This window comes from Lepidochelys kempii, chromosome 2, assembly GCF_965140285.1.
Source record: "Lepidochelys kempii isolate rLepKem1 chromosome 2, rLepKem1.hap1, whole genome shotgun sequence".
NCBI lineage: Eukaryota > Metazoa > Chordata > Testudines > Cheloniidae > Lepidochelys > Lepidochelys kempii.
In genome coordinates, this window is record NC_136381.1 from 33,163,482 (window position 1) to 33,307,660 (window position 144,179).

The 144,179-nt window shown below is 42.2% G+C and overlaps 1 protein-coding gene across 1 annotated transcript; it reads left to right on the plus strand.

Annotated features, from left to right (window-relative positions):
• Window positions 1-20,997: 20,997 nt before the first annotated feature.
• EIF3E (eukaryotic translation initiation factor 3 subunit E) lies at window positions 20,998-79,429 on the plus strand. Its single transcript, XM_073330322.2, has 13 exons — window positions 20,998-21,128; window positions 27,363-27,477; window positions 32,699-32,816; window positions 42,551-42,593; window positions 43,120-43,224; window positions 46,129-46,254; window positions 50,315-50,439; window positions 57,865-57,991; window positions 60,636-60,737; window positions 63,955-64,064; window positions 75,383-75,485; window positions 77,182-77,316; window positions 79,257-79,429. The coding sequence occupies exons 1-13, from the start codon at window positions 21,039-21,041 to the stop codon at window positions 79,293-79,295; spliced, it is 1,338 nt and encodes a 445-aa protein (XP_073186423.1). The 5' UTR covers window positions 20,998-21,038; the 3' UTR covers window positions 79,296-79,429.
• The last annotated feature ends 64,750 nt before the right edge of the window (window positions 79,430-144,179 follow it).

Here is a 144,179-nt window from a genome sequence, read left to right on the forward strand (position 1 = left end):
CACTTGTTTCAGAGTTCATTTTGAATCAGCTGTTCTTTACCTTGGCTGCATTTTGATACGTGCACGGAGATACCTGGGAGACAGTTTATGCTGGAAGGAAATACATAGAGCTGTATGTTGTCAGTGTATTCCTGGAATCACAGGCAGCGTTGTCTCACAATATTGCCTAATGGTCATACACAAATGTGAAATAAGTCATACGAAGATGACTAAGAGGGAAGAGGTGAGGAGAATCTGAGTGAGAAACAATACGAGGAATAGGCACAAGAGACCCAAAGAGGTAAGAAAGAAAAAGAAAAAGAGGGAGAATACAGATAAGAGAGGAGCAAGAAGTAAGGTAGGACTTGGAACTAAACAAGGTGAAGGCAGATAAGTAAAGGAGTCCCCTACAGGAAATAGGATCAAGTATTACACAAAACATGGGGGAAATAATGTGGGAGGGAGCGGGGGGAAATTATCAGTGGGCAGAGACAGTGACCCACTTGAAAGTTTGAAAATATGGTCAAGATGCATGTGAACAAAATGGGGGCTATGGACCTCGCAACCCAACATGCCCCAGGACCATTGCTGCAGCTTGGGAGTACAGCAGGAGATGCTATGCACCCCACTCCACTCCACTGTGACTCCATTAGAGCTCTGTCGTGCACAGAACTTTCGGGCTTAACCTAGTCATCCACATTCCTCACCCACAGAAATCTGAGTTTCAAATCCCAAAGTGGAAACTATTAGACAAGAATTAGTTGTAGGAAATGTGCATTATATCAGTATTTTCCTGTTTTAATAAAGGGATGTGGGAAGAAAGACGTGAATAGGTTCTACTTGCCCTTCAACATAACAAGCAGGAACAATATTTTGCTGTGAGTTGGAGATGATAGTCCCTAATTTGATTGTGTGATGATAATCACAGGATGCTGCTTAATCACAAAAGGTTTAATTTTAACACTGTTAGCAATAAGATAAAACAGATCATGTCAGTGGAATGCAATATTTAAAACAGAAAAACAATGGTCCCCCACTTCTTGAGAGGAATTGGGAGGAAAGCAACAAATAAAAAATAACCACCCAGGGCAAGATGTATATTTGTTGGTTTTCTTCAGTTTGAAGATTTTTTTTTCTTATGACAGGTTCTAATTAAATGACAGAGTTGGTGGAGGAAACTAACAGGTGCTAAATATGCAGCAACTGAAAAACTGCACTCCAGAAGTGAGGCGGAACACGTGTAAATGCACTGTCTTTTTCTTTCTGGATATCTGGATTCAAATCTGGTCTGATGACACAAAGGACAATAAATTTGATCTTTAACAGGTGTGGTGCCTCACAATAGGGTAGGGTCCACTCATCAATCCACAAGTCCTACTGCCTAACAAAATTCCCTAGTCAGGTATTTACACTAAGAGTTCAAAATGGTTTCAGTGAGTCTGGTTTCTAAATGAATTTATCTGAAAAGCGTGGCTGTGCAACCAACGTTTAAATCTGTTGCAAAAGAGGGTTTTTCCAGATAACATTTTCCACAACAGAGGAGCTGGCACCTAATGTCAGCCAGGCCTATGCCTCCTGATGTGCAGAAAGAATAGAAAATATGGCAGGCGACCAGCTTGGCTTAACAGTGAAATCTTCAGGGAGCTTAAACTCAAAAAGGAAGCTTACAAGAAGTGGAAATTTGGACAGATGACTAGGGAGGAGTATAAAAATATTGCTAGAGCATGCAGTGGTATAATCAGGAAGGCCAAGGCACAACTGGAGTTGCAGCTAGCAAAGGGTAACAAGAAGGGTTTCTACAGGTATATTAGCAACAAGAAGGTGGTCAGGGACACTTACTGAATGGGGGAGGCAACATAGTGACAGATGATGTGGAAAAAGCTGAAGTACTCAATGCTTTTTTTGCCTCGGTCTTCACAGACAAGGTCAGGTCCCAGACTGCTGCGCTGGGCAACACAGTATGGGGAGAAGCTGAGCAGCCCTCAGTGGTGAAAGAACAGGTTAAGGACTATTTAGAAAAACTGGACATGTACAAGTCCACGGGTCCAGATCTAATGCATCCAAGGGTGCTGAGGGAGTTGGCTGATGTCACTGCAGAGCCATTGGCCATTATCTTTGAAAATTCGTGGCGATCAGGGGAGGTCCTGGATGATTGGAAAAAGGCAAATATAGTCCCCATATTTTAAAAAGGGAAGAAAGAGAACCCGGGGAACTACAGACCAGTCAGCCTCACTTTACTCCCTGGCAAAATCATGGAGCAGATCCTCAAGGAATCCATTTTGAAGCACTTGGAGGAAAGGAAGGTGATCAGGAACAGTCAACACGGATTCACCAAGGGCAAGTCATGCCTGACCAACCTGATTGCCTTCTATGATGAAATAACTAGCTCTGTGGAAATGGGGAAAGCGGTGAACGTGTTATTCCTTGACTTTAGCAAAGCTTTTGATACGGTCTCCCACAGTATTCTTGCCAGCGAGTTAAAGAAGCATGGATTGGATGAATGGACTAAAAGATGGATAGAAAGCTGGCTCGATTGTCAGGCTCAACGGGTAGTGATCAATGGCTCGATGACTAGTTGGCAGCTGGTATCAAGTGGAGTGCCACAGGGGTCAGTCCTGGGGCCGGTTTTCTTCAACATCTTTATCAATGATCTGAATGATGGGATTAATTGCACCCTCAGTAAGTTTGCAGGTGAAACTAAACTCAGGGGAGAGGTAGATATGCTGGAGAGTAGGGATAGGGTCCAGAGTAACCTAGACAAATTGGACGATTGGGCCAAAAGAAATCTGATGACGTTCAACAAGGACAAGTGCAGAGTCCTGCACTTAGGAAGGAAGAATCCCATGCACCGCTACAGGCTGGGGACTGATTGGCTAAGCAGCAGTTCTGCAGAAAAGGACCTGGGGATTACAGTGGATGAGAAGCTGGATATGAGTCAGCAGTGTGCTCTTGTTGCCAAGAAGCCAACGGCATATTGGGCTGTATTAGTAGGAGCATTGCCAGTAGATCGGGGGACTTGATCGTTCCCCTCTATTTGGCACTGGTGAGGCCACACCAGGAGTACTGCATCCATTTTTTGTCCCCCCACTACAGAAGGGATGTGGACAAATTGGAGAGAGTCCAGCAGAGGGCAACAAAAATGATTAGGGGGCTGGGGCACATGACTTACGCAGAGAGGCTGAGGGAACTGGGTTATTTAATCTGAAGAAGAGAAGAGTAAGGGGGAATTTGATAGCAGCCTTCAACTACCTGAAGGGGGTTCCAAAGAGGATGGAGGTAGGCTGTTCTCAGTGGTGGCAGATGACAGAACAAGAAGCAATGGTCTCAAGTTGCAGTGCGGGAGGTCTAGTTTGGATATTAGGAAACACTTTCATTAGGAGCGTGGTGAAGCACTGGAATGGGTTACCTATGGAGGTGGTGGAATCTCCATCCTGAGAGGTTTTTAAGGACCAGCTTGACAAAGCCCTGACTCGGATGATTTAGTTGGTGTTGGTCCTGCTTTGAGCAGAGAATTGGACTAGACGACCTCCTGAGGTCTCTTTCAACCCTAATATTCTATGATTCTCCTCAGAGCACAGGCCTCTTATAATATAATGTGCTTGGGAACTATTTAATTCACCACAGCTGGCCAAACCCTGATGCCCTGACAATTTCTGCACTTAGGGTATGCTGCTGTGATCTTTCCATGTTTAAGTCCAATTCAAATGGTTTTCAAACATGTTTTAAAGCCCAACGCAGAATGTTGTAAGATGCTGTTACCCTCTCTCTGCCAGCATGCCCACGCCCAGCCAGGTTCTTTACGTCTCTTCATATGGGCTAGTCCCCCAAGAAACATTAATCCACATCATAAAACCCACCATGCAGTTCCAGACAACGGGCAATTTCTTCACCAAAAGGCACCAGGAATGGTAAGAGCAAAAGTTATATGGGTCAGGACTGAAGTACTTTGGCAGAGCTGTGTCTGGATCCTTGGTTTGGTGATATTATATTGAAATTTTAACAGCTGGTAGAATTATAGAATTCTTCTGTGAACACGACTTCAGTCTATTGTGTGCTTTTATACAAAGTGTCCTTGCTTAAAAAGCTTTTTGGAAATGTCAAACTGTTTCAGGCATTAAAAGAAATTAAATTCAACAGCTAAATGTCCCATTCTGTATTCTTCTTCACAAATCAAATTATGAAAAATTTTAAAAAACCTACTGAGATCCAAAAATGGTATGGCCACTGTGCAAAATTTTGGGTCCTCTTGTAGATATATACAGATTAGTTTTCACTGTTTATTAGTGTCTGAAAATTATACCCACGGGGGACAATATATATATATATAAAAAGAGAGAGAGAGAGAGAGCACACGCAGAGCTTAGACCTTGTCCCCATGGGTCCGGTGCTTCCAGGCAGTTTATGCTAGCCTCAGAGGCTCACTGCAACCCTCCACATAGCCCTTCTCTCTCTAGGGCCAGGGTTACAGTCTACTGCACCCTTTTCCTCATAAGCCAGCAAGGAAGTTGGTGAGAGAACTTCCACAGTCTCTGTTGTCCCTAGGGGCTTATTCCATAATAGTTTAGCCTCCTGTCCTGACAGGGACCTATCTTCCCCTCCCAGGAGGTGTTTCTGTAGTGGTGGCTTGGGGGGCACCCGGGCCCACCCTCTACTCCGGGTTCCAGCCCAGGGACCCTAATGGCAGCAGCTGTTGGCAGCCGACCTTTCACTGCCAGAGTTGCTACATTTCCCTGGGCCACTTCCCCATAGCAGTCCCGCTTCTCTTTTCTTCACCCTTACCTTTGGGCTCCCCTACCAATGGCTTGAGGGTGTCTTCATTACTTGGCCCTTCAACCACACTTCCTCTCCTCTGGCTCCCTAGCTCTCCTCAGCCTGACTGGAGTGAGCCCTTTTATAGTATCAGAAAGGCCTTAATTAGAGTCAGGTGTTCACATTAACTTAATAGCCTCACCTGACTCTTTGCAGGTTAATTGGAGTCAGGTGTTCTCATTAGCCTGGAGCAGCCCCTGCTCTGGTCAGTCAGGGAACAGAAAACTGCTAATCCAGTGGCCAGTATATCTGCCTTCTACTACTGTGTTCTACCTAACTGGCCTGGGTCTATCACAATCGTAAACATGTTACGTCCTGTATAGAAGAAGAGATAAACTGCAGTCATGTGAAAAGTTATATCATGCACCTTTTACTCCTCACACAAACTTTCCCATTAATTCATCTGTGGCAGAACTAGTTCTGTCATTCAAACCTCAGAGCAGCTTCAAACAATTGCCTTTTAAAAAAAATATAATAAACCTATGGCATCCCGAATTCTACAGTGGTGTTTATGTTAACCTGTTAAGGCAGAGGGTTCCAAACTGTGATCCATGAAGCACGCGCTGGTGGTCTGGTTCCAGTGTACTAGCTCTCCTTCTATTTCTAGCTGCTAAATTTCATTTAAAGAAGCTAAAACAATACAAAGGCCCAGATCCATAAAAAGACTTCTATGCTTAAGTCCAAAATCTAGGCACCACTGAAATTCTCAACCTTCCAGCTCAGTTGCCACCTAACTCTGGAGGTGCTTAAAATCCTCAATGCCTAAATTTTCACCAAAAAAGTCCCCAAGGTGCCTACGTTTCTGTTGCTAGGGCATGCGCACAACACTTCACCATAGGCACTTGGGCATCTATCTCATGCTTGAGGTCCAGCATGATCCTCAAATCTGTGGACCTCAAAATGGTAAGTGTTCTCAAAGCACATCTAACCCCACCCAAAATGGCTGAGGAGAAGACAGCAGCTACCACACCCTCCCATATAACCTCTAGCACAGAGGTTAGGGCACTCCCTCATTGTTTGGGAAATCCTGGTTCAATTCTTCCCAGTGCCGGATTTGAATATGAGTTATTCTCATCTCTCAAGAGAGTGCCCTAACCATGGGGCTCTGAGATATTCTGATGCAGGGCCCTCTCAATCTTTCCTGTTGACACGGTTTCACTGTGTATAAATAAATAAATATGGACTGGGGGAGAGAGATTTTATGTAATTATGAATAAGGCTATGTTTTAGTCATGGGTATTTTTAGTTAAAGTCATGGACAGGTCACGGCAGTAAACAAACATTCACGGCCCGTGACCTGTCCATGACTTCTAATATATACCCCTGACTAAATCTTGGGGAGGAGGGGCAGCCTAGGGGTGCTACAGGTGCTCTGGGGTGGGGACCAGGGCACCGTGGGTGCTAGTGTAGGGAGAGGGGGCGCAGCGGTGCGTGGCCTGGGACCTCACTGGTTGGGGAGGGGTAGTGGCATGCAGCTCAGGACCCCCGCTGGTGCTGGGGGCTGGTGGGGCCAGCAGACTCCCTATCTGACTCCGCACCTCCCTGGAAGCAGAGACATCCCCCTCGCTCAGCTCCTAGATGGAGGCATGACCAGGCAGCTCTGCACACTGCCTCTGCCCAGAACACCAGCTTTGCAGCTCCCATGGGCCGGAAACCGTGGCCAATGGGAGCTGTGGGGGTGGTGCCTGCAGGCAGAGGCAGCACGCAGAGATGCCTAGCCATACCTCTGCCTAGGAGCTGAGAGAGAGTGAAGTTGCTGCTTCCGGGAAGCCTCCTGAGGTAAGCACCATCCAGTCTCACCCCGTCCCATGCCCCAAGCCCCTGCCCACTCCCACACCCAAACTCCTGCCACTGCTGGGCGAAGAGCGTGTGGTGGTCCGAGACTGCCCCAGCAGCGGCTAGTGCAACCGCTAGATCAGGCACACTGGCCGCTGTAGAAGTCAAGGAGGTCATGGAAAGTCACGGAATCCGTGACTTTCCATGACCTCCATGACAAACTCACAGCCTTAATTATTAATTCTAACCATGAGTGGGAGGGAAATTGATCTACCAGGTGACCCTTCCATTTAGGTGTTTTCTACCTAATGAAAAGATTTTAAAATCTCAGGTGTTAGAGAATTGCTTGCACAGAAGCTCTCACTGTTATTCAAAAGATCAGTCAATATAAGAACTCCATCCCTGTAATCCTGTCTTAAGACATTTCATTTTTAACTGTGTCTTTAGGAAAGGAACAATGTCTTAATATTCTTGAATATCACTGAATCGTTTATGAAATCATGTAAAAGTGAGCTGCTTTTCATGCTGCAACTTAATATAGGATGGTCCCATAGCTTCTTAAAATCCCAAATGTTTGGTTGATTCCATAGTATAGAGCATATGAGTAACATCAGAAAAAATAAGTCAGCTACTGTAAAATTCACCAATAAAACCAAATGTTAACTTTTTTGAACTGTGGTTCTACTTTGAAAAGTGACAAAACAAAAATTCCATTTTCTTACTCAACAGATTTGTTTCTCATGTATATTTAGAGTCCTATTTTGCTTTCTTTAGTGACAAAAATAAATTTCTATTCGTACTGCAGAACTAACATGGCTGGATTTTATTCCTTCATGTGAAACAACAGAATTGTGTATCAAGTTCTACACAGTGACATCAATGCAACCCCATTAAAGGCAATACAATTGCACAGATGTCAGTTGGGGCATAATTTGAAGACAAATGACAGGTGTAACTAAGGTCCAAATTTGGGCTGCTGAATGTGTATATTTGAAGCATGAACCAAAGCCCACTGAAGTCAACAGAAAGACTCCCACTGCTATCAAGGGGCTTGATCCAGCCCTTGATCCAACCAAGACTTCAGCTTGACTATCAGAACCCAGGACTGCCCCTCTGTGCCAGACGCACCAGGTGTGGGGCAGGTAGGCTCAATCATGCAGGATCCAAGTGTGGAAGGGCTCAGTGTTGGGGGATCCTGGTGTGGGGTGAGAGGATTGTGTGTGGAACAATCTGGGTGCAGGCACCTCAGTGAGGGGTCTAGGTGTGGGGGGATCTGGAGGCACAGAGGCTTATGGGGGGGTTCCAGGTGCAGGGGCAATGGGACTCTGCAGGGGCTTCCAGGTGAAGGTGGTTGGGGCTCAGAGGAGGGGTCTGGGTGTTGGGGTCTCAGCAGGTCGTCTCAGTGCTGGGCTGGGGGAGTGGGGCTTGTGAGGTGGGGGTCTGGATGCAGCTAGTTTGGGGTCAGTGGCATGGGAGTCTGGATGTGCGGGCTCAGGGTGGTGGGGCTCATCAGGGTGGGGTTTTGAGTGCAGGGAGCTCAGTGTGGGGGGGTGGTCTGGGTGCAGGGTTATGGGTTCAGAGGCAGGGGTTCTGGGCGTAGGGTGCTCCAGATGTAAGGGTTGAGATTCAGTAGGGTGGGGTTCAGGTATGAAGGGCTAGGGGGGTTCTGGGCATACGGGCTGAGGCTTGGAAGGGGTGTCTGGGTATGGGAGATCCAGATGCACAGGGGTTGGGTGAATGGGGGAGCAACTCCCCATACAGTGACCCTTCCCCCAGCAGCTGAGGAGCAATGGGGGCAGGAAGCAGGGGAGGATGGTGAGCTTCCTGCAGCTAGAGGAGGTTTCTGGGGGTGGGTCTAACACAGGACTCAGGACAGGAGCCACTGGCTGGGGTGTCCCCAGCCCTGTGGTGATTTACCTCTCCACCAGCTGCTCTGAGTGCCTGAAACAATGTACCTGCGCAGCTAGGGAATGGTGTGTAACTGCTCTTGCAGCTTCCCTTTGCTTCCCTGTCAGAAAGTCATTTTTCTGAGGGGAAGCAAAGAAATCTACGGGGGACATGAATTCTGAGCATGCGCAGTGGTACAGAATTCCCCCAGAAGTATTTTTTCTTTTTGCCTCTGGAGTTAGCAAAATACAAGTTATCTTCATAAAGCTTGGAACAGCACATGGAAAATATATCTGATTAACATTTTGCACTGACTACTTCTTAAAACAAAAGCAACTCTATATAGAGAGAAAAATAAGGAACAACTTTTCAATAACTGAAAAAGGCCCCACTGATTGACAGCAAAATTGTAAGCAATTTGTCATACTTGAACAAAATGCCACACTCTCCCCTGCCCCGTTCAATCAAAAATATAATGTTTGGGGAAGTATTTCAAGTCAGTCAGTGCATTTTCAAGTTTGATACAGCTGAATCCTAAAGTCACATTCTATGGGAACATTTACTCTGCTTAATAATGGGCGCTGTCCTTCCTTCTCAAAAATCCATGTTAACTTCGGTCACTGACCAAAGTTCAGAATCTGCAAGCTGCGGAAATCAGAAGATTCTCCTTAATTCATTCACACCCTTTCTCGAAGTAAATATAAATCTAAAAGCTGAATTGCGAATGGCTCAGTTAACTGTCTTTCAATCAAAATTTTCCTGCCATGCAAAAAAGAGAGACTAGAATCTTTGTCTCATGGAAATTAAAGACTTTATTGGCAATCTGTATAATGAAAACAGTCTGCAATAATATACAGGAAGGGCCCTATTCAGACACTGTATGCTGGCTTCTGTTCTGTGGAAGCCAATTAAAGTCATGGATTTGGCTTCTAAACACATCCAGTCCATTCAGAAAAAAGTTTGGTTGAGCCTTCGAAAAGTTCTGAGATCTATCCCATGGGGAGAGCTGCTCTAGGATGGAGAATTTATTTTAATTATTTTCCCACAAAGAATATTAATCCTGATGCACCAGAACCAAATATTATTTTTGGAATGTCATAAAAGTACAATACATTGCCCTTTTCAATCACACAAAAGACATGGTCCCTGCCTTGAAGCTCTTTCAGTAATTCACACAGGCAAATAACATACACACTATAACGTTTCACAGAAGGTATGGTGTGGACACTGGCAAGGAGATTTTACAACAGATGTGTGTGCTTTTAAGAAGCTGTTCCAAGCATAGGGAGCAGCATGGAAAAAGGTACAAAATTGAGAAGGGGAAGGGAAGAGAACAGAGGGAGAAACTAGGAGGAAATGAGTAGAACTGCATGGGAGGGAGGAAAATGTGTACACGATCATTTCTCCAAATGTTTTATTCCGTGGACTGATTCATAAAGGAAGAATGGACAGTTGCCCCACTACATCTAAACCAAGTAGCAAGGGGGGAAGCATGCTTTTTATGAGGAGACTGGCACTTTCATGCTCACTATAATTTATTAAATTTCTTCCTTTATGTCCAAGATCCTTGCAAGACCGTGGCTACAAAAATAATTTTTGCTGCTCATCTCTGACCTTCCTTCAAAATGGTGTCCATGTGCAGCTGTACCAAAAATTTAGTTAATTGGGACTGTTACCTCACTACTCAGTGACATGATGCCTTGACTCATAGACTTTAAGGACAGAAGGGATCATCATGATGATCTAGCCTGACCTCCTGCACGTTGCAGGCCAGAGAACCTCAGCCACTCACTCTGTACCAAAAGATTTTGCTTTTAGCTGCTTTGAAATACCTTACAGCACCTTTAATGAAGGCTTGCAGAAAATCTCGGAAGCGGTTTATATATCGTAAAATTACATTTCTCTGAATTGGACATAATTAAGGTGGTGACAGTATCAGGACACTTTAGTTTGCGTGAAACAGTAATTAGTTTTAAGATAAAGGCTCTAATTAAGTAAAAACTAATGTTAGTTTAAATTTAGAAAGTCCAACATGGCTGACCAAAATGGCGAAGATGGGGATGACGTAGGTAGTGGAAGATTCTAGTAAACAAAGTGGCATCAGGAGGAGGAGCTTAAAGATGATGTCATAAAACAGCAACAGACAGTCACATGTAGGTACATGTGACTAGGAGGGACTTAAACATGACATCATAAGAGAACGACAGACAAAGCACATGTAGGTACATGTGACCAAGCACTTGTAGGTACATGTGACCCTATGATGTCATAAGGACAGGGCTAAATTCTAGGAAGCTGATTGGCTGAGAGCAGATGATGTCATGGGGGGGCTGAAAAGCTGGAAGCTGATTGGCTGACCTTCAGAGAGCAAACAGTATATAAGGCCAGCAGCCAACTGGCTAAGAGTGTAGTGGGTTCAGCCAGCAGACTGAAAGTGTAAGAGGCTTCCAGCGAATAAGCAGAAGTTATCTGAGAAGAACCGAACTACCTGAAACGCAGCTACCTGCAAGAAAAATTAGCTACCTGGAAAAGAAGGAGCAGCCACAGAATTCTAATGATTGGCGCAGCAACAAGCAACTGCCTTCAAGCAAGCTACATTCTCTTCATCAACGAACTCACAGTTAACCACCTCAAGAGCCGGTGGGAAGCAGTCGCAGAAGCCACAACCTCCAGACAAGATTTTCACATCAGCTTGCGGTGACAGAACAGAAGGCCCATTCTACCCATCAGAGGGATTTTAGTACCCATGTAAGTTTGATCTTCTTCCTACCTATTATTCAAGGAATGTGTGGGTCTTGCCTGTCAATAAAGCTGGATGCCTCTCTTTGAACGAGATCTCCCCTACCCATTCTGTGACAAGCCTGATCAGCCTTCACAAGATGTTAACATTAACTATTTACATTAGGTATTAAATGTTAAATGTCAAATGTGAATGTTAGTGCTACGTAAATGTCTCCTTTAAATCTGGGGCATTATACTGGTTTCTCATATGTGTATACAGAAGTCACGCATAATACATTGTATTAAGTACAGGATTAAAATGTAATACTAAGAGTTTCAGAGTAACAGCCGTGTTAGTCTGTATTTGCAAAAAGAAAAGGAGTACTTGTGGCACCTTAGAGACTAACCAATTTATTTGAGCATAAGCTTTCACTTCTCGGCCTTTTGGCTAAGATCAAGTATAGTTCCACTCACTATACTCCGCACCTGAACACAGCCGTTATATGGATAACTTACCCCCATATCTCAATGTCTGTACTCTGACCGGTTAAACTTTTACCCTCAGTCGGGGAGATTGCAGATTATTATGTAATCCTTACTCCACCAGCTCCTAAATCGAATTTCGCACCCCTTGATAATCTGTACCTTATTCCCTGACAACCAGAAACTTCTATGCTTGAACTCTGTACCGTTTCTTATTTCAACATTATCTTAATAAAATTATTAAATCTGTTCTTATCAGTTTAATCTCTTTCTATGAACGGTTGCAACACGTGCGCCGAAGATGGATTCTCCGGCTGCCATCTTTGAAAAAATCGATGCTGCTTTGAAGGTGTATTCTACCACTGCTGCCTTGGAAGAAAATCCTCCTTCTGCTCCTGAGACACCCCCAGCTGCTCCGTGTACCGCCGCCGCTGCTCCCCAGAAGGCCTCTCGAGCAGTGACTACAAAGAAGGTCCTCGGTGCCTCCAGGACATTACAGACCAGCAGCACGAAGAGGAAGACCGGTGGCTGCTCGAAGGACCCCCTCCGAGATGCTGTTCCAGAAAGATCCTGCATTCGGAGGCTAGCCTGTCAGGACATCACAGCCAGAAGGAACATCCCCCCCGCTCCCCAGCAGCCAGCCGCCGAGGGTAAGCCCCCGCGCCTTAGAGCAGCTGCTGACCAAGAGCCCCCCCGCTCTCCAGCAACACCAGCCGCCACTGGAGAGCCCCCCGACTCTGCCACTGCAAGAGGCTCTCAGGCGACCACCTCCCACCCCCGCAGCTGCCCAGGTCCCTGGCGCTGATGGTGCTCTCACTGCTCTACACACCGTCAAGAGAGGAATCTCCATTGATGGGACCAGCATTTCTCCAGAGACCACCCAGAGGGTCACCAGCGCCTTGCCAGATGCCTGCCCAGCCTCCGAAACCACCCAAAGAGACCGCAGGCCCCTGCCAGATACCTCTCGACCCCACCCGCCCACACCAGGATGAACCAGCCAGCGATACCGCTGGTGCTGCTGGCACCTCCCCGCTGCAAGGTAATGAGGACACCATCTACCTGTAGTACCCCCTCGCGGCGGAAGTGCACATCTGCCCCATCTGCTTCCCTCCCCAAAGCTTTGTGCTAGAAATGGCCTACCTTGATTATCATACACATTGTAAGGAGAGTGGTCACTTTACATAAGCCATTACCAGCAGGAGAGTGGGGTTGGGGGAGAGAAAACCTTATGTAGTGATAATCACCCATTTTTTCATGGTTTGTGTGTATAAAAACGTCTTCTGTACTTTCCACAGTATGCATCCGATGAAGTGAGCTGTAGCTAACGAAAGCTTATGCTCAAATAAATTGGTTAGTCTCTAAGGTGCCACAAGTACTCCTTTTCTTTTTGCAAATACTAAGAGTAAAAATCTTTGTGTATGCTACACTGTTACACTGAAACTACTGTATTTCTTAGATGTGATAGTTATCATATTTAGTATGTGTCTTATTCTGTTGTGCCATTTTAAATCTAATTCTATTGTATTTTACTATACCTTATATCTCTTCTTTGCTTTATTCTGTAACTATTTACTTCTTTAAATAAACAATTATTTGTTTTGAAAGAACGGCTGCTGGTGTGTCTATCCTTGAGCAGAAGGCTGTATCCTTTCAGGGCTTAGTGAGACTAGCTTGCTCTGGAGAGAGCCCTCTACAGGTCAGAGACAAGCCCCCTGGTAATACACTGGTAATTCCTTTAGGGTGGGCCACACCCTTGTTTACCCTTTAGTTGAAATTTAGACAAAAGCTGTAAGCACCATAATTGGCATCTAAAATCTTAGGGTAACAACTCCTGTGACAGACCCATAACCTCCGGCTGACTTACCAAAGTCCTCAGAGAATCATTATTTTAACGACATCAAGTTACAGAGAATCCACTATTTACTCCACTTTAAACCTGCATGTGACCCATGCTGCAGAAGAAGATGAAGACCATCCCAGGGTCTCTGCCAATCTGACCTGGGGGAAAATTCCTTCCCAACCCCCAAATATGGCGATCAGGTGGACCCTGAGCATGTCAGCCAGACACCTGGAAAAGATTTCTCTGCAGTAACTCAAGAGTCCTCCCCATCTAGTGTCCCATCTCTGGAAGTTGGGGATATTTGCCACTAGCAGTTGCAGATGGGCCACATGCCATTATAGGGAGTTTCATCATACCATCCGTTCCATAGATGTATCATATGCTGCCAAAAACTGCCTCAGATTGTGCAGTTCAACCACACTGTAAACCCCTGTTTAATTTCTTCATTTTCGTTCCTAGATCTCTTTTGGCTTTACTGCTGCCCAGATTTCTCCTTCCTATGGTATATCTGTTTTAGGTTCCCCCCCTGCCCCGATGTATTAGTATGTATTCCCTCACATCCCTTCCCTCCTCTCACCTACATTGAAACTCGTTTTATTTTCTGCCCATGTTTCTAATGTCTTTTCCTCTATTGTGACTAGATTTTTAGCACCTCCAATTTAGTATCATCTGCAAATGTCAGCAATGTTGCCTTTAAATAAATGCTAAATTAAGAGATATTCTAACACTAATCCATACAATACCTAAAAATACCAATACAATCTCCAGAAATAAATGCACTGCCATTTGTCATTAGCCTTTGTCTACAGTTGTGTGTGCATGTGTATTGTATTTTCAATTCATGACGGTGTGGCCCATTTGAATTCATTTTTCAATGAAGATTTTGAGTCTGTATCAAACGTCTATTTTAGGATTAGTTAAGACACTCATGTCAGGACGTTTGTCTGAAAGTAAGAGAAGGAAAAGAAGGAAACTATACCCAGAAAAAGGAATGCAACACCGTTAGTTACACAATAGCAATAAACAAGACAATGCCTTTATATAGGGATGTCACCTGTGGTGAGGTAAGTTTTGTTTTTACAGAAGGATAAACTAAGGCCCGGAGAAGTAGAGTGATTTGTCCAAATTTACATAGCATGTAAATACATAGCACTAAAAATTAAGGTTTCCATGATAACTTAATAAAAAACTCCTGGTCAGCCCAATCCCCTGGAGAAATGGAGGCATTTTCTGCCAATACCTTGAGCAAACCAAAATGTATGAATTTATGCTGCAGCAGAGAGTTGCACCCTTGGCAGAATAGTCTTTGATCAAGACAAATGCTCTTAATGATATTTTGCAGCTGGCATGCCAATAATTTAGCTGAGAATCTTAATTTAAAAAAGAACTATAGGGTTTCTATAGATCTGGATCTACAGCCTCCAAAATCATTAAAGTTAATTTTGCTTATAGGCTCTCTCTCATCCCTTTGACTCACTGGGATATTTCCACAGATTGAGCACATAGGGTATTTAGAAACTGACATACCTTGTAGTATTCAGGCATGAGTCTGTCTGGATTCATTTCAATGCAACTGTAGCTGCTTCTGTTACAGGCAGCACAGCAATTTTACTTGAAATCTAGATTTTAAAAAGTACAGTGTCAGTTGTGAGTTTAAGTTGTGTTGAGCTTTAAAATGTTTAAAAAAACAACCCTGCCATTTCAGCTGCCCCTAAATTTTATCCTTGTTTTCATGTCAGAACTGTCAACTGCAATTGCCAGGTAAATTCAAAGTTATGAATCAAGAGATCTGATTTGTTAATCAAACATATTTTTCTATATACTTTAGAAAAGAATACTTTCTATTTGTAACAGTGTATTATTTTTTATCTCCCTTGTTGCCTCTGTAACCCAGGCAGCTGCAGAATTTAACTAGAGGTAAGAAGGAGATTCTACATTTTACAAGGCAATAATCTAGTTCCTGAGTGGATAAACTACAAGGCTGAAGGCCAAATAAATTTCCTAATGAGAGAACAGAGTATGAATTAATGGTTGAGGAAAATGGACATTTCTCCAATATATCACATTTGATATCATTTGACTATAAATGTAATTTCCTTCATTCCTTTCTCTCATCTCACATCAGTGCTTCCCTTCCTGCACCTCCCCCCACACTTTTTATTTATTATTATTTATTATTATTATCTGAATGTATGGGACACCCACCATTGTGATGTCTGGCTACCTTGATAAGCCTTAAGTTGAATCATTACTGAACCAAATAGGAGAGACAAAACACCATCATCTGCTACAGTTTTAAGGTTCAGACCAACTTTTTGTTTAAAGCGCAACTCTTCTAAGTGTGCTAAATTCTACAGTTACGTGGAGTGCCTTGAAATTTGCTGTGCTGCATGGGGTTCTGTTAGTGGTCCGGATCTGGGGACATTTGATACAGCCCCTTTCCCAAATAACAGCTTTTCTTAAAGAAGACAGATCCTAGCAACCTTTTTTTGGTCATAGGTAGTGATCAAACTAGGGATGAGATCATTGCACCAGGGTGTCCAGCACTCCAAAGTTACCCCAACAACCCTCTGGGGGAAATCAAATTAAAAGTTTTTTTCAAAAAGATTTTGTTTTTCTTGTTTAGCACTTCGCACATCTCATAAGCTAACTAACTCTTAAAAAGAGTTAGAGAGTAATGTGCAGGGAGAGACGTTAAAAGGACAGTTTTCAGAGTAGCAGCCGTGTTAATCTGTATCCACAAAAACAAAAGGAGTACTTGTGGCACCTTAGAGACTAACAAATTTAGCTACAGCTCACTTCATCAGATGCATGCAGTGGAAAATACAGTGGGGAGATTTTATATACACAGACGACATGAAACAATGGGTGTTACCATAAACACTGTAACGAGAGTAATACACTGTAACGAGGTAAGGTGAGCTATTACCAGCAGGAGAGGAAAAAAAACTTCTGTAGTGATAATCAAGGTGGGCCATTTCCAGCAGTTGACAAGAACGTGTGAGGAACAATAGTGGGGGAAAATAAACATGGGGAAACAGTTTTCCTTTGTGTAATGACACATCCACTCCCAGTCTTTATTCAAGCCTAATGTAATGGTGTCCAGTTTGCAAATTAATTCCAATTCAGCAGTCTCTCCTTGGAGTCTGTTTTTGAAGATTTTTATTGAAGAATTGCCACTTTTAGGTCTGTAATCGAGTGACCAGAGAGACTGAAGTGTTCTCCGACTGGTTTTTGAATGTTATAATTCTTGATGTCTCATTTGTGTCCATTTACTCTTTTACATAGAGACTGTCCAGTTTGGCCAATGTACATGGCAGAGGGGCACTGCTGGCACATGATGGCATATATCACATTGGAAGACGTGCAGGTGAACGAGCCTGTCATAAATATAAAGGGAAGGGTAAACCCCTTTGAAATCCCTCCTGGCCAGGGGAAAGCTCCTCTCACCTGTAAAGGGTTAAGAAGCTAAAGGTAAGTGCTGGCACCTGACCAAAATGACCAATGAGGAGACAAGATACTTTCAAAAGCTGGGAGGAGGGAGAGAAACAAAGGGTCTGTGTGTCTGTCTGTATGCTGGTTTTCTGCCGGGGATAGACCAGGAATGGAGTCTTAGAACTTTTAGTAAGTAATCTAGCTAGGTATGCGTTAGATTATGATTTCTTTAAATGGGTGAGAAAAGAACTGTGCTGAATAGAATAACTATTTCTGTCTGTGTATCTTTTTTGTAACTTAAGGTTTTGCCTAGAGGGGTTCTCTATGTTTTGAATCTAATTACCCTGTAAGGTATCTACCATCCTGATTTTACAGGGGGGATTTCTTTATTTCTATTTATTTCTATTTTTATTAAAAGTCTTCTTGTAAGAAAACTGAATGCTTTTTCATTGTTCTCAGATCCAAGGGTTTGGGTCTGTGGTCACCTATGCAAATTGGTGAGGCTTTTTATCCAACATTTCCCAGGAAAGGGGGGGTGCAAGTGTTGGGAGGATTGTTCATTGTTCTTAAGATCCAAGGGTCTGGGTCTGTAGTCACCTAGGCAAATTGGTGAGGCTTTTTACCAAACCTTGTCCAGGAAGTGGGGTGCAGGGTTTTGGGAAGTATTTTGGGGGGAAAGACGCGTCCAAACAGCTCTTCCCCAGTAACCAGTATTAGTTTGGTGGTGGTAGTAGCCAATCCAAGGATGACGGGTGGAATATTTTGTACCTTGGGGAAGTTTTGACCTAAGCTGGTAAAGATAAGCTTAGGAGGTTTTTCATGCAGGTCCCCACATCTGTACCCTAGAGTTCAGAGTGGGGGAGGAACCTTGACAAGACATTTTGCGTTTTGCTGAATGTGACATTCTGGAAGGGCACAAGCTATCAGAGGACAATCTTAACGGTGTATTAACTTATTGTTTGCCATTTAATTATCTTTTTTGTTAGGCATTAAAATGGGAGCTGCATTTTCTGTGTTATCATCTGATTGTCAGACAATACACATCTGTGCCAGTGTCCCACAAAGCAGCTGATCCAAATTTTTGTTTTAATATTTGTGATTTCAAAAACAATTAAGCAGTGATTCATCTTTGCTGTTAAGAAAAGGACCAGACTAATTCTCATTACCCTGGATTTTTCTTTTACTGAAGTATCATCTTTGTTTGTGTTGTACACAAGGACACAAGTTGCTGTATAGACATGCTCTGGAAAACACTTATGGACATGCTTAATTCTTAACTGAGTTCAATGGGACTGCTGGATCCCAGCCCAAGAGCTGTTTTACATGATTGGATCACTGACACAAATTAATGCATATGAGCAGTCCCAGCATTCTGTGCAGTCCTTACAGGGACAAGAGCCCACAGGACACGTTTCAGTGTAACCCAGTAGTGCAAGTAGAAATAATTTCTTGCCAGTACTGCACTCATGGGAGGGACACAAAGATGGGGGGCACGTGACCCTTCATGCGACTCCTCCTTGCCCTGCCCCCAGCCCAGGGCCCCCACGCTCTCCCCATCCACTCCAATACCTTTGTATATACAAACATCAACATGCTTAACTACTCACTTTCCCCCCAAATATGTAGTATTCAGTCTGTTTATATGGAAAATGGAAGTTGGGTGAGGTGCCATATCAGCACATGACTTATTAAAAGACAAATTTTAAATAGAACTGTATCCTAAACTGCTTTATGGTATTGTACCCAAACATTGCATTTTAATGGGAGATTCAACTTCCTTTACAGAAACAGACTCCTGAAACTATTACCCGTCCACGAAAGTGGTCCAAAGTCATGCAGATAGTCCCATTGTCTTCAATGGGATTGATCAAATGATTAAGGGTTTACAGAATTAGGTTCCAAGTTTGTAAATTGTTGTGAACGAAACTGACAATGCCTGAGATGTCAGATCAGAAGGAACTTCATTCAAATAAAGGTGGGCAGATGTGTGATAAATCTTAGCTCTGTTGCTAAGATGAAGAACATATTTTCAGCAAAGTTCTTGGCAGATTCCTGAGGCAGCTGGTTTAAGGCTATCAGTATCTGGCATCATAATCTTCACTTACAGTTCTCTCACCCACAAGCTGGAAAATGAGGCACTTGTTTTCTTTGTTTTGCTGCTCCAATTCCAGTTAACAAAATGCATCTTAGACTAGTTTGGCTACAAAAAAGAATTCTATGTACACTGGGGAAAACACCTAATTCCTATCAGGCTGCAGAACTGGGCTAACATCAGAATACAAATATCCCTTGGTCAGTGCAAGCAGAAGCATTCCTCTAATGATTGGACTTGATGTGATGGAGTATGGATGTCATGGATAATTCAGACAAATGGTGAGAAGCAGAATTAAAAACACTGTTTAAACACCTTCCGTTCCCCCCCGCTTCCCCTCTTAAGGACTCCTGACCAACTTAACAGCACAATACATATGCTAACAAATTTAAACAAAGCCTATGTTTAAGCCTGCTAGCATATATATTGTGCTGTTAAAGAATGGACACCCTCCCTAACCATGTTCTGCTCCTTTAAGGAACAGAGTGCAGCCCCACCCACCTCCTCCAGAGAAGGGGGCTAGCTGATCTGGAGGATGGCGTGGACTGCACCTTTAGCAAGTTTGCAGATGACACTAAACTGGGAGGAGTTGTAGATACGCTGGAGGGTAGGGATAAGATACAGAGGGACCTAGACAAATTGGAGGACTGGGCCAAAAGAAACCTGATGAGGTTCAACAAGGACAAGTGCAGAGTCCTGCACTTAGGACAAAAGAATCCCATGCACCGCTACAGACTAGGGACCAAATGGCTAGGCAGCAGTTCTGCAGAAAAGGACCTAGGGGTTACAGTGGACAAGAAGCTGGATATGAGTCAACAGTGTGCCCTTGTTGCCAAGAAGGCCAATGGCATTTTGGGATGTATATGTAGGGGCATTGCCAACAGAACAAGGGACGCGATCGTTCCCCTCTATTCGACATTGATGAAGCCTCATCTGGAATACTGTGTCCAGTTTTGGGCCCCACACTACAAGAAGGATGTGTAAAATTGGAAAGCATCCAGTGGAGGGCAAGAAAAATGATTAGGGGACTGGAACACATGACTTAGGAGGAGAGGCTGAGGGAACTGGGATTGTTTAGGCTTCAGAAGAGAAGAATGAGGGGGGATTTGATAGCTGCTTTCACCTACCTGAAAGTGGCGGTTCCAAAGAGGATGGCTCTAGACTGTTCTCAGCAGTAGCAGATGACAGAACGAGGAGTAATGGTCTCAAGTTGCAGTGGGGGAGGTTTAGGTTGGATATTAGGAAAAACTTTTTCACTATGAGCGTGGTGAAGCACAGGAATGCGTTACCTAGGGAGGTGGTGGAATCTCCTTCCTTCCAGGTTTTTAAGGTCAGGCTTGACAAAGCCCTGGCTGGGATGATTTAATTGGGGATAGGTCCTGCTTTGAGCAGGGGGTTGGACTAGATGACCTTCTGGGGTCCCTTCCAACCCTGAGATTCTATGATTCCAAGTCTTTCTGGTACCCCATACCCGCTAAAAAATACTTGCCAGTACCGCATACTGGAGGGTACCACCCTACCTGCCCTGCTGGTGTAGCCAGAGCAGTTTGTTTTCAGTAACTTCCAGGCAGGGCTGGGAAATGGTTTGCCCAAGGCAAGGCACAACTAACAAATGAAGCGCTTTATCTCTCCACTTTGGCAGCGGTGCGAACCGACCACCGCACGCCAAGCCGCAGCCCCGTGCGCTCCGATCCAGCGTTTAGTGCGAGCCCGCCACGCGCAGCCTCCATGCGCAGCAGGGCACGTGCGTCCTCACGGAGACGAGGCGCTCTCAGCGCGCTGCCAGCCTCCTTCTTCACTAAGCCCTGAGCGCGAGCACGCCCAGAACGCCCGCACGTGTCCCAGCCATCACGCATGCGCACAGACCATCTCTCCCGCCGGCGGCCAGCCCACATGCGCGCGCGCGCGCACTACGTTCACTCTGACCACGCCCCTTCCCCCATGACGGCGCCGCGGCCGCGTCTCTGTGCGCGTTGGTGAAGCGGCCCGGGCGCGGCACCGCCCCCTTTTCCCAAGATGGCGGAGTACGACCTGACCACCCGCATCGCGCACTTCTTGGACCGGCACCTGGTCTTCCCGCTGCTCGAGTTCCTGTCCGTCAAGGAGGTACGTGGAGACCGGGCCGCGCCCCCGCCCGACACGTGGGAGGCGGAAACCAGCCCTTGGGCCTGCTCCTTCTCGGGGGGAGGGCGGTAATGAGGCCCGGCCCGGGGCTGCCGGCCTGAGCGATGGGCGCGCCTCACGGGCAGCGTTGCAGCTGGGCGGGCCGCGGCCATGCGCTGGGAGGTCGGGAAGAGCTGCCTGGAGTCCAGCGGCCTGTCCCATGTGGGCCGCTCTGCGCGCTCCGGAGTCACTGCGGAAAACGGGGGGCGGCTGGAGAGCAGATTCGGAGCTGCCTGCTCTTCTTCTCCTCCTCTCCCTAGGGGCTGCAGGGCATCCTCCTCCAGCTGCCCTCGGGCCTGCGCCCCGCGTCCCCTCACCAGGCGGGGTGGGGGAATCCTTCCCTGCCCGGCCCCCGCAGGCTTGAGTCCCGTTCCCTACCAAGGGGGGCGGGATCCTTCCCCAGCTGCCCGCGACCGTGGACCCCGTCACGTGGCAAGGTGGAGGAACTTCCTCCCCATCTGTCCACGGGTTTGGGGCCTGTTCTCCAGCTGCTGGTAGGCGTATCACCACCCCCGCCCCGGTAAGGCGAGGGAACCTCCCCCGGACCTGCACCTGTGCAGGCATGCCTTCCCTTCCCATCACTCTCTTATTCCCTTGCCTTGTGTCTCCTAAACCTTTTAGTATTATTGAGGAGCCTTGTGGCTCCAAGGCCTTGTCTGCATTACAGTTTAAACCCCTGATTCTCCAAAACTGTTATAGGTGAACATAATTTGTTGGGGAAGCATTCACATGGTTTTTATAAAGGGAAATCATGCCTTACAGCCTACTAGAATTCTTTGAGGGGGTCAGCACGCGTGTGGACTTGGGTGTTCAAGTAGTTAGAGTGTACTTAGATTTTTAGAATGCCTGTGACAGGGTTCCTCATCAAAGGCATTTAAGAAGAGTAAGATGCCATGGGATAAGAGGGAAAGTCCTCTCATGGATCAGTAATTGTCTAAAACATAGGAAAGAAAGGGTTGAAATAAAAGTTCAGTTTGCACAGTGGAGAGAGGTGTATATAGTGCTGCCTCCCCATAGTGTACTTGGACCAGTACTATGCAACATATTCATAATGATCTGAAAAAAGGGGTAAACTGTGAGGTGGCAAAATGCGTATCTCATACATTTTGACTTTAGCAAAGCTTTTGATACGGTCTCCCATAGTATTCTTGTCAGCAAGTTAAAGAAGTATGGGCTGGATGGATGCACTACAAGGTGGGTAGAAAGTTGGCTAGATTGTCGGGCTCAACGGGTAGTGATCAATGGCTCCATGTCTAGTTGGCAGCCAGTATCTAGCGGAGTGCACCAAGGGTCAGTCCTGGAGCCTGTTTTGTTCAGTATCTTCATTAATGATTTGGATGATGGGATGGATTGCACCCTCGGCAAGTTTGCGGTTGACACTAAGTTGTGGGAAGAGGTAGATATGCTGAAAGTTAGGGATGGGGGTCCAGAGTGACCTAGACAAATTGGAGGATTGGACCAAAAGAAATCTGATGAGGGTCAACAAGGACAAGTGCGAAGTCCTGCACTTAGGATGGAAGAATCCCATGCACTGCTACAGGCTGGGCACCGACTGGCTAAGCGGCAGTTTTGCAGAACAGAACCTGGGGATTACAGTGGATGAGAAGCTGGATATGAGTCAACAGTGTGCCCTTGTTGCCAAAGAAGTCTAATGGCATATTGGGCTGCATTAGTAGGTGCATTGCCAGCAGATCGAGGGAAATGATTATTCTGCTTTATTCAGCACTGGTGAGGCCACATTACGTCCAGTTTTGGGGCCTCCACAACAGAAAAGATGTGAACAAATTGGATAGAGTCCAGCGGAGAGCAATGAAAATGATTAGGGGGCTGGGGCACATGACTTAACCCCTGTTCCAGCAGCCTCTCCTCTTATTTAGTCTGCAGAAGAGAAGAGTGGGGGGGATTTGATAGCAGCTTTCAACTACCTGAAGGGGGGTTCCAAAGAGGGTGGAGCTAGGCTGTTCTCAGTGGTGGCAGATGACCGAACAAGGAGCAGTGGGGGAGGTCTAGGTTGGAAATTAGGAAAAACTACACCTCTACCCCGATATAACGCTGTCCTTGGGAGCCAAAAAATCTTACCGCGTTGTAGGTGAAACCGCGTTATATTGAACTTGCTTTGATTCACCGGAGCGCGCAGCCCCATCCCCCCGGAGCGCTGCTTTACTGGGTTATATCTGAATTCGTGTTGTATCAGGTCGCGTTATATCAGGGTAAAGGTGTATTTCACTAGGAGGGTGGTGAAGCACTGGAGTGGGTTACGTAGGGAAGTAATGGAATCTTCATCCTTAGAGATTTTTTATACATATAAAAGGATGGGGTCTAAATTAGTTGTTACCACTCAAGAGAGAGATCTTAGAGTCATTGTGGATAGTTCTCTGAAAACATCCACTCAGTGTGCAGCAGTAGTCAAAAAAGCTAACAATGTTGGGAACCATTAAGAAAGGGATAGATAAGACAGAAAATATATTGCCTTTATATAAATCCATGATATGCCCACATCTTGAATACTGTGTGCAGATGTGGTCACCTTATCTCAAAAAAGATATATTTGAATTGGAAGAGGTATAGAAAAGGGTAACAAAAATGATCAGGAGGATGGAACAGCTTCCATGTGAGGAGAAATTAATAAGACTGGGACTTTTCAGCTTGGAAAAAGAGATGACTAAGTGGGGGGTGGGGGGACGAATATGATAGAGGTCTATAAAATCATGACTGGTGCAGAGAAAGTAAATAAGGAAGTGTTATTTTCTCCTCCTAACACAAGAACTAGGGGTCACCAAATGAAATTTAATTGCAGCAAGTTTTAAGTAAATGGAAATATTTCTTCACACAATGCAGTCAACCTGTGGAACTCCTTGCCAGAGAATGTTGTGAGGACAAAGACTATAACAGGATTCGAAAAAGAGCTAGATGCATCCTTGGAGGATAGGTTCATCAATGGCTGTTGACCAGGATGAGCAGGGATGGTGTCCCTAGCCACTGTTTTCTAGTGGGAATGGGCGACAGGGGGTGGCTCACTTGATGATTACCTGCTCTGTTCATTCCCTCTGAAGCACCTGGCATTGGCCACTGTTGGAAGACAGGATACTGAGCTAGGTGGCCCTTTGGTCTGACCCACTCTGGTTGTTCTTATGTTCTTACACATTGGTGTAAAGCTAAACTGTGACTTGCAGGCTAATCTAGAGAAATTTGGGGCCTTAGTATGTTGTGTGTGTTGGGGCCTCACTCCCTCCTATTTCACTTTTATTTACGCACTTTTATTTATGTAGACAATAGAGATTTTGGGTAGGTTGGCCAGTCTCAGTTCTGGTACTTCCTGGGACAGGCCTGAGGGTGTGACTTTGCCCACCTCTGCATGATGTCACACCCAGAGTGCATGTGAGGTTATGCTACATGAGGGAGCAGGGGGCTGCAATTTTGAAGAGCATACTTCCCAGCCTGCATGACCTTGCATGCACAGAGTAGCACGCTTTTCATTATGGCGTTCCCCCATCAGATACCAGACAAAAACAAGTGTGGCTTTATCTGAGTACTGGATCTCTAGCCAATAATATTAATGGCTAATGTTAGAAAACCAAGACTACTGAGTTTAACATTGGACAAACGGTGTGTCTAGTTTTTGGGGGGGCCGTGAACTCAGAGCACCAGTATAAATGTCCTCCCTTTTGGCTGCTCATGTCAGCTCTAGTGACTGCACTAGTGTAGCTTTCCTAGACAGCACATATGAATCTAAAACAAAGCTACAGCTACCCACAAAACTTTCTAAAATACTTGTTGAAACCTAAATAAAGTAGGCTTTTCCTGCATAGAGATCTGGTTATCGTTAATCTCATCACAAGCAAATTGGCAGACTCCACAGAATAAGGAAGTACTCCCATTGTAGTCAATGGGAGTTTTGCATATACTGAATGTTTTTTATTTTTTAGAAAAACCTAGTTTTTAAAATAATACAAAAAGGACACATTTTGTAGTTGCTTAATTTGTGAAAAGTAAACATACATATAGTCTAAATACAAAGCTTGCAGTTCTGTAGGGTAAAACACCACATAATAATCAAGTTCACAGAGGAGTAACTGGTTAGTTACTTACTACTCTTTTGTGTCTACCCTTAGATATCAATGTATTTTGTCCAACTTTATTTTTTTTAATGCCTAGCCTATTAGGAAATTGTGCAGTAGACCAGGGGTTCCCAAACTTGGTTTGCGGCTTGTTCAGGGTAAGCCCCTGAGGGGGCCGCGAGACGCTTTGTTTACCTGAGCGGCCATACCTGCGGATGCTCAGGTAAACAAAGTGTCTCGTGGCCCGCCAGGGGCTTACCCTAAAACAAGCCGCAAACCAAGCCCCTGGCGGGCCGCGAGACGCTTTGTTTACCTGAGCAGCCGTACCTGCGGATGCTCAGGTAAACAAAGCGTCTCGCGGCCCGCCAGGGGCTTACCCTGAACAAGCCGCAAACCAAGTTTGGGAACCCCTGCAGTAGATGAATCCAAATACAGTAACTCCTCACTTAACGTTGTAGTTATGTTCCTGAAAAATGCGACTTTAAGTGAAACTATGTTAAGTGAATCCAATTTCCTAATAAGAAATAATGTAAATGGGGGTGGGGTGGGGTCAGGGATTTTTTTTTTGCCAGACAAAAGTCTCTGTGTACACACACAGACACATACTATAAGTTTTAAACAAACAATTTAATACTGTACACAGCGATGATGATTGTGAAGCTTAGTTGAGGTGGTGGAGTCAGAGGGTGTGATATTTCCCAGGGAATGCCTTACTACTAAATGATGAACTAGCAATTGGCTGAGCCCTCAAGGGTTAACTCGTTGTTGTTAATGTAGCCTCACACTCTACAAGGCAGCACAAATGGAGGGAGGGAAGACAGCATGGCAGACAGAGACACACACCCTGTGTGTGTGTGTGAGAGAGAGAGGTGCATTTCGCTGACACCACTCTTAAAGTACACTACCTTGTTAAGTTAATCAGCAAGCTGAGACTGCAGCAGCTGCTGCCAGGAAGCTCCCTCCCTCCTGAGCCATGTCGTGTGTGTCCCCCTGCTCTATGGAGATGGGGTAAGTGGGGTACAGGAGCAGGGGGAAGGGGGACACCCTGACATTAGCCCCCCCTCCTCCTCTCCCAGCAAGCAGGAGGCTCTGGACAGCAGCTCCAAGGCGGAGAGCAGGAGAAGCACATGCAGTAGTGGTTGGGACAGCTGAACTGCCAGCAATTGATAGCCTATTGGGCAGCTATTGCACAGGGAACTTAGGGGAACGGGGAGCTGATAGGGGGTCTGCCGGTCCACCCTGGTTCCAAGCCCCTACCAGTTAGCTGCAAAGGGCTGCTCTTCCTGCAAGCAGTGGACAACTCAGGCGGCTGCCAAACGACCTTATAAGGGAGCATTGCACAACTTTAAACGAGCAAGTTTCCTAATTGATCAGCAACATAACGCTGTTAACCAGGACAACTTTAAGTGAGGAGTTACTAAACTTTAAAAACATGCTCAGTTGATCCTAATGTGGCTGGATAATGGGACACGTCTCTTTAAAACTATATAAATTTTGAATTTACTGTTCAGTTGTTTTTGATGTTATTTCCACAGTTCACCATTTTGATGCAATGAACTGCAGTGTAGCTGTAAATTAGTATAGACAGGAAATTTAGTTCTACAGCTGTTGCTGAAAGGTATGTCAGACTGCATACGGTTTCTGACTGGAGTTTTGCTGCAGGCAATTCCGAAGTAGGTAAACAGGCTGCCAGAATACCAAATAATTTCTTACTTAATTAATTTTTACTTAAATCCAACGTGGAAATATTACACTAATTTTTACCACAACACTTCTGCCATATGGTTCTTACTGAGTGTAAATTATCAAACCAGATACAATTTTAAGGGTCATCCAGCTGAATGTTCTTTGATGTTAAAATATTTAACATTTTACAACTATAATACAACATGCATAATGTATCATTGTCATCATAGGAGATACAAAAAGGTTATCAACTCTCCCACTAGTGGAAAAGAATTGTGGGGAGTTTTGAAAAGCTACGTAATGTCAAATTTAAGGTCATGTTATTCCCAGCTTATTCATAAATAAGCAGAGCTATCTTTAAAAAGTAATCAGATGCTTTATTTAAAGAATGTTTCAATATGTTATATGAAATCTTTTTAACTTATTGTTTCAGATATACAATGAAAAAGAATTACTTCAAGGAAAATTGGAGCTTCTTAGTGATACCAACATGGTGGATTTCGCTATGGATGTGTACAAAAACCTTTATTCAGATGAGATTCCTCATGGTAAGCTTGGTCATAAATGGGTCTGTGGATTTTGCAGTCAGTTTTCAAGTAGATGCTTGAGTGAATGAAATCGTAACAATCCTTTCCAACAGCTGCCAATTTTACGGTCTTAAAACTGTCCCTGGTGGTGGTTTTTGTTTAAAACATTTGTCATTTTGTCCTCCTTTCCTTCTGACCACTGCTCGCTTGGCACCGTATTCTGGTATGGTTCTGAAGAATACACTGATAGTTGGTAATAACGTGTATGCAGTACTTGGTACCTATGGAATAAAAGTATCAGTATTAAGTTTAAGGAAAGATGATTAATGAAAGCAGGTGCCTTGTTCAAAAAAAGGTTATTGTCACTAATCTTGTAAAATATTTTCTTTCATTTAAAAATTTAGTTTCAAAGTGGTATTAAGAGTACTTCATGACCAATAACAAAGACTTTGGGATTACCATAACTCCCCTGATGCTATATTATTGGTTACATATTCCTTGCCTGTGAAAATATAATATTGCACACTTAGAAGTGTGTGAGGGGGAGGGAGGGTGGGCTGGCTGGCTGTGTTAAAACTTTCCTTTAGAGCATTCAATCTTGGAAACCATAGAGACAAGATATTTCCATTTTAGTACTGCATATGAATTTCAGGTCAGTTGTGATTGAGGTTTAATCACGTGTGGAAGTTCAAAGTTATGGTTCCTATGTCATGTATAAAAACATAAAACAACAGAGAGGTCAAACGTTCTGCAACAAGGGGTGAATTATCCTTTCACCCAGAGTCTAGGCATTGGGGCTACAGGTAAATTAGTATAACTTTGCAGCTAATGTTACTTACAAAAAAACTGTTTAGGGATCCTTAAGGTTCCAAAGTCAGGTACTCAAAAGTTAGGAATGACTTCATTAGTCTTTACAGGATCACATAAAGCTTGTTCTACAAGACCTCTGCTTCACTGATTGTTCAAGATGAGGCAGTGAGTAACAGAAAGTTCTCTTGTGTTTAAGGCAATGGGCTGGGACCAAAGAAATCTGGGTTCTACTCCTGGCTCTTCCACAAACTTTCCTTTTGATACTAGGCTAGAATGTTGTTACACAAACATGCCCGGGGAGCAAATTAATGTACAAGCATTCAATTCGAGCATTTCCTAACTTTTGAGTACCTGCTTGGCAATCTTAACATTTTTATTTAAGTTTTTTTTCAGTCTTACAGTAGACCATTTCAGCTGATGTGCAGTTATTTAGTTGGATAATGTTTCACTTTAATAGCTTACATATATGTAGGAACAATTCCTTGAAGTTTGAGAGTTCATATCTGGAAGAAAGCTGAGGGAATAAGTCTGGTTATTGGGACACCTCTGCCTGCATTCCACACACAATCCAGCTACATTCCCCCAAAATTATCCTTTTTTTTTTTTGCATTTTCTAGAGCATGTAATTTATTCTTGAAAAATAAACTATTCTGTATTATTGACAATTTGATACCTATTCAGCTATACTGCTATTCCATATTTCTTATAATAACTTGCACTACAAAATTTCTTCTGTACATGATGATTCAAATGTTAACCATCATTAACTTTATTTAACAGTGTAAAATAAAGTTTACTGCAGGTAACACTTTCAGAGTCAAATACTATTCAGGACTATTTGCTTGCTTGGTGCTCTGTGCAATAAATCTGACCTATGGCGCACTTCTGTCCACTTAATTTTCTCTCTGTACAGACTACTTTTATACACATAATTTATAAGTAGTGTAAATTATTCTTTTTACCCATACCATGAAGATTTACATATGGGCAACTCTCACTCTTTCTGTCAGCTGAATAACTGTTGCCAAGGTTATAGCTGAGTTGCATTCTTAAGAAACTTTACAGTATTAACTGGTTAAAGCTAGAAATTTAGTGAAAATACATTAAACAAATGCATTCACACACATTTAATAATTATATTTTCTTCTGCCTTCCTTACATTTAACTTGTTCAACTGCAGGAGTCACAGAATAAACATGTTTCAGAGTGGTAGTCGTGGTAGTCTGAATCAGCAAAAAGAACCAGGAGTACTTGTGGCACCTTAGAGACTAACAAATTTATTTGAGCATAAGCTTTTGTGGGCTAAAACCCACTTCATCAGGTGCATGCAGTGGAAAATCCAGTAGGAAGATATATATGTATGCATATACACAGGGAACATGAAAAAATGTGTGTTGCCGTACACACTATAATGAGAGTGATCAATTAAGGTGAGCTATTATCAGCAGGAGGAAAAAACCTTTTGTAGTGATGATCGCGCTTTCATATAATCAGTAAGGTAACTGAATGGTTTCTCCTTTTGCCCTCTTCTACCCCCACCACCTTCATTTTTGTAATCACAAGAGTCAACTGAAGGTGTGGATAGTTCCATCATATTGAAGTACCACTTATCGGGCAAGTGATTCTCAGGTTTAGACTGACTTGTGAATTACTCACCATTACCAGTTCGTCCACTAGAACTCGTTCTCAAATTTGTGGTGTGATTATGCCCAGGATCATTCTTCTGTGGAATTAATACTGTAGTTGATTGCAGTGGTTGTTGGGACAACTTCATTCTTTTCATTACCTTTGGGCATGGCTACACTTGCAGACGTAGAGTGCTGTGAGTTAAACCAGCCTTCGGAGACCGCAGTAGGGAAAACACTGCACTGTGTTTACACTGTCAGCTGGAAGTGCCCTGGTGTGGCCACATTAGCAGCTCTTGCAATGCCACAAAGAGCAGTGCATTGTGGTAGCTATCCCAGTGTGCAAGTGGCTGCAGTGTGCTTTTCAAATGTGTGGGGGGTGGAGGGGGTGTGGAGCATGTTGTGTGTAGGTGTTGGGGGGGGCTGAGTGTGTCAGCATGCTGTCTTGTAAGTTCAGACAGCAGCAGACCCTCCTCCCCAACGCCTCTCTGTCTCACACACTTACAGCAAGCAGCATTCCACAGTAATGGTTGCTTTGTCCCAGAGCAGATAAACATGCTGGCTGTCAGAAATGGAGCTTTGAAAGGGTATATCCGCATTCCTGTAGCCGATTTCAAAACAATGAAAAGAGTGGCCACTTGACTTCAGGGGATTATGGGATGTTTCCGGAGGCCAATCACAGCGCAGTAATACAACACCTCGTTCACACTGATGCCTGGACATTTCAGCCGGGGCGTAGCAAGCTTTATGCTTCTCGTGGAGGTGGATTACCAGGAGCGCTCCAGCTGCAGAGTGCTTTACGTGCCTTGCCAGTGTGGACACATCAGGAGTTAGTGTTCCTGGGGCTGCTTTAATGCATTCTAACTTGCAAGTGTAGCCACGCCCTTGGTCTCCTTGCTGGATTGGTTGGCGGGTCCTCTTGCTCCATTAAGTTCTATACTCAAATAGCAGATTTTTCTCACACTTTGGCTGTTCTCTGTTCCAAAGCATGGTTTCTTCAAGTTGATATTTAAATGTTTCCTCTATCACACATAGTAGCACTAGATGTAAAACTATAGTGTTCCTTACTATTTCTACCAGCTTGAAAGTTATTTTGCAGATTAGGCTGCTTATAAGCATCCTTCTTACTTTTCAAATACGTTTTCTGTCAGAGTTTGAGTGCTTGCTGAACAAAAATCTAGCCTAGATTTGTAGAAGATTTTTCGTACAGTTTCAGTTCAGCAGATAATTATTCCATTCCCCTTGAATATATGTAGCATCTTCCTTTCTGTTGCTTTTCACCTTTGCAACTTTGTCAGAAGCAAGCAAATGTATCCAAAATATAGTTTCTTCCTTCATGATGAGTGAGAAATCTTGTTGTTCACGACTGTGCTGTAAAACTCTTCCATAGAGATAGTGACTTTTTATTAAGCTAGTCACTTGTATAATAAGTCATGGATTCCAAGTCCAAAAGACCAGTGTTGTCATCTAGTCTGACTTTCTGTATAATGCAGGACATAAATTTCCCCAATAAGTCCCAAAACATATCTTTTTAGAAAAAACATCCAGTCTTGATTTAAAAATTGCCAGTGATGGAGAATTCACTAGGGCCCTTGGTAAGTTGTTCCAATGATTAATTACTTCAACTGTTCAGAGTGTGGAGGTACACTTTAGTTCCAGTTTGAATTTGTATAGCTTCAACTTGCAGCCGTTGGATCTTATTATACATTTCTCCGCTAGATTGAAGCGCCTAATATTAAATATTTGTTCCCCATGTAGCTACTTATAGACTGTAATCAAGTCACCCCTTAACCTTCTTTTTTGTTAAGCTAAATAGACTAAAGGAACTCTATCACTGAAAGGCATGTTTTTTAATCCTTTAATTATTTTCATGGCTCTTTTCTGAACTCTCTCCAATCTATAAACCTTCTTCTTGATATGTGAGCACCAGAATTCGACAAAGTATTCCAGGAGCAGTCAAAGCCAAATCCAGTGGTAAAATAGCCCTTATTCCTACTCAAGATTCCCTTGTTTATGCATCCCGGGGTTGCATTAGACCTTTTGGCCACAGCATCTCACTGGGAGCTCATGCTCAGGTGATTAGATAGAGACTCCCATCCTATAAGCATGCTTTGTGTTCTTTATTCCTAGATGTATACATATATATTTAGCCGCATTAAAAATGCATATTGTGTGCTTGTCGCCCATTTATCAAACAGTCCAGATAACTCTGTATCACCGACCTGTTCGCTTCATTATTTACCATTCCCCAAATTTTTGTGTCAGCTGCAAACTATCCATGATTTTGTTTTCTTCCAGGTCATTGATAAAAAATGTTAAATAGCATAGAGCCAAGAACTGATCTGTGTGGCCCCCCCTAGAAACACTCATTCAGTGATGACTCGTCTTTTACAATTATTTTGAGATGTATCAGTTAGCTAGCTTTGAATTGATTTTTTGTGCCATGTTAATTTTATATCATTTGGTTTTTTTAATTCAAAATGTCATGTGGTACCAAGTCAAATGCTGTACAGAAATGTTATCTCAGCACTGTTACCTTTATCAGCTCAACTTGTAATTCATCAAAAAATACTAAGTTAGTTTGGCAGGATCTATTTTCCATAAAGCCATGTTGTTTGGCATTAATTATATCACATTCCTTTAATTCTTTATTAATCATTGTGGCTGTTAATGTGGCTTGACTGAGGGGACAAATGAGCTGAGGTTTTTGGATACCAAGGTACTCAGCACACTGCTGATTCTACATCAGATAACTACAGGCTGCTTGAGAAGATGTTAACTTTACATTGTACTCTTTCTTTATCTAGCTTTGCGTGAAAAGAGGACTGCTGTTGTTGCACAACTGAAACAGCTTCAGTTAGAAACTGAGCCAATTGTCAAGATGTTTGAAGACCCAGAAACTACAAGACAAATGCAATCTACTAGGTAATATTTTCTTTAATACTCTAGACATTGCAGGAGTTCATCTTCCCAGATGCCTTGTTGGACCAGTGTAAAGAGGCTTTCTAATTAACAGTTGTCAGTTTAAAGCTGAAAATCTTTGCTCCCTTTGCCTGTACCGGATATTAATATTTATGCTGTGATGTCTTGGCCCCCATATGATGATATTCTGCTTACCATTAATAATGTCTCTGTGAGGGAAAGCTTATACTTCAGGATGTTGACAACCAAAGTGGTTAAATATAAAAATAAATCCTCTTGTAAGAAATGTTTTGTCATAATTTAAATATTATTTGTGTTTAGGTGATGAAATGGTTAGAAAGGCCTTTGAAGTCATCCCTGAAAAGCCCAAGTGATATGTTAATTTTCTGCTGCTCTTTTCACATAACACCTTCAAAGTAGAATGTTGAAGTATCATCCTTCCAGGCACATAATTTGCTGTTGTAATCACCTTCAGAGGTAACGAAAGTAACTTCGTAAACAGCTAGAAGCATCAGCAACCTGAGGCACTTTCATAGGCCTGCCAATTCAAGAAGCGAGTCTGAGGGCTTGTCTTCACTACAGGGGTAAGTCAACCTAAGTTATGCTACTCCAGCTGCGATGTAGCTTAGGTCAATTTACCCCGGTGTCTTTGCTGCACTGTGTTGCCAGGAGATTCTCTCCGGTCAACTTCCCTTACTCTTTCAGAGAGCTGGAGTACTGGGGTCGACCAGAAAGCGCTCTGCCATTGATTTAGCCTGTCTTCGCTAGATCCGCTAAATCGATCTCTGCTGCATTGACTTTTGATCTCCCTGTAGTGAAGACCAGCCCTGAGAATTGCAGCCTGTTTTCTCCTTAGTTCAGAATGTTATATTATGTGCAACACCTGAACCAAGTTGTTCAGTAGCTTTCATTAGAGAGTTTCAAAAAATGCCGTACCTGAATTTCACCCCCCTCCCCCCCAAGAAATATTTTTTTAATGCAGCATATCATTGCAATTCCTTAATATTTGTAGTACTCATGATAAATGGCATGGACAGAATGGCAAGCTAACATTTCAGTACTCTGATAAATTTTGAGTTGTTCAAATATTTCTGGGCATAAAATGTAATTAATATAACCAGTTGCAAAGAAAGCACAGTTATTCCCATTAACCCATATGAAATGGGCTTATTTCTTAAATATCTTAAATTACGTCCTGCCAATACACTACAGTGAACAATGAAAATAAAATATATTGATGCATCTAATTATTAAGGTCTTCCTCCTGCAGTTGAAGCCATGTGGGAGTAACCTTGCACCCACATGGAATCCCCTTAACCTCAGTGAAGCTCAACATGAACATGTATTCCTGCATGGATCTGCTTGCAGGACCATGGCAAATATTTATAATACATAAGGCTGAAAGAAAATTGTGGGCCATGATTTTTGTTGTAAAAACTTCAACTTTCAACACTCACTGCAACTAACAACTCTCACCACAACTTTTGTACAATATCACTCACTGAAACCTGGTCATGATGAAGGGGTGGCAGGGCCAAATTTCAGTGAGTGGTGTTGTGACTTGGTGAACATGTTGGGGGCAGAGGTGGAAGAGGAGGAGGTGGGGTTGGGGTTGTGTTCCCTGGAGGGCTCAAACTTTGCCCAAGTGTGGTTCTGCCTCTGCCAAGTGGTGCAGGTCAGGCTTGCTGAGCCTCAGTGTCTCCTGCATGACTTGAGCAACTTTGCCTCTCATGGTAAGTGGGGCCAGGTAGGTGTTGGGTCTTATGCCTTCCACAGGATGTGAAGCTGGGATGGGGAGCCTCCAGGGATCTCTGCACTGGGGCCAGCTCTAGGATGCATGGGTTTGGGTGTGCCCCCCCACCCCGGAATTGGAGGAATGCGTGGGGAGTATCCAGCTCCTGATAAAGGACCCTGATGCCAACTTGACATCTAGCCAGTTACAAACAAAGAGTTTGGGTCCTGAATCCCTCGAGCTGCCCCCACACACCTGCACCGTCCACACCTCTGCCCTGAGAGACCTCCACACCTTTGTCCTGAAGGCTGCCCTAACCTGCAAACCCTACCACATCTCTTCTTTGAGGGCACCTTTGCACACACTTTGTGTGTCCTTGTGGTCTTTTTTATGGTAATTGAACTAAAGGCACCAAAAACACAACTGTAACAACTGTGGACAACTTCTGAACCAAAAAAATCTCAATTTTCTTAAAGCCTTAATAAGTAATGCTCAAGCTAAGTTATTCTAAGAATTCTAGGAAAAAATAGGCTGTAAAAAGTATAGTTAATAACAGTTTACTGGAAGTGAAATTTTGTGGTGTCTGATATTCCAGAAGGAATAGAATTTTGCTTTTTGAGTCTGCCTTTGTTCTCACATTATACTGAGACAGGCTGTATTTTGGGAAATGGCAGACTAAAATGATTAAAATGTATTTATGTATACATAAATTTTACTGATTTGGGGTTTTTTAGAACTATAAATTACCATATGACATACGCAGTTCCATATTCAGAGGTGAGAACTTAAAGTAACTTACTTCATAGTAACTGTATTGCTCCCCAATCTTGGGTCGGTGCTGTGCAGCTGACTAGGACCCCCATGTAATTTGAGTTTTGAGGGCAGCAGTTCACCTCATTTCCCAAAAAACCCACAGCAAAGGGGTATGTTCTGTCTTCTGTGCTCATCTTTTTTTTTTTTGCTGATGATATAATTCTCTATGCCTGTTGCGCGAGTCATAAAATCAACTAAAAGCAGTTAAAATAGAAATGTCCTGAGGCTTTCCTTGGGACTTAAATTAACTAAATATATTTTTTTGCTTCAGTTTGTAGTTTAACAAGTAGTAGGAAATAGCTTTGTGCTGATTAGTACCTCAGGCAGTTATAGCTGTTTTGTTTAACTGTCACCGTCTTGTGCATTCTTTTTTCTTTCCATTTGTCAGATGAGACATCTGCTGTTCAGTTTGAATCTGCTTCATGTGTGACTTGCCACTAAGCCATAGGGATAAGCTCCCTATGGTATATCTGTTTAGGACTCTCCCAACTTGTGAGCTGTCACCACATCTTTAGGGAGTTTGCGTCTCTAAAGTTGTATAAGGACTACCCTCCTCTCTTGATAAATCTGCTGACTAGAGGTTATAATGGTAAATGGTGCTGTCTTTTCCTTCTCTACTTGCACATCTTGATAGTGTTTGCACTTGATAAGCTGTGAATTGCTGCACACCATATCTGTACTGTCTTGAAGGGAATCCTGTTTCTAGTAATTCATTGCCTGAAGTCCCTCACTACTTCAGAGCTGTTCTGAGGGATTTCCTGCATACCTCAGATGTTGGAAGGTCGGTCACCAGGGCACCTGACTACTTAAATGTTCCCTTATGATGTATTCCCATCATGAAAATCTATGGATATTTTTTGCTGTCTTTTCAGTTCACACATGCATTCTTGCGTGGACAGAAAGGTATCTTATGACAATACAAAGACTTTAAGGATGCTCTTGTTCACACAGGTATCTCTGATTAAGAATTGGTACAAGAACAAGATACTGTTAGAAGATGCTTACAAGAGCACATACAAGTGTGGCCTTGGGAGCCACAGGCTCGGGCAGCCTCCTTCCAGAGATTTTGTGGCAAGGTGCACAATAGGAACAGAACCTTTTAATTTAACTCAAGACACTTAATATCATTGTTTGATTTAGTCAGTTACACAAAATGCCTGACTGAGATCAGTTAGCACTCAGTAAGTTGGGGATTCAGAATGACTTATGTTTTTCAAGGTCTCTTGCTTAGATGTTTAAGGTTGGCACAAAGTGAATTGAAAGCAGCCAGATATTTATGCTGGAAAACTTCCCTTGTCTAGGAGGAATCTGTGTGAGAACTCTACCACGTCCTGTGTGAGGGGAGGCAGAAGAGGAGGCAAGGGGATGTGGTGGATCAAAGGTCTGCTATGTCTGATTTCCTGCTGGCTTTAGGCATAGTTGAGAATCAAGCCCTATGTATCCTGGAAAGCCACACAAGGGATACTTGCCAGGACCGGAAAAGGCTCGTTTTACTGACCTGAAAACCTCAGAATACTGTGACATAAGTTGTTGAAGCTTTCAGCATGGATAAATGCATCCATATTCTGCTTGGCTAATGGTCTTACAAACTGCATGCTAAAATGTGATATTGTCATCCTTTCTCTTGTGGAATTCAGTACAGTGTACTGAGTTGGTGCATATATCAGATTTTATTTTTTACATTGTTATTTCCTTAATATGATGTACAAATATACTGTTGTGTTTCACACATGGTTGTGAAGGGTCTGCTCTTATAGTTTAGGCTTCAAAATTGTCAGCAGCAACTAAGGGGAATTTTCTTGTTTCATATAGGGGTACAGTTCACCCACTAGATGTCTTTTTCTTATAGTATATGGCACTATTGACATTCACTGCTGTAGTTTGAACTGGTGGAAGTCTCATGTAAAGAAGAATCATAATGTTATGAGTACTCAAGATGGGGAGGGTGTTGAGTTTTTTGTAAATCTGAAAGTTTGACCAAACAAGGGAGATTTCTTTGAGGGAGCTCAGGGGATCGGTCCTTGTTACCTTCTAGATGGTGAAGTGATCATGGCTGTTTAACCAGTCTACGTCTCAATTTTGAAGTATATATTCACATGGGTATATGGGATTGTAGTAGCCTTCCAGGGTCTTGAGTGTCTCATGATTTCCACGTTCGCACAGGAGATGTGTAAAAAAGCTTTTTCCCACAAGGGAGGAACTTGTAGACTGAATCTATGACAGCTTTATTCTTCCCAGATAAATATCTGCTTATAGTAGACGGCAAACTGTATATACTTACTGACTTTGACGAGGCAATGAATTTTTAATATGTAAAACTGCTTAGTTCGGTGTCTGGGGAGTACACAACGAGACTAGATTAGAACTTAATTTTTATTAAAAAAAAAATCCCCATTTTTGAATGAAAACTCATGAGTGAAATTGTTAATCTTTTTCCTCTGTATTTGAGGTTTTTAACACTCTTTATCAATTGAAACTTCTTAATTGTCAGTTCCTTCCGTGTTTGTCTTTGCAGTGGGGTGTTTCTCGTCTCCATGAGATCTGTAGGCAGACCAGTTCTTTGCTTTGAGCCTGGGTTTTGGACCACATTTCAGGAGGATTTTCTTCTCCAAGCAGCACATATGGCAGATTCCAGATCTCTTTGTAGCAGAGCTTCCACAGGATTGTTAACAAAATGTCTGTTTCCTCATCAGTTTTGAGGTTTTTCTCCTCAAAAACTGCTAAACTTCAAAAAATATTCTTCTGGCCTCCTGAGGAGGGTTTGAAGAACACTTCTTCTAGACAGACAGTAGGCCGCACAAACTCAGCTCTCCGCTGCTATGTGGGTGAGGTCTATGCTGAGATGGTTGAGCAGGCCACCCGAAAGCTCCCTTCCCTGAGACAAGGCTGGAATCGGTAGCATTGAACCAGGGTATATTTGTAAACCGCTCCCTGCTTCTCACCTACATATTGGACCCCTGTTCCCATAGCTTGCAGAGCAAACAGGAAAGTTTCACTGGAGCTTTTCTTAATCACTGAAGCTCACAGACGGAAAAATCTCCTGCTCCCAGCCAGCATGCAGACAAGATCTGTGCTGAGGCAGTTGAGAACACCCCAGAGCACACCCTCTCTCCCACAAGCTATTTTACTTGTGAGGGCTCAGCTGCATAAGAGATACCAACCAGTTGCTGTGACCTCTGATACAAATGATTTAGTTGTCTGCAGTGACTATAGCTTGCTCAGTCTGTGCGGTCAATCCCGTTCCCTGGAAGATGGGCTTGCCTTCTTTCCCCTTCCAGGCATCCCACAGGAGGCCATGAAATGGCTGTTTTCTTTAGGGAGGCATGCAGGACACATGCCTGCAGACTGTTGTTTCAGACTCCCAGGTAAAGCACTCTCCCCCTCACAGGAGCTCCTTACCCTTTGTCTCGGGGTTTGGCCCAGGGACTGGTGACTATGTTGCTCACAATCAGTTAAATGAAGGAGAAATCTCTAAAACTGGGGCTTTGAGCATGGTACCTCAGACTTGGCTAACCTTCCCAGAATTAAGCACACAAATGAGGGTCTAACTTTACAGGTGCTTATGTTTTTTAGAGAATGAAAGACCTGTTTGGTTTTTTTAACTTGGAAATGGAAAGAGAGCTTTAGTTTTTTCTCACCTGTTTTGAGGGTGCGAGTAAGGTGACGTGAAAATTCCTTGGACTAAGGACTAAAAGGTCTTCATTAATCTGCCTGCTGCAACTTCCTTAGTAAAGGGCATAATCATATCAGCTGACAGAGTATTCCTGCCAAACCCACAGACTGGAGAAATAAGATCATCACTCAAACTCAACTTTAATACATCCACATAAGCCTTGAGAGTATTCTCTTGTCTGCATTCTCTTATCGTGGAGGTCGTTATTCAACTCGGAGGCCATTGTTGAGCATGTTCCTAAATAAATAAATTACATAAATCTACCTTTAATGAGATTTCGTTAGCAACTTTCCATGACTGATGCATCACCTAAGATGTGCTGACATTCAAACTTCCAAAGACTTTTCTGGGGACAACTGTTGCGCCATGGTAAGAAACCAGAGTTGCAGAATATCACCTGATATCCTTCCAAATATTTTGTTGATAAGCTCTTTGGGGAGTGTAGAGACAAAGCAGTCACTGAGCACTGATGCTTTAGACACTGGATTAAGTCCCTCCCTCCCAGTGGGAGAGTCTTCAAACAACCGTATCTCTTTGTTCCCTTTGAAGCCATTTTTCTTTCCAGTATAAAGATTGCCCATTAGGAGGAAGCCATTGCTCATTTTTCTGAGAGTTGGAATACCACGGCTGAGATTCTCTGGAAAACCATCCAACCCTTAAAGTTTCTCTCTTGAGCTTCCAAAGGTGGGGAAGCTTTCTCCTCCCAATGAGGGGTGCTTCTCATGGGAGTAAACTACCCAAGCAAATGGGTGCTTGACACAATCAGGGAAGGATATTCAACAGAACTCTCACATTGTCCCAGGAACAAGATTATCCTTTTCCCAAAAGTAAATTAAAATAAACCATGCTCAACAAGAACCTTTGTATCTGAAGAGGAAGGGTTCAGTAGTCCATCTCCTACACATTAGAGAACTAGAACCATAGAGAGAGAGATTTTGAAAAGGGCACAAAATTATTTGTGGTACAAAGAGAAACAATGGTATACAGTCCAGTTTTTTATATCTCAGGTCTCTCAACAAGGAGATTGATATTCCAGGGGAAATACTCTAATGCTATCATTACAGCATTGTTCCCCAAACTTCAGAATATGAAAATAAACCTCTTAGAGATCTATTAAGGATATGATTGGGGTGAGTCACATGGATACATCAGCTTCTGCTACAATAAGAAGCATTTTCAATAGAATACATCCCTTTTGGACTTGTAAATTCTGCCTGGGTATTAATGAATACCATGTGATCCCTCCCTTCATGTGAAAGGGATACTACCCTTGTCTGGCCAGTCTTCTCATTATGTTACATAGGGCCCAGCCACCATTGATACCAATCTTTAGAAACATGGCAGTGTTTGGAAGAAATGTGTAATGGAACAGGGTGCCCCAATAGCCCTTATGCTTCTTTCAATTCTCTGTGGGTAAGTTGAATTCTCCCTCCCAGTGGATTATTTATGGCTTTATACAGTCCACTATAAAGACTGTCTGATGTGGAGAGAACTGAAGGAAAATTTTGTTTTGTCTGTGAATTTTCATTCTAGGACCTTTTGTGTCACAGGCAGTCTCTCCCACAGAGGACTGCATTATGTCCAGGGTTTTTTCTAGCTGTTGCTCACATTTGAAAGGAGGAAGGTTTTCCTCTGAGAAATCCCTACATTTCATGTCAGTGTGCTGCTGCAAATCATTTGAGTTGAATAACAATATTAAATTTTTATATAGTATGTTTCCAATGCTGAAAAATATTATCGTTTGGGAGAGTTCATCCTGACGGACTGTCCTAAGCCCAGGCTTGGAACAAAAATCTGGCCTGTTTCCAGTTGCTGTGGGATTAGGAAATGATCCATTGTCAAGACTGTTTGATGTGGAGGACCCTAAAATGAAAATTCACAGCTAAGTCAATTATCCTTGTCCCCGTTGCTCTTGTAAATGAAGTATCAATAACTGCACAGTTTTGATCAATTCCGTATCTTTATTTTTTCAGCTTTTAAAATGTTAATGTATATTCGACCTTTTGAGTAAGTCTTTGTATATAGTCTGAGTTTAAAAAAAATATTTTTTTAAAATCTGTTTTGCACATATCCAAACTGTAGTTGCTCTGAACAAGTCATGGCTAATTTCTGGTACAACACCAAAGATAGTAAAAAGTCCTTGGCTTGTTTATAGTTTCCTGGAGATCCTTGAAAAATACTGGTGGTCTCAAATTTGTAAATTGATAAACATCCTGAATGAATATTAATTTGTCTATAAAGTGCTTTAAGATCCTTTGGAAGTAATTTCATAAATGCAGTATAATGTTGTTAATTGATTTGAATGCAAAACTCCCCCATGCCCAAGTTCTTAGTATGCAGGGGGTTGTTTCTTATTAACGGCATGGTTGTTTTTTCAGCTAACAGTGGCAGTAGTGCAGCGCACAGTTGTGTTTCTTAAAAAATGCAAGTCCATTTTTCTCACCTTCTAATAACTTGCTGAGAAGCTAAGCTGTTTCTCTGCATCACTCTTTACTGCAGTGGATATTAGGGAGCTGTCTACATTGGACCTGCTCTCTTTCTGGTAATAAAGATGAAGTGCTGCCAGAGATTGAGGTGTCGGAAGTAGAAGTGCTGGAACAAATTGATGATTTAACGAGTTGCCAGACCCAGAAGGTATATATTAAAGAGTTCTGAAAAATCTGAAACATGACCAGCTAGCAAAAATGTACAGTCCCATTAAGAAGAGCTACTGTATTGGAGGGTACCAAATGTTGTACCTGTATATTAAAAAAAAAAGTTCTAGGGGTGATCTGGGGAAGACCAGTAAGCCTTGCATCTCTTCTTGGTAAATTGATGGAAACAAGGGAGTTCCGAGAAAGGTGATGAGAAAGATAAGAGTAGGGACATGGAAAACTCTCCTGTATAGAACAGTTGAAAAGATTGGGGTTGTTTACCTAAGAAATCAGATTAATAAGAGGGGACATGATAAAAGCTTATAAAATCATGAGTGGTAGAGAATGAAGCTTGGGTGCTTCTCTTCTCTTTGTTGCATAACAAGGGGACACTCAGTGAAATGGAAAGGTGCAAATTCAGAACTGACCAAAGGGAAATATTTTTTCACCAGCTGCATAATTAGATAGAACTCAGTTGACTTAGAATGTAATTTGAGTCCAAAGGCGAATGGCTCCGCTGTAGTCCATGGTAGTTTTGCCACTGAGTTCAGTGGGTCTGGGACATCATCCCAAGAACTTATCAATATTTGGAGGGATTGGACGTTTATATGGAGAACAAGAATATCCAGAGTTGTTATGGTGAATGTGAAATTCTTTTAGTTCGTTTGACAGCACATCATGGCTATTCAGATTCACAATTTATTCCGTATACTCAGTCCCCTGGGTTTGTGTGGGCCTTTCACACAGCAACAGATTATAGGGATACTCAGGAGAAGTTTAAAAAAGAGACTGTTGTGTGTTCCTTTTAATAGCTTTATTTAGTATTACACATTAACTTGTGATGGTCAGCTTAAACCTGTTTTACAGATCTTTATTTTTGTTACAGGGATGGTCGAATGCTCTTTGATTATCTAGCTGACAAGCATGGTGTAAGTTTTTTTTTATTATTATTTTATTTTTACATTTTTAAATACGTAAGAGTAACAGGCTAAATTATATTCAATCCAACAGTCCTGCAATATCAAGAACATGGCATCCTGGCCTATCTCTCTAGCTTAAATGTAGCTGATGTGCAAAACTTCTTGCATGAAAATGTTTAAAAGCTTAAATTGAACTAAATGTGTTACAAACTTATAAAAGCAAGGAAATCTGGATATTAATTGCATCCTTAAAACTTGTGGTTATGCTTAATTATTGTAGTACCTTCTTCTAACATTAGTGTTATTACTGTATTCGGCAGAATGGATAAAGGATGAAGTAATTATTTCAGTTTCAGTGTTTTAGTTTCTCTGGTCACTGCTATCATTGCACTTATCATCCAAAGACCCTGAAGCTCTTTACAGGCTACTTACGTATTTGTAATTAAATGTGACTACCCACTATTGAGTCATTTCACAACCCATTGCCATTACATCTCTTTCATAATGAAGACAAACATTTTGTATTCTTTCTCAGTTTAGACAGGAGTACCTAGACACTCTCTACAGGTATGCAAAGTTCCAGTATGAATGTGGCAACTATTCAGGAGCTGCAGAATATCTCTACTTTTTTAGGGTTTTGGTAAGTAGTTGTTTTTTTCTTAAGTATTTAGGCCACTTTGTTTTCTGTAAAAATTCTAAATATCCTGATTATAAACTTCCTGAGACAATTATTCAGTACAAGAGGAATACTGAAAAGATACACAAGCTCAGAATTAGTGATTCTAATTAGTTATTTGCTAACAGTTTCGTATTCTGTTTGTGATTATAGGGGGAAACTCTGGTCTGTGTAAGTAATCTATTTAGATTGCAAGATCCTTTTGTCAGGGGACATGTCTTCATTTGCATCTTGCACAATGCCAAGAGCACAAATAATATGATACTGTGTAGTAACTGTTGGGAAATAACTTTTCAGTCACTAAGTCACGTTCATCGGTTCTGTTCTTGAGATCAGATAGCACATTCTATTTACAAGAATTCTGCTCTGCTAGAAGTAAATGTAAAACACCTGCCTAATTTCAAGAATGGAAAAGTGAAACAGAAACGTTTCTCAGTATGTCATATGCATGAATAGACCAACACCTAGTTTGTATGTTTAAGTCTTATCACACCTCACTATGATCTTGAGAATTGCAATGTTAAAAATGAACAATTAGCAAAATTTTCAAGTGCTAATTTTTGTTCTAATTTAAGTTTTAAAATTTTAAAAGTTGTAACTAATTGTATTAGATTCTTCCTGTTTCTTCCTATAAATCTAAACTGGAAGAGTATTATAAACTGTAACAACTAAGCATAAGCATTTGCAATCTAATTCCTGTGCACAAAAAGTGGTGGTGAAAGGTTTACAGGTAAATTGAAAGTAATCAGTGATTACAGCTTCCTATCGAGAATTCCATCTGTCTTCCCTTGAATATTATGGAGGATTTAGAAGAGTAAAAGTTGTGCTTTAGAAATGTTAACAGCTTAAACAAGGATTGTAGAACCAGAGCCATGGTTTCATTACAACTACATGAAAAGAGTTGGTTATTCATATCATTTGTTAATGCTGGGAGTGAATTTTGAGAATGAAGATTTAGTGTCTTGTTAGAATCCCAGCACAGTAAATTTATTGTTGCTGGTCAGTGAGTGACTGTGCTGTTTTGCTAGCAAATGGAAATTTAAGGTAACTGCTGGAAAATCCAGATATTGAAACTATTCTAGCATATCCATCACTGAAAGCCGTTCTCTATGAAGAGCCAACTGTAATGACCTGGAGTTGAGCCAAATAGTGCACATGAACCTTAGCAGCAAAAAATTCCTGCTAAAGTGCAGCAAAAAGCTTTTCACATTGTCACTTGGAGCATGTGTAGTTCTAATAACATGTCCCTTTCTAGAATGTATGAATGGTATTTGCAAAGTAATTCGTAGTAATTGTGTATATTTACTGTATTTTATTTCTTGCCGTTAATCTATATTTCTGTTTTATTATATTCTATATTTTATTTAATCTTTTGGATTAAATTCAGTGGTTCTGGAATAAATCAGACACTACTTATTCTGTTAATTGGTTACAATTAGATGTTAAGTGGGTTCCAAAGCAAATAACTAATAGTTTTCACAACAATAATACAATGTTCATTTATCAAAATAAGGCTGAAAGAGTAGGGAGAACATATTTCAGTATTGAGATAGCTTTTGACAGGAGGAATCTTGTGACCCATTACTCATCAAACCTTTTTATACAATAACCTGTTCAATGAAATGTACATTTTATGTGTTTGCAGAGAACTATTTTTTGTGTTTTGTTTCGGATAGAGATGCTATTTCATGGGCAGTTGTCCTAAATCCTCTCCTTTGTGTTTCAGAATTTGAGCATGTTAAAAATAAAATGCTATAATTTGTTCTTAAAAATTAGTCTTGAAAGCAGTTTTAGTAAAAATAATGTGTGCTTCTGGTTAAGTCTTGAGCGGATACTTATGTTACTCCTTTTGGTGGGAGAAGATTCATTTAAAGTAATAGTTAGTGAAACATAAGCCATGAAAGAACCATTGTAACTATGATCTGAGATTAGAATTTGACACTCTGAATGACCTAGTGTAGTTCAGTATTGTATAAACTAAACCTGATTGACCCGAGAACTACCCTTACTTGAAACAAACTTGGTGAACTGCTCTGAGAAAAATAGCTTTCAGGGGGGTTGGATATGGCCAGGGACATACTGCCTAATTTAGTAGGACATGTTTCTTTTGCCACATGATTTTATCTGAAAGGATTTTCTACTTCTTTCTGGTGGTCTTTGCATATTCTCACTTGGGGGATGTGGTTCTCCAAGGGCCATTGAGTTTTGGGAACCTCTTCTAAAAGCATTGCTTGTTAAGGCTGCATGAGCAGCTCTGTATGGCACCAAACATTCGGAGCTAAAGTTATTAAAGTGCCAAGTGGTCACCAACCATTTCAGTTCTTTTTCTGGTTTGCTGTCATTTTGGGTACCATCACTGTGTGCCTGGAATCTTGCTTTTTGTGTTTTTTTTTTTTACCAGACTTTTTTGTTTTATAAGGAGCAGTTCTAATATAGTTAATAGTTTTGTTAGTCCTGAAATGGTTTTAGATCAGTGGTCCCCAAACTTTTTACCTCGCGCCCTGCCCTTCCCTGAAGCCAGGGCCAGGAGTGGGGTCATGACTCCAGGAGGGCGGGATGTGGCTAGGGTGAGGGGGGCTCAGGCTGGGGCCACAGCTGGGGGTGGGGCCCTGGGTGCAGGGCTAGGAGTAGAGCTCAGTGGAGCTCGCTGTCCGCCCCATTGGGGGCTGGCCTAGCCCCCAGTTGCACCCCCATGAATGGCGCGATATTTTTTATTAACCAGTTTTGTTATTTAGAAAAACTTAGGCCAAGTGAGTGTGTGGAATTTGATATTTTAAAAAATTGTACCAGCAGGTATCTAATACATTTGACCAAGTAAAAGTGTTAAATTATTGTGCTTATTGTAACTTTGTTTACTACTTTGAACAGGTTCCATCAACAGATAGAAATGCTTTGAGCTCACTCTGGGGAAAACTGGCATCTGAAATTTTAATGCAGAACTGGGATGCAGCCATGGAAGATCTTACAAGATTGAAAGAGACTGTAGATAATAATGTGAGTTAAAATTTGAGCATATTAGTAAATTTAAGGTGAAGGACGGACAGGCTAAGAAAAACATGAAGAAATTTTGCTATTTAAAAACACTATCTCTTTTTTTGAGCTTTCTCATACTTTGCTCTGAGGAGAAGCTATGGTTGACATTGCCAAGAAGTATTTGCATCGTGAGCCTTGTCCAATCCTCTTCTGTTGAAGAGAAGATCACAAGTGTGGGCTTTTTTGGGGCAGTAGAAAAGGGGAAAAGAGCAAAAGGAGTTAAAGAGGGTCCTGGAAGACTCCTTGAGAAGAGACTGTAGCGATTCAGACATACGTGGGATTTTAGTACAAAATCTAAGCCACAAGGAGGAAATAAATGAATTTCAGGAGATTGTTTGTATAGACACTGATTTATTGAAATTAGTGCAATAAAATATTTTATTTGAATTGTCATATAAGTAAAAATCTTACTCCTTAAAATTGTTCACGCTTCCCTTTCATCCAATTTGAAAATGTTTGTGAATTTGAAAGATGCTTCCCTTAAACTAAAATTAAGATAAATCCCTATCGTACAGGCCTGTCTGCAGCCTCCAGAAGGATGAAATTAAGCGTGGGGTATCGTCTACATGCTGGGGCATCACAGCATGTAGAAGTTGTTTTCTGGTTGAGTACTGAATAGTATTACTATTTCCTGTCTCCATAAGGCATGACGATGCATTACAATTTTCAAGGCCACTTTGGACACAAAAATAACATCTGTCTGAAAACAGTATAAACTAATCTGTGTTCACTACCTGATAAAGATTTGAGAAAATTTCTTTATTTTTGTTTTCAGTATTTGTCATAACTTTGTTCAGTTAGTTTCTTCTGTCTTTTGAAGAAAGGGGATCCTGGCGTTAGCCTCTAAGTAGCTGTTGTAATCTCCCTAAGAGACTGGGCTTTAAGGAAGTCAATCAGTAGTTCTAACACTAATATTTCAAGAGCTATCTGGAAGTGCTATTTCTGCAAATGATGACAAAAATATAGTGTAGTTCAGCAGATTGGGAAATCTGGCACTTAATTTTACCTATGTTACCTGTAGTTTGTGGGTATCCATCACTGTTATGTTTGAATTGTCACAAGGATATCTGTTGTATTTGATTTGCTATTGGGAATATGCTGTCCATCTTGTCTTAAGAGATAGGATTGATTGGGCAACTTCAAAGGGGCTTGGATTTTTCCTTAAGTCAGAGTTGCATTTATATGTCATAGCATGGAAGAATAGCTCTACTATTCTTACAGCATAATTTGACTTCCACTACAACACAGTTAACACTTCGGTAACACATTCCTTTAAAAGAAAAAGAGTACTTGTGGCACCTTAGAGACTAACCAATTTATTTGAGCATGAGCTTTCGTGAGCTACAGCTCACTTCATCGGATGCACACCGTGGAAACTGCAGCAGACTTTATATACACACAGAGAATATGAAACAATACCTCCTCCCACCCCACTGTCCTGCTGGTAATAGCTTATCTAAAGTGATCATCAAGTTGGGCCATTTCCAGCACAAATCCAGGTTTTCTCACCCTCCACCCCCCCCTCCTCCCCACACACACACACACAAATTCACTCTCCAACTGTGCCCACATATCTATTCAGGGGACACCATCACAGGGCCTAATAACATCAGCCACACTATCAGAGGCTCGTTCACCTGCACATCCACCAATGTGATATATGCCATCATGTGCCAGCAGTGCCCCTCTGCCATATACATTGGTCAAACTGGACAGTCTCTACGTAAAAGAATAAATGGACACAAATCAGATGTCAAGAATTATAACATTCATAAACCAGTCGGAGAACACTTCGATCTCTCTGGTCACGCAATCACAGACATGAAGGTCGCTATCTTAAAACAAAAAAACTTCAAATCCAGACTCCAGCGAGAAACTGCTGAATTGGAATTCATTTGCAAATTGGATACTATTAATTTAGGCTTAAATAGAGACTGGGAGTGGCTAAGTCATTATGCAAGGTAGCCTATTTCCCCTTGTTTTTTCCTACCCCCCCCAGGCGTTCTGGTTTAACTTGGATTTAAACTTGGAGAGTGGTCAGTTTGGATGAGCTATTGCCAGCAGGAGAGTGAGTTTGTGTGTGTGTGTCCCTGGAAAAAAAAAAGGGGGGGGGTAAGAGAGCCTGGATTTGTGCTGGACATGGCCCACCTTGATTACCATGCACATTGTAGGGAGAGTGGTCACTTTGGATGAGCTATTACCAGCAGGAGAGTGAGTTTGTGTGTGTGGTTTTTGGGAGGGGGGTGAGGGGGTGAGAGAACCTGGATTTGTGCAGGAAATGGCCCAACTTGATTATCATGCACATTGTTTCATATTCTCTGTGTATATATAAAGTCTGCTGCAGTTTCCACGATATGCATCTGATGAAGTGAGCTGTAGCTCACGAAAGCTTATGCTCTAATAAATTGGTTAGTCTCTAAGGTGCCACAAGTACTCCTTTTCTTTTTGCGAATACAGACTAACACGGCTGTCACTCTGAAACCTGTCATTGTGTAGAGAGTTGTCACTTTGGATGGGCTATTACCAGCAGGAGAGTGAATTTGTGTGGGGGGGGCTGGAGGGTGAGAAAACCTGGATTTGTGCTGGAAATGGCCCAACTTGATGATCACTTTAGATAAGCTATTACCAGCAGGACAGTGGGGTGGGAGGAGGTATTGTTTCATATTCTCTGTGTGTATATAAAGTCTGCTGCAGTTTCTACGGTATGCATCCGATGAAGTGAGCTGTAGCTCACGAAAGCTCATGCTCAAATAAATTGGTTAGTCTCTAAGGTGCCACAAGTACTCCTTTTCTTTTTGCGAATACAGACTAACACGGCTGTTACTCTGAAACATTCCTTTAAGAAATTAATTAACAGTGGTAACTAAAAATATATGAAAATTGTGACAGAGTACAGGAAACTTGTTTAAAGTATTTGTTAGGAGAAATATGGAAAAAATTGTAGTTTTCTCTATAGTAACTTAGTAATGTGGAGTGGTCATAAGTGTGTGTGTGTGTAAGTATGTAGATGGTGAAATGACACTACACAAAGTTTGCTATGTTTCTACAACTATGCCACCACAACATTCACTCTTGAAGTGAGCAGTATTCACTCATGATTCTGGTGACTACCATTGTTAGTCTGAGGGAAAATCTGGCTGCTGGACTGTTTGTCAGATATCTACTACTTCAGTTTCTGACAGTGGCACTGATTGCCAAAAAATGACCTGAGAAGAGTGGGTTGATTTACGGTGTCCTTTCTGTGATTCTGAGAGAGAAACTATTTCAGAGCTGGCTATTTTTTAAGTGATTTACCCTCTAAATGGAAATCTTGAAGGTTTTAGTACATTTTTAAATGTGTTATTCATTGTCTAGGTGGGTGGCAGCTGATGCCAGGCAGGTTCCTCTTCCTCATCTTCTAACCCCTCCCCCCCCCCCCCTTTTAAAGCTTCTGAATCTACATGGTTACAGCAGGTTGTGCTAGACTTTGGTAGCTAGGGGAAATTTCATAAGGAAGAATATCCATTCTAGTACTGTGATCATACTTTTTAATGCTAGGATCACTGGTCTACTGTGCATGGTCATAACCTTGCAGCTTCCATTGTTTGCCAGTCTGCTGGAGGTTGTTGAGTTAACCAGCCAATGAAGTGGTGCTGATGGTGGGAGCTGAAACTCATTATTTTTTGCAGGTGGGGGAGTTGAATCCCTTCCTCTGGCAGATCTGTTACTTAAGTTTAACAATTTTTATTTTATTCCTGGGGTAGGGTGATAATGTTGTATTATCACCCTCTAAGAGTATTGCAGAGCTAAACGAAGTATGTAAATGGCGTAGTGGGGAACAAGGCTAACAGTATGGGAAACACTTGTTCTACACCATCAACCCCTATAAAAGAGGGCCATGAACCAAATTCAGAATGATAGAGGGGAGATGGAGCGTTCTAGACATTACCATCATGATCCAAGGAGAACTTCCATAGTATTGTCATGTTTTCATTGCATCTTATCTGCACCAGTTTAAAATTTTATTTTGTCTTGTTTTCAGTCAGTCAGCTCCCCACTCCAGTCTCTTCAGCAGAGAACATGGCTAATCCATTGGTCTTTGTTCGTGTTCTTCAACCACCCAAAAGGCAGAGACAACATCATTGATCTCTTTCTCTATCAACCACAGTAAGTTGCTTGTAGTGTAGACATTAACCTTGTACTGAGGCAGAAAGTGGGTGTAGGACAAAAATATTTAACAATGGTATGTTCAGCCTTTTCAGCCGAAGGGCCAAACATATTTCAAAAAGATCCAGAGGCTGCATTAAACACTTTATTTGCCTAGGTTCCATCAGAGCTTTTTGAATGCCTAACTTGTTTTTCTTAAGACTGACAGCCCAACAGGGAAGCCAGCAATGGAGCAGCAAGAAAACTATGCTGCTTCCTTCCGTTTTCCCTCCCCTTTGATACAACAGGTTGCCAGTAGGGAAGGGACAGCAGCCATTCATAGCACTCTTATTTCACCCAAACCTTCTGCTAGGGCTGCTGAAGATGTGGTATCTTCTGCTTCCCTCCTTCCCTGCTGTAACTATAGGCCTGATTAACAATTTCATGGTATGGTTCACTTTCAGTTCATAATTATGTACATATTTTCTTGATGGTCCTTGTCAAGGGCCACAGTTGCCCCTGAGCCACAAGTTGGATACAGTTGCTTTAGAATCATAATGTGTGTCTGAGCTGAAGAATGCAATATTTAATATAGACACTGTTATTAGATGTAATGTTTAAACATGTACTTATGTGCTTAGTTTTGTAGAGAAATATTTGCTAACTTGGACATAAAGCCTCCTGAATGAGTTTAGTTATTTATTTTAAAGTAACAGGCCTCTGACTTGAGGCAGCTTCTCCTGCTGGCAAGCTTCCCCTGGTTTGCCATCAGGGAGAGGCATCTGACCAATGTGATGTCCTTCCATTTGCTCTGAGCCACAGAAGAAAGCGGTAATAGGTAGCACACAGCACTACGTGCTGCTGATGAGTCTTGGCACGTATTCCACATCATTGAGGTGGAGCTGGAAAGCTAATTGTGGATTTGGAGAATGCCTTCATATCACTCCAACCGTTCCTGAAACGCTCAGTGGTCAGTTTGGGGAGGAGTTAGCCTCCGTAGCACAGATGCCACTCTGCGCCTCTTCTGAGACTTGTTGTCAAAGAGCTTCAAGTGAGCCAGGAGAGCCTAGCAGGGAAGAATATAGACTGGGGGATATACGGAATTGCTGTGGCAGTCCAGCTGATCCCCACACATGTTATTTCTTCAGCTAGGCACAGGGAAGGCAGAATCTATACCCTCCTCAATTCCCTAGGTTGGATAATTCTCTTCTGCACAGTAAAAAGCATCACAAGCCAAGGAGTCTCAGTAAGTCCCTCAGCAGCTCATGTACAGGTTAAAAAAGAATTGGTGAAAAAAACTTAGTCCTTAGAGGTATGTCTACCCTGCAGTAAAAGACCGACAGCTGGCTTGGGTTAGCTGACTCAGGCTCTCAGATCTTGGGCTGCGGGACTATAAAATTGCAGTGTAGACGTTTGGGCTCGGGCTGGCCCCCTCCCTGCTTGCTTGCGGCGTCTCAGAGCCCGAACTCCAGTCCGAGTCTGGACATGTGCACTGCAGTGTTATAGCCCTGCAATCCAAGCCCCATGAGCCCAAGTCAGCTGACCAGCCCAACCATGGGTCTTTTATTGCAATGTAGACATACCCAAGGAAGTCCACATGAAAGCCCTCTTAATAGATGAACTATCTGGGATCTCTGAGAGAACGTGAGAATCAACATCACTTTAATGGTCAATAGTATTAAAGACTCATAATATATTGGAAATAATTGGTTTCGTCCCCAAAGCGGCAGTGTGAATCAATGAATGCTGTTTTATTTGTTGTTAGCGTTAGTACAGTCTGCCAGATTGTAACCATATTTGGTACAATAAAAATCATTTAAAAATCATAAAATGAAATCTTGGTTACATAATAAAGCTGATACAACTTATATCAGTGCAAGTAAAAACTGTGATGATTGCTGGTTTTAGGTGTGGACTTATTTTGATATATTTCTGAAAAAAGGGCTCTGGTACACCTCTGGTAATCTTGGATGTCATGAATGTGTAGTAGAGCAAGGGGGGTGTAACCTGTTTCCAAGGTCTGTATCACTTTACAGATTAAATCCAGTACCTTGAATTGCACCCAGGAGCTGATGGGAACCCATTGAAGCGAATTGACACAGGCATAATGAGCTTACATGGGCCTGCTTTTCTAAGCACATGGACCAATGCATTCTGCTGTCCCTTATGTAGGACTATCTCATTCCTCTCTGAGAAAAAATGAGGCTGCACTTTGTCAGCCAATCTAATAGGTTGATGAAAAATCCTTTACCTATTAACTTAAATGTCTGGCTCTCCAAGTGCTGGGAGTATTGTTTATCCAGCAGGCCCTCCAAACTGTTGCTCTTTGGCTAAATCTAATTAACATTTTTCTTAAAATTTCCCATCATTGGTGTATCAGCGGTGGTAGCAATTTTGGGAGAGCTAATATAGACCTACTGCCAGCATTTTAACCACCAGCTCTGTGGAGGAGGCTTTAGAGATGGCTTTTGTTAGTTTTCATTCTTACATGTAGAATGCAGATTTAATGTCTTGGATCTAGCTGGGATAATTAAACATGGTGTTGTCAACTTATTTAACTCCAGGTGAATCATCCCAAACCCTTATTTGGCTTAATCTAATCAGTGACCATTAAATTAACCCTTTTACTCTCCATATCAGCGTGTTTGTTTCCATCTCAAACAATTACAACAAAAAATTTAAATTGCAGAAAATATACCATGAAAAGAGATTGTGTCGTGTTAATTGTATTTGGGCTTTATGATGTGGACAGCTGTCCATTATGAACTGCAGACCTCCAGCTAACTTCTCTTATAGCCATGAAACAACCATCATATGGTAACATTTTTCAGTCACTACCGATAAGGAGGACTTGAATTGATGCTTTCAAATACAATTACATTATTTTTATCTTTTGGTCTTGTGATTTACAGTATTTCCTGATGTTAGAGTAATTTTGTGTGTTTTTTATCGTCTATATCTATTTTAATATTTATATTACCATAGTACTCAATGTTCCACTAAAATGTGTAAATTAGTAATAATGTTACATTGTGTTGTACAGCCATGAAAGGAACTAATGTAAAGAGATCAGAAGAGTGTAAGGAGATGCCTAAGATTTCCACAGTTGTGAAGTTTACTAGTTTTATGCACTTAGTTACTTATTAATCTAATATTACTGTAAACGAGCATTAAGCAACAAAGGGATAGTTAATTTAGGAAGAATTCCTTTTCTGTGGATAACAAATAAAGCTAATAAGTATCATATTTGCTACTGTAATATAAATATAGAATGACAATGCACTTTTAAATTGGTTACATCATATGCACTGATAACATTGCCTGATTTCACTTTGAATTCGTAAATGGAGAGAGCTTGTGCTTTTGAATCTCGTCAAGATGTAAAACAATATGTAGGCTATCAAGTAAATAGATGCAATTAGAGATGAAACATTGCCTCAGTGACTTAAGATACAGGTGCTATTGAAAGAATGCATTTGTAACATAATTCTTTGGATATTACTTTTCTGAGTCATAGCAATGCAATCAAATTTTTTTATTTAGCAATTGGATTTTTAATCCTTTTTCCTTGTAACAGCATTATAAGAAATGGACTTAGTTTTCTAGAAAGTTTTCCATTAACTCTTTTCATATGAAGTTCTTTGGGTTACAGGAGCATTTAAAGCTTTTCAGTTTGTTAAACAGTAAAAGAAGGTAGTCTTGAATTAATTAATCTTTTAAATCTTTAATTTTCTTCTACCTGATCAAGGTCCAATAAAGTATAATTAAAATGCTGCTTAGAAAAGACAGCTGCACATCAAAAGCTTTTTTTATAATAAGTAGTTTCTGTCTTGGAGCCTCCAGTTTTTGAACATCTGTTTGCAAGCCACATTTTCATCTCAAACAAAAAATAAGACACTCTTAAATTCTCACACTGAAAACATTAAACACATTATGTTCATTCTCCTGACTTTGGGTGGGTGTCTTACACATCAGTGGTTGATGAGAATGGTGTCATTTTCAAAGCTTTAAATATTTAGAGGAGTTTTGATCCTATTTATCTAATTTTATTTCATAGGTGACTTGAAAAAGTTAAAAAAAGAAATTGCTATGTCTTTGCTAATGTTTACTTATTTTCCCTAATAGCTAAATTAAACTGGGCATTCCAGAACATCATTAAAACAAATTTATTTTGGGGAATCTAGTCACAGCCTTAAATGCTTTGGTTGGCCAGTCTCCCTATCTAATATGATGCATTCATCAGCACGCCAGCCTCAGCTTACAGAGTTTTCTTTTGCTTTATTACAAGTAACATCTAAGATTACTATAACTGAACGACTAGAGAAATTTTATATATATTTTTTTCAATTTTATTTTATTTGGTAGAGCTTTGAGCGTAATCACTTTCACGGTTTTCCCTGCATGTTCAGATCTGACTAGATTGTTTTAAATTGCATTATATGTTTTGGATTTAGTATTAGAGAAGTTTTACTTGTTTGATTTCAAGCAACGAATGTACTTCTGGAGTGCATACATGAGTACATCTTCCTAGGAGAACTAGTTAATATGTGAGGGTTGTGGGGGGGAAACAGTTTTTTGGAGAGAAAACTGAGTGTATTTACATATTTTGAGCTTGTAACTGAAATATAAATATTAAAATATATTTGAAAGGCTTTTTGAGGCTAAAAATATTACCTATTCTTAAAACTTAAAAGGTAAATGAAAGTATCAAATTGTTATATCAGTATGTTATTCCTATTAGGAAACAAGTTATAGAACAGTCTTGAACCCTGAAATTGAAGGAAAATTGGAAGAGTTGTGAATTATTCAGGGGTCTTGGTTTGCTGAATTTTAGAAACTTCTGGAAGGCATGCAGATCATTTAATAAAGCGGTTCCATGTAAAGCTATATAACACTCACCCTATTTTTCATTCTTCAAAGAGCTGAATTTTCTTCAGGTAGTTTCTTAGACCTGGTCTACACTAGAAAATTAGTTCAGCATAACCTCATTGCTCAGGGCTCTAAGCTGCATAGTTAAGCCGACCTAAGTCCCTATGAAGACAGTGCTGTGTTGACAGAAGCATCCTGCCATCAACACAGCTTCCACTTCTTGGGGTGGTGAGTTAGTTATGTTATGAGAATTCCTCCTGTTGGTATAGGTAATATCTACCCTGAAGTGCTACAGCTGCACCACTGTAGCGTTTTAAGTGTAGACAGGCCCTTATTCTAACCGTTGTAAATGTGAAAGCTACTGATGAATGGGTGTTAAATTCATACACTGATGTTTGGTGAGGATCCGTCTTTCTTAGCATGCCTAAAATTAAAAGAAAGTGGTAGGAAACCAGCAGTTGAATGGACTGAAATTATAAACAATTCTGAAGCGTGTAAATGTTGTCGAGGTAAAAAATAGCAAGCTAGCACAGATACATGCCGTCTCTAAAAGTGCTGAAAGTGCTGAAAAATCAAATGTACCATTGAATTAAACTTTATTGAAATAAAAGAGCAGAGCATTGGGATTAATCCTGTAAGTGAGTAATTTTCATTACATTTGTAAAAGAAGTGTAGCCATGATAATGATTTGCTATTCCAGGCCTCTTACAGCTCTTAATAGTCACTTGATTCAAGTCTGCATTTGTCAACCCCCAAAAATCAGATAACTGGCAATGGTATTGTAAAAACTAAATGGCACAGACTTGAACTTGATCAGCATTCAACTTTGTTTACATCATTGCCTTCACTGTAGCACAAAATAATCAATTTTAAGAAATTGAAGAAGTACTTTGCCTTGGATGTATTTGTCCTGAAAGATTTAAGCTCTACTTCTAGGTACTGCAAATAAAGAAATACAGGCAAAATTAAAGGAAGAACTGAAAGTCACTGTTAACACTGATGCAAAATGACCCAATAATGGCTACAAACATTTATTCAGGGAAAAGTGTGGTCTTAATTTAGAGCCTTCTGTTCTAAATATGAAAAGAAGATTTCAGAATATTGTGTCCAGGTTGCTGAAGGTGTATTCCAAGAGTTCAGAGAAAGTATTCCTTTTCGGTTTTTGTATATCATGCCCATTCCCATGGAATTTGATCATCTTTGCCTTTTGATCAGACAACTAACATAAAATGAAACTGCTGCTAGGAGCAGTCACCCTAAACTTCTGTTGTGTAGGTTTTCAGCATGCTAAAGCTTTTTGAATTGGTAGTAAAAACTAGCAGTCCTAAAATACACTGTGAAGTTTAAAAAAGCAAACAAACAAAAAAACCTTTTGCAGTCATCTTTAAGGGTTCCTCCTTTAAAAAAGGATTGATGTTCCAGCTTTCTGAAGACTCTAAGCACCGAAAGGAAGATATTCTCTACATTTACATGCAATTACCAGCAGTATGTTGAAGTTTGCACTAAACACAAGGAGTACTTTTGGTGAAAAAATAGTGTGCTGTTTGTAGAAGGAACTCTACAGATGGGCTCTAAATTTACCAAAATAACGTAAAGGAAGCTTTGGAGAAGCTACAGATTAGAGATGTGGTGATGCTATTCTTGTCTTATTGGAGTTCTAGCTTGATCTGATAATAACAAAACTGGAACTACGCAAGAAGGTTGAAAATCAAGGTGCTATGGACATTTTCAGACACTGGCGCACATGAGTGATCTCAATTATCTAACCTAATAGGCTGAGCCGGGAACAGGAATATGAGGCTGGAAAATGCCTGATGGATCATAAAGTTAGGTTCTTTACTCTTTCCTGTCATTTAAAATTGAAGAGGCACATTTCTAGTGCAAATGTTTATGCGAAGGAGGTTGTCAGTTTGATGCATCATAATGGTGAAAAATAGAGGAAGAATCAGAAGACAAAGTGGTTGGATTGTTGAGTTAACACCTGCATTTCTGTCCATCCAGTTCAGTATCAACAGAGCACGTTTTGGGTTTATTAAGATTAGCTTGGCCAAAACTTCATAATAACGTTCAGAAAAAACAAACTGGTAAAGGTATATTGGTGTGAAAGTGTAGATGAGGAGTAGACTTAACTCATTAGTAGACTGGGATTTCTTTTATTGTCCAGGGTTTTTTGTTTTTGTTGTTGGTTTTTTTCTTTTTTTGTTTTTTTGAATAAATATTCTTACAAAGTTAATCATATGGTATGTTGGATGCTTTCCATTTTATAAATCCCTTCTATGGGTTTATTCACTGGGTGTTTGGAGTGAGAAAAATTGCAAGCATGTGTGATGATGATATGAAATTAAGTCCAATTTAGCATAATTCTCTGAAAACATTTTATAACTGAGAATTCAGTTAACCTAAATAATAAAAAGAAATGTCTACTTTATTGGTATATCTACACACATTTAGGAAATAGTACAACATTATATAAAGTTGTCAACTGTTTTTATCTTCTGATGTCACTTAGATGTAAAACTGCACCATTAAAATTAATTATTAAATATATAAAAATTACAAGTGAAATATTTTCTTCAGGTATCTTAACGCAATACAGACTATGTGCCCCCATATCCTTCGATATCTGACTACAGCAGTCATAACAAACAAGGATGTTCGAAAACGTAGGCAAGTGCTGAAAGATTTAGTCAAGGTTATCCAGCAGGTAAGAAATAAAACCCCTTTTTATATGTTCGATCTTACTAGAAAAAAATTTTCAGTTTCATGTTTTTCTTGGTGTGTAAATTTTTCTGAAAATACACTTGAATCCTGTGCTTTTACTTTTTGCTGCTTCCAGTGCACCTCTTCTCTTTTGGGGTTCTATTTTCTCTTTAAAAATCAAGTGGGATGAATTGCAAGAAGAAAGAATAATTATATTTTCTCTCAATCCCCCATTTCCCAAATAAAGATGAAAGGCTTTACTGAGAGATTAGGGGACAAAAAATAAACATGAAAATATTTTGGACCCAACTCTGTTGCTCCCTCTCACATATCCTGTACTACAACTCTTGTTTAAGTGAACAGGAAACTTTGCTTACCCAACAAGTTTAGGGAATTTTTAAGCCATCGAGGCCTGGTCTACACTATAAAGTTAGATCAACCCAGCTATGTCAGTCAAGGGTGTGAAAAAATCCTCCCCCAAAACCAACGTGGTTAAACTAACTTAATCTCTGGTGTTAAACATATTCTTCCATCGACCTAGCCACCACCTCTCAGGGAGGTGAATTACCTGTGCCCATGGAACCCCTCCTCCTGGCATAATTAGTGTCTACCCTAAAGCACTACAGCAGTACAGCTATAGATTTTCAAGAGTAGACAAGCCGTGAGTCAATATACACTGACCTAAAAAGCATTATATCCCTTGTAACAAGCTTCTTCCCTAACAACACTTGCACCAAAGTGGCTATTTCAAGATATTTTTAGTCCATGTTTATAATGAAAGAATCAAGATACTTACTGAAGGAACGTTTTGATCCATTGTTGGAGTCCTTTGTGTCTTTCGTAGGAAAGATGGCACCTCAAATCCACATGACTGATTGTTAAACAAACCTTTGTCTTTTAGACATGTTTGAAAATAATGTTAATATGTCTGATAGTTGTGCTACACATACTAATGAAATCAATAGGGGACATATAACTGATTTTTCTAAATCTAAAACATAAGCTTAGTTAACTATGCACAACAAAATGTAAAAATTGAAGTATTGCTACAGGTTTTCAAAACATTTGATATTAGTGCCTAGAGAACTTAATTTCTATCAATTTGAAATGTTAATACTATACATTAAGAACCAACTTCTACCTTGGGTTCCAGTACATAAAATCTTTGAAATCTTGATGCAGTAATGAAAGACAACATAAAGAAATGAAGCAGTAGGATCAGCATTGAATTTTACAAGCGTTAAGAATTCTGACATTGTTTGGAACAATTTTTTATGCATGGAAATTTTTTATCTATATTTCTTATTCAAACTAAATAAAGATTGACGTAAAATACATTAGTAGAACATATTTTATGTTACCAAACCAAAATATGTAGGATACATAACGAAACCTCTCAGTACCATTCAGGGAATAAGTATTCCAACAGTCTTTTTATGCTGTTAAGTCACTTCTGTGTTTATAATATTAGCTCTGAAGTAATACTTTTCATATATAGATTTCAAAGCAGTTATCCTGCTTTGACAGATGGGGAAGACCTCTAACTGGTGGACTAAACTTGAAGGTTATAGAATTTTCAGAAACTGATATATTGGCCTCCAACTGTTGTACTTCCTTAGATTGCAATACCACAGGACTCTAAGCTTTGCTAATTACATGATGGGCATCAATAAATTGATTAACAAATGTAGTACTTCACAAAATTTAATAGTTGCGAAACAGGATTGTAAATGAGAAGATTTATAATTTGTTACATCCAGTATTGAGAATTTATGTAGCTTCCTTTCAAAGAAGGAAAGTTTTATTTATTTAGTATTACAAGTTGTACATCTTAGTTACTGCTCACTTAAACTGCCAGTTGTCTGTAATACTTAAGTATCGTTTTTCAAGTAAACAAGTTGCATGGTGCCTTTCTATGTTAAAAGTTAAACTTCTTATTTGAGAAGTACTTGAAAGTGTTTCGTAATTGAATTATGAAAGTCATGGATTTAATTTCAGGGCTACTATCATCAGGTTATTTTCCTTGTAATTAAAGAAATTATTTTTGTAATGTTTCAATATGAAAAGTAATTCTAAATATTTAGTTTATTAAAAATACAAAATGGTTTTGATTAACATTTAGACACCATCTCATTTGTAAAATGGGAGATCATTCCTAATCAAATATCCTGTATCAAACTATGGTCTGAAATGAAAATACAGCAAATTCAGATTTGTCCCCAAACTTAGATTTTGAAGAAACTACGTATTTTGAAATGAAACAAAATACATAGTGTTTTTTTAATGAACATTTCAACTGAAGTATTACCAGCCCAAATATTGCAGCACTGGTTGTAAAATTGATTAATTTTCATTGTCCAAGGTGTGATAGCTGCAAAAAATAAACGTGGCATCAATAGTAACAGTTCTTCCATTTCTAATAATCTTAGGTGGACTTAGTTACTAAGTTAAATAAAATTGTTTAATGATTTTAAATTGACAAGTATTCTTTTAAATAAGATATTTAAATATTTATCTTAATTGGAAATAAATTGGAAATTGTCAGTGCTGGTTCATTTAAGAAATGTAAAATATACTCTTAATTGATTTTGTGAATATTATGACGTTTATTTCTTGAAATATCTAATATTCTTGAATGACTTTGACAGGAATCCTACACATACAAGGACCCCATTACAGAATTTGTAGAATGCTTGTATGTTAATTTTGACTTCGATGGTGCCCAGAAAAAACTGAGGGAGTGTGAAGCGGTAAGATTTTTAGCTTGTGTAAACTTAACAATTTTGTAAGTTTCAGATGTTGGCAACATAAATATACTAAACATAGTCTTACAAAAATTCTTTCAGTGAATCTGGTGGTAAATAATCTTTCACCTTTCTTAAATGAAAACTCCTGTGACTAATTTGGACCCATTTTTTCACACTTTTTGAAGCAGCTATCACAGATACAGCTGTTTTTGTCATGGGGTGAGAGGCCATCCAGGTCTGCTAGATAGTACAGGTTGAGAGAAACATGGGTCTGCCACTTTGAGAGGAAGCTAGCGCGTGTCTCTCTCTCTCTCTCTCTCTCTCCTCCCTCTCCTCCTCCCCCCCCCCCCCCCCGCAATAGGGCCACTATCCCATGCAGTTTTGGGCACTCTGGTATGAATCAAAAAGAAAAGGAGTACTTGTGGCACCTTAGAGACTAACCAATTTATTTGAGCATGAGCTTTCGTGAGCTACAGCTCACTTCATCAGATGTTTACCGTGGAAACTGCAGCAGACTTTATATACACACAGAAATCATGAAACAATACCTCCTCCCACCCCACTGTCCTGCTGGTAATAGCTTATCTAAAGTGATCAACAGGTGGGCCATTTCCAGCACAAATCCAGGTTTTGTGCTGGAAATGGCCCACCTGTTGATCACTTTAGATAAGCTATTACCAGCAGGACAGTGGGGTGGGAGGAGGTATTGTTTCATGATTTCTGTGTGTATATAAAGTCTGCTGCAGTTTCCACGGTAAACATCTGATGAAGTGAGCTGTAGCTCACGAAAGCTCATGCTCAAATAAATTGGTTAGTCTCTAAGGTGCCACAAGTACTCCTTTTCTTTTTGCGAATACAGACTAACACGGCTGTTCCTCTGAAATCTGGTATGAATGTCTGCTTTCCATAAACAAGGAATGATTTTCTTTCAGAAGAATTTAAAATATTTAAATAATGCAAAATATATATTTCCACAACAATAATGTCTCTGCTTTTGTTTTTTTTGCACTACTCTGGGGTTTTCAAGCTGGTTATCAGCCGCAAAGATGACTATCTTAGCTTCTCACTCTCTATAGATCATATAAAACCTTCCAAAAGAAGAAAAATACTGAAAGGTAGTAAGTTTAGCTGCCAAATTGGTCAGGCTGGGAAAAAATCCTTTTTCTCAGAACATGAAGTACAATCTGATCAAGTTATTGACAAATTTCCTGACCACCAAACACGGACATCAGAGGAGCCTGAGAGCAGTTGATGGAGCAAAACAGCACTGAGCTTGACATGTGGAGGGAAGAGAACATATGAATAGAACAAAGATTCCACTCAAGCCTTGTCTATATATGGAACGTGCTTTGTATTAGAAAATGTGATTTTTGCCTTGAGTGTAGACAAAGATAATTGTGTAGCGTTAACTACAGCTAGCTAACATTTTTAAACACAGCTGCCCTTGCAAACAATAAAGGAAGACTTATGTTTAATGTTAGTTAAAATATTTATAATACATTTTCTAGCCCAATGCATTTTCCAATTTATAAACAGCCTCTATGATAGGAGAAGGGGCTTAGATGATATCAACCACACAAGTAATGCATTGTCAGGTGGGCTTATCAGGAGGAAGTGTACTACTGAGCATGATCAGAAATCTGTGGTGATTGCAGAGAGAAGAGATGGGCTGTGGGCTTTTCACCTGTAAAGACTGTCCTTTTTACTAAAAGGATAAGCAAAAGTTCATAAGTTCGCAATTTCATATGACTCAAGTATACCAGGGTTTAACAGAGTGCAGCTGGCCCTCCTGGCTCCTGCCTCTGCTAGGCTCAGGTAAAGTCACTCAGAGACCCTTGGGTTCTGCAACCACTGGTGTTTTTATTTACATGTTTGTGCTTTCACCACCTTCTCACCATATACAGTTCTGTGTCTGAACCCAGGAAGGAAGGGCTTTCTCCCTGCCTGCACTCCCTTGCTCTGCTCTGTCTCACCATCCTGGCTTCCTTCTTCCTAGCCTCTTATATAGATCTGGGCTAATTGGTCTGGCAACTGACTCTCATTCCCCAATTAGGGCAGGGTCTTTCCAGCCAGCTCCACTTTATTCACCTAAATGGGGCTGGTGTGGCAGGGGGCTGATTCTGCAGTCTTGCTGTTCAACACCCTGTCACACAGGGTAATTTAAATTTTGTGTTCTTTTGGGATTTGTGGCTAGTTGCTAAAACTGAACTGTGAAATTTCTCTGCTATTTTAATGTGTAGGTATTAGTATTTAGTACATGTTATGTTTTTGTAATTTTTGTGCTACATAGTGTGTGGCATATTTTCACATATGTATCTGCTAAGCTTATCGCAAAAAAGTAAATTTTATATTGTCTGTAGAAAGAACTGAAGCAGATTATTCATAGATCAGAGAGATCTTGTAATGAATCATCTGTGATTGAGTCTACAGTTCTGAAACTTTGGTTGCCGTGGAATAGCATAGTTATAAATATTTTAAGTTAAGAGAAATAGGTATAGATTCTGTAACTATGTTATTTTACCTTGGTTCCTCCAAACTTGGTATTAGTAATTTTAATATGTAGCTGCAAAATAACCTCATTTGCTCTGCAGAGTAATCTGCTTTGTCAGTAGAGGTTATAACTCCTGAAACAATGTACTTAAATTTCAGTGTTGATACATGGATGGGATGAAAATTCCTATAGTTACAAATTTAATCTATTACCATAATTATCTGATGGAAAATCTAAGGCTCGTGTAATAGAGAATGGAATATTGTGTTCGTGCAATTGTGAACTGCCTCTTGATGGCACTAGAGTCAATATAGCTGTGGGAGAATGAGCTAGAGTCTGTTTTGGCATGCACATTAGCAGAATTGTTGAGGTCACTGTCCACTCAATATTGTCCCAGAATTGCAAAAGTGGAAGAGGAAATAAATACATTGTTTTTACTGCTGTAGAAAGCTTTTATTAAAATCTTGAGACTTGGAGGACTAATTGTCCCCTCACTGGAAGAAGACTTGGATAGAAATTGCACATATACAGTGGACAGGATAATTGGGTTTTAGCAGATTATGTTCTGCAAATTTGTTAATCTGTAAAACTCTGGGTATGTTTTAAAATATTCCAGAAACTGCTTCAGAAGATACTAATCACTGGTTTTAGTTACTGAGGCTATCTGCATGAGTACGTTTACTTTAGATATTGTTTCCATCATTATTCTCTTTTCCCCTGTTCTTACAGGTGCTTGTGAATGACTTTTTCTTGGTAGCATGTCTTGAAGACTTCATTGAGAATGCTCGTCTTTTTATATTTGAGACTTTCTGTCGTATTCATCAATGTATCAGCATTAGGTAAGAAAACCATAAACACGTAGTAATGAACTTTTTTTAAATTTAACCCATTAATTTATGTTTCAGGCAATTGAGGTCTGTTTGTGTTCCAATAAGAGTCCACCATTGTCAGAGAAAAGGAAAAGCATTATCTAAAATAAATACAAATGAAAAATTCACTTCTAGTTTGCAATAAGTTTTGCATTTATATTTAAATATTTATAATTCCCTGTTTTTACATGCATTTATCTTTTTTTGAAAAACTTTCCTATAAAGCTGGTCTCTGCCTAAAGGTAAATAATTTTTTTTGGCAGTATGGAAGCTGTCAGAGCCCATATTGAACTGGTAGGGCTGGCAGCTGGAACCAACTTTTACTCATTAGTGGAACAAATTTGATCTGAAAGTCACTGTATGAAAGCTATGCATTCTTTGTATTTTATTTTATTTTTTTTTTGTATTTTTTTTTTAAAGACAGTTTTTAAAACTTAGCGGTCTAGCTACATGTGGAGTAGCCTTTTTGCTCAGTTTGTTGTGGGCGGGGGGGGGGGGGGGGGAGAACCACTGAGCATGCCCTGTAGACATCTTCTGATTTGCCAGATCCTAATGAAATTGTGCTGCTTGGCATCACCACAGAAGTCTTAGAGATATACACACACTATCTGGCCTGCTGCTGACTGTCTTCACTTCCCTGTCTACATACACACTGCACCTAGCTTTTTATTAGTTCATCTAATGAAATCTTTGTTTTCGGCTTTTGGAGGTAGTAATACCTCAACTATATTTCCCATACTCTGTTATAACCAAGGTAACTTCTTTCACAGCAAAACAGATCTGTTTATTCCAGCACAGTTCTGAGTGGATTAATTTTTATGTAGTATATTACCAGGTAGATTGTAGCACTGAGCTGATGGAGTTTATTATAAACACGATCACTAAATCCTCTTGCCACCATCAGCAACATTCCATATCATATCAATTGTATAACCTCCCTTGAGGGTCTCAAGTGATACTAGTATCTCTAGCACACAGTTCCTGGTTTGAATCTAATCTTAGCCCCTAGTTTACTCTCCAACTAATGTTGAGGCACAAGGCTGGGGTTAGACATAGTTGTAACCAGGTCATGGCCAGTATGGTTAAGTTGTTGTGTAGTTGGAACCTAACCATGTACCCCATAACCATTTAAAAATCCTCTGTAGTTCAAGGCTTTTGAACAGTTTGTTTGTTTGGGGGGGAGGGGGAATAGTAGGGAAACTGATTTAAAAAAGAAACAAATGTTGAGCCCTGTTTGATGTTACCAGTAATCTCTGTATTTTGAATATCATGTGGTTCCCAGCACCAGTGATGGAAATTGGAACTATATGTACTAGTGGACCAACATCCATAGACTGATGGTGTTTAGGATATACAGATTTTCATCAAAATGTATTCTAGCAAGTATTTTTTATGTAGCATATTTTCAGGATAAATTAGAAATCAGTTTATTGTTAGGGAAATGTTTGCCAGAAATTATTAATGTAGTGGTACAATGATAGTGAAGCTGACTACTTTGAGATATATCATGTGTTTTTGAAATGTAAAAGCAGCTCTAAAATGAAACTTGGAAGAATTCTCAACTGCAGATAAAGACAGAATATGGAAGTGGTATTTAAGCGCTTATCTGAAAATATGCTTCTGCATCCCTTTGTGTCACTCTGTTAAAGAAACAGTTAAGATGTTTAACTTCAACAGAGATGGAATTGGCAAAAGACTCTTTTTAGTATGTTATGAAGTCAGCAAAAAGTTCATTTTCCTATTCTTGTAGTTATAGTAGATAACAGGACAAAAAGTAACTTTTATTCCAGCAATCTCTGCCTAAATGCTTTTCATCACCTATTTTTCATTATTCAGCATAATTTGTCTTCATAAACTGATTTTGAAAGTGTTTTTAAATGTCTGGAATTCATGTTTACCAGATAATTGCTGCCTTTAGTATTTATTTTATATGGATTCCTTATTAGTCAGATTGAATGAAGTCTTTAACAGATTGTGATGAAGGTTTAAAATTAAGAATGTGAAGATTAGTGGGGATACTGTTGTTTTCATTTGCCTATAAATTAGGCATAAGAATTTTAATCAGCCCTACTTAATGATGCATATATTAATTGCAAAGTTGCAATGCTATTAAACTGCACTAGATGCTATGTATCAAGTTAGGATTTTTATTTCGCTTCAGTATTTTTACATCAGTTATGGCTGATATAGGAGTATAAAAGTTTTTAATGAATGCTTAAAATTCCTTCAAGTGAAAAAATAAATAAAATAATTTGTTGTAAAGTACTACACTCTTAAGGATTAGCTCCTGCTAAATATAGGATGGTTTATGGGGCTCTGCTAGTGGCTGCAAATTTTCAGTACTGTAAAAGTTGTACATTTGACAGATCTTAGCTTTTTATTTCTTAAAATCCTATTCCGGAATGTTGGTGTCAGTTGAGCTCTCTTGATGACTTTAGAGAGCCTACTTATATCTAAATGTTAATGATTATTAGTAGGATCAAGTTAGCTCAGAGTTCAAGGACTAAGCAAAGAGTCTCTTCTCATTAAAGATACTCTACAGAACATTTTATTTAGCATACTTCAAAGAATTTTAATATTTACGTTTATAAAAAGGATTTAACTATTGATCACTCGTGCAAAAGTAGCTGAAGGTTTCACTTGATGAATCAGTTATGTTTTATGATATGCTGGTCATATTTAATCTAGCATTTATGTTCTCTTGTATATTCACATTTTAAAGTGTTCGTTCTTCATATGCCGCTTTTCTATTTGGAGAAGCAAAAGAAATGTCTTCTATAAAGTGTAGTTCCACTCTAGTGCCATCCTGACCAAAATAGCCAGTGCATCAGTGAGTTAAGGAATCTTCCCTTTCTCCTTCTCAAACACAATAGTCCAACCAACATTGAAGAAACCCACTCTGTTCATTCTAGTCCATTACCACCTGGTGTCAAACCTGAGCAAGCTTATGGAAAAGATAGCCAGTCTTAACTACAAGCTCAACTGATTGAAGATAAAAGTTTAGACTTGATACAATCTGAATTCTGGCCAAGACATAGAACTGAAACTGTTTTAGGGGCACTGATGGATGATCTCCTCTTGTCAGCAGATAGAGGGCAAACATCCATTCTCATCCTCCTGGACCTTCTGCAGCATTTGACACTGATCATGAGATGATGTCTCACCTGAGAGGTGGCAGGGATCCAGGGAAGTGTGCCAAAGTGTTTCAGTGCTGGAAGGCGTACCCAATGGCTAGTGACTGGAAATTGCACCTCTACCTCTGGACCTTTCAAGGGTCAATTCTCTCTCCAGTCTTTTTCAGTATCTACATGTAGCCACTAGATGAACTTGGCAGATGACATGGACTCAAGTGCCACAACATACAGATGAGACACAGCTTTACCTTTCCTTCTCCACATAAGACTGGACTTGGCAGAATTGGAATTTTTTTATAATTTAGATGGATAATATCGGTTTGTTTTTAAGCTTTTTTTCGATTTTTTGTATATTCAGATTTTTTTTAGTTGCACAAAATTATGGGAGGGATCAGACCATAATTTATTTAATGATAGTAGACATTGAGATTCAAAAAGTTAAAGCTTTATAACAATAAATCAATAAAGACATTGCCGTCATCACATATCAAAATATACAAATATACAAAGTGTAAACATCCTTAAATCAAACTAGTAAGTTCTCAAGCAGCACTTTTCTTTCTTTGCCTGTCTAAATTTCAATTATTGATGGAAATATTTTTTTCATCAGTTTGTGTATGGCAATGAAATTGAAGTTTACTGACCTATATCGATACAAATCTAATCCTTCCAAGCCTGCGTTTGGCCGTGCCACTGGTACCAAGATGGATCAGTGCTTGGACAAGATCAGCTCATTAGTGAAGAACAGCTGGTTGAAGCTAATCTAGGCAAGACAGAGGTATGGTGGGCAGAAGAAAGCATTTGAAGAGTTTGCAGCCACAGTGCAGTCTCCTTTGGTTAAAAGTACACATACACAATTAGTCAGTTTGGTTTGTAATTCAGATGTACTCTTGGATTTCTTGCTAACACTAAGCTTTTACATGGCAGTATTCTCAGTTGACCTAGAGGCTCCTTCCCATCCTGGCAGACCTGTCTTCAGTCATTCATGCTTATGTTATCTCTTGGCTGGATTACCTGGTCACAAAGTCTTCAGCATTTAGGAAATTCTAGCTAGTACAGAATGCTGCAGTTTTTTCCTTAACAACATAGGCTACTGCAAGGTTATTAGACATGTCCTCTTCTCTCTATGCCTGCTTCCCATAGACTTTCAAATCAAGTTCAAGGTCTTAAGAGCTGCTCATGGCTCAGGCCCAGGACATCCAGAAGATCACATAAACTCTGGGTTGAAAACCATGGTTGAAGATTTCTGTAGCACAATGGAGCTCTCCAGAAGGGTAAAGCTTGTCTTTGCAAGAGACAGAACTTCCTCGGGGCTGCTTTGAGACTGTAAAATGAACTCACCCGAAAACTGTGGACCATCACAAACCTCACCACTTTGCACTCCAAGTGCAAGGCACATTTCTTTGACCATGTCTTCTCTAACAAATACACAGCAGTAGATGTATTTAAAAACAAACCTCCTAAATCCCTACCAAAACATGATGCTCCACTGCACATACTTCTCCCCCTCAGGAAGGGGCTGAGAGAACAAACGTGACATGTAGTCACGTTATTAATGCACTATTGGAAGGTGCTCAGATACTATAGTGATGAGCATTGTATAAAAACCTGTATTGAGTAGAATACTACCAAAACTGAGCTTGTAGTTAACAGGCACGTGGTTGACTCTGCTTGATGTGAGTAGATGAGTCTTAAGTTCTTTGTATTGGTTGTGATGTGTGTATGTGTATATATATGAGTGCGTGTGTTTATACTGGAAGACTAGCATTTTGCTGTCTTAAGTGTGAGAAACTTTCAGAATTTAACTAGAGAGGATCATTTTTGTTATGTTGTCCAGCAGCCTTTATTGGCTGGAGGAGATAGACTAATTGGGTCTACTCAGTTTTTTATTTTGGAGTCTGGATGTGGATTTCCTTGTCACGTGTTGACCCAGGCAGTCACCTCTTCACACACCTCACTGCTTTGTTCAGTAGGTAATCATTTGTTAGTCCTACTCCCATTTTGAAGCCCAAATCTCAACTCTGCGTACAGCATAACAAAACTGATTGTGGGCTTCTTACAGAAATATGTAAGTGTTTCATGTATAGCAGACTCCATAGTTCCGTGGATTGGTCAGCTAAGGGATTTTTTTTATTGAAAGGCTGACCATTTTATTTTGGAGTCCAAAGACGATGACTCCAAGTGAATCCCAGTGCTGTTCCTGGACCTGAGAACTACTTACCCACACCATATTGCTTGGTAGTATTGCTTAATTATACAGAGCAAATTTGAAAACAATTAGTGGGAAATCTGTTTTTCCATATGTTAGAGAAAAATAGATGTCTTACTTAAAAAATTAACTGTTATTTCCATCTGTTGGGCAGCTGACATTTCCAAAGGATGCAATTACTTTGTTAGTTGTAACTTAAATTTTACTTCCTAAATCATCCTGCAATCATGCCTAATGGTGAACAATGGATTAAATTAATTCAAAATGTGGGTGGGTTAGCTTAAAACGTATGTCTTTATTTAGTAGAGGAGCTGAATACTAGTGATTTAGTCCCCCGTGTTCTCTCCAGGCCCCACTATAAACTTCGTGCAAAAGAAACCTGTTTCAATTGATCTGTGTATTTTAAATATCTTGAATCCTTAATTCTATATCTGCAATTCTGTAAACTGTTTAAATAGGGGGAAAGCCTTCAGTGTAAAATGAACAAATGGAGTTGAGGTTGTAAGACACTTAACTTAGGCAAAATGATCTGAAGAGTTGCATCTTGAAGCTGTTTTAGTCAAAGTCAAAGTTTTTGTTTGAGACAAAAGAGACAGAGAATATGAATTTACATTTTCTAAGTATTAAGTTACTTACTATAATAAAACTTTTATTAGCACTTGCAACTGTGGGCACTTTTAAAAATGATGATCTAGAACCCACATTAGTTTCAGTTCTGCTCTTTATTAGAGCAGGGATGGCTTATAATTGTGAATTAATTCAGTTGATCATATCAAGAAAAATACCCCCTTTGAATCTCTGGGCACTTTTATTGAGCAAGGTGTATTATTGTCAGTAGTTTAGTTTCATTTCATCTTTATTCTCTGTAGTTACCGTTGAATTATTGGCTCTAGCCACACGTTCAGGAAAGCCATAAAACTGACCTCTTTTGCTAATCTTAATTTTCAAGTTTACCTTTAAAAATATGCTTAGTCTTTCACAATGATCATCCTTTTACAACCAGCATTTGCAGCTGGTGCTGAGGTGTGCCCAATGGGCAGGAATTCTGTGCTTTTGGCTTGAGAAATTATTAAATAAAAAATCAGTTTGAATACTTTGTTTTGTTAGCAAATCTTCTTGTTTGCTTAAATTGTATGTGTGTTTTAAGAACACTGAATTTAACTTACTATGGTTTCTTGATGTTTATTTAGGAGCAGCTTGCAAATTGTTTTCTCTTAGAGGCTGCTGAGCCAGATGCCTGGAAAGTTGTAAACTAGAACACTGACTACAAATTTACATCACATTTGAAAATACTCAATGTAAAATGACTGTGGACAAGGTTAGAAGTGCAGTGTGATATAAAGCTTAAAAAAGACGTGGACTAATTAAGTATCAGAGTGGTAGCCATGTTATTCTGGATCTGTAAAAGCAGCAGTCCTGTGGCACCTTATAGACTAACAGACTTAGTGGAGCATAAGCTTTCGTGGCTGACGAAGTGGGTATTCACCCATGAAAGCTTATGCTCCAATACGTCTGTTAGTCTATAAGGTGCCACAGGACTCTTTGCCACTTGGACTAATTAGATGTTTTTTGCAGCCATTCTGCAGTCAAATGTGTTTTCTATTATCATAATGCAGTTAATGGAAAATCAAATATAAATGTTGATTTGTAATCATATACATTTCATTCTTGAAATGAAACTTTTTCTGCATGTTCCTCATTAAAGCACACTTTGAAACTAGTGTTTTAAAGAAAACTTAATTTTTTTTGCATTTAGCAACAGGCTTCAAAAGAACATATCATTTTGAGCTTTAATTTTTAAATGTGACCTGCAAATATATTTCAACAACAAAAAGACAACATCAGATATATTTTGTAAATGTCTCAAATAAGTAGTGTAAGAACAACATTGAGCATGTAAGTAAAAAAAAAATAATCTTGTTTTGGGCCTTTAGCAGGTAGGCCTACTGTAGATAGACAACACCTGCTCTGAGTAAAGCCAGCTACAGACAGAATGTATCATAAATCAGGAAACTCCATTGAAAAGCCTGGACCTTACCTGAGGAATGTAAATATTAAGATGTCATTAAGATACTGGAAAATCTCTCAGAGCTTGTCTTAAAATATTTTTTTTACTCTTTGGCATGTAGTGTTTGAAAATATACACTATTATGTGCCTTAAACCTCTTCCTTTGACTATTGTTGACACCGGCACTTAGAGCAGGGTAGAGCTGGATATTGACAAATTCAAAAAGGTTTTTGTTTGTGTTTTTGTAAAATCCACCTATCATATGAATTGCAAAATGCAAATTATAGCTTAAGTACTATGCATGTGGGAGCTATAGAAAAAACTAAGATAGCTAGCACACATGTTAAGAGCACTGCTCTGTTAAAAGAACAGGTTTCAGAGTAACAGCCATGTTAGTCTGTATTCGCAAAAAGAAAGGGAGGACTTGTGGCACCTCAGAGACTAACCAATTTATTTGAGCATAAGCTTTCGTGAGCTACAGCTCACTTCATCGATGAACTGTAGCTCACGAAAGCTTATGCTCAAATAAATTGGTTAGTCTCTGAGGTGCCACAAGTCCTCCTTTTCTTTTTGTTAAAAGAACAGTGTCAAATTGTAGTAGATAAGGTCTGAAGTGTGTTTTTGTTTTTTATTTTTAAGCACAAATATCCTGATTTCACTGAAGTGTGGTTGTTTGCTTGCTGTATTAGGACAGTGACTGAGATTCCAAAGAAATAGTCATTCCAAGACTGGAAGAGACCTTATAAGAAAACTTGTATTACAATAAGTACACACAGTTTGCTTGCCATATAGATCTTAATTCAGGAAAAGACTTCAGCTTGTGCTTAAAGTTAAGTGCTTTCCTGAATCAGGGCCTTATGCAGTACAATCTTTTTAATTCTGTTTGCTATTAGATCTTTGCTAAAAGGTGGTGAGAGTGGTGTTGCCACTTTTAATAGTATTTTCAGTCTGCAGAATATGAGCTATAGTGAGGTTTCGTTGCTAAATGTCACTAACTTTTAAACTATGCTACAGTACATATATCCAAGTACTTACAAAAATAAAGTTCTTTGTGGTGCATTATCCTTGACATTTTATTTTAGTTATTTGCTAACTTGAAATATTTGCAAAAAGAAAAGGAGGACTTGTGGCACCTTAGAGACTAACCAATTTATTTGAGCATAAGCTTTCGTGAGCTACAGCTCACTTCATCGGATGCATTCAGTGGAAAATACAGTGGGAAAATTTCCTTACCTGATCACTCTCATTACAGTGTGTATGGTAACACCCATTGTTTCATGTTCTCTGTGTATATAAATCTCCCCACTGTATTTTCCACCTAATGCATCCAATGAAGTGAGCTGTAGCTCACGAAAGCTTATGTTCAGATAAATTTGTTAGTCTCTAAGGTGCCACAAGTCCTCCTTTTCTTTTTGTGGATACAGACTAACACGGCTGCTACTCTGAAATTTGAAATATTTGGTAATCTGCATTGCAGATACCTAGTCAGTGTGAATTGATGATCTGTTCCACAGCAGAAGCTTTTTTTAAATAAAAATGAATTATATTACTGTGGCCCAAAGTAAGTTACTTAATACACTGCATATTTTACCCTCTTAAGTTTTCTAAAAACTGCATGTCAAAAGTGAATGCCATCATCATGTTTGTCTTTTTCTTTTGTGCTTAAGTTAATATGTTTAGTGTGAGTTCTATTAACTGGCTTGGATAGAAAGTTACTGACTACTCTTTTGGCAATTAAAAGATGAAATGCTTGCAACAGGAAGTGGTAAAACAAAGAGGGGGGAGGGGCTGTTCTATAACTTTATTACCCATTTGCTTTTGGGTCAGAAATGTCAGGTAAAAGCATCAGACATTAGCCAAGTCTGGAAACTGATAGAAGCATGAGATTTATAAGCCTCCAAAATGAGCCAAGCTCCAGCAGGAAATGCAGGGAGTTTATTGGAAAGCCACAGGAAACACCAGCTGGAGGAATTATGGCTGGTCAAAACAGTGCCTGTTCCACTAAATAAAATGACACACATTCCCACTTGCGTTTTTCCTTGAAGAATGAGAAATTGCAAGAAATCTGGGGATTGCTCAAATAAATTGGTTAGTCTCTATGGTGCCACAAGTACTCCTTTTCTTTTTGGGATAAAGTGTATCGTCCTCAAGAGGGTGATGAAATTGTCACGAATCTTCTATATTAGAAATCCTCTGAAGTTCAGGAACAAGTGTCATGACACAGCACATCAAAGTGAACTGCCAGCTGTGTGGTGCTTTACTGCTAATTGAGTTAATGTGAAACACTTCCCTGAACCAATTATCTAAACTGTATTTAAATCCAGCCAGCCTTCAAGAAAAGGAAAAGCAGCTCAGATGGTCTCTTTATAGTGTTAGTTGCCGTTTTATGTTGTGGTGAGATTACTTAGGCGCCTAATCTTATTTAATACCTTTGGTTTCTGGAATATATAGTCATGATATAATAAAATTTTGTAACTGTTCATCAACATTGAACCTTTTCCATTTATGAAATGACATTTGGATGACTAAGCATGTGGAATGTAAAATCAGATTTTAAATAATATATTAAATTATTTATTACAGCATGTATCATTCTTGGCTTTTTAAGTGTCAAACAAACTTAGGGGCTTTCATCTTACAGTGAGTGTGTTGGCAGTAATTGTAGCATGTCAGTAAGTGTTGGGTTGGTTGTATGGGGTAGTCTACTATAAATTTTTTTCCTGTGTATTTATTTCCATTCCTACAACTGAGTACGACTGACTATGTCCTGAATGGTATGAGTGATGGAACCATAAAGCAAAGGAGTCTTAGCCCTGCGTGTGTCTTAATCTGTTAAAAATCATTATTTTATTTCATGAAGGAGGGTTTGTGGTAGGTATATCTGTATTTTTGTTGAACGTACTGTTTAGATTATTTTTGGATTGCACACACACTGTCATATGCAATATTTGATTGCTGTCAACCAGAAACCTCACAAGCCAATCAAGATTTTCAAATCGTTCAGGTTCACGCTCTTGGCTACTGTATGCTGATTGGCTCCTGAAGAAGAGGCCCTCTTCATTAAGAATGTGGCTATAATTTAGTGGTTAGTTTTGCATACTATGAGCCATCTTCTCAGCTATTTTGGAGCAATTTTATGTCATTCTATGGGATAGAGTTGCCGCAAAACTGATTTACCTGGTAGCAAGTTGCTTATATGCCATAGACCTGCTGTAGCTGCTACACTGCTCCTTCCCCTGCGACTGGCATAACAATGTGGCCAGAGCATCTATAGTCTATAGCAATCCCCAGCTCCTAAGAAGGCTCTTTGGGGCCATAGGCAGCTGGTGCAAATTCAGCCTTTGATCTGCTCTAACTTTTGTGCCATTGAGAGGGAGATGCATGGCTAAAAGTTTAAAACAAACAAACAAAACTGTTCTAGCATTTTTTATTTCTACACAATAATATATTCCACACTATTTCAGAAATTGGATCCAGTAGGTGTCCACATAAAAGTACAAATAAATCTTAGATAATTTTCAGTTTCATGCCAGTATGCTGAAAATTAATTATCTAGAGACAAACATGTAAAATAGTATAGTTTAATTCATAGGACTGTGCTTGCATCTTGCTTGCATCTGATTGAGTATACTCCTGCTTAGACTTCGTGTAATTGCTTGTGCATGCTATAGAAAGTTATGACTATACTCTTATGACAAAACCTGTGGTATATGAAATTATTTCAAAGTCAAATGAAAACATGATTCCCAAACACACACAATTTAGCACATGATAAATGTTTTTGCTAATTTGCATCTTCTTGTTGTTACTGAAATTGTCAGCTTACGTGATCACTGTTAAGTGACCCCTGGTGCTTGACATGACAAGTATTACACTAACACGAGAGATGATGATTATTTCTGTCTTTTGAGAGCAGTCTGTTTTTTCCTTTCGTCAGTATGCTGGCAGATAAACTAAATATGACCCCTGAAGAAGCTGAACGATGGATTGTCAATCTAATTCGAAATGCAAGACTTGATGCCAAGTTAGATTCAAAATTGGTAAGTTTTGTACTTCATTGTGTAGAAGAGTCCAGCTTGATTTGTTTTATCATAATTTTCTTTCATACTTGTTGCTAACAGTGTTTGTAATACTAATATATCTTTACATATTTTTTATTCTATTGATTCTGAAGTATGGTGTTCTTCCTTTACCAATTTTGGCACTGCACAGACAGTTGTTGTTGTAACAGGTATAGAGGTCATTAATACTAGTTCTGAGAGCAGGAGTTAAGCCTGTTTGTCATGGTATGGTTAAAGTTACATTGTCTCAGTTGTAAATCATACTTTTTTGTAATCTTGGATATACTCACAGTGGCTTGTAATATTTTTTAATCCTTTATAGTTAACTGGACTATGAGTGAAATTTTAAAATACACCTCTAGCCCCCATATAACGTGATCCGATATAACACGAATTCGGATATAATGCAGTACAGTATTTCTCCTCCCCCCCCTCCGTCCCATCCCCCCGAGGCTTGCTGTGCCAAACAGCTGATTTGCAGCAAGCCTTGGAGGGAGGTAGGGAGAAGCGGGGAGGAGGCAGAGCGGAGGTGAGCTGGGGCGGGGAGCTGCTGGTGGGTGCTCTGCACCCACCAATTTTTCTCCATGGGTGCTCTGAGCATGTGTTAAGGGGGCTGGGCCGGGTTCAAGGGGTTGGATAAGAGGTAGAGGGTCTCGGGACGGGAGCAGGGGGGTTGGATGGGTCAGGAGTTCTGAGGGGTCAGTCAGGGGGCGGGAAGTAGGTGGGGGTCGGATGGGGGCGGGGCCAGGCTGTTTGGGGAGGCACAGCCTTCCCTGCCCGGCCCTCCATAGCAAGTTCGATATAATGCGGTGAGATTTTTTTGGCTCCCGAGGACCACATTATATCGAGTAGAGGTGTAGTTGGTCAAGTGAAGTACGGTCCTGCACTTAATGGCATTTCTCTGTTTGTCTGTTGTAATGTGATAATTTGTGTAAAACACATCTGATCAGTTCCAGAATTTGATATCAATGGGTTTCCATCCCTTTTTGATTTTTTTGGTAAAAACGGAAAAAGCTGATTTCCGCTAAACTCAGGCTAATTGGCTGACTTGCCTTTGATGTCACAATCCCGCTAAGAAGCTTCTGAATGCTGAGTGACTTTGAAAATCTGGCCCTTATTTGAGTGCCTAAATGGGAGCTGAGGTCTTTTGCTAATCTGGTGACAATTATTGTGGATGCTGAGGATTTGAAAAGCTGGCCCAGAGATTTTTGGCCTACCTCCTTATTCACTTCTATTGTGGCGACTCCTTGCAAACCCTGCTCTCCATGGGAGGGGCGCTGTCTCCATTTCTCCCTCCCCCACATACATCTACCCTCATGCCAGCAGCTCTGAAACAGAGGGGGATGGGTGAGAGTGGGACAAAAGGGCTTGTGTGTAGAATAGAATGGTGTAAGTAGTACCTGATGTGTGCAATGAGCTTGGCCTACATAAGCAGTGGATTGTACAGCTCTCTAGTATAAGTATGCAAGAACAAAAAATGATATACACAATTGAATGAAGACTGCTTTGGATCTTAGAAATACTCTCCACTTGAATATGTGTGTGTTAAGGGCAGAGTTAGTTGTTTACAACCTTAATTTTGGCATTTCTTATCACTTTTGAGTGGTTAAATGTTTTTGCATATTTGGTAAATTAAAGTATGATCCCTCATGAGTGTTTTCTATTTAATTTCTAGGGCCACGTAGTTATGGGTAACAATGCAGTCTCACCCTACCAACAAGTGATAGAAAAGACCAAAAGCCTGTCTTTCCGGAGTCAGATGCTGGCTATGAACACTGAGAAAAAATTGAACCAGAGCAGTAGGGCTGAGGTAAGTACCAGTTACACGAGTCTGTATTTCCATATCCTCTTCTAACTTGGAGAGAAAACTACAGACTTTTGTTATTGTCACTAAACATACACTGTGTATTCTTTGCTTCTCACTCCCTCAGTGACATTTTTAACTGCTGTGTGGCACTGGAATTAAATTGAAAAGGATTTATTTTGTTGCCATGAGTTTACAAGTGGGCAATAGTTCCTGCTTTCTTTCATCTCTTATATTCCTACTTTATTCTTCTAGCTCTTCCTTTCACCCCTCACATAGTTCCATATCCCTCTTTCCATTCTCTGTTTTGGTTCTCGTCCTCCTTTAACAATGCCCTCTTGTACTTTATAGGGGTATAGGCAATTCATTAAACTGATTCCTGATGTGGCATTACAGAAGCATCTATCTAACATGAAAAGGGATGGATATATGCTAACCTAAATATATTTATACACTGAGTTAGCAAGGTCATCCTGGTTGTGAGATATTATTTGCTACCATACTGGAGATGCCAGTTCTTTAGTAAGTCATGCCTTTGAAGTCATGTCACTCAGAGGATGTCTACACTGCAGTTAAAAATCCACAGCTAGCCCGTGCTAGCTGGCTCAGGCTAGGGGTCTGTTTATTTGCGGTATAGAAGTCCAGACTCGGGTTGGAGCCTGTGCTCTAGGACCTTGCAAGGTGGGAGGGTCAAGTCAGCTGTCGCGGGCCAGCCACGGGTGTCAGACTGCAGTGTGTAGACATACCCTAAGTTGATATAGTTAGAATACAAACCTCCCTTAATCTATGGGCAGCCATGCACCTGAAGAAAAAATGAGACTGACGTTAAAACGTGGAAATTGAATGGTTGTGTAAAATTCTAAGACTGTCTGAATCAGTTTGTTTAAGGACTAGAGGCTGTATTGATGAGCTTAACTACATGGTTTTCAGTATAACCAGAGTGAAAATAAATGATTAGTTTAAAAGGAAGGAAACGTCTCCTGCTCCAACATAATACATATACATAGAGAGAGAGAGACTCTCTTGGCCTCCCAAGCATAGGCCTCGACTCCATGGGTGCTCCAGCCCACAGAAAAAAATTAGCACCCACCAGCTTTCTTCCCATCTTCCTCCCGCCCACTGTTCCCCGGCATATAAGAGACGCTAGGGAGGAGCGGGGACAGGGCACGCTTGGGGGACGAGTGGGGTTGAGCACCCCCGGGGAAAAGAGGAAGCCAGTGTCTAAGCTCCCAAGTCTCTTACATTGAAGGAAGAGAGAAAAGCAGAAGACTCAATGAAGTCCACCAGGGATCGTGCTATATTGATTTAATTTACCTGAGACATTCTTACATGATATGGTTATGTTCTGGGGAAAACCCATAGATAAAACAGATTTTTTGAAAATTTCTACTAAAGTTTAAAAAAAATAGAAAATAAAATTTTAATTGGCATTTATCACTAAGGCTGAAGGGACCATTCTGACAAACTAAGGTAGATAAGTTTTTAACACAGTAGAAAATCATGTAAAGGTCAAGTAACAAAATTTGGAAATAGTGTTACTTTGAGACACTTCAGGACTGTTCAAAAATACTTTGTTTCCTGCCTTTCTGAACCGAGGGAAAATCTTTGTGGCAATGTAGCTTTGTTAATAGAACAAGGATGTCACAACAAGTTTACTTTAACTTTAAAAATATGGTATGTGGGAATGAATCACTATTAAACACTCTGATGCTGATAAATGTTTAAGCAGTTCATTTATCCATGTATTATGACTTGATTGATTATTAAACTGATTCCTGTTGGGTGGTATTTACAGAAGCAGCCATCTAACTTTACGAATAGGTTATTTTAAAAAGTTATTACAAATAATAATGTGGTATATGCTGTTAACATTTCAGTGGCTAACATAAACAAATGGCTTTCTTTTTTCCTGCTGATCCTTATTTTTTTGTTTTATATATTTTTAGGCACCTAACTGGGCTACTCAAGACTCCGGCTTCTACTGAAACAGTTCTGAGGGGGAGAAATATCAAATTTTCATTTGAGAGGAGAAGATAAATATATTGTGTACCTTTTCTCAAAGAGCTAATTCTGGGAATTTGTAATACATGATGAGTTGAATAAAATTGGGTACTTTTAACTGTGTAGCTTTATAATTTGAGTAGTTACACATTTAAAAAATTTGCTACAAGATAGTTCAATTCTCCATATTTTTAAATTAAAATTTAAATGTTGACTGCATTTTTACAATAGGCCACAAGTTCCACTTGGTCCAAGATCAAGTCTGTTTTTGCATCCATCTCTGCTTGGAAACATGGGAATTCTATTTCTAGCTATTTATTTCTTCGTATATTGCCAACAGCCACATCATCAGATAAAGTTGTAGATTATGGGTCCAAGACGAGAGAATGTTAGAAGCACGTTCCTGAATGGTACAAACTGTTGGACAACCTTATAGTACATTGCCTATATTCCATACCTGACATGACGCTTTTAGGCAGAATGTTGACTGAGGGTTCATATTATATAGGAAGGTACAGTGAAATTTCTGGGGGATCATGGAACTGGATTTGAGTTAAACTCAGTAATACTTCTAGGAGTAATTTAAAGATAAATTATCAGTTCTCTGCCTTCTAGAATAAAAGCAGCATTGTTATGCTATGATTCTACTTACCTGAAAAGAGGAGGGAAGACCTCTGTCACACTTCCCAATGTAAACATAAGCTCTACCCACTCTGCTCTGTCATCTTACTTCCTGCACATGTAATGTGCTGAATCCTGTTAATTTGCTCTAGCTTCTAATATGAAGCAAGAACAGAATCTTTCAGTTCTGAAGGGGGAGAGTAAGCACCACTTGAAGCAAATAACATGTTTTCTGTCTCGTCACCTATTGTCCCTCTTCACAGCAATACCAGTTTGCCCCTTGGTGTGTGTGACGGGCAGGGAGCTATTATCTCTTGGAATGCTTTTATGGCTGCCTCAACCTGGAGTCGTCGTCTGTTTTCTTGTGCTCTACCCTTCTTCCCTGGGTTGGATATGGTTTTCATGCTTGCAGCTTTCCATATGCATGGCTTGACTATCTAGATTTCTTTATACTCTAGTGAGTAGTATTAGTCTTACATAACGTAAGTGCAAAATGGGCTAAGTTCGAGCTGTGGAAATAATTGATTCCCCCCCACCCCTATTGGCCATTCTAAAAAATGGGAAAAAAGTGTTTTGGGTCAAATTGAAAATTTTTTTTTAATTTTTGGTGAATTAAAAAAGAAATTATTTCAGATTGAACAGATATTTCAAAACAAAACATTTCATTTTGATTTCAAGCATTTTTTCAAATATTTTTGAATTGTTAAAACTGAAAGCAATTCCTAAAACAATTTGTTTTGAACTAAAAAAGTTTATTTCAAATATGCCAAAGCATTTGGATGTTTTCTGAAAAGTTCTAGCTTTTTGGCCAAAACAATTTGGCAAAACTTAGAATCACAGAACATTTTGGTATTGTCAAATATGCTTTTACGCTCTACCTCAATTTCTAAAATTTTTCATGTGTCCGTAATCTCATCCATGTTTTTGAATTAATTTATCTCTTGGAATTGTCTATGTAGGTCACAATCAAGAGCTTCAAATATCAAAATCATAAATTCGCTCGGAGAGTAGCTAGTGAGCAAAGCAAAGTGATACACTCATTAGTAAGGCTACAGTTTATTCATGGGTATTTTTATTAGAAGTCATGGATAGGTCATGGGCAATAAACAAAAATTCATGGCTTGTGACCTGTCCATGACTTGTACTATAAATACCCCTGACTAAATCTTAGGTGCTTGCGGGGCAAGGGTAGCCACCCTGGGCCCTACCAGTGCCTCTCAGGCAGCTGTGGGATCAGCTGCACCAGAGGTCCCAGAAAGTCACGGAATCAGTGACCTCCGTGAAAGACGTGCAGCCATCTCATTAGCCTGTGCTTGCTGCATGGACCCTCTACTTCAGTGGTGGGCAACCTACAGTCACAGGCCGAGTGCGGTCCATCAGAGTAATCTGATAGCGGGCTGCGAGACATTTTGCTGATGTTGACCGTCTGCAGGCACAGCCCTCCGTAGCTCCCAGTGGCCGCGGTTTGCCGTTCCTGGCCAATGGAAGCAGAGGGACACTGGGACATGCTGGCTGCTGCTTCCCGCAGCTCCCATTGGCTGAGAACAGTGAACCGCGGCCACTGGGAGCTGCGGGGGGCTGTGCCTGTGGATGGTCAATGTCAGCAAAATGTGTCTCAGCCTGCAATCAGATTACCGTGATCAGCCGCATGCGAGCCGCAGGCTTGCCCACTGCTGATCTACTTAGTTCCTGCTCTTCACCCAGTTGCCAGTCTCACCTCCTGCTTGTGTAATGAGGCTGCTCTTTGCTTCTGATCCCTGTCCTGCTAGTCATATGTACACCTGCCTAAAATGGACCTTTTCAGGAGTCGCATCTTCTTCCCTAATCCATTGCAGCCATATTCTACCTGTAAGCTTAGTGGAAATTTCGGATGGCTGAAGAGTAAACAGTTTAACATCCTGTCTTCGTTAGGAATCAGATATTGATGGTTGAAACCAGTGTTTGTGTGCATAATTTCTGTCCTTTATTTTTTAATGAGGTGTAAACATTTCTTTCTCTGGGGCCTATTCCTGATTTTTGCTTCAGTCATGGACACGGGTTTGTCCCTTTTCTGATGCTGCCAGAAGAAGTGGAAGACATGGAGATCTCTGCAAACTTAACTGAAATGTGCTAAATGTAATCCAGGCAAATAGTGTGGGTCTGTCGCCTTCTGGTGACTAGATCACATACAGAAGCTTGTCTGCTGCGACTGTTGAGCTTTAGCTCAGGCAGCAGAATTTCCTGTTTTTCAATCCAGATGTCCTGCATCGGTTCAATCCCTGCTGCCACTTCCTGATCCAGGAATGATTGTTACAGGTGGGACCTGTATGCCCTGGGAGGGTTGGCTGCAGCAGGCATTCAGTCAGGACTTCTGGATCTAAAAGTATGAGCTCATAGTGCCTGAGCTAAAAAATACCAAGTTCAGTAGCTCAAGTTTACAGCAGACGCAAATCTCTTTAGGTGGACTGTCAACTAAAAGGAGGGAGAGAGAGCCATACGGCCTGGCTTATATTCGAATACAGCCTTCTCCCCTGCTTCTGGGGCCACATCATTTGGAACATTTAAAAATATATTCTTGATGAACCAAAGTAAACTGAAAAGGAGTACTTGTGGCACCTTAGAGACTAACCAATTTATTTGAGCATGAGCAAATGAGTAAAGTAATGAGTAAATGTAAATGAGTAAAGTAAACTGCTTTACTGAGACACAGGAGGCACAAGTGAAAACAGGAAGATAGAGGAATCAGAATGTGATCGGAGAGAGGTATCTTCTGCAAAGTTTTAGAAGCCATGGACCCTGAAGGAGTGGGATAAAGACAGGGTCTTGAGGTCCTAATATTACACTATGGTAACACCTTATATATAAGAATCTCAAAGCACATGTTGCTAGTCTTATATTCTAATTAGATCATTCTGCAGAAGAGGAAATAATATGCGTATACCTACTTCTACTGCAGTAATAAAGTAAATATTAAAGTAACTGTATAGGTGAATAGACAGCTCATTAAACTGATTACTGATGTAGCCTTACAGAAGCAGCCATGTAGCATGAAAAGGGTGGATTTATGCCAACCTAAATATATTCACACACTGAGCTAGCAAGGTTGTTCTGGTCACATGATGTCAATACCATGCTGGAGATGCTGATTCTTGAGTAATTCCTGCTCTTGGTGCACGTCCCTAGTCACTACGTTGATATGGCTGGGATACAAACCGCCACTGAACTGCTGGTACACGTGCACCTGGAGAGGAAATTGGCAAACTTGTAACTGTTCTCACAGATGGTCCCAAAGATGCAGAGGGGAAAATCATTCCAATCTTGGTAGATAAAGTAAATAAACCAATATCTGGTAGGTGATTTTAAAACTGAGGCTGAGGCATGCGCAGTTTGGAATTTGAATAAACATGGGTGAGTGGGGGAGAGGTGGTTAACAAGTGATTTCAGGCTTATTGCTCCTACTAGCAATAAGCTTGTGTCAATGACCTTGGTACAGAACAGACTATTCAACAGGGCACCCAATCATGCAAACAGTTTCTCACAGGCACAAAAGTTCACCTGTGCAGAACGGCTTATAAATTTGGGGCCTATGATAAAATCAGAGCCTAGTCCCACAAGCCTTACTGAGTGGAGTAAGGCTTTGCAGGACTGGGTTCTCTGGTGTTATTTTTCCCTGTATCCCACTGCTTCTTGTGGTTCTAAGTTTTCCCTTGAGAAATTAATTAAAACTCAGCCACTGCTTCATTCTGTATCATCATAATACAAAATACTAGCTGTAGAGCAATCCCGATTGCATAATAGCCATCACTGTTTGATGATACAACCCAAAAAAGCATGATTTGTATCATTAAAGCATTTTTAAGCTAGAGATTAAATTGGATTTTTTTTTTTGGTAAACAGCAGGGAAATAGCCAACATTTTTCTTCCTATCAAAAGAAAACTGCTCATCTCTAAAAATATTCTCCCTCTGGTGACGACCTTTTTGAACAGTTTTGTTGTTCCATCTCATAAAAGAAATGCTGTGTTGGAGGTATTGTCTGGCTATACTGAAAGGAGGACAGGAGACACTTGATGTGGTTTTAATAAGGCCACAACTTTATTACTAGATGTCTGGGACTACTTGCCTGATAAAAGGGTACAATGCAGATAACCCCGCCTGTGTTCATTCAATATCTACCTGGGGGGCTTCCACCAGCTTCTCTTTTTTTCCATCTAGGACCTCCAGCCAACCCGTTGCTGGGACCTTATCATCCATCCACCCTCCTCATATGAGGGTTATGGTGGGCTATAAAAAAGTGGGGTGAGCTCCCTGCCATACCATTAATAGGAGCCCTGAACACTCCCCACCTCTTTTTTGTTCCTTTAACCAGTACCTTCTTTTTAAGTCCCTTACCAAGCCATTTAGCTGGTCACGGTATCCCTTCCGTATGGACGGTATCCCTTCCCTACCTGCACTGGACATCCACCCTACACTTATGTAATAAATTGCGAGGTAGAATCTACTGCCCTACACACCTCATGTTAACAAAGCCCCCCCAACCCCCTGTGGGGAAGGGGAAACACCCCCACACACACATACCACCTAGGCTGATCTGGTGGTGAGGGAAATATTCCTTCTCAGCTCCCTTAACAGGGGTGCTAGTGCAATTCCCTCAACTGGTCTTGACCAAACTTGGTATTTTGCCATCTAAAGCTTGGAGGCTTGGTGCCGCCTCCCCTGCTCCATGGAAAAAGGGCTTCTGCTAGACCAAGTCTTAGAATTACTCAGTAATACCCTGACAGGTTTCAGAGTAACAGCCGTGTTAGTCTGTATTCGCAAAAAGAAAAGGAGTACTTGTGGCACCTTAGAGACTAACCAATTTATTTGAGCATGAGCTTTCATGAGCTACAGCTCACTTCATCGGATGCAGCTAAGGTGCCACAAGTACTCCTTTTCTTTTTTCAGTAATACCCTGTACATCTGTCAACATTGTTATAACATAATGGGCTCCAAACCATGCGGGAGGCCATATAAGCCTGCATGGAGTTCCATTGAAGTCTGTGGTACTCAACACAAGCATAAGGGTTTGCCTGTGCAGATCTGATTACAGGAGTGACTCCTGGGGGAAGTCTGTGTCAAAAAATTAAAAATTCTGTTCACAATATTTTAAAATTCTGCAAAATTTTGCATATTTGTCAAAATAACCCATGCCAGTTTCAATTATTTTGGTAATTTATTTCAAAATACCTGTTAGCAACTATGTCTGTAATAATGTGGATATAACAAAATTCCCCCAGGAGTCAAGAGTTAAAGAAACCCTTATGACAACCCAGTTCCTGTTTCTCTGTGTTGTCTCCACCACAGCCCAGCCGGAGGCCCAGACACCCACATGCCCTCCCCCCAGAACCCAGCCGCAGGGTGCCCCCTCAGCCCACACACTCATACCTCCTGCCCCCCAGAGCCCAGCCATGACCCCCCACAACCCAGACGCTCGCACCCTCTAGCCCCCAGAGCCTAGCTGCAGAGCACCCCACAGCCAGACACCCACACCCCGTTCCCCCAGAGCCCAGCTGCAGGGCCTCCCCAGCCCAGACACTTGCACGCACCCCCTACCCTCCCAGAGCCTAGGGATCCAGAAGGCAAAACAGTCTCATGCAGAGCCCCGGGCTTGTGTGGAATTTCCTGTGCGCTACCTCCTTCCTTCAGGGCTTGCTGGAAACGACAGCTGCTGGGAACTCTCCAGCTCTCTCCCTTTCCCCCGACAGTGTCTTCTATTTGCCAGCTGGGCTCTGCTGATTCCAGCGGCCCCTAGTGGTGGCCAGCAGCTCTGCAGCCCATTTCTATGGGGCTGAGGGAAGGAAATTTTGCACAGAACATTAATTTCTGTGCAAATTCTGCGTTGCACAGTGGTGATGAATTCCCGCAGGAGTAAGGAGCAGAGTCTTATGTTTACAGTGTCTTACATATATTGTATGTCTAACAGTTCTTTACAGAACTAATTCAGTTACAAGGTTAAAATATATGAGAGGCAAGGGAGGGAGCATGTTTTCAGCTGAGATTTGATGTTACGTGGAAGGTCGTTGAGGTGGAGGAATAATAAATAGTACAGTCAACTCAATGTATGAAGGGTTTTTAAGTACAACAAAAAATTGAAAACTCCACCATAAAAACTTGCTATTTGTCTAAGCTTATTAGACAGCCACTGACTAGCAATAATTATTTGACAAATATCCAAGAACATATGATCTGATCATTTAAATTACATGCACAGAAGATCAGTTTTGGACATGTTTGTATTCCTGACTTAATTTCCAAGTAGTTTTGCAAGTAATTAGTCAAAGTGGAATAAACCTTTGGTTGTGTGATTTTTTTTTTTCTTCCCAAAGAGATCTATTTAGTGCATACTGAATATCACCCATCCAAATACTAATGTTCACTTGTAAATGCTATTGTTCTGTGTGTAAGCAGGCTGAACAGCTTTAATATTAGCCGTCCATTAGCAACTATTACCTTGTGCTATCTTTGTAGCCTAGAACCTAGTTTTTAGTAGTAGTTAGTCTAGTGTCTTATTTTTGTCCTTATATTTTAAATATATATATAGAGAGATACGGTTTACTTTCTTTCTTCCTGCCTTTCTTGTTAGGGGCCCTTCCTCCCCAACAGAGCATGCCCAGTTCTCCAGGCTTCAAGAAGTGCCTATCCCGCAATTCATTCCCTCAGGAAAAGACACGTTCCTCAAAAGTGCACTTTGTCAGCAGCTTAGACCTCAGTCTCGCAAGGACAGAGAGCTAAGGCAGAAGATTATATTCATGGAGGAGGCTCTCAGACCTTCTCCAGACCTGCCCCAAGAGTCTCCATGCAGACATGAGTCTTCCCCACAGCCCTCAACATCCAAGAACCATGGGGTGAAGAAATCAGCCACTTACACATCTCACAAGTCGAAGAAGAACGGGAAGTCCCCCAGTGAGCAATGAGCTAGCTGCAAACGATCCCTGGCACACTAAGTATGCTCGGTACCATCCGCACTAAGACAGGCCAACCTCAGTACCCACGGCTCAAGGAAGACTATGGCAGCAGGTACCACTGACATGCCCACAGATGCAATGGGACCGGGTGCTGAGTAAACAGTATCTAAGAAGAACAGCAGGAGCAAACACTCCGAAGGCACCACCAACATGCAGTGTCCCATTGGTACCAATGCCTTATCCTGTACCTGAATGGCTGGTATGGACTTCCCCCCCGCACCACCACTGGCACTGAGCCAGTTGGCACTGCTGGAATTCTGGCACTTGAGGGACCTCCATGTAACTGACCAGAGTCTCCTCCTTGGCACCAAGTCCCCACTCAGCATGGGAGTCTTCATTGCTGCCTTACCACGCTTCCCTGTTCTCCAGTGTGGACTCGGCTAGTGAACCAGAGAAGGGCATATCCCAGTACTCCTCCCAAGCCCCCACTAGTGCCCAATACCAGCAGGGCCCACAGACATATCCTCAGATGGCCTCACTGCCGCCATCCTGGTACAGCCATCCATGGGCACCCACCACAGGCTCCATGCCACTGCCACCCCACTGGCCATACTGGGACCCCATGGCTGCATATTGCCCCCATGCCTCTAAGGCTTCTAGTCCCACCCAGGAGCCCTGAGACACCTTCGGCCACAGCATCCAGGGCTTTGGAGCCCCCAGAAGGAGACTTGGAGGAAGAGTATGAGGGCAATGTTGAAGAGGAGGTAACCCTCAAAACTATATCCTCCTCCTCCACCCAGATGAGGCTGTGATGCCTCCCCCACCATCCCTGGGGGAAGATTTTTGCTTGTTCCAGGACCTCACTAAGAGAATAGCTGGCTCTCTCCAAATACTTCTGGAGGAAGTCAAGGACATGCACCACAAGCTCCTGGACATCCTCCACTAATTTTCCTCCTCAAAAGTTGCCCTTCTCGACCCCACAAGAACTATATAATGACCCCCCAGCATCAGTCGCACCGACTTGCAAGCAAGCGGACAAAAAGTACTATGTCTCGGCAAGAGAAACAGAGTTTCTCTTCTTCCACCCTCCACCCTACTCCATTGTGGTAGACGCTGTCAATTCTTGTGGCTGTCAACACTATATGAGGCCCCACTCTCTATGATAGGGACAGGAAGATCAGGACTTACTTGGCAGGAAGGCGTACTCCTTGACCACGCTTCAGTTTTGAATCTCCAACTACAAACTACTTACAGCAAAATTCCATTCAGTGCGTTACTCGAAACTGAACAGTTTTATTGAGCAGCTGCCCGAGTTGCATCACAAACAATTTAAGGCCATCATCCAAGGGCTGCTAATAGCAAAGAGAATGCTACAGTCTACCCACAACATTGCTGATACTGCAGCCAAATCCTTCTCCACAGTGGTGGTGATGTGATGTACCTCTTGGTTCCACCTGTCAGGTTTCCCAAAGGAGGTGCAGGCAACAATTGAAGAACTGCCCTTTGAGGGCACTAAGCTCTTCACGGATAAAACCAATGACTCCATTCACACTTTGAAGGATTCTCGGCCACTCTCCATTCACTGGGCATCTACACACCAGCGCAAATGAGAAAATTTAGTCTGCAAACCCAGCATAAGCCACATACTTCCCAATACCCAGCTCAATGATACTATGAGCCACAGAGAAAGAAAACGAAATTCTCCAGACATAAACTGTCTGGCTAGCAATCCTCCTCGTCCCAGCCTTCTATGTCTAAACACCAGTTGTGACATGTTGGTTGAGGTGCTTATAGATCACTCCCCACAACTACTGTAACCGACAATGGCTACTTATCGATTTGGCCACCATCAGGCAGTATTCTGCACCTGGGAGCGTATATCATCGGACCGATGGGTCCTAGAGATTGTTTGCCATGGTTACTCTATCCATTTTACCTCCCTGCTCCCTCCATAACACCCTTCCCCATCCCTCTTTAGGGACCCTTCTCATGAGAGTTTATGATGACAAGAGTTAGACTGTCTCCTCCAGTTAGGAGCCATAGAACCACTACCTGAACATCTACTAGCCAAAGGGTTCTACTCTAAGTATTTTCTAATAACCAAAAGGAAGGGGAGCTGGAGACCCATATTAGATCTCAGAGCTCTCAACTAGTTTGTCAAAGCTCAGAAATTCAAGCTGGTCACTTTAGCAATTATCATTCCAGCGTTGGAACAGGGAGACTGGTTTTTGGCCTTCGACCCCCAGGATTCACATCTCAATCTTACTGGCTCTCAGACGATTTCTCAGATTCACACTGGGACAGGATCACTACCAGTACAGGGTACTTATCTTTTGGTTATCTTTAACCCCAAGAGTATTTTCCAAGGTTCTCTTAATAGTGGCCACCCACTTACGTTCCCAAGGGATCATAATTTACCCTTACCCGAATGGTTGCCTCCTCAGAGCACGGTCTCTCCAGGAGACTCATGAGTCACCAAAGCCGCAATGCACTTGTTTACGGAGCTGGATCTACAGATCAATGCCCAGATATCAACCCTCATTCCAGTGCAGTAGCTGGAATTTATAGGCACTGACCTCAACTCTCTACAGGCCAGAGCCCTCCTACCTCAGTACAGATTTCTCTCTCTGACTACACTCACCAAAACCATCCAAAACAGCCCACAAATATCAGCCGGATACTGCCTACAACTCTTGAGGCATATGGCAGTGGGCACAGCAGTAATACTACACGCCAGACTCTACATGTGGTGCCTTCAGATGTGGTTCTGCTCAGTTTACAGATCAAAGGGGGACAGACTAGAAAAAGCCCTGTCACTATCCACCAGGATAAAAACTTCCCTAGACGGGTGGAAAGACTCAGCCTCCTTGAGCTAAGGGTGGTTAAGAATGCCTGCGCCCATTTCCTCCCACTGATCAAAGGGTCACACACGGAAGTCCTAACAGAAAATGTTGCCTGTATGTTCTACATTAACCAATGAAGGGGAGCCTGGCCTTTCCTCCTCTGCAAAAGCGATGAAACTATGGAACTGGTGTATCTCCCACAATATCACACTGTCAGCAGCCTACCTCCTGGATACACAGAACTAGATGGCGGACAGTCTCAGTTGCAAATTCCTGCATGACCATGAATGGGAGCTAGATCCAGTAGTACTTCACCATCTATTCAGGCAGTGGGGGACACCAATCACAGACTTGTTTGCCACATACCTGAACAAGAAATGTCCACACTACTGCTCCAGAGTGGAAATAGGACATCACTCCCTAGACAATGCTCTCCTCCTCCCCTGGGATGGGGACCTCTTTTATACTTTCTCCCCTTTCCCCCACCTATTGAAGGTCATACTGAAGACAAAAAAGAGATGGAGCACACATCATACTGATCACTCCAACATGGCCAAGACAGACTTGGTACCCTTACCTGTCAGAACTTGTGATGTGCCCACCAATCTGTCTCCTGGTCACTCCTCATCTTATCTCACCGAACAGAGGACATACATTTGATGCATTCATGGGGGGTGGGTACATCGGTGGCTGTTGGCCAGGATGGGCGGGGATGGTGTCCCTAGCCTCTGTTTGTGCTGGGAATGGGTGATAGGAGATTAATCACTTGATCCATCTTTAAAAAGGGGAAGAAGGAGGATCCAGGGAACTACAGGCCAGTCACCCTCACCTCGGTCCCTGGAAAAATCATGGAGGGGGTCCTCAAGGAATCAATTCTGAAGCACTTAGAGGAGAGGAAAGTGATCATAGAATCATAGAATATCAGGGTTGGAAGGGACCTCAGGAGGTCATCTAGTCCAACCCCCTGCTCAAAGCAGGACCAATCCCCAATTAAATCATCCCAGCCAGGGCTTTGTCAAGCCTGACCTTAAAAACTTCTAAGGAAGGAGATTCTACCACCTCCCTAGGTAACGCATTCCAGTGTTTCACCACCCTCCTAGTGAAAAAGTTTTTCCTAATATCCAACCTAAACCTCCCCCACTGCAACTTGAGACCATTACTCCTTGTCCTGTCCTCTTCTACCACTGAGAATAGTCTAGAACCATCCCCTCTGGAACCACCTCTCAGGTAGTTGAAAGCAGCTATCAAATCCCCACTCATTCTTCTCTTCTGCAGACTAAACAATCCCAGTTCCCTCAGCCTCTCCTCATAAGTCATGTGTTCCAGATCCCTAATCATTTTTGTTGCCCTTCGCTGGACTCTCTCCAATTTATCCACATCCTTCTTGTAGTGTGGGGCCCAAAACTGGACACGGTACTCCAGATGACGCCTCACCAACGTCGAATAGAGGGGGACGATCACGTCCCTCGATCTGCTCGCTATGCCCCTACTTATACAGCCCAAAATGCCATTGGCCTTCTTGGCAACAAGGACACACTGCTGACTCATATCCAGCTTCTCGTCCACTGTCACCCCTAGGTTCTTTTCCGCAGAACTGCTGCTTAGCCATTCGGTCCCTAGTCTGTAGCTGTGCATTGGGTTCTTCCGTCCTAAGTGCATGACCCTGCACTTATCCTTATTGAACCTCATCAGATTTCTTTTGGCCCAATCCTCCAATTTGTCTAGGTCCCTCTGTACCCTATCCCTGCCCTCTAGCATATCTACCACTCCTCCCAGTTTAGTATCATCTGCAAATTTGCTGAGAGTGCAATCCACACCATCCTCCAGATCATTTATGAAGATATTGAACAAAACCCGCCCCAGGACCGACCCCTGGGGCACTCCACTTGACACCGGCTGCCAACTAGACATGGAGCCATTGATCACTACCCATTGAGCCCGACAATCTAGCCAACTTTCTACCCACCTTATAGTGCATTCATCCAGCCCATACTTCTTTAACTTGCTGACAAGAATACCGTGGGAGACCGTGTCAAAAGCTTTACTAAAGTCAAGAAACAATACATCTACTGCTTTCCCTTCATCCACAGAACCAGTAATCTCATCATAGAAGGTGATTAGATTAGTCAGGCATGACCTTCCCTTGGTGAATCCATGCTGACTGTTCCTGATCACGTTCCTCTCATGTAAGTGCTTCAGGATTGATTCCTTGAGGACCTGCTCCATGATTTTTCCAGGGACTGAGGTGAGGCTGACTGGCCTGTAGTTCCCAGGATCCTCCTTGTTCCCTTTTTTAAAGATTGGCACTACATTAGCCTTTTTCCAGTCATCTGGGACTTCCCCCGTTCGCCACGAGTTTTCAAAGATAATGGCCAATGGCTCTGCAATCACAGCCGCCAATTCCTTTAGCACTCTCGGATGCAACTCGTCCGGCCCCATGGACTTGTGCACGTCCAGCTTTTCTAAATAGTCCCGAACCACCTCTTTCTCCACAGAGGGCTGGCCATCTATTCCCCACGTTGTGATGCCCAGCGCAGCAGTCTGGGAGCTGACCTTGTTCGTGAACACAGAGGCAAAAAAAGCATTGAGTACATTAGCTTTTTCCACATCCTCTATTACTAGGTTGCCTCCCTCATTCATTGAGGGGCCCACACTTTCCTTGGCTTTCTTCTTGTTGCCAACATACCTGAAGAAACCCTTCTTATTACTCTTGACATCTCTCGCTAGCTGCAGCTCCAGGTGCGATTTGGCCCTCCTGATTTCATTCCTGCACGCCCGAGCAATATTTTTATACTCTTCCCTGGTCATATGTCCAACCTTCCACTTCTTGTAAGCTTCTTTATGTTTAAGATCCGCTAGGATTTCACCATTAAGCCAAGCTGGTCGCCTGCCATATTTACTATTCTTTCGACACATCGGGATGGTTTGTCCCTGTAACCTCAACAGGGATTCCTTGAAATATCAGGAACAGTCAGCATGGATTCACCAAGGGCAAGTCATGCCTGACTAACCTTAATTGCCTTGTATGACGAGATAACTGGCTCTGTGGATGAGGGGAAAGCAGTGGACATGTTATTCCTTCACTTTAGGAAAGCTTTTGATACGGTCTCCCACAGTATTCTTGCCAGCAAGTTAAAGAAGTATGGGCTGGATGAATGGACTATAAGGTGGATAGAAAGCTGGCTCGATTGTCAGGCTCAATGGGTAGTGATCAATGGCTCTATGTCTAGTTGGCAGCCAGTATCAAGCAGAGTGCCCAAAGGGTCGGTTCTGGGGCCAGTTTTGTTCAATATCTTCATTAATGATCTGGAGGATGGTGTGGATTGCACCCTCAGCAAGTTTGCAGATGATACTAAACTGGGAGGAGTGGTAGATATGCTGGAGGATTCAGATAGGATACAGAGAGACCTAGACAAATTAGAGGATTGGGCCAAAAGAAATCTGATGAGGTTCAACAAGGACAAGTGCAGAGTCCTGCACTTAGGACGGCAGAATCCCATGCACTGTTATAGACTAGGGACTGAGTGGCTAGGCAGCTGTTCTGCAGAAAAGGACCTAGGGGTTACAGTGGACAGGAAGCTGGATATGAGTTAACAGTGTGCCCTTGTTGCCAAGAAAGCTAATGGCATTTTGGGCTGTATAAGTAGGGGCATTGCCAGCAGATCGAGGGACGTGATTGTTCCCCTCTATTTGGCATTGGTGAGGCCACATCTGGAGTACTGTGTCCAGTTTTGGGCCCCACACTACAAGAAGGATGTGGAAAAATTGAAAAGAGTCCAGCAGAGGGCAACAAAAATGGTTAGGGGGCTGGAACACATGACTTATGAGGAGAGGCTGAGGGAACTGGGATTATTTAGTCTGCAGAAGAGAAGAATCAGGGGAGATTTGATAGCTGCTTTCAACTACCTGAAAGGGGGTTCCAAAGATGATGGATCTAGACTGTTCTCAGTAGTACCAGATGACAGAACAAGGAGTAATGGTCTCAAGTTGCAGTGGGGGAGGTTTAGGTTGGATATTATGAAAAACTTCTTCACTGGGAGGGTGATGAAGCACTGGAATGGGTTACCTAGGGAGGTGGTGGAATCTCCTTCCTCAGAGGTTTTTAAGGTCAGGCTTGACAAAGCCCTGGCTGAGATGATTTAATTGGGGATTGGTCCTGCTTTGAGCAGGGGGTTGGACTAGATGATATTCTTCCAACTCTGATATTCTACGATAACTTACATGCCAACCTGGTGCTTCTCCTCCTCCAGGTATTGATCCTTCTTTGTTCTAACATCTAGAGAGCTCCTGTTCAACAGAGGTGCAAGAGGTATTATACCACAGAAAATCCTCAACCCGGAGTACTTACCTGCAAAAATGGTCCAGATTTTGGATTTGATGTACGTCCCAACAAATCTCCCCAACATCTGCAAGTCTTTCACATGTCCTAAACTATGCACTGGCACTAAGAAGATCAGGGCTGTCCATAGGCTCTCTTAGAGTCCACCTAATGGCTATAACAGCCTTCACCATCAGAGGAATGGTACTCAGTGCTGTCACACCCAACCAGCAGAAGGTTCCCCAAGGAACCAAAATTGTCAGACACATAGATGAACAGAATTTGTTGGGGAAGAGTCAATATGGTTTGTGTAAAGGGAAATCATGCTTCACCAATCTACTAGAATTCTTTGAGGGGGTCAACAAGCATGTGGACAAGGGGGATCCAATGGATCTAGTGCACTTAGATTTTTCAGAAAGCCTTTCACCAGGTCCCTCACCAAAGGCTCTTCAGCATGGGATAAGAGGGAAGGTCCTCTCATGGATTGATAACTGGTTAAAAGATAGGAAACAAAGGGTAGGAATAAATGATCAGTTTTCAGAATGGAGAGAGGTAGATAGTGGTGTCCCTCAGGGGTCTGCACTGGGACTAGTCCTAGTAAACATGTTCATAAATGATCTGGAAAAAGGGGTAAGGTGAGGTCGCAAAATTTGTAGATGATATAAAACTACTCAAGATAGTTAAGTCCCAGGCAGACTGTTAAGAGCTACAAAAGGATCTCTCAAAACTAGGTGACTGGGCAACAAAACGGTAGATGAAATTCAATTTTAATAAATGCAAAGTAATGCACATTGGAAAACATAATCCCAACTGTACATATAAAATGATGGGGTCTAAATTAGCTGTTACCACTCAACAAAGAGATCTTGGAGTCACTGTGGATAGGTCTCTGAAAACATCCACTCAATGTGCAGCGGAAGTCAAAAAAGTGAACAGAATATTGGGAATCATTAAGAAAGGGATAGATAAGACAGAAAATATCATATTGCCTCTATATAAATCCATGGTATGCCCACATCTTGAATACTGTTTGCAGATGTGGCCGCCCCATCTCAAAAAGGATATATTGGAGCTGGAAAAGGTTCAGAAAAGGGCAAAAAATGATTAGAGGTATGGAATGGCTTCTGTATGAGGAGAGATTAATAAGACTGGAACTTTTCAGCTTGAAAAAGAGACGACTAAGGGGGGATATGCTTGAGGTCTATAAAATCATGACTGGTATGGAGAAAGTAAATAAAGAAGTGTTATTTACTCCTCATAAAACAAGAACTAGGGGCCACCATATGAAATTAATAGACAGCAGGTTTAAAACAAACAAAAGGAAGTATGTTTTCACACAACGCACAGTCAACCCGTAGAACTCCTTGCCAGAGGATATTGTGAAGGCCAAGACCATAATAGGCTTCAAAAAAGTACTAGATAAATTTATGAAGGATATGTCCATCAATGGCTATTAGTCAGGATGGGCAATGATGGTGTCCCTAGATTCTGTTTGCCAGAAGCTAGGAATGAACGATAGGAGATGGGTCACTTGATGATTACCTGTTCTGTTCATTCCCTCTGGGGCACCTGGAATTGGCCACTGTCGGAAGACAGGATACTGGGCTAGATTGACCTTTGTTCTGACCCAGTATGACTGTTCTTATGTTTTTAAGGGTATTGTAACCCTCTTCCTACAACCTCGGCTTCCTACTCTCACATGGGACTTAAATCTCCTACTGACGGGACTAACTAGGCCCCCCTTTCAATCCATGGCCACCTGTTCAGTCACTTACCTCTGGATGAAAATGGTCTTCCCAATAGCGATTACTTTGGCCAGGAGAATAATGTAAACAACAGCTCTGATGGCATATTCCCTCAAAACAGTATTCTTTTGTGACAAAGTTATGCTCAGGCCACATCCAAAATTTGTTCCCAAGGTAACCTACTGTTTCACATAAACCAATTGATTCATCTTCCAATCTTCTATCCCAAGCCTCACTGAGGCAACAGAGAGGCTAGATTATATACTGTAGATGTCAGAAGAGCCCTAGCCTTCAGAATGTGTGCCAGACTTTTCCTCTCCATTGCAGAAAGATCCAAGGGCTTGGCAATATCAATCCAAAGACTTTCCAAGTGAGTGTCGAACTCAATGTTACTAAGTCGCAATAACACCCCTCCAGATACTGTTCATACACACTTCGTAAAGTTGATCTCCTCATCTGTCACCTTATTCAAGAATGTCCCTATCTCAGAGATCTGTAGAGCGGTGAAATGGGCATCAGTCCACATCTTCACAGAACATTACTGGGGACTCTGCTTCTGATGCCATCTTCAGCTCCACAGTGCTGTCATCTGTAACTGACCCGACTCCAAAGTCCCAGCCCTCTAGAGGGGATGCTGCTCAGGAGTCGCATACAGTGGAGCACTTATAGGGATACTATTACTTCTCAAAGAAGTTACGCAGGTTGTGCAGTAACGATGATTCTTCAGGATGTTTGTCCCTATGGGTGCTCTGCTATCTACCGTGTTCCCCACTACTTCACAGAGTTCTTGTTAATGACTCTGTGGTAGAGAAGGAACTCAGGGGGTTATCCCGTGTGCACTGACTAGCCTTGTGGCAGGGCCCGAGGAAGGACCGCACTTGTGCGGGCCTAACAGACACTTCTACTGAAGTTCTCCAATCAGCAGTGCAGGGATGCAAGCACACCTACAATGGAGCCTTCACAGGGGGACACATCTCAAAGAACCATCGTTACTGCACAAGGTAAATAACTCCTTCATTCCCCAGTTGAAGAAGGGAAAGTGGTGTGGGAATTGCACCTTTCACAAAGACAACTCTTCCCACAAATAATTCCTTGCTCTAATAATAAGAATATAGCAGTAGGGATACATTACCAACCACCTGACCAGGATGGTGATAGTCACTGTGAAATGCTCAGGGAGATTAGTAAGGCTATAAAAATAAAAAAGTCAATAATAATGGGGGAATTCAACTATCCACATATTGACTGGGTACATGTCACCTCAGGACAGGATGCAGAGAGAAATTTCTTGACACCTTAAATGTTTCTTGGAGCAGCTAATCCTGGAACCCACAAGAGGAGAAGCAATTCTTGGTCTAGTCCTAAGTGGAGCACAGGACCTGGTCCAAGAGGTGAATACACCTGGACTGTTTGGTAATAGTGACCATAATATAATTAAATTTGACATCCCTAATTGATAATGATCCACAGCAGAGCCAACCTAAGCATGTTCATTTTCATCATCTGAGTCAGATGCCACCAGCAGAAGGTTGATTTTCTTTTTTGGTGGTTCTGGTTCTGTAGTTTCCACATCGGAGTGTTGCTCTTTTAAGACTTCTGAAAGCATGCTCCAAACCCTTGTCCCTCAGATTTTGGAAGGCACTTCAGATTCTTAAACCTTGGGTTGAGGGCTGTATTGGTCCCTTCTTTGCATTTTGTCAACTCTGCAGTGAAAGTGAAATGGTGGCCTAAGCATGAAGGAGCATACAACTGTTTAGCATATCTGGCATGTAAATACCTTGCAATACTGGCTACAAAAGTGCCATGTGAATGCCTGTTCTCACTTTCAGGTGACATTGTAAATAAAAAGCCGGCAGCATTATGACCCGTAAATGTAAATCAACTTGTTTGTCTTAGTGATTGGCTAAACAAGAAGTAGGACCGAGTGGATTTGTAGGCTCTAAAGTTTTACACTGTTTTGTTATTGAGTGCAGTTACGTAACAAAAATATTTAAAAAATCTACATTTGTAAATTGCACTTTCACGATAAAGAGATTGCATTATGGTATTGTATGAGGTGAGCTGAAAAATACTATTTCTTTTGTTTATCATTTTTACAGTGCAAATATTTGTAATAATAAAATAAAGTGAGTGCTGTACACTTTGTATTCTGTGTTGTAATAGAAATCAATATATTTCAAAAATGTAGAAAAAATCCACAAATATTTAATAAATTTAAATAACAGTGTGATTTAAAACTGATTAATTTTTTAAATTGCAGTTAATTTTTTTGAGTTAACCACGTGAGTCAACTGCGATTAATTGACAGCCCCAGGAAGTAATATATATAGGAATTCTACATTCCCCTTCTCCCCCAACCTTTCCAACAGAAAAAAAAATCAAACTGAGAAAGTTATTCTGACAGGATTTAAGTATCATAGGTCTGATCCAAAGCCCAGTCAAGTCAGTCTAAAGACTTCCACGGACTCCAATGGACTTCCTATCAGGTACTGCGAGCGGCCCTGAAAGCGTCCAATACAAGAGAGTATTCATGCCAAGAACTCTCTTGTTATGTGAAATGAATTATCTGGTTTCCAAAAGATCCCTTTACTCTTTTTCTCAAATCTTTGCTATTTTCTCTCTCATTTAGGGGACATTATCATTAATCATAACTCCAGAAATAAGCACCATCAAAACCTTTCAAAGGATACAATATCCTTGGTGCATTCATAATGTAATTTGTATTACCATCATGCATAGAGGACCAGGACCTCACAGTCCTAAGTGCTGTGTAAACTCAGAATAAAAAGATGGTCCATGCCCCAGAGTTACAATCTAAGTATAAGACAAAATGGAATAGTTGGAAACAGCCAGCCAGCCAGCCATGGGGGAGTACTAGGAAACAATGTCATGCTATTGGTCACAGGATAGGCTGTGGTTTTAACACAACAGCAGCCTAGCTATTGTTACATTTTTGTAGGGGTCACAGAAAAGGAGAATTATAAGAAGAGATTGGAAGGAGGACGACGAGTTAGTTTTTGTGGATGTTTCCAGGGAGCTCCTCTCAAGTGTGAGGGGCTTCATGGCAGAAAGCGTGAAGGTGCTAGCTTGAAAATTTAGTAAGTGGGTCATGGAGGGTGGTATCATGGGCTATTCTGCCTACAACATATTCTTGGTTGTAAAGTCCCTGTCCTATGGATGCTATGCAAATAATAAGTAGAATAGTATTATACTATGACAGATGGAATGTAAGGTTTTTATCCTAAATAGTCTTTAAAAATAAATATTTGACACACAAGTTAAAATTTATTTGTGTGACCTAAATTATTTCAAGTTCCAGCCAGAGGTTAATATTTTATGAGACAGGTTCCATAGTAGCCATTGCCTAGTTAAGAGTTGATAATGTCTGCTCAGAATAATGTAATGGCCTCATTTTAAAAAATATTGATAACTACTGAGAAATGTATCCTTTTAGCATGAGGACAAAATCAAAACAATTTCAGGGGATACCACCAGAAATGTTTATAGCATCTTTAGAGCAGTGATTAATGTCCTAGTCTGTGTTTAGTATTGTTCTGTTGGTGGCTGCCAGCAAGTGGCTTTGATCTATGAACAATCAAAGATCTTGCTGAAGTTCATGGACGTGATAGCCACCTTTCATTCAGGTGCAATAAGGGAGCAATGAAATGCCCCTTTGTTTCGAGATAGCTGAAGCCAAGAGAGAGACTTTTTTTGGGCAGAGTACTGACTAGAAATTCCTTGGATTTCTGAACGAGGAAGCTGCCTGGTACTTTTTCCTGCTATGTTCAGGAAAACAAGATTTTGTATACATTGTTTATAAATAAACAGGAGTGCATCCAAGAAACACCTGACTCATATAATCAATTTCCCCTTCTAATGGTAACAACCCAGCAAGGCCCCAAATATTTGCTATCTGCTTGGGCCAATAGGCAACAGCATAGTAGGATGTCTAGTGCAGAGGATAGACTGCTAATACATTTTTATTATGTATGTGATTTCATTCTAACTGGATTCATAAGTTTAGTCTCTTTAGAAGAGATTTACTCAGAATGAAGAACAATAAGAAAAACAGAGACATAAAGCAAATCAAGTTCCTCCCCAGATCGAAGGAACTAACTCTGGCCTTATAGAGAGAGTCTCTCAAACAGAGGATATTAAAACAACAGGCTTCTTTTATTAGTCTAATGAAGTCTTAAATTAGTGAAATACAATTCTAATATACTAAAATGAAGAACTGAATGTATGATAGGAATACACTCAGTGGCTATGACAATGTCTAATGCTTTAGCCACTACTCACCGTATGGGATTTAGTTAGTGCAAACAAGATATCCACAGCACATTTGTCCTGTTTGTGAGTCTAAACACATTCAAAGGAACATAATTTAAGTTACATTGAAAATGGTTACCCTTTCTATGTGTGTGACTAGGTTATGATATGAGAGCTGCATCCCCAGAACTGACTTATGATGGTACCATATATACTAAACTTGGACATTGTAGTAAAAGGAAAATAAAAGTCTGAAATTGTTTCAGTACGTAGCAATTCTGGTAGGGGTGAACCTCCACATATAAGAACAAATTCTGGATGGGAATATACCCAAGAGTCTGCCAGAATTCAGACAACCAGCAGCAGAAGAGTGGAGTGGATTTGGCCACCCCTGTTCAAAGCCCCTCTGCAATGCGGTGAAGAGGTCACTCCATAGAACTTTCACAGCAGTTTTCAGAGACATCGTCTGGGGCATATCCTAAGAGTGAGGGGGCATGTACACCCTTGCCAAGACCTTTAACCATATACACCCATGCAGAGTATTTTGCTCTTAGGAGAAATAATCTGTGACAAGTGGTTGTCTATGGTCCCTATTGCATAATCCTGAGTGGAATACATGTGCTTTATGCTTCTGGAGCCTATTTGGCGGTCCGCACATGCCTCAGGTGGGACCACCAGGTGGCACAGGGCACAATAAAGGGAGGGCTGGACCACTGGCATCTCCAGTTCCTTCTCACCGCCGCATGAGCTTCTACTCCTATCATCCTTGTGATGCACTTTCCAAAACTTTTAAAAACTTAGTACAGTTCATAGGTTAGATTTCCTATTTGTTCTGCATTTATTTTATTTTTTTTTGTTTGATTCTTCCTTTTGTACCTGATTTAGGACTTTGAATGCTGCTTCAGTGGTGTTTCCCACCAAGCCTTACCCCTCTCCACAGTATCTGGGCCTGGGTACTGAATTATGCCAAAGACATCAGGGTTGAAAACCTGAGCCTCCTGCCTTTGCTCGTTTTCCTTCAGGGCCGAGCACCAGCGCTCTTAGCACTGCTTGGGGGAAGCCCCCATTGCATTCGGTGCAGTATCTGTCTCTCCTTTCCTGCCTGTACGTGGGAGAACCAGACTCACCGTCTCAGGAAACACCTTATGGAGGCTGCCATGGAACTGGCGCTGGACCCTGGCTGGGGAACCCTCCCATACATCGATCAGAACAGGCAAAGGATGCCCCCATGCTGTGTAACCACCATCGGCCTCTGCCGGGATCAGTGCTAAAGACCCCATGCCAGGGCCTAGCCATGAACCAAAGAAGCATGCACATAAGCATGGCAGTAAGTCTTCCTCCAAGTCTAAGAAGGGCGCCGCACAATCCATGAGTTCCGGCCACGAAGGAACCACATGTTCCAAATCTCACAAGATCGACATCACTGTGGCAGTTCCCCACCTTGCCTTACCCACAGAGTTGGTCACAGGCTATGCAATAGCAGGGTCAACCGAGCTGGTCATACTGAAGCTCGTGGCCCCAGTATTCACCTTGATCCCACTTATTTCAGGAGGACTTTCCCACTTCTTCACCACAACCCTCACCAGCTAGGTACTCCAACATAGTTCTGGATGAGGCACTGATTAGCCTGACTTCAATGGCACCAATGGTTCCAAAGAGGCATCCCTTATCTTCTGCAGATGCAGCTGCCTCTTCAATCCCCTCCTCCCCACCGGACGACAATTGCAAGTTCCAGAAATTGCTGTGGAGAATAGCCAACACCCTAGAAATTCCCTTATAGGAGGTACAAGAGATTCAACACCCGCAGCTTGACATCTTGCACACTTTGGTACTGTGAGAGTGGCCCTACCAATCAATAATTCCACCAGCACTCACTGTATGGCACATTCTGGCCACACGTGCACCCACCCCAAAAGGGGCTGAGAAGAGAACTTATGTCCCCACCAAAGAGTCAGAGTTCCTGTTCTCTCATCCTCCACAGAACTCACTGGTAATTCAGGTGCCTTCAGAGTATTCCAAGTGCAACACCGACAGGCCCCGGTCATCGGCAGGTGGGATCGAACCTGGGACCTCTGGAGCTTAGTGCATGAGCCTCTACCACATGAGCTAAAAGCCAACTGGCTGTTAGCTAAGACTGTAGAGAAGATTCATTTAACTCTCTCTTTAAGTGGTCTCGGTGCCACTAGATAGGACAGAACACCACACCCAGAAGGTGTGTGGATTATACAAGCACCAACGCCCCCACTTCCATCTGACAGAGAGAGTAAAAGGCTAGACCTCCTGGGCAGAAAGGTCTTCTCCTTGGTGGGCTCCAATTTTATATTTCAGATTACTTAGCTCTGATGGCTAAATATTATTTTATTAACTATGGACAATTGGCTGAGTTTGCTGACAGACTACCCTCACAAGATTGCAACCAGTTCCAGGCATGAAGTCAAGTTACTCGCTAGGTCCATGCTATAGGCCACAGTGGGGTCTGCAGACACAGCTTCCCATATCCTGGCAATGGGGATTGTCATAAGGAGGGAATCTGGTTACACTCCTCTGACTTCCCCAGGGAGGTGCAAAACACTATAGAAGACCTCCCATTTGACGAATTGCATCTCTTCAATCAGAAAACAGACGAGTCCCTACACTTCCTAAAGGACTCTAGAGCTACTCTAAGGTCTCTCGGTAACTACACACCAGCACCCAAGAGGAAATTCTACCACCCGCCCCAATCATATTGTTACAGGGCCTCACAGCTATACCACCAATGTACCTATGAGCTTCCTCAAAAGCATCCTAGGGTTCACAGACCCCATCAACCTATGTCAACTACTGAGTCATCAGTGCAACACACTCAGGCTGTATCCATAGAATCATAGCAGATTAGGGTTGGTAGAGACCTCAGGAGATCATCTAGTCCAACCCCCTGCTCAAAGCAGGACCAACCCTAACTGAATCATCCCAGCCAGGGCTTTGTCAAGCCGGGCCTTAAAAAACTCTAAGGATGGTGATTCCACCACCTCCCTAGGTAACGTATTCCAGTGCTTCACCACCTTCCTAGTGAAAGAGTTTTTCCTAATATCCAATCTAGACCTCCCTCACTGCAACTTGAGACCGTTGCTCCTTGTTCTGTCATCTGCCACACTGAGAACAACCTAGCTCCATCCTCTTTGGAACCCCCCTTCAGGTAGTTAAAGGCTGCTATCAAATCCCCCCCTCACTCTTCTCTTCTGCAGACTAAACAAGCCCAGTTCCCTCAACCTCAGCCAGTATTTCTGAGTGCTAGAGAGCTGTCAACCACTCTGTACACCAATGCCCATTTTGTTTACCTCCTTCAGTGTGTTGCCTCAAACTCTTTCTGCCAGCATGGAAAGCCATAGCAACGGAAAAGTGAGTCCTAGATATCATCCAGAGCTGCTATGTCAGAGTTTATGGCAATATCCCCATCTCGCCCTCCTCCTCTGTCCACACACATAGAAGATCCATGCAACGACCTCCTCAAACTCGAGGTTGACTTCCTATTGCAGAGAGGAGCTGTGGAGCTAATCCCATACTCCTTTCATGGAACAGGATTCTACATGAGCTACTTTCTAGTCCCCAAAAAGACTGGTCGATGGAGACACCTCAACCATTTGATTTCCAGATCAAGCTTTTGCATGGCCATGCTTGCAGCAATCATTCCTTCTTTAGAAAAAGGCATGTGGTTTATAGCTCTCAATATGCAAGACTCTTATTTCCATATTGATATACCCACAACACACAGAAGGTTCCTGAGATTCAAGGTTGGGCATCTTCAATACAGGAGCCTACTGTTTGGACTCACCACTGCCCCCACAAGTATTCACAATAGTTTTCCCAGTTGTGGTAGCCCATCTCAGACATCAAAAGATCCTTGTTTTTCCATATGTGGATGACTGGCTGATAGCAGCCCAGTCCAAACAAGAGGCCCGGGGATCAACGTCCCAACTGCTTCTACTCCTCTCTTCCCCAGAGGTCAACATCAATGTCAAAAAATCAACTTTAAGCTCAATGCAATCCTTGGAGTTCATAGGAGCTTGCATAGAAGTGATTCCCACCCAAGCTTGTGTACCAAGATAATGAGAGAACTAACCACTTTGGCGTCTTCCAACCCTTCACTTTTGGCCAAAATCTGCCTTTCTCTTGGGACACGTGGCGGCCTGCACATATGTCACACCCTTCACTTGCCTACACATGCTCTACATTCAACTCTGGCTACAAAGAGTCTACTCCCGCAAGCATAAATAAATGCACACACGGCTCCACATGCCACCAGAAATTCTCTCCTCACTCCAATGGTGAATGAACCTGCTATGAATCTGTTCGGGGATGACCTTCCTCCCATCATTCCCCACCATGATGATCATAACATGGGCTCGGGTGCCTACATTGGCAACTGCATGACACAAGGCACCTGGACAACATGAGGGGCCTGAATGAACCTAAACATAATGGAACACCAGGCAATATGCAAAGCTTGTCAGGCATTCCTACCAACCATCCAGGACCAACATATTCTTGTCATGTTAGACAACACCACCAGCCTACCTACCGGGCACCCAGAACAGGATTGCCAGTGCTCTCAGCAGAAACTTTGCAACCAACTACAAACGGGAGTTGCACAACTCAGCAATTGCAGACATCTTTGGCTGATGGGGAACCCCAGTGAGGGATCTTTTCACATCCCACAACAATACCAAATGCACCCAATATTGTTCAAGGGGCAGGGGTTGGAACTCAATCAGAGGGGGATGCCCTAGTCCTTGATTGGTCAGACCAGACGAATTATGCCTTCACCCCCTACCTTTCTACCACAAATAATCCACAAGATCAGATGGGAGAAAACAACAACCATCCTGATCACCCCCTTCTCGCCTCGCCAATTTTGGCTCCCGATTATCCTCTGCACGTCAAAGGACCCGGCATTCACTTTGGACGTTACCGGAGCTACTGACCCAGCATAACAGCAGACTCAGACTCCTAACCTGCACACGCTTCACCTGATGGCTTTGTTTTTTGAATGGACACCTCCACTAGCACAGGAATGTTCTCTGGCAGTGTGAGATGTCCTCTGAAGCAGCAGGAAGGAGTCCATAAGACGCTTGTATCGAGCCAAATGGATGCATTTCACTGCCTGGGCTACCCAGCAGGGCCTTGTCTCTGAAGCAGTGGGCATCCCACTAGTCTTGGGTTATTTTCTTTATCTGAAGGACTCGGAACTACCCCTCAGTTCCATTAAGGTGCATGCAGCTGCCATTAGCGCTTTTCACCCAATGATGGACAGCCAGTCAATTTTTACCCACCCTTTAAATGTATGACTCTGGAACAGTCTTCTGCAAAAATACCTTCCTATTCAGCCTATCGCTCCCCAACAAGACCTTAACCTACTCCTCAACTTGTTGAAATCTACCCCCTTAAGCCTATGGCCTCATGCTCATTATCTCTCCTTTCCATGAAAATCGCTTTCCTCATTGCCATTACATTGGCTAGGACAGCTGACGAACTGGCAGTCATGATGGCTATTACCCCCACTTCAGCATTTTCCATAAAGACAGGGTCTCTTTACATCTTCACCCCGATTCCTACCCAAGGTGGTTTCCCAATTCCACCTCAATCAACCCAAACATTTACCTACCTTCTTCCCCAAGCCTCACGCCTTGAATGAGGAAAGAAAGCACCACTCAATAGATGTTCAAAGGGCATTGGATTTTTATCTTGAGTGGACAAAGCCCTTTTGGAAATCTCCTCAGCTTTTCATTGCCCTAGCAGACAGAATGAAAAGGCAAGCCATTTCCACTGAGAGAATCTGACAGTGTGTCTCAGTGTGCATTATGCGCTGCTATCAATGATGGGGGCAATCCCCGGTTGAAGGGATTGGGGCCCATTTCACGAGAGCGAAACCTCAACTACGGCCTCACTCCACAACTCCACAACTCCCCTCCCAGACATATGCAAGGTGGCATAGAGTTCAGTATACATCTTTCTCAGACTCTTCACTCTAGTGCATGATCCCACAATGGACACTTCATTCAGAGCAACAGTCCTCCATTCCCCACTCTCCTCACACCATCCTGCCACATAGGTACTGCTTGTTAATCACCCTCAGTGGAATACAATAGGGACTATCACTCGAAGAAGGAAACAAGGTTACTTACCTGTAATTGAAGGTTCTTTGTTCCAAACCCAACCCTTGTCCCCTCGGCTGCAGAGTCAACAGCTCTGTGGTAGGGAAGGAACTGGAGACGCTGGCAACCTTGCTGTGCCCTTTATCGCCTCAGAGGAGACCATGAGGCATCACAGGGTGCATGTGCAGACCACCAGATAGTACTCCTTTCAAAAGCTCCTGACACATGTTCATAGCCCTCAGTGGGGACCATATACCTTGAAGAACCTTCAGTTACAGTTTTTTTTGAGTCATCTCTTTGCACCCATTCTGGGAACATTCATTGGTTGTCCCATAATGAAAAATGTTCTGTGATGGAAATGACTTTAGCTAACTTGTGCTGCGTGAGGTGGTCATTTTGTTTTAACTGAGAGAAAGATGGGCCTTTTGTAAAGCACAGGGGCTGGGAGACAGGTGATTTGGATTCTATTCCCAGATCTTGCATGGATTTTCTCTTTGATCTTGGGAAAGTCACTTAACCTTTGTGTATCTGTTATGACATTTATAAAATAAGATTACAAGTAATTCTTTGGAGTGCTGTGAGGGTTAATTAATAAACATTGTAAAGTGCTTTAAGATCCTTGTAGAGCAGGTACCATAGGAGTGCATATTATTGCCTTTTCTAAATGAGGTTTGGAAAAGGAAACAAGAATATTCATTAGCAAATATAGGAAAATACTGATTTTTGAATAGTGCATTGAATAGAGAATAGTCTGGAAAATACCCATTGCAGGGTAACTATCATAAAGAAATCAGATTTGACTATGAAGGAGAGTTTCAAGGAGAGGAAATGTCAGAGGAGACTTTCAGAGTCAATAGGAGGCTGAAACCAGATTAAAAGGGGCAGCGTATGGGTTCACTCACACACACTACCTTTTAACATGGCTAGAAGATACTAACGATTGGCCACTAGTACTTTGTCATTGGTGCAGAGAGAAAATTTGACCAAAATGTTCAAACATAAGAACCTAAATTTCAGGATCCAAATCTAAAATTAGACACTTAACTGCTTATTCTCTGCAGCTCCCTCTAAAGTGGACAGCAGCTGTTAAGTGTTCAAACTATTTTGAACATTAATCTATTTATTTTGGTCTCCAAATAGGGATCTGGGACCGTAACTTTAGACATCCCTTTCCTTTAAATCTTGTAAAAAGCCTTAGGATTCTTTGAGTTAAAAGGTGCTTTATAAACAAGCAAGAATCCCCATAGTACTAACTGAGCCTTGAATTTTACTCACTCAATCCTCCCTCCCCCAAAAAATTATCCAATTGCATCTTGTTATATAACTTAGCTGTCAGCCCTGTCAAAAAGGAGACTTGTATTACTTGGAGGGCCTGCATGCCAAAATGAAAAGCAATGCACCCTGCCAATGGTGAGCTTGTCTTCAGGCTCATTGAATTTCTCTCTTTATTCCCAAATAATGCTCACCACTAAAGGCAGCCGAGGAAAACAATGTTCCAAAAAAGGCTTATCAGAAGGCAGCAAAACTAAACTCTAGGGCTGAGATATTATTAAAAACAGAAATTAGGATTAAATTGTACATTACTTGCAACATATTAATGGAGCATTGTATGTATACTTTATAAACACATGGAGCCAAATTCAGATAGCAGAACAAGATCGTGAAGTCTCAAAAGTTCAGGATGGTAACTCTGACGACTATAATTCCTTTACTAGATTAAGGGGATTCATTTTAATCCCTTGACCAACAAGTCGCCTACTTCCATTAACTATACACCCACTGCACAGGAAATTCCTATGATTCACCATAGGCCAAGATCATTTCCAGTACCAAGTGCTCCCCTTTGACCTATTCTTGGACCCAAAGGGTGTTCTCAATGGTTCTAGCGGTAGTGGTGGTTTACCTTTGGCAGGAAACAATCCTGGTCTTCCCATACTTCGACAACTGAATACTCAAGGACTGTTCCTTCAAAGCAGTGTTATTGTCTGCCCAGAAGGCCCTTGTTCTTCCAAGAGTTGGGCGCAAGTGACTGGAAAGAAATCCACGCAAGTACAAGTACAAAGGATACAGCTTATAGGGGTGTACTTGGACTCACTGACAGCCAGAGCGTACCTCCCTTTAGACAGATTTGTGACCTTGTCAGGATTAGTAGGGACAATTCAAGGAGGCCCTCAGACCATAATAAGGAACTGGCTTTAACTCTTGCACCTTTGTGACCACACAAGACTGCCTCTTCTGCTTCCAGGGTTGGCTCAGAAAAGCCTAATCTCTGAACAGGAACACATTAGACAGGGAGGTAATGATCCCCTTCCACATAAAGAACTTCCTGAACTGCAACTCTGCATCTGTGCAGGCATCCCTTTCTGTCCCCCACCCCCAACAGTGACTCTATCAACCAATGCCTCCCTGTTAGGATGGAGAGCCCACCTTGACCCCCTCATGGTTCAGGGCAGATATACATCCCATGAAACCAGTCTCCACATCAACCTGTTGGAGTTCATGACATGCAGGAATGCTTGCCTCCATTTCCTTCCCCTCAGCAGGGGCAAAGCAATCAGGAGCATGACAGACAAGTCCTGCGTGTTTTATATCAACAGGCAGGCAGGAGCAAGATATCACTCTTTGTGTGCTGAAGCTATAAAGCTCTGGAACTGATGCTTAGTCCACTATATCCAGATTTCAGCAATCTACCTCCCAGGCATCTGGAACACTACAGCCAATGCCTCAGCAGACACTTCTCCCGTGACTATGAATGACCACTGGACACCCAGGTTCTCCACTGCATATTCCAGAGGTAGGGACTGACAGAGATCAATCTTTTGCCACCTCTGAGAACAGGAAGTGTCCTCTCTTCTGTTCGAGTGGGGAGATATCTGCTTCACCACTCCCTGGGAGACCCCTTCCTTCTAACATGGAGGAAGAGTATGTTCTTTGCATTTTCCCCACTGCCCCTAATTCCAAGGGCATTGAACAAGATCAGGCAGGGCAAGGCCAGAGTTATTGTCAGAGTACTTACCTGGCTGAGACAAGCTCACCTGCATCCAACCATCAATCAGACTACCAACCATTCCTTATCTCCTGTCTCAGGATGCGGGTCATGCCTTCACCCAATCTGGCAGTTCTTTTACACCTTGGGGCATGGCTTTTGTATGGTATTTAGGAATAGAGGCTTCCTGCTGTATGGAGGTACATAAGGTGTTATTAAACAGTAGAAAAACATCAACCTGCATTAACTTACCTGTTGAAATGGAAGACTTTCATCCATTGGTGCAGTCATCACTACCACCAGCCGGAAACAGTTTTCCTTTCCCTCATCCTAGATTACCTGCTGGATCTGAAGATCTCTGGGTTATTCATCAGTTCGCTCAGTGTACACCTGGTTGCCATATCAGCTTTTCATCCCCATATTGAGGGAGTCTCCATTTTTGCTCACCCACTATTATCCAGATTGATTAAAGGCCTAGATAATCTCTTTCCCCACATTAGACACCACACCCCATTTTGGGACCTCAACCTGGTTCTCAACCAACTTCACAAGACCTCCATTCGAATCAGTGGCAACCTGCTCCCTACTTCATTTTTCTATGAAGATGGACTTTTTGGTTGCCATCACCTTGGCCTGTAGGGTCGGGAAGATTGGAGCCTTGATTGCAGATCTCCCCTTTACTGTGTGTTTTTAATGATAATATATTTTTATGTCCATATTCTAAGTTCCTGCCAAAGGTGCCTTCAGTTCTGTCCCTGCCTTCTGATCATTGGCCATTAACAGATTTTTCAGTTGACTTATAGGAAAAAAGCTCTGGGGCTTTTTTCCTACAAGTCAACCCCTTCTGCGAGCATAATTCTTCCAGGCTTTCTCTATCAAGATCTTCATAGGATCCTTGCTCACTTATTGTAACTGCTCTTTAACCACTAAAACTCTCAATATCAAAATTCAAATTTTGAATAGCTTGGGGATTTGATCCAAAACTTAATTGATCTGGTTCTGTGAATCCTAGACAGCGTATGCCACTGTAACTGTGCCTTTGTGGGTCACAACTGAGCATATCAAATTCAGGACAAACTGCTGAGAAATAGGGCAGACACACCCCAAACTGGTGGTTATTCCTCCATAGGATATACCAAACCAGCAACAAAAGGAAACTTCTGTTTCACTACACTGGCTAACAAGAAGTCATAAAAGCAGTTTCCTTAGATATTCCACTCCTTGTATCACCATCAAAAACACTGGATTTAAAGATGAGCGGTTCTTTAAAACCAATCTCCTCAAATAAAAGGTTCTTCTGATCCCAAAGGACCAGTCACACACCCAGGTCAATATACAACTCAGATCTTACTCAAAAATCATGTTGTTGCCAATCCTTTAGTATCTAATATCTAAAGGTTTATTCATAAAAAGAAAGAAAGAAAGGTGAGAGTTAAAATTGGTTAAAGGAATCAAATACATACAGTAATTGCAAAGTTCTTGGTTCAGGCTTGAAGCAGTGATGGAATAAACTGCTGGCTTAAATCAAGTCTCTGGTTGCTTCCAAATCATTGGAAGGACCTCAGTCCCTTGCTTAGAATGCTCCCATTAGTAAAAGTCCATAGTCCAGAGATTTGAGCAGGAAAGAGGCAAAATGGAGGTGTTTCCAGGGCCTTCATAAAAGGCCCTGGAAACATCTCCATTTTCCCACGTGGAGGGAAACATTTTCCCACGTGTTTTAAACAAAGCCCTCAGCCCAGCCAGTGGAAAATTACAGGTAAAAGATGGAGTTTGGAGTCACATATCCCTATATAATTTCTCTTAGTCATAGCAGGAAAGCCCATGATCTGTAGATAGGCATCTCCTATGGTTCATTGTCAGTTAAGTGTTCCTTGATGGGCCACTCAACTTGAATAGTCCCTCCAAGGTGTGCAGGCTAAATACCTTGTGGGCGTTACCCCTTGAGCAAACATTTGAAATCCCGTTATAGAGTGGAGAGTGGTCAGTTTGGATGAGCTATTACCAGCAGGAGAGTGAGTTTGTGTGTGTATGGGGGTGGGGGGGATGTGAGAAAACCTGGATTTGTGCTGGAAATGGCCCACCTTAATTATGCACATTGTAGGGAGAATGGTCACTTTGGATGAGCTATTACCAGCAGGAGAGTGAGTTTGTGTGTGTGGTTTTTGGGACGGGGGTGAGGGGGTGAGAGAACCTGGATTTGTGCAGGAAATGGCCCAACTTTATTATCATGCACATTGTGTAAAGAGTTGTCACTTTGGATGGGCTATCACCAGCATGAGAGTGAATTTGTGTGGGGGGGTGGAGGGTGAGAAAACCTGGATTTGTGCTGGAAATGGCCCACCTGATGATCACTTTAGATAAGCTATTACCAGCTGGACAATGGGGTGGGAGGAGGTATTTTTTCATATTCTCTGTGTATATATAAAGTCTGCTGCAGTTTCCATGGCATGCATCTGATGAAGTGAGCTGTAGCTCACGAAAGCTCATGCTCAAATAAATTGGTTAGTCTCTAAGGTGCCACAAGTACTCCTTTTCTTTTTGCGAATACAGACTAACACGGCTGTTACTCTGAAACCAGTTATAGAGCCAATACTCATAACTTCAAATACAAAAATGATACATGCACACAAATAGTATAATCATATCAGCAAATCATAACCTTTCCATAGACATCTTACATGCCACATTTTGTACAAGACTTGTTGCAAATATATAACAGTGGTTGCAACAATGATCTATATCAGTGGTTCCCAAACTGGAGTTCGTGAACCCCTGGGAGTTTGCAAAATGTTACAGGTGGTTTTGGGGAAAAAATTCCCTAATGGCAGACAGAGCTGTCCCTAGGGACCCCAGGCCAGCAGCCTGGAGCTCCTGGACTTCCAAGAGCTAAGCAGATCAAAGCAAGCATATCTATCACACTGAGGAGATTTAAACTTCAAGACTCCTTATAAGAAATGGAAAGGGAGGTGGATATTTTTTGCTGTTTTTAAAATTAAATAGGCAGCTGGTGTTGTTTTTAAAATTATTACAAAGAACAAGTTTAAGCTTTGTTGTAATGGGCGTTGTTTGCTTGGACGGCTCAAGATCTGAATGCTTGTGCAGGAGGAACTCTTTGAGTTGGCTTCTTAAATCCCTTCATGCTGTTTCACATTTGATACTCCTTGGTGAAACATAGGAGCCTTGTCTTATAACAGGCTTATTCAAAGTGATACACGTTCTGAAAGTGAAATCTTGGAAGAGTGTCGCCATTTTCATAATGTAATAAAAATACTGTAACGATAAATAATAACTAATAATAAATAGTGTGTAATAAGCATGTCATCAAAACAAATTTGATATTTCCAAGATCACTGCTTTTATAATTTATACTCAGGTAAAGGAGAAAATCCCTGGAAATGTTCATTTTTAAGAGGGGGTTTGCGAGACTTGACATTTTAGTGAAAGGGGTTCACAGGTTATTAAAGTTTGGGAACCACTGATCTGTATGGTCATATTTTAATCAGATAATGTCACAGAGGCAAAGGACTCTTCCTCTTTTTCCAGCAGGGCCAGGAGATCCTGGTGCACTTCAGAGAAGGATGGCTACAGCAGGCCTTCAGTACTGTCTGTGGAGGAAAGCCCTGGGACATACAGTACTCTAAAATAGCAGCGTCTACATCAGACTTACCATAGGTGCCTTCTCACTTGGCACCAGCAAAATTGAAGCACCAGACACCTTTGGCCCTGGTGCCTAGGTGCTCCGGTTCAAAGGTACTGTCCACCTCAGCTCCTGCATCAGTACCAACACAGTCAATACCGCAGGAATTCCACTACCCCAGGGACGTGCCAGTTTTAGCTGAGCTGGAGTCTCCACTGCTTATGGATACTGACCGACGCTTAGCACCAAGACTCCAGTCTCTGGATTACCATTGCTTCCTGGTACTGCAAATTTCTCTGCTTTTTTCTCCTGGGCCCCCCTTTTGAGGACATTGAATGTCTCCTTCATCCTCCTCAATCAGTCTCCTCTTTATCAGTGTGAGGTGTTCCCCGCCCCATCAGCACAGGAACCCATACTTTGACAAAGATCCTCACCCATGACAGAGATGGTGGGATCAGTCCTGGGTTCCACCCTCCCTCCTGTATGGTCCCCAGTGGCCATACTGGGATCCTTGGCGGTGTATAGGCAGCAATTTGCCAGACCTCCAGCTCCATTGCACTGAGAGGCTAGGGTTACGCAGTCTCCTCTACCAAACCCCCAACAGGAGAAGGAGGCTAGGTAGGACAAACAGGCCACTGCTCAAACTCCTATTTTGTCTTTGTCTCTGGACGAGGCAGTCATGCCTCCACCACCATTGATGGCCTGTGATTTTTGGCAGTTCCAGGATCTGGTAAAGAATATGGCTGACCCTCAGATAACGCTTGAGGTTAAAGACTCACAACACAAGCCCCTGGACATTCTCCAGCCAGCAACACCCACCCAGCTTGTGCTGCCCATTAATAAAGCGCTCCTAGAGCCACCAAAAACTGTGTGGCAAATTCCTGCCACCATCCCACAAACTTTCAAACAGGTGGATAAGAAATATTATGTTCCTCCCAGGGACTCAGAATTTTTGTTCCTCCCTGCCCCTGCCCCCCACACCTAATTCTCTGGTAGTGGATGCTGTAAATGAAATGGGTTTGCAAACTATCAGGCGATCATGGCCAAATATGACTTCACAAATTACAACAAATTTGCAGCCTTTATTGAATATATTCCATAGAAGCATAGAGAACACTTCCAGGCCATCATCACAGATGGTCAATGATTAACCATAACCTCTCTACAAGTCTCCTTATATGCCAAAGACACCACCAGCAGATCCATCTTCACAATGATTGTTATGCACAAGACATCATGGCTTTAGTTGTTGGGGTTCCTGAGAGAGGTTTGGAATACTGTTGAGGACTTCCCATTTGATGATCTGCAGCTCCTCTTGGGGATGACAGATGAGCCCTTACACACACTGTGACTTCAGGGCAATGTTCAGGTCTCTTGATATACATACCCCTATGAACAAGAGGAGATTTAGCTAGACTCAAATTGCCCAGAGATCGCACCCTGCCCAGTTCTCTGGATTTCACAGAGCCATTGAACCTGCAAGAAAGAGAGACAGATTCCACAGGATGAGAGCACCTCACCCTCCTTCAGGAAATACCCAGTTATCATCGAAAAACAATTCTGATGGGTTGGTCGAGGGTTCAATTCCTCCTTCACATCTAGCTTGCAAGCTGCAACTTTCACCCACCTTCCCACTTTCAGAGACTGCCTTTCCTATTTCCAACAGACTTGGTGGCATATTACAACAGATGTTTGGGTCACGGAGGTTATAACATCAGACTACCCCATCCACTTTACATCCCTCCTCCCCAACCCTGTTTCCTGTTCATCTTCAGGTATCCCTCTCATTCATTTAGGAGCAATAGAACCAGTCCCATCTCCTCATAGGGGGAAAGGGTTTTACTCAATGCATTTTCTCATGCCAAAGGAGGATGGAAGGAGGAGACCAAGCTTAGATCTGAGATGACTGAACAAAATCATAAAGTCTCAGAAGTTCAGGATGATTCCTTTATATTTCTAGCTATATATCCAGCTATAATTCCTTTTCTGGAGGCAAGAGACTGGGTTTTGGCCCTGGGCCTATAGGACACCTATTTCCATATAGCAATGCATCCCACACACAGGAAATGCATCCCACACACAGGGCAGAAAAGGTGGGGGAGTAGCACTGTATGTAAGGGAGCAGTATGACTGCTCAGAGCTCCGGTACGAAACTGCAGAAAAACCTGAGTGTCTCTGGATTAAGTTTAGAAGTGTGTGCAACAAGAGTGATGTAGTGGTGGGAGTCTGCTATAGACCACCGGACCAGGGGGATGAGGTGGATGAGGCTTTCTTCCGGCAGCTCACGGAAGCTACTAGATCGCATGCCCTGATTCTCATGGGTGACTTTAATTTTCCTGATATCTGCTGGGAGAGCAATACAGCGGTGCATAGACAATCCAGGAAGTTTTTGGAAAGCGTAGGGGACAATTTCCTGGCACAAGTGCTAGAGGAGCCAACTAGGGGGGGTGCTTTTCTTGACCTGCTGCTCACAAACCGGGTAGAATTAGTGGGGGAAGCAAAAGTGGATGGGAATCTGGGAGGCAGTGACCATGAGTTGGTTGAGTTCAGGATCCTGACGCAGGGAACAAAGGTAAGCAGCAGGATACGGACCCTGGACTTCAGGAAAGCAGACTTCGACTCCCTCAGGGAACGGATGGCCAGGATCCCCTGGGGGACTAACTTGAAGGGGAAAGGAGTCCAGGAGAGCTGGCTGTATTTCAAGGAATCCCTGTTGAGGTTACAGGGACAAACCATCCCGATGAGTCGAAAGAATAGTAAATATGGCAGGCGACCAACTTGGCTTAATGGTGAAATCCTAGCGGATCTTAAACATAAAAAAGAAGCTTACAAGAAGTGGAAGGTTGGACATATGACCAGGGAAGAGTATAAAAATATTGCTCGGGCATGTAGGAATGTTATCAGGAGGGCCAAATCGCACCTGGAGCTGCAGCTAGCCAGAGATGTCAAGAGTAACAAGAAGGGTTTCTTCAGGTATGTTGGCAACAAGAAGAAAGCCAAGGAATGTGTGGGCCCCTTACTGAATGAGGGAGGCAACCTAGTGACAGAGGATGTGGAAAAAGCTAATGTACTCAATGCTTTTTTTGCCTCTGTTTTCACTAACAAGGTCAGCTCCCAGACTGCTGCGCTGGGCATCACAAAATGCGGAAGAGATGGCCAGCCCTCTGTGGAGATAGAGGCGGTTAGGGACTATTTAGAAAAGCTGGACGTGCACAAGTCCATGGGGCCGGACGAGTTGCATCCGAGAGTGCTGAAGGAATTGGCGGCTGTGATTGCAGAGCCACTGGCCATTATCTTTGAAAACTCGTGGCGAACCGGGGAAGTCCCGGATGACTGGAAAAAGGCTAATGTAGTGCCAATCTTTAAAAAAGGGAAGAAGGAAGATCCTGGGAACTACAGGCCAGTCAGCCTCACCTCAGTCCCTGGAAAAATCATGGAGCAGGTCCTCAAAGAATCAATCCTGAAGCACTTGCATGAGAGGAAAGTGATCAGGAACAGCCAGCATGGATTCACCAAGGGAAGGTCATGCCTGACTAATCTAATCGCCTTTTATGATGAGATTACTGGTTCTGTGGATGAAGGGAAAGCAGTGGATGTATTGTTTCTTGACTTTAGCAAAGCTTTTGACACGGTCTCCCATAGTATTCTTGTCAGCAAGTTAAGGAAGTATGGGCTGGATGAATGCACCATAAGGTGGGTAGAAAGCTGGCTAAATTGTCGGGCTCAACGGGTAGTGATCAATGGCTCCATGTCTAGTTGGCAGCCGGTATCAAGTGGAGTGCCCCAGGGGTCGGTCCTGGGGCCGGTTTTATTCAATATCTTCATAAATGATCTGGAGGATGGTGTGGATTGCACTCTCAGCAAATTTGCGGATGATACTAAACTGGGAGGAGTGGTAGATACGCTGGAGGGGAGGGATAGGATACAGAAGGACCTAGACCAATTGGAAGATTGGGCCAAAAGGAATCTGATGAGGTTCAATAAGGATAAGTGCAGGGTCCTGCACTTAGGACGGAAGAACCCAATGCACAGCTACAGACTAGGGACCGAATGGCTAGGCAGCAGTTCTGCAGAAAAGGACCTAGGGGTGACAGTGGACGAGAAGCTGGATATGAGTCAGCAGTGTGCCCTTGTTGCCAAGAAGGCCAATGGCATTTTGGGATGTATAAGTAGGGGCATAGCGAGCAGATGGAGGGACGTGATCGTTCCCCTCTATTCGACATTGGTGAGGCCTCATCTGGAGTACTGTGTCCAGTTTTGGGCCCCACACTTCAAGAAGGATGTGGATAAATTGGAGAGAGTCCAGCGAAGGGCAACAAAAATGATTAGGGGACTGGAACACATGAGTTATGAGGAGAGGCTGAGGGAGCTGGGATTGTTTAGCCTGCAGAAGAGAAGAATGAGGGGGGATTTGATAGCTGCTTTCAACTACCTGAAAGGGGGTTCCAAAGAGGATGGCTCTAGACTGTTCTCAATGGTAGCAGATGACAGAACGAGGAGTAATGGTCTCAAGTTGCAGTGGGGGAGGTTTAGATTGGATATTAGGAAAAACTTTTTCACTAAGAGGGTGGTGAAACACTGGAATGCGTTACCTAGGGAGGTGGTAGAATCTCCTTCCTTAGAGGTTTTTAAGGTCAGGCTTGACAAAGCCCTGGCTGGGATTATTTAACTGGGAATTGGTCCTGCTTTGAGCAGGGGGTTGGACTAGATGACCTTCTGGGGTCCCTTCCAACCCGGATATTCTATGATTCTATGATTCTATGAATACCTATGTTTTACCATGGGCCAGGAAGATTTTCAATCCTGAGTACTTCCCTTCAGCTTCTCTTTGGCCTGAAGGGTGTTTGCAAAGGTTTTAGAAGTAGTGGCTGTTTACCTTTAGTGGCAAGTGATTTTAATCTTCCTGTATCTCAATAACTGGCTACTCAAGGGCAATCTTATGAAGCAGTACTAACTTCCACCCAGACAGCCCTTTCTTTTGTCCAGGACTTGGGTCTTCAGCTAAATATAAAAACATCCACATTGCTCCTGTGCAGAGAATACAATTCATAGGGGTGTACTTGGACTTACTGGCAACCAGGGCCTTCCCTCCCACAGACATATTCATAACATCAGCAAATCTGGTCGGGACAATTCAAGGGAGCCCCTGAACTACAATAAGGAACTGTTTACGGCTACTGAGTCATATGGCAGCTTGCACCTTCATGACCCAGCATGCAAGACTACGTCTTTGCTGCTTTCAGGGCAGGTTCAGAAGGATCTATTCCTCAACCAGAGACAGCCTGGACAAACAGGTCATGGTTCCCCTCCAGGTGAAGAACTCCTTAGACTGGTGGAAAGACCAACGCAGTGTCTGTACAGGCTTCCCTTTCATCTGTCCAGCTCCAACAATAACTGTGACAACAGATGCATCACAGGGTGGGGAGCACACCTCAGTACCCTCACAACTCAAGGTAGATGGTCATCTCTGGAAACTGGTCTCCATATCAAACTGTTGGAACTCAGGTCAGTCAGGAGTGCCTGCCTTGAATTCCTGCCATCATCAAGGGAAATTATAATTGTGATGGACAATATGGCTTGCATGTTCTATACCACCAAACAGGGAGTAGCAAGATCCCCTTCCCTGTACGCTGAAGCTATAAAGTTATGGAATGGTATATATCTCATCAGAGTCCAATCTCAGCCATTTACCTTCCAAAATGTCACAGCCGATATACTCAGCAGGCACTTCTCCCAGGACTGTGAATGGGAGTTGGGCTCTCAAATTCTTCATGTCATATTCCAAAGGTGGAGACTTTCTCATGTGGACCTAATTGCCACATTCAGCAAGAAGAAGTCCTTGAGAGGAAGCCTGGGTCACCACTTTTGGGGGACACTTTTCTCCTTCCCTGGATGAAGGTCCTTTTCTAGGTGTTCTCTCCAATACCACTAATATTAAGAGTGATGAACAAGCTCAAACAAGACAAGGCCAGGGTCATCCTTATAGTATCAACCCCTTATCTCCTCTCCCAGGATTCAGGTCACATGCTTCAGCCCAATCTAGGGGTCCTCCACCTCCAACCCTGACTCTTAGATAGTTCACAGGATTAGAATCCACCTGCTTGACAAGAATACAACAGGTGTTACTAAACAGTAGAAAGGAGTCAACTCGAATTACTTACCTTTAGAAATGGAAAAAGTTCAACCACTGGAATCCCTGAATCCTGTCTTGTGTCTGAATCCTGTTTGCTCTTAGCCATCGCGGATTATCTGCTAGACTTGAAGAAATCAGTGTGATCAATTAGCTCTATTAAAGTTCATCTGGCCACAATATCAGAATTTCATCCCCCACTAGAAGGGTTTTCCATATTTACTCACCCTCAAGATTTTTTAAGGAATTAGGGGAACCTCTATACCCAGGCTAAGAATCTTTCTTCTTCTTGGGATCTCAACTTGGTACTTAGATACCACAAGGGACCTCCATCTGAACCTATGGCACCCTGCTCCTTGCTTCACTTATCTATGAAGACAGCCTTACTAGTAGCTATTACATCAACCTGTAGGGCTGGGGAGGCTGGGGCCTTGAAGGCGGACCCCCTGTTGGCCTCTTACCTAGATTTGATCAAGCAATTTTGGAAATCTCCTATGCTGTCTCCAATGCAGAAAGATCCAAAGGGTCAATGATCTCTACACAGAGACTTCTGAGGTGGATCTCTGAGTGTACCATCACTTGCTACAATGCTGCTGGTGCTCTGCCTATCCAAAGGATTATAGCACACTCTACCAGATCACAGGCAACTTCCACTTCTAGCTTTACGCAAGGACAGTCCCATGTCTGAAATATGAACAGCTGCTACTTGAGCCTCAGTGCATGATCTTTCTAAACAGTGTGCTGTAAGTTCTGAGACCTTTTTCTTTAGTAAGCAACAGCAGATACATTAGGACAGCAGCAGCCATGAGCTAAGAAGTAGAAAGCCACATCCTCAAGTTCCATCTAAATGACATCAAAACAATGTAATATCGGGCTGTTAAGAAGGTGCTCCTGTCCTAATAGTACCCAGCATCACCCGATAAAGAAACAGATCTTAAGATGTTTAAAGAAAACTTTGTTTGGTAGCATTCTGTCTGACAAGGAATCACTTATCAACAGTTGTGATTGTGAAATCTATACTTCTATTGTTTTGTCTTTATGGTTCCTACTTTACAGTTTCTGTCTGATTTTTTGATTGTTTCTTTCTGTCTGCATAACTAATTTTGCGAGATTTAAATCAACTAAGGTGGTGGGGTATGACTGGGTAAAGAATTGTTTTGTAATGGGTTAGGGTTGGTGAAAAATACTGTTTTGTAGTACTTTAGTTTTAAATGATTGGTTAAGGTACAGCTAAGCAGGACTCAAGTTTAACTACATAAACTGGGGTCTAAAAGGAATTTCTTTGGACTCTAACTCAAAGACACAGCCCAAGATCAGAGCTGCCAGACCTCAACACCCTGCCAACCATATCAGTCAGAAGCTGGAGGAGCCCCAGATGACCTGATTCTGACTGGCCACCAGGAAAATGTCTTCAGTCTTGGACTCAATTATGAAGCTCCCTCTTCCCTGTGAGGATCCTGCTCCGGAGTCCCTTGAAGTGGAGTGCCCATAGAATAAGAGGTTATTCATCATGTACAGTAACTGTGGTTCTTCAAGATGAATGTCCCTTTGGGCGCTCCACTACCTGCCCTCCTTCCCCTCTGCTTCAGACTGTTATTCGTTGGATATTTGGATAGAGAGGGAACTGAGGGCGATTCACTTGCACAGCTCTATTTATCCTCGGTACGTGGCACAGGGTTGGTTCGAACACATGCATTGGCCAAATGGACACTGCCAATGGAAAATCTCTGATCAAGGGCGTGACGGATGCACGTGCACCAGAAGTGGAGCACCCATAGGGACACGCATCTCGAAGAACCACAGTTACTGCACAAGGTAAGTAACCTCATCATCCCCACCAAACATTTAGGTGTGGCTCAGTGATACAGCTGGCCTCACAGCTAATGAATGACTAGTGTTCTGCAGAAGGGCAAATTGGGCAGACTTTTCAGAGGTCTTCAATTAAGGTGGACCCTGAAGATAAATATGTCATTCATCTCTCCTCCCTTTATCCTAACCCTATTTACTTGGTGTATTATAATGAATCTGGTATTTTTTTTTATTTTTATTTTTTTTGGAAAAAAGAAAAAGAAAAAAAGGAGAGGAGTTTGAATTTGCAGTGAGAGACAGCAAGCCAGTGAAAGGGTTTGAGCTGCACTTATTTCCCAGCTGTTGGTGCTTTAGTTAGTGGCAGTAGTTGGGAGGTAAGTGCTGAGTCAAGCAAAATGGGAAAAAAGAAAAATGGTGAATGGTTGGTCTGTATAGCTTAATGTTGTTTTATTTTTCTGTTTGCTGAATCGTTAAATATCTAAGAACTGTGCTTATCAGTGGAGAAAGAAGCCATTTTGTTTTCAGTATTGTTGCAGACTGTTACAGAGGAGATGCACGCATAGTGCTCTCCATAGACTTTTGTTCTATTTCCTTTCTCTAAAATAAGGCCTTTTTGACAAGGTATCTGTTTTACTTTTTGCTGGGAACATAATAGCTGAGGGAGCTAAAGGGGAGGAACAGAAATGAAATATTAAGCTTGAGGAAGTAGCTTCTTTGGCAGCCCGTTGTAGTTTTTGGTTAGTAGCTGTAATCCAAAGGCTTCTAGTACCCAAACTGCTTTCTTTCTGGTTTATTTCTGATGAGAGAGAAAAACAGACAAGATCCAATTTTAAATTTCCAACATAGTTGAATGTTTTCTCTTGTGTGTGAAAGGATGATTTATTAAATACTACTGAGGTAGGCTTGCCATTGAGGGAATGGACGTACCAGCACTCCTGCAATCAATTTAAAAAGTATTCAGAACTAGCATTTCACAGAAGAGCTCCTAAACAGAATGCCATGAAGAAATAAAGTGATTTCAGGAGGACTGAAAGCAAGCAGTCACAGCAACCTGAACTTCTCACACCCAGGCTGACAGGAACTTTAGGAATCAATTTGGTATTGCTAGACTGGTCTTTGTCTACACCGCAATCACAAAGTGTGTGCACCTCACATATACATGCCTGAGCTAACTTTAATCTAGATAGCTCATGTTCTGAGTGCTTCAGTGAGAGCTAGCCCTGAGAGTAATTACCCAGGGTTCCAGGCAGGCTTGTAGATCCTGTGTTGAAGCCCATTCTGCTGCAGCTTCTCTTCTCTTCTCTGGAACCCAAGCTAGATACATTAAAGCTCAGTCAGCTACGTCTACACAAGGTGCAATCATACCTTATGATTGCAGTGTAGACATTGAGACTTGGATACAAAACTTAAAGGGATTAGTTGTTTTAGCCATCAATAGCTGATCATTTGTGTCCCCTGGACACAATCAAATTGCATGAGCTATTAAACTAGATAGTAGATAGTAACTTTAGCTTGATGCTACAATGAGGTCCATGTGGGAAGACCACTGTGCTCAGTGGAGCCTCATTGAAGTCAATGGGGATTTGCCAATATGGGGGTTCACCACAGGACTGAGGCCTCGTATCTGTTATTTTGACCCTGTCTGATCTGTTTTTTTTAAATCTAATAAATAGTTAATGTTTGCAAAGTGGTTTGAAAATATAAAGAAAGCCTACACCACTGCATGGTGTTTTATGCTTGCTATCGAATATACATGATGTGCAATGTAGCTGAGCTAATGTTGCTGTTGGACTTTAACTTAGGCATTTCCTGACTTTTTTCCACTATGCAGCTCTAGCTTTATTAATAAAGCAATAAGCCAGAAAAGGTATGCATTAGTTGCTTCATCTTCTTCCAAGCTGGCCAATTTTGGACAACCACTATTCATAGACACATGCTAATGTAGATTTTGAATTTCCTAACAAAAATTCCCAAGAAAGTATTATTTGTTATTTCAGGGGTTCCTAAAGTTTTTTATAGCCTGCACCACATTCTAGTAACAAGATTCTCATGCCCAAAAGCTTATGCCCAAATAAATCTGTTAGTCTTTAAGATGCCACCAGACTCCTTGAAGATTCTCATGAACTACCTTCTGCTCATTGACCACTTCACTTTCCACGGACAATCCCTGAAGCAACTACCCCAAGGGCTGACATGGGAAATTAATATTAAAAAAATATTTAACCTTTTAAAATTGTCTTCTGATGCAATTTAGCAGGTGGAAACAAAGAGGAGTAGCCAGCATCATGTACCCAGCCAGCTCTCTGCTACCAACCAAGCAACAAATGCTCTGTGCTTTGTGGTTCTACAATGTACTAGGCACGGCACAAACACAAAACAAAAGATGACCCAATCATTACCCCAAATACCTGGTCTTCTAATAAATTTTAAATACCCTAATTGGGGTCTGAAGTTGGCACCTCATTAGAGTGTCTGACTTAATAAAAGATGAGTTTACCTCTTTCAACACTATCTCATTTGAGGTTATCACAGCAGCAGCAGCAGCTAGCCATGCCTATCAGGCTGGTTTGGGGAAATATGTAGTATGATGCCACAATGACTTCGTTAGGGGCTGCTTACCACGTAAGACACTATTTAGTGGGAGTAAGAGTGGTAGAACTGGGCCCAATATGATTATTGACTATATTCAGCCAGCCAACTATTAATCGGAAAATATTCAGCTGCCAGCTACTGGGGAGTATCTGTGCCAAAGCAGGCTTAGGGACCAAAGGAAGGTTTCCAAGTGTCATGAGGGCATTCAAGACAATTAGTGGCTGGATTTAGTTTCAAAGTCATCTGACTCAGTCATTTTTTTGTCATTTGATTACGTCATGCGTGATGACTGGAAGCACAAAACCTTGTACTGTCTGCAATGGAGGAGCCTGTGTTTAACGATGAAATAGTCAACGTCCCAACAAATTCTAAAATACCAATTAAAGGATACTACAGGTTTTATTCTGGTTTTGAGTGGGGGTGTGGAAAGCTGAGTATGTGTCTGGGAGCAAGGGTCTTGCTAGCTTGCTTGTGTAGTGCTTAATATGGGGAGGAAGAGGTAAAATTGAGTCTGAGAAGAAATAGAATTTAAGGATGGAAATCACCTACTAGCTCGCCTAGTTTATCATCTGCCAGTGCAGGAATGTGCCCTGCAGTATGTATTAGAGCCTTTGTATCCGACTGGTGAGTGTGTGTGACAGTTCCTCCTCTGTGCCAATCCACAAAGGACATGAGGGTTTGCCGCCCCCAGTTAAAGATCCTTGGTTCTTTAGCTCAGACTGAAGCAGCTCATGCTTTTAGCTCTGAAGGTTTCCAGTTCAGTCCAATGGATTGGCCAAGATGGTGGCTATCGCACCGTGTCCAGGCTTATTCTAAAGTATGGTTCTACTTTGAAGAGTGACATTAAAAATGGCACCTTCTTACTTTACTTAGTAAATAACACAATTATTAGGCACATAGATGAACATGATATGTTGAGGAAGAGTCAACATGGCTTTCGTAAAGGGAAATCATGCCTCACCAATCTATTAGCACTGTTTGAGGGGGATCAGCAAATGTGGACAATCCCACAGACATAGTGTACTTGGACTTTCAGAAAACCTTTGACAACATCCCTCACCAAAGGCTCTTAAGCAAAGTAGGCAGTCATAGGGTATGAGGAAATGTCCTGTCATAGATCAGTAACTGGTTAAAAAATAGGAAACAAAGGGTAGAAATCATAGAATATCAGGGTTGGAAGGGACCTCAGGAGGTCATCTAGTCCAACCCCCTCCTCAAAGCAGGACCAATCCCCAGTTTTTGCCCCGATCCCTAAATGGCCCCCTCAAGGATTGAACTAACAACCCTGGGTTTAGCAGGCTAATGCTCAAACCACTGAGCAATCCCTCTCCCTGCTATCCCTGAATAAATGGTCAGTTTTCACAGTGGAGACAGGGAAATAGAAGAATCCCTAAGTATCTGTACTGGAACCAATGCTGTTCAATATATTCAAAAATGATCTGGAAAAAATAGGTAAACTGTGAGGTGGCAAAGTTTGCAAATGATACAAAATTACTCAAGAGAGTTAGGTCCAAAGCTGACTGCAAAGAGTTACAAAGGGATCTCACGAAACTTCATCGTGTAGCTCACGAAAGCTTATGCTCAAATAAATTTGTTAGTCTCTAAGGTGCCACAAGTACTCCTTTTCTTTTTGCAAATACAGACTAACATGGCTGCTACTCTGAAACATATGAAAGTACTTCTTCAGACAGTACATAGTCAACCTGTGGAACTCGTTGCCAGGGGATGTTGTGAAGGCCAAAAGTATAGCTGGGTTAAAAAAAGAATTACATAAGTTCCTAGAGGATAGGTCCATCAATAGCTATTAGCCAAGATGGTCGGTGATACAACCCCATGTTTTGGGTGTCACTAAACCTCTGGCTGCCAGAAGCTGGGACTGGATGAGAGAGGAATGGATTACTTGATAAATTGTCCTGTTCTGTTAATTCTCTCTGAAGCATCTGGTATTGGCCACTGTTGGAAGACAGGATACTGGTCTAGATGGACCATTGGTCTGACCCATTATGGTGTTCCGAAGTACTCAATGATTCTACTCCCTCATTGCATTCACTCACATCTGCTCACTTTAATGACAGAAATAAGAGAAAAAGTCTTGCTCCAGAGTGGATGGTTCTACAGATGTAATACTACAGAGCTAATGCAGCTATGCGATAGAGCGCAAGAGCGAGCTGGCACTTGGATAGGATGGTGATTGGCACAGTATAAGTCTAGGATTCTAGTCTGGTTTATGCATCATCAACACCATGTTTAACTAAGGGCCAATTGTGTGTACCCTAATCAAGGGAAACTCTCCTGAATTTCATTTGCAAGACAATTCTGCCCTCAGGTACATTTGTGCAATCCCACTGAAGAATCTGAAAAGCAGCCTATTTTCTTTCCCCAACAAATTTACACCTTCATTCTGTGTTTAGATTTATGTCCCACTTCCTATGAAGTGCTCTCTATCTGAATTGCAGAGAGGTGAAGCACCCAAGTTTGTTCTCTCTTTGTGTCATAGGCTGTTGATCTTGTGATGTAAAACTCATCTGTTGAGGATAGGCTTTCTCTCCAGCTAAGAGAGATGGAAGTTTTCAGTGAGAAAGGCCATAACATTAATAATGGGTTAAGTATGTTTACATTTTTGCACATGAGCTTTGTTAGATAAATAAGACAATGAATAATCAGATTATGGAGCAGCATGCACTGTAATGTTCACTGATTATGCCAATGCCACCTGGTGATATGTTCTGATTTAAATGGAGATTTTAACTCACTGAAGATGTAACTAAAAAATGTTAGGACTTTGAGTAAGGTTAACTGTCCAAGATTCCTTTCAAACTCCCCTCTTTATTATCATTTGGCAGACATAATCCTTGTGTAGTCCAACAAAATACTGCAACTACTCTATTGCAAAATTGCTGTATCTGACTAAGCATGTGCTCAACATCATAATACTTACTTTACATTTTCAAACCACTGTATGAACCATTAACTAATTATAAACACATGCAAACCCTCTTATATAGGGCTTCTCCTCAGCAAATCTCAAAGCACTTTACAAAGAAAGTTAGTTAATAATTGTCACTATTCTTTCAGATGGGGAAATTGAGGCAAAAAGAGGTACAGTGATTTGCCCACAGTCATCCAGCAGACCAGTGGAAGAGCCAAAAATAAAATCCAGACCTCAGTCCAGTGCTCTATCCACTCCATTGCCTCCTTCATGGCCTAATTAAAGGCCTCTGAGTCTTGACTGCAGACAATCTCTGACAATCAGTTACTTAAGATAGGTGGTTATGCAGTTGAGAAGTTGTTGAGTATATTGTTCCAGCAAAACATCTCTGTGCTGAGCAACACTTCTTCCACAGGAAAGTAATTTACTAAGGGTTTACTTTAAAGATCCATTTAAATAAAGGCTTAATTGACTCGCTTTTCTCTTTAACAGGAATTGTCTTCCCAGCCAATTCTGGCCTTCAGGGGCACCCCCATGATGGGAAAGGTCTCATGTTGGCAGGGTTATACTCAGGCTTGCTCCTTACTCCTCCCACAGCCCATGTGAGGAGTGAAAGAGTATGGTGTCTTGTGGAGGGTGCTGCAAGATATTTTGCTTATTGATGTATTTTTCCTCTTTCTAATGTACAGATGACAACAAAGACAGAGAATGAATGTGAAGTAGAAATAAAATCTAGCTATAGTTATACATGAGGGTTATTGTGTAGGTGTGTGGGAGACAAAGGGCCAGGCCTGCGGCCCACCTGAATTGCAAGTAAGGGCAAGTAAGAGGATGGAGTGCAAAAATAGCTCAAATATCACCTTTGTCCTCTGCAGCCCTCTGCAGGGCCTGCCCTCTTATGCCATGTTAGAGCAACTCTTAGATTATTATACACATGTTGTGGCTCCTATGATTACAATGAAATAAAAATACCCCAAATCCATAGAAGGAAAGTCCCGTTGTGCCAGTGGATCTTGAGTTTTCTGTCATTTTTTGGTTTCTAAGCTGGCTAATGATATCCCAATACTGGCAAATTGTGTCTGGCACTTTCCAAGAGTAGTAGGGTGTCCCTAGCTGGCAGAATGGAACTGGTGCTCTGGTACTGGTCCAGTTTGAAAGAGGAGGATACGCATAATTGAGAGCATATTTTTCATATTACTTTTTATGTGTCTCTCTCCTTTTCACAGAAAGAAGTAGAAATTAAACTTGAGAGCTACAACAATTATTTTAGAGACGTTATCCCTCTTTCCATCTACTTCTCTGTGCCTTAATGAAAACATACATACATACATACATAGCCGCTCCTTGCCCAGGCAAAATGCTCATAGACATTGCTGGGAGTTCTGCTCGAGCAAGGAGTCCAAGATTGGGCCTAACCGATACAGAGACAAATAACACAGAGACAGAAAATGAAGTGTGTGTATTTCAGAGAGGAGAGTTGTTAGGAAGTGGGCAGGCACTCTCTCCCTTGCTCAGTATATTTGTGGATTTATTTAAATATCTTTTTAACCCCCACTCACAGTTCCTTAACTGTCTCTACAATCACCCTGCTTAAGATGTTCGGTGTTTTTGCTGAGATAATACATTTTTATGGGAATAGTTTTACCATACAGAGTATTGGGTATGACAGATGATAGAAGAATTAAGCCTGGTCTTGCTTCACTGGTTTTTCATAAAAGAAAATATTTCCTTTGTAGCTTGGAATTAAATAATAGAACGGTTGGAGTCTTTCTCCTTCCTTTGAAATCAAGAGAGAGAGATTTCTTTTTGCACAATTGCAGAACTAACCTATCGCCATTAAGGTTCTGAGAGCATGCTACTTACACTCCTTAAATGTTTTTTTTATTTTGTGGGGCAGTCTTCTCCACCTAACGAGGGACTTCATACTTTTATTATTATTTAGTGTATATACACTGCTCTAAATATGTAGGGATTTTATAAATATACAAATGACAAGGTACCTGCTTCAAGGTGTTTATAGACTAACTCCAGCATACTGCAAACACTGCAGAACATAGGGTCTGATTGGACAGGCTTTTGAGTCAATAGGAAGACCCTTGTGCCTGTTACCTTGAATAGACTCATTGACACTTATTATTGGACAAAGTGCTTGTTATTCCACAGAGAATGTATTTAGAAGATCAGGCCCTAATTCAGACAAGCAGAAAATACACAGGATAACGATTCAAACATAAGATAGCATGAGGTGACATCAATGAGGAGATCATGTTTTGAGGGATGCATGAGGCCAGTGGGCTTTAAGGAATGATGAATTTGGAAGAGGAGGAGGCAGAGGATGATTGACAGGTAGGATGTTGGAAGATGGTTTATATAGACATATATTTATTTTTAAAGTTTAGAAGTAAAGCATTTCAATATTTCATAGAAGAAGGAAGCAAATCATTCTCTCTAAACCACTCCCTGCTTTTACTGAGATTAAAGGTCTGTCTCATTCACTGCAACGTAAATCAACAGAAACTTTTATATCACACCGAGAAAGTAACATGCTTAGGAATTATTAAGACTTCAGCACACAGGAGATGGGTCTCCCAGCTATAAGAATAGAGGAATATATAATATAGGAATTTTTGATTACACAAATATTGGTATCATTCATTTTAAGAACTGCCTCTTCTGTATAGTAAAGTTAGGAGACTTCAAGATCATGCTCTGTGGAGCCCCATAAAGCATGTAAAGGTTCAACTGCTTTATATTGCAACAGCAGCAGTATTTTGGCTTCTTTACAGGGGTGTGTGGAAGGAAATCTTTTTTCAGTCAGCACACTACACATAAAGCTGAGTTTTGAATGAATGGAGCTCAAGTGTTGTAAAAACATAAGAAATCAGACGGGTAAATAATGAATACTGTGCAAGCACATTATTCCAACTGATTATGCTTGAGGTCGCCAGAATGCTTACATTATTCTGATCTTGCAAGGTGTTCCACACAGATCAGCCTCTGCGCAGAGCTTGGCTGCTGACTATGGTGACAGGTTTCAGAGCAGCAGCCGTGTTACTCTGTATCCGCAAAAAGAGAAGGAGTACTTGTGGCACCTTAGAGACTAACACATTTATTTGAGCATAAGCTTTCATGAGCTACAGCTCACTTCATCGGATACATTCAGTGGAAAATATAGTGGGGAGATTTATATACACAGAGAACATGAAACAATCGGTGTTACCGTACACACTGTAAGGAGAGTGATCAGATAAGGTGAGCTATTACCAGCAGGAGAGCGGGGTGAAGGGGGGGAAACGTTTTGTAGTGATAATCAAGGTGGGCCATTTCCAGCAGTTGACAAGAACCTCAGAGGAACAGTGGTGGGAGGGAAATAAAAATGGGGAAATAGTTTTACTTTGTGTAATGACCCATCCACTCCCAGTCTTTATTCAAGCCTAAATTAATTGTATCCAATTTGCAAATTAATTCCAATTCAGCAGTCTCCCAACACCACATTCCACAAGCCATTACCCTCTGATCCCACTGAGAGTTACCAAAAGAAACTACACCACATGCTCAAGAAACTCCCTGAATTAAGCACAAGAACAAATCCGCACAGACACACCCCTGGAACCCTGACCAGGGGTATTCTATTTGCTACCCAAGATCCATAAACCTGGAAATCCTGGACGTCCCATCATCTCAGGCATTGGCACCCTGACAGCAGGATTGTCTGGCTATGTAGACTCCCTCCTCCGGCCCTACGCTACCAGCACTCCCAGCTATCTTCGAGACACCGCTGACTTCCTGAGGAAACTACAATCCATCGGTGATCTTCCTGAAAACACGATCCTGGCCACTATGGATGTAGAAGCCCTCTACACCAATGTTCCACACACAGATGGACTACAAGCCGCCAGGAACAGTATCCCCAATAATGTCACGGCAAACCTGGTGGCTGAACTTTGTGACTTTGTCCTCACCCATAACTATTTCACATTTGGGGACAATGTATACCTTCAAATCAGCAGCACTGCTATGGGTACCCGCATGGCCCCACAGTATGCCAACATTTTTATGGCTGACTTAGAACAACGCTTCCTCAGCTCTCGTCCCCTAATGCCCCTGCTCTACTTGAGCTACATTGATGACATCTTCATCATCTGGACCCATAGAAAAGAAGCCCTTGAGGAATTCCACCATGATTTCAACAATTTCCATCCCACCATCAACCTCAGCCTGGACCAGTCCACACAAGAGATCCACTTCCTGGACACTATGGTGCTAATAAGCGATGGTCACATAAACACCACCCTATACCGGAAACCTACTGACCGCTATGCCTACCTACATGCCTCCAGCTTTCATCCAGACCACACCACACGATCCATTGTCTACAGCCAAGCTCTACGATACAACCGCATTTGCTCCAACCCCTCAGACAGAGACAAACACCTACAAGATCTCTATCAAGCGTTCTTACAAATACAATACCCACCTGCTGAAGTGAAGAACCAGATTGACAGAGCCAGAAGAATACCCAGAAGTTACCTACTACAGGACAGGCCCAACAAAAAAAATAACAGAACGCCACTAGCCATCACCTTCAGCCCCCAACTAAAACCTCTCCAATGCATCATCAAGGATCTACAACCTATCCTGAAGGACGACTCATCACTCTCACAGATCTTGGGAGACAGGCCAGTCCTTGCTTACAGACAGTCCCCCAACCTGAAGCAAATACTCACCAGCAACCACACACCACACAACAGAACCACTAACCCAGGAACGTATCCTTGCAACAAAACCCATTGCCAACTCTGTCCACATATCTATTCAGGGGACACCATCATAGGACCTAATCACATCAGCCACACTATCAGAGGCTTGTTCACCTGCACATCTACCAATGTGATACATGACATCATATGCCAGCAATGCCCCTCTGCCATGTACATTGGCCAAACTGAACAGTCTCTACGTAAAAGAATAAATGGACACAAATCAGACGTCAAGAATTATGACATTCAAAAACCAGTTGGAGAACACTTCAGTCTCTTTGTTCACTTGATTACAGACCTAAAAGTGGCAATACTTCAACAAAAAAACCCTTCACAAACAGACTCCAAGGAGAGACTGCTGAATTGGAATTAATTTGCAGATTGGATACAATTAATTTAGGCTTGAATAAAGAGTGGGAGTGGATGGGTCATTACACAAAGAAAAACTATTTCCCCATGTTTATTCTCCCCTGCCCTACTATTCCTCTGAATAGAAATGGCCCACCTTGATTATCACTACAAAAGGTTCCCCCACTCCCCAGCTCTCCTGCTGGTAATAGCTCACCTTAAGTGATCACTCTCATTACAGTGTGTATGGTAACACCCATTGTTTCATGTTCTCTGTGTATATAAATCTCCCCACTGTATTTTCCACTGAATGCATCCGATGAAGTGAGCTGTAGCTCACGAAAGCTCATGCTCAAATAAATGTGTTCGTCTCTAAGGTGCCACAAGTACTCCTTTTCTTTTGACTTTAGTGAGGCTCCCTTCAGACATGGAAGTGTGCCTCTGCAAAACAACTTGCAGGATCAGGGCCTAATTTACTGAAAATTTTGAGTCAGCCAGAGATTGTTTTTATCATGCACCTGGAACATCAAGTGATACTTAATTTTCCCTTGGAGACTTTCACCCGGTAAGCAGTTTGCAGGAGGCAAAGACCACAAGACAAAGAAGATGAACCTGGTTTTTGGGATACTGAACGAATGGAGAGAAAGAGGAAGAGATGAACAAGGATTTTAGTCTGGGGAAGAATGGGGAACAGATGAAGCTGGGTTGAGTACATTGTAGAGCAGGAGATACTCTGGGTTTAAGGACTTGGGAGGAGGGAATGTAGGAAAAGCTCCACGGTTGTATAGAGATTTGAAGCATTATGCAAAGCGCATTGACACAAAGGAGAGAATTTCTATTGACTTAAAGGGCTTTGGATCCTTCCCTTGCAAGGGGCCCCAGGCCCTAGAAGCCCCAGAGGAAGGGGTGGAGGAGATGGTCTACCAGGCTATAGGACCCTGCCTGGGGCTTCAGGACATAGGCAGAGGAATTGGAAATTCTTTGTGGTGTCGACTGGCAACAGTTGCAGAGGCCAGAAAAGAGAGACAAAGCTGAAATGTGAAAGGCAGTTACAGTGTGGCCAACATCTGCCCACAACCCCAAGCAGCAGGCTCCTGGGGGGAGCTACCAGGCTTTGGAGAGGAGCGGGAGAGGAGAGGTGGATCTTGCATTAGGGCCTTGTGGAGGAAGAGAGCCTCTAGGCCAGCGGTGTCCAATATGTTCGCCACTAGCCACATGTGGCTAATAGGCTACTGAATTGTGGCTAATGCGAGTGGCTTTTTTTATCATGTGGCTAATAAGAAAAATTCAAAACCACCAGTGTGGCTAGCAGCGAATTTCTATTGGACACCGCTGCTCTAGGCTGAGGACTTTGCCGTTCAAGCCCCGGGGAGGGAGGGAGGGAGGGAGGGAGGCAGCCCGGCATAGGGCTTTAGGACCCTGAGGCACCACAGCGCCCCGCGGCGCTAGGACCTGGCGGAAGGGGCGCGGGGGCCGCTCCGAGATGCTGTGGACCACAGCACCACCTACTTACTGCAGCCTCCGGCCCCCAGCGCATCCCTCTGGCGCGCCCCGGCTGCGGAGGGCGAGGGCGAGTCTGCCCCGCCGGACAGCCCCCACGTCACAGCCGGAGCGCGGGGATAAAAGGGCCGGGAGGCGAGGCGCAACCGGACTCGTGGGGCGGCGGCGCCCCTGGTTGCTCCCCAGCAGAGGCGGGGGGCTGGCGAGGGGCACGTTGCAAAAGCCGCCGCTTCTCCTCCCGGCCAGGCAGCCGCTCCGGCCGCCCCGCGGAGCCCCCGCGCCCCTCAGCGGAGCGGCTCCCAAACTTCGCCTGCCCACGTGTTGCTGGCGGAGTCCCGGGGAGCCGAGGGGCGCCGCTTCCTTGACCCGCGGCCGGTGCCGCTGGCGGGGCTGCTCCGCGGCTTGCTCGGCGCTGAAGGTACGGACCGTGCGCCAGAGCCTGCCCCGAGGGGCGCCGGGCTCCTGCCCCGCCAGTCCCCCGGTGGGGGGCAGACAAAAGAGCCCGGCGTTGCCTTGGCACACCGAGCCCCGGCCGAGCCTGCCTGGCGCTCCCTGAGTGCAGCCACCTGGGGCAGAGCTGGGGCTCGTGGCGGGTCGCCCCCGCGCCGCTCCGTGTTGCCATCCCCGTGGCCTCGGGGCAGGCCGGGAGGGTGGGAGTAACCCCCCGTCCCCGTCCCCCCTCACACACACACATAACCACCCCTCTCTGCGCCTTGTCTGCAGATCAAAGGAGATGCTGGGAGCTGCTGCCAGTTCGCAGCGCCTGGCCAGGGGCGCGACAGGCGGGTGGTGACTCCGCAGCCGGAGCGGACCCTGGCACCGCCGCTACCCCCGGCGCCTGCCCCAGCCCCGCCAGCCGACTGATTTGCCCCCTCTGAGAGAAGCTGCCCACCCTCGCCGCCCAGGATGCGGTTTCGCCTCTTCTCCTTTGCCTTGCTCGTCCTGAACTGCATGGATTACAGCCACGGCCAAGCCAGCCGCTGGAGACGCAGCAAAAGAGGTCAGTAGCGTGGCACCCACCGCTGCCCCGGGGCTGCGCGGCCGGCCGGCGGCTGCCGCCCCTCTGCCTAGCTGGCTCCGGGTCCGTGCACTGGGGGGGAGCGCCTGTCCAGCACGCGCGGCCGGGGACCGGCCAGCCCCCGGGGAGGCGGGAGTGTGCGCTGGCGGCGCTGCGCAGCCTTAGCCTAAAAGTGACTTATTGGGGAGCAACAAGTGCCTCCTGCCCGCTCCCCGAGCTGGCCCAGGAGGTGCAGTCGCTCTCGCCCTCCCCACTGAGCTCGCCCTCCCGGCTGCCAGGCAGGTGGATTAAAACCCCATCGACAGAAGGCACCGCCTCAGCTGCCCTGCCTTGAGTCCCCCGCCCCCCAGTGCCCTCGGAGCTGAGCTAACTCGCAGAGAAACCCCGTGGGCTGGTTGGTCCCAAACGGAGGAAATCCCCGTTTGCACGTGGGGAGTTGAAAATCCCAGCCGACCTGCGTTGGTCAGCGAGAGCGGTGGGACCGGGCGCTGAACGTGGCTCTCTGCTGGGGGGGGGGGGGGCACATCGTGCTGAAACTGGGGATCGGCGCTGTAAGCTGCGACCCCCGGTTTGCCGGGGGGGGGGTTCTATTTAGAATAGGGTGGATTGGGTACCGGGAGCCCGTCAGTGAAAGGGGCGCGTTGCGTGTGTGATGCGACTGCCCATCCCAGCACCAACGGGACTGGATCCAGGGACAGGACATTAGATGGTCTGGTGAACAGAGCAGCAGTGAATCTAGAAGCCGCAGGTCCATTGATGGCCATGTGATCTAGATTCACCTGCACAGTCCTATTCCAGCGCTCACTCCCCGCTGCTGAATGACCCAGCGATAGCCAGTGGGTAACCGCCTGTGTGCGAGCGAGCGAGCCCTCTCCCCTTGGGACCTGAAAGAACCAGGTTATTGATTGTCCGCGTCGTAATTTCATGCAACGTCTCCCGCAGCCCCAGAGACTCCCCTTTGTCCCAGGAGATAGTCTTGATAGCGCTTCTGATTCTAGATCAATAGGTCCCGACTCTTCCCCTGCCCAGCCTGGGAGGTGATCTGTTTATAACGGGCTTTGTGGAGAAATATTCCTGCCTCTGGCTCTCCTGGGGGCAGCGCTTCTGCCCGCCTCTCACTGCTCTGTTAAACTGTTCTCACTTCAGCCCTTTGCCAAGCGGATGCAGCACTTCTCAGTCCCGAGTACGCCTGAGCTCCTTTTACAGAGGGGATCTGGTCTTATGCCTATGGTGATTAGTTGCACATGGTAAATTATTCTACCCTTAAGAAGTTATTACCTTGCATATATCTACAACTACTAATGAGCTTGTATTTACCACTGGAAGTAAACTACTTTGTCATTTATTCTGTAAATTGGTTTTAAACCAGTCAAAGTTTTTTACACTATACTGTTAGGGATGACTGGTTTATAAATAGGAAAGGGATTTTTTTAGCTGAAAAAAAAAAGATCTAAATATATTTCAGGGATTAAAATAGGATTTTGTTAAGTACATATTTGTTTAGGTTGGGAGTCATTAAATCCAGTTTAGAGTCTTGTTTCCTCATTATATTGTCCCAAGGAATGTTTTGGGCACTTTATAATGTAAGGTTTCAGAGTAGCAGCCTGTTAGTCTCTATCCGCAAAAAGAAAAGGAGGACTTGTGGCACCTTAGAGACTAACAAATTTATTTGAGCATAAGCTTTCATTTCAGATGCATCCAATGAAGTGAGCTGTAGCTCATGAAAGCTTATGAAAGCTCATGAAAGCTTATGCTCAAATAAATTTGTTAGTACTCCTTTTCTTTTTTTATATGTAAGGAGATTGATAACTGATTTTGGCACACATTTGTTTTTATAAATCCATTTAAGGAGTTTTAAGTGGGACCCTTGCTTTTTAAATAGTGAGTTTCTTGAAGTACACATTACGGACACAGAGAGAGATGATTTTGTATGAGAAATGCATTTTAGAGAATTATCACAAAGTCCTAATTTGTTTTGCTTCCAAATATTGGAGGTTTTCAGAAATTGAAATTGCTGGAGATTAGTTATTGGTGTTGTGGAATATGTCATTACAGCACCCATGTGGACAAAAGTGTTACTGCAACTTCGCTCCAAATTCAGTTGTTTTTTCTGAGTCTTGCCCTCATCTAGAACTATAGGTATCTAAATTTAAGTAGTTATATTGGTTTTCCCTTTCCCCACTCTTCACCCCCACCCATAGTTAAGAACAACAGAAAATCTGGTAATTCAGCTACTACTCACATTTCATAAGACATTGTAATCAAAAGGTTATTGGTAAACCTGTTAACATCTCCAGTACTTAGCAAATATAAGCCCTAATGAAACTGCAAAGCAGAAGAGGCTTATACTTTCAGGCACACGTAGACTTCTGAGTGGGTCAAAATTACATAGTAAAATGATTTAGTTCTAATGTTTTCCCAACAGATGGTTTGCAGAATTAAATTTTTGTATGCGTGGCTAAAACTGCAGCAGTCCTTTAAAGTGACCAGACTGACTATCTGTGCTAACAAAGGATATACTGTGTCTTTAATTAAATGTGGAACTACTTAGAGTGCTGGCTAGACAGTGGAGAGTGATAGCAGTATTTCTGCTTTACAGCACAGCTTAAGGATTGCATTGTGGGAGTATAGAAATGAATAGAGATCTAACTTGAGTTGCATGAATTGTCCCCCTACAAAAACTTAAGCTGGTTTTAATTGATCTCATGTTCACTGATTGATCTTAGACCAATTGTTGTACTTGCTGGATAACTGGCTTTCACAAAGGAGATTGATTTAAATTAGTTTCTTGATGGACATTTGATTACTCGCAAAATAACATTGGTATTGACAGTTGACTTACTGGATCCGTTTTGTGCTATCACCTAAGGCTTTCATTTTTGACTGAAGAGAATGCAATATAGTTTCAGTTGATAAACTTTAAAGAAATAAAAGTGGCTGATAAGAGCTGAAGGCAAGATCTGTGAATATATTTGAAATTATAATTGACATTTACCATGCAACATACAGACTGAAGTAATGTCTGAGTTCAGGATTCAAAATTCCTGTAATTTCACAATTTTTCCATTTCTCATCTGTAAATAATCAGGCATTCACTGTGGGGTACTGGCAGTTAGAACTTTTCTGGCATTCTATTATGTATATTATGTGATCTCAGATGCTCCATAATATAGTTTTCCTAATGAAATAAAATTCTTGGCATAGATCATTTCTCCTATGCAGTAGGAATCAATTGCATCCAGTTTGGAATGTCAAGCAAATCTACCATATTAACTGATTTTTAAAAAAAGCATTTTAAAAATCTGGACAATGACCTGTGGTTCTGCATTTCTGTGCATAGGAAATGGGATTTATAGCTAGCATATTCCAGGAGAGAATAGTAAATCCTGGAGAAGGCTGATCATATGTTTTCCTTCCTCCTTCTCCCCGTTTCCCATCCCAGAACAAATTATGTAACATAATACAATAAAAGTGGATGAAAAATTTGAGGTTTACATTTTGATTCCTAACAGGCATTGATTTCATGTTGTTAGTCAATTAAACAATATAAAATAAACAGGTCACATCAGAAATATATTCTTTAAATTCCTCAAAATCAAGAGATTTCTATTAGTGCAACAGGAAAAAAAAGTTATAAATAAACATACATAACTTACACTGTCATTACTCTACACTTAATAGTTTTCTGCTGTGGCACTAAAATATTATTTGCTACAGTTAATTCATATCAATACTCTTATTTTCAGAGTGGGAAGTCTTTGTCCAAGGGTGTCTCAAAGCTAGGATTTACTAGGAAGATTGTTTACTCTTCCTGCAGAAACTGTTTTAAAACCTATTTTAAAGTAATATAGGTGGAACACCAGTAGACTAATCTTGTATACCAAAGTATCTTCTTTCCTTTTCTTGATCTGGAAGGCATAATTGAATTTTGCAATTCTCTTGGATACTTAATTACCTAAGTGCTTGCTTTTACACTGGTCTTATAATGCCTTGGCTTGTTTTCAGGTCCCTATTCCTAGCTCCCTTAGTGGTCACCAAGCTTGCCTTGTGCACCTTGCCAATTGCAGCCAGTGTCTTGGTAATACCTCTTTGGGTCGAGCAGTTTGTTGCATTATGCATTTGAGTGAATATCCAGCATCAGGGACATGTGAGAGATCAAAAGCTTCAAACCAAAATTATCTTAAAACATCTAGGAACAGTGTCCTTACTTACAGGATGAGGGATTGGGTTCTGGAAAGCAGTGACTCTGAAAAGGACTTAGTGGTCATTATAGATAACCAAGCTATAATGTGATGCTGTGACAAAAAGTCTAATATGGTACTTGGATGTATTAATAGGCAAATACTGAACAGTAATAGGGAGCTGATGCTACCTATAACAGCCAAGAGCGCAGTGGCTATGGCACTCAATTAGGATGTGGGAGACTGAGGTTCAAGTCCCTCCTCTGAATCATGAAAAACCTGGAAAGATCATGGTTTCACCCTGATGCAAAATGGGAAAAATTCTGTACTTGAACTTTTTTCTTTAAATGGCAGCAAGAGACGTTTAAGTTGGACATTAGTAAAAACTTCCTAACTGGACATTTTTAAGAGCAGGTTAGACAAAACACCTGTCATGGGTGGCCTAGATAATACATAGCCCTGCCATGAGTGCAGGAGACTGGACTAGAAGACCTCTCAAGGTCCCTTCCAGTACTATGATTCTATGACTATCCTTACAGGATTGGTGAGACCACTACTGGAATGTTGCATACAGTTCTCATGTCTATACTCTAAAAAGAGTTATGGAAAAATTAGAGAGGGCTAAAATAAAAGCTACAAGAATAAGTTGTTGTCTGGAAAATATACGTTGAGAAGAAGCTCAATATATTTAGCTTATCAAAGAGAAGGTTGAGGCAATGTGGCTATAATCACCAATATAAGGAGAAGATATCTGATTCTAGAGGGCTCTTTAATCTAGCAAGCAAAAGCATAACAAAACTAGAAAACAGTGGCTAGAAATTCAAGTCAACAAAGTTCAAATTGAAAACAAGGTTAACATTTTAACAGTGAAGGTAACCACTGGGATGTGGAAGATTCTTCCTCACTTTGAGTCTTTAAACCAACATTGGATGTCTTTCTAAAAGAGATGCTCTTGTTCAGCTACAAATTGTTGAGCTGGGTGAAATCTATGTGCTGTGTTATGCAGGATGTCTGGTTAGATGATCATAGCGACCCTTCTGGCCTTAAAATTATGAAAAACAAGTCACCTTCTATCTTTGACTTCTGAGTACAAAACATACCTAGGTCTGAGGCTACATCCAGACTGGCTGGGTAAGTCAGATTCTTAGGGTAAGTTACTCGGCTGGGTAAGTCAGATTCTTAGGCCTGGTCTATACTACAAACTTAGGTCAACGTACGCCACCTTATGTTGACATAATAATGTATGCGTCTACACTACCCGGTCTCTTTCTGCTGACCTAACTTGCCTGTAAAGTTGACTTAATTACTCCACCTCCACTAGAGGCGTAGTGCTTAATTCAATGTTGATGGGTCACCAGAGAGGCATTGTAGACACAATGCTGTGTAAGTCGAGTGAATTGGCCTCTAGAAGGTATCCCACAATGCTCCACTGTGATCACTCTGGAGATCATTTTCAACTCTGCTGCACAGCAGCCATGTACAGAGGAAACAGCCCCTCTCCTGTTAAAATCCCGGGGACTTTTGAATTCCCATTTCCTCTTTGATTAGCATGGAGAACTTGCCAACCCAGCTAATCATGGTGACTCAATGCCCGAAATGTGCTGCAGCCTGGAATACACAGGAGGTGGGATCTTATAGGTCTGTGGGGAGAAGAGTCTGTGCAGGCACAGCTCCGATCCAACTGAAGAAATGTAGACATCAATGAAAAGATTGCGCATGGGGAAGAAGGGCTACACCAGGGACACACAGCCGTGTTGCGTGAAAATCAAAGAACTCGGCAGGTGCACCAGAAGACAAGGGAGGCGAACAGTCATTCTGATTCTGCACCACAGACATGCTGCTTCTACAATGAGCTGCATGTGATTCTCGGTGGTGACCCCACCACTACCCCCAAATGCAGTGTGGATTTCTCCCAGGTGTCTGAGTTCTGGGCCACCTCAGGCAACAATGAGGAGGACGTTCTGGGTGAGGAAGAGGAGGAGGAGAAAGGGAGACAGGCAAGAGGTGGATCCATTTTCTTCCAGAGCTATTTTTAACCCTGGAGCCCAGACAGTTGCAGGAAAGCATTGTGGCTGAGCATGATGCCAAGGAAAGCACTTCTGGTGAGTATGCAATTCCAATCAAACTATAGGGTTTATATGGTCTTATATTTTATGTTTAATCTGAAGAAAAAGTGAGCTGCAGTGGGCATCTGCTTCCCAGTGGCTGCTCCAGCTAGGCAGGGGGTGCTCCCTGCATTCCCCCCCCAGGTAAAAGACCGTGCACAGGGATGGCCCGGGAATCCTCCATGGAGATCTCTAGGAAACTTTCATGGAGGTACTCTGTCATCCTTTGCAGATGGTTTCTGGGGAGGGCTGCCTTATTTCTTCCACTACAGTGGAACACTTTCCCATGCCACTCCAATATTAACTTTGCTGGCATCATTGTGGTACACAGCATAGCAGCATGAGGACCAAGTCAGTATCCAGACGCTTACAGCATCTGCTCCCTTGCCATCTCTGTTACTCTTAGAAAACTGATATCACACAGGGTCACCTAGGGGAGATGGTGGAAGTTTTCATTACAAGGGCTCGTACTGGAAACAATAGAGAATGTGATCCACCACGTATGGTGACTTCTGGGTTCCTCAGCCACACTTTCCCTAACATGCTGATGGTTTGGTTGGCAGGGGTCTGCCAGATTCTGCAAGTCCAGGGCGATTATTACCATCAACGTTAAGGGAAGGGGGGTGGGATTCCTGTGTTCTCTCATGGCTGCAAACCATCCCTCCCCTGGAGCCACCTCAGACGAAGACCACAATTTGGAAGGCTTAATGCTGGTCCCAGGTCTCATGGAGCAACATCCATGCCAGGGGTTATTGTCCATCTGCTCACCTGTTCTCCCGACGTGGGTTTTCCACAAGTTGCAGCCCAAGCTTCTGAGCCATGCTCACCATGACTGGAACAGCAAACCAGTTAGTTGAATAGCTAGGGATTCTGATTATGTTCTGGTTTGCACTTGAGTGTAGTAAGGGGAGTGTTTTTTAAGTAGCAACGTTGTACAGCGAGTTGTCTGTAATGCTCACAACAAGAGTGCACAGCTGAGCAGGTCCATGCTTCTCAGGCTATGTTGTATGCATAGTTAAGCCGGGCTTTTGAAAAAAGGCATGAGAAAAGTATGGGTTGTTTGCCATTGATATCAGGGTAGGTAGGGAGGGAGAAAACTGCATCTTGGGAGGCCAAAGCCATGTTCCTATTCCCCCCTGTGACAATGTTTTGGTCCCATGTGGCATTGCAAGCCTTCCCAAAACCCCCCTGTTCCCTGCGGCTAGTTGCACTGTGGGATAGTTACCCATGGTGCAGTGCTCTATGCATCAATGCAAGTGCTGCTAGTGAGGATACATTCCACTGACACAATGAGTGTGGTGTGGACATGCGCCACCGACTTCATTACTGTGGGGCAGGATGTCGACTTACATTAAGTCGATTTAACTTTGTAGTGTAGACATGCCCTTAGTTGCAGTAGAGAAAAATCAGAAGATCAGGGATCTGTTTTTTTATAACATTGATTACAAGAGAACTCTAGCTACGTTTTCTGGAATTGAGGTGTTTCCTTGAAAAAAGCAGGCATAGTAGTTTTTCTTAATCAAGCAGCACAGGTTGCTTTTGCACAGATCTAGTGAAGTGGTTCTCAAATTTTTCCATACTGTGACCCTATGTTATAGCAGGAAAAAAGTTTTAGGACATTGTGCCCCCCAACTTCCATATAGCTATTAAATAGGGAGGCTGGTCACAACCCCCTGAAACTTGGTTGTGATTCTCCCTGATTGAGAACCCATAAGAACACAAGCACATAAGAATGGCCATACTGGGTGAGACCAAAGGTCCATCTATCCCAGTATCCTCGCTTCCAACAGTGGCCAGTGCCAGGTGCCCCAGAGGGAATGAACAGAACAGGTAATCATCAAGTGATCCATCCCGTCACCCATTCCCTCTTGGACCAGATCCTGTGCTCAGCTTAGGACTAAATCAAGAATTGCCTCTCCTTTTGTGGGTTTCAGAACTAGCTGCTCCAAGAAGCCGTCATTTAACCCATGATCAACCCATGATCTAGTGTGTAGTAACTGATTAGCTAATTGGGATTACGAGTCTGCATCAGCTTTAACTTTGTGTCTTTATAAAACTTGAGTCACAGAATTTATATATGAGTCATATATATATATGAAAGAATAGAGTAAGGTGAAATCAAAATTCTGTGGCTCAAGTTATATAAACTTAAAGCCTAAATCATCTTCACAAATTGGTGTAGAGGGTGGGAAGGTTGGTGACATAGGAGAAGGCTATGCTTGGAGCTTGACCAATCCATTTTAGGGAGTGAGTGTGAAGCTTTAATGGCAATTTTGTCAGAATCTGCTTTCATATCTATTAAGCTTTCAGCCCTGGAGGTTGCAAAGAAAACATTGCAAACACGAATCAAGGATGAACTGATGAAGTGCTCGGTTTCAGAGTAACAGCCATGTTAGTCTGTATTTGCAAAAAGAAAAGGAGTACTTGTGGCACCTTAGAGACTAACCAATTTATTTGAGCATGAGCTTTCGGAAGTGCTGTTTCTCTAACTGTGCAGACTTGACTGTTTCAGCTCACCCTGATGCTTCGAGACTTGCCAACCTACCCCAGAATGAGATGTGACCAGTCTCATCAGTTTTCAATACTGATATTCAGAATCTGAGGAGCTGTGAAACTGAGATGAATCAGGCTGGTTTCTCACTGCTGCTGCTTGGAAAAGCTGACAGCAACAGTGTCAGGCTCTGGAGATATGTATTAGGATGAAAAATAAGGTTGGTTGAAGTGTAAAGTAGTGCCAGCCCTCCTCTGCATCTTTGTAGCAGCCAGGAAGCTCTGTGATGAGTGGGTGGGTGGGTTCTTTTGACAGACTGAAGCTTCAGATTTCAACACACCTACTAGTTGGAGGCTGGCATGAAAGCTAAGCCCTAAGTATGGAAGGGAGACAACCCCTCTAACTGCCTTAGGACCCTTGGGATTTCACAAGAATCTGATTTAGCTTCAGGTACATATCAGATTTTTTTTCTCCAGAGATTAAGGGGATTTCTGACAGCCTCCAAGGCCATCACCAGGGTGTGAGAAGCTAATCCCACCCCCTGACCTTGGATAGTTCTGTCTCGGACATCTCAAATTCTAAGATGCACGTGTGACTCTGATCTCCAATTACCAAACTGTGGTCAATGGAGCACTTGCTGGTCACACAGTGCTGGCTTCTCTTTGTGACGATGCTCAGATACTACAGTGATAAAAATAAATTGATTCATATAACTTTGCTTTAATCTTATCTAGTCTTAAATACGCTTTTGTTAAAAGTCTAAATAATTGTCCCAAATTTTGTTTAGTGTGTATGGAATGGGAAAGGTTGGTGATTGCCTTTCCCAGATTTTCCTCTTTATATCAAGAGTTGTTCCACTTAAAGGACATAAATAAAAAAGATAAAATGGGTGGCATGGGGAGGGAAGAGAAGGCTACCTAAAAGAAAGCAGAAGGAAACAATTAATATCCTAAATACCTAGATCATATGATGGCAAAGGGAGGAGAGATGCCCATCAAACAATCCTCTATTAAGTTGTGGCCCACAATATAGAAGAAGTTTGAGGTCCCCTGATCCAGTATAATAACATAGGTTCCTGGAACAACATTTTGGTGCCTTCATAGTTTGCAGACTCTGGAAATCAATACCTAAATCAATTAAATATCCCCTCTCTCAAAATATTTAATCAATTGCAGCCAAATACTCAGTGCAGCTATAAGCTTTTGCCCTTTAACTTCTGTTTTTTTTAAAAAAAAAAGCTTATGCTGTACTCTTACTCTCTTCCCTTTCTATCAGATAAACTGATTGTGTGATTGAATGACTTCAACAAATTATACCTAGTGTTTACAACAATCTTATACAGTTTCATAATTATGTTTCAGAGTAAATGAAAACATTCTTTTGACTGAGTTATGAACACTTATGGATGAAGATAACAGAAAACTTCATATATAGTTGCTATAGGATTAAAGGTGTCTTTAATTCTATTTAAGAAATTCAAACCCCTATAAACAGGAAATTAATATTTGTCTACAAATAAGCCAGAGTGGATGGA

Excerpts from the sequence above, each read along its gene's own strand:
- EIF3E (XM_073330322.2), top strand. The coding sequence starts at position 21,039 with ATGGCGGAGTACGACCTGACCACCCGCATCGCGCACTTCTTGGACCGG. Across the intron at positions 32,817-42,550 it reads AGACAAATGCAATCTACTAG|GGATGGTCGAATGCTCTTTG; the intron begins GTAATATTTTCT and ends TTTTTGTTACAG. Across the intron at positions 50,440-57,864 it reads CTCTTTCTCTATCAACCACA|GTATCTTAACGCAATACAGA; the intron begins GTAAGTTGCTTG and ends TATTTTCTTCAG.